Here is a 144,179-nt window from a genome sequence, read left to right on the forward strand (position 1 = left end):
GGGCTACTTCATATGAAGATCGAGGGAGGAGTGTTTTCATTGCTTGTGGGAGGCAGGAAATGGTGATTCGCTGATTCTTTTGCTACCCACACACGGTTGAGGTCTAGGCTCCTGTCTACTTGGCTATATGAGCCCACCTCACCGACCCACTTTCTTGGACCCATCAGTAACAACCGCGTTGTTGGTTCCTTGAGTGTCTAGGAACGACAAACGATCAGGAGAAGTCCATCATTTTGCAGCTGTTTGTACCGGATATGGATGCCAAGGAATGAAGCCAAAGATGGAGGTAGAATTTGCTCCCTCAGAGTGATCACTGAGAAGGTTGCTTATTCGTTAATGAATGGCAAAAGGTGAACCTCTCCCAGGTGGTAAGCTAAGGTAGTCCACCAAGGGAGCGTTGGCTCCCCTCGGACGAAGGATGGATTAGGACAAAATTTGATGGTGCAATGTTGAAACATGGAGAAATAGGCAGTGCAAGGGTAGTCCTTCATGACGACCATGGTGTGTACCTATAGCGTGCATGCCATTTCCCCCCTATGTCAAGGACCTGAAATCGGCGGACCTCTTGGCATGTCTAAGAGAGTCACCCTAGCGATTGAGTTTGGGGTTCACAACTTGGTGCTTAAGTTGGTCAACAAGGTGGTGGTAAGCTAGATTAATTCAGTGGAGAAGGACATGTCGTTCCATGGTCCTTTGGTTGAGGAGATCAAGATGCTTCTCCATTGCATGGACAAGGCTAGGGTTAAATGGGTTAGATGATCGACCAACGAGGCATCGCGCGGTCTAGCTAAAGAAGGTTGTCGAGATGAACTTGTCAAAAACTTAGTTTAATTTACCCGTGGTTTGTATTTATGATGTACTAAACTCGGATATTACTAAGATTACTGAATAAAGCGGCAATGATTCCAACTAAAAAAGGTGGTGCTGGTTCCTGTGGGAAGGGAAGGTAGAGTTAGTGGTGCGCAAGTAAGGGAGACCAGGAGGACGATGGTACCATTCCCGTGATGGGCGAGGAGGTTGTGGGGATGTGTGATATCAATGGCAGGATGAGGAACTTGTGTGCCAATGTGGCAAAGGCTAGCAGGTCATAGTGGAGGGCTGGTACCGGCGCATGAGGATGTTTGGGGTGGTAAGCTAGCAAAAGAGGCAAAGCGACATGTGCAATACGTACATGAGGCAATGCTTGATAGTCTTTGCTAGGGAACTTGGCATCATCTTGGAGTTGGACAATAGTGGTCGGAATGTTGTCGTTAGGAGAGATGTTGTCAGGTCAACAAATGACAAGGATGACAAAGGTGACGTAGATTCAGACAAGGGATTTGGCGATCCCTACAACGTTAATGCCAGTCATAAGAATGACGAAGAATTAGCAAAGCATGAAAAAGAGGAAGCAAAGGTCGATCATGAGCTCCACCACAACCATGTCATAGGCTTACAACTGTCGCCGCAGGCCTCAACGGCAAGAGTGATCACATCAACAACCACTAGTGTTTTATGATTTGGGAAATTTTGGCATAAAGAGTTGATATGCCTTGACCATGTGTGCGTTCAAAAATTGACACCCTCATGTGTGTTTCATGTACGCACTAGATGATCAGTTTATTTCACCATTTGGCCAACACCTTTGCCTGCCATGGGAAAATGGTCGGACACATCGACGTGGCCACTCAAGCGGCTGGTTTGGGCCTTAAGTGCATTAACACGATGATTTTTGGACCTCGAATTCACATTTTGTGAGTTTATCTATAATATGGGAACATGTAATCATTATTTTTACCGCCTATTTCCTCGGTGTTCATCCATGACTTCCCGAGCTCGCTATTGCCCAGAAGTCTTAATTTAATGCACCGGTTCCCTAGATGTTGAAAAGACATATTAACTGTTGGAGAACGTAGCAGAATTTTAAAATTTTCTACGCATCACCAAGATCAATCTATGGAGTCATCTAGCAACGAGGGAGAGAGGAGTGCATCTACATACCCTTGTAGATCACGAGCGGAAGCGTTCAAGAGAACGGGGTTGATGGAGTCGTACTTGACATGATCCAAATCACCGAAGATCCTAGCGCCGAACGGACGGCACCTACGCATTCAACACACGTACGGAGCGAGGACGTCTCCCACGCCTTGATCTAGCAAGGAGGAGGGAGAGGTTGAGGAAGAGGGCTCCAACAGCAGCACGACAGCGTGGTGGTGATGAAGCTGCAGTACTCCGGCAGGGCTTCGCCAAGCTCTTATGGAGGAGGAGAGGTGTTGGGGAGGGGAGGGGCTGCGCCTTGGATGTTGTATGCAGCCCTGCCCTCACCCCTCTATTTATAGGAGAAGGGGGAAGGGGGCCGGCCCCCTCTAGATGAGATCTAGAGGGGGGGCGGCGGCCAAGGGGAGGGGGGCTTGCCCCCCAAGCAAGGGGGCGCCCCCTCTTAGGGTTTCCCCCAACCCTAGGCGCATGGGCCCTAGGGGGGTGTGGCGCCCCAGCCCACTTGGGCTAGTTCCCTTCTCCATACAGCCCATAAGGCCCTCCGGAAGAGGTGGCCCCTCCCGGTGGACCCCCGGAACCCCTCCGGTGGCCCCGGTACAATACCGATATGCCCCCGAACCTTTTCGGCGACCGTATGACAACTTCCCATATATAAATCTTTACCTCCGGACCATTCCGGAACTCCTCGTGACATCCGGGATCTCATCCGGGACTCCGAAAAACATTCAGTAATCACATACAAGTCTTCCTAACAACCCTAGCATCACCGAACCTTAAGTGTGTAGACCCTACGGGTTCGGGAGACATGCAGACATGACCGAGACGACTCTCCGGTCAATAACCAATAGCGGGATCTGGATACCCATGTTGGCTCCCACATGCTCCATGATGATCTCATCGGATGAATCACGATGTCGAGGATTCAATCAATCCGTATACAATTCCCTTTGTCAATCGGTACGTTACTTGCCCGAGACTCGATCGTCGGTATCCCAATACCTTGTTCAGTCTCGTTACCGGCAAGTCACTTTACTCGTACCGTAATGCATGATCCCGTGATCAACCACTTGATCACATTGAGCTCATTATGATGATGCATTACCGAGTGGGCCCAGAGATACCTCTCCGTCATACGGAGTGACAAATCCCAGTCTTGATTCGTGCCAACCCAACAGACACTTTCGGAGATACCTGTAATGTACCTTTATAGTCACCCAGTTACGTTGTGACGTTTGGCACACCCAAGGCACTCCTACGGTATCCGGGAGTTGCACAATCTCATGGTCTAAGGAAATGATACTTGACATTCAGAAAAGCTACAGCAAATGAACTACACGATCTTTGAGCTAAGCTTAGGATTGGGTCTTGTCCATCACATCATTCTCCTAATGATGTGATCCCGTTATCAATGACATCCAATGTCCTTAGTCAGGAAACCATGACTATCCTTTGATCAACGAGCTAGTCAATTAGAGGCTCACTAGGGACGTGTTGTGGTCTATGTATTCACACATGTATTATGATTTCCGGATAACACAATTATAGCATGAACAATAGACAATTATCATGAACAAAGAAATATAATAATAACCATTTTATTATTGCCTCTAGGGCATATTTCCAACAGTCTCCCACTTGCACTAGAGTCAATATTCTAGTTACATTGTGATGAATCGAACACCCATGAAGTTCTGGTGTTGATCATGTTTTGCTCTAGGGAGAGGTTTAGTCAACGGATCTGCTACATTCAGGTCCGTATGTACTTTACAAATCTCTATGTCTCCATTTTGAACACTTTCACGAATGGAGTTGAAGTGACACTTGATATGCCTGGTCTTCCTGTGAAACCTGGGCTCCTTGGCAAGGGCAATAGCTCCAGTGTTGTCACAGAAGAGAGTCATCGGGCCCGACGCATTGGGTATGACTCCTAGGTCAGTAACGAACTCCTTCACCCAGACTGCTTCTTGTGCTGCCTCCGAGGCTGCCATGTACTCCGCATCACATGTAGATCCCGCCACAACGCTTTGCTTGCAACTGCACCAGCTTACTGCCCCACCATTCAAAATACACACGTATCCGGTTTGTGACTTAGAGTCATCCAGATCTGTGTCGAAGCTAGCATCGACGTAACCCTTTACGACGAGCTCTTTGTCACCTCCATAAACGAGAAACATTTCCTTAGTCCTTTTTAGGTACTTCAGGATATTCTTGACCGCTGTCCAGTGTTCCATGCCGGGATTACTTTGGTACCTTCCTACCAAACTTACGGCAAGGTTTACATCAGGTCTGGTACACAGCATAGCATACATGATAGACCCTATGGCCGAGGCATAGGGGACGACACTCATCTTTTCTCGAACTTCTGCCGTGGTCGGGCATTGAGCCGTGCTCAATCTCGTACCTTGCAATACAGGCAAGAACCCCTTCTTTGACTGATCCATTTTGAACTTCTTCAATATCTTGTCAAGGTACATGCTCTGTGAAAGACCAATGAGGCGTATCAGTCTATCTCTATAGATCTTGATGCCTAATATATAAACAGCTTCTCCAAGGTCCTTCATTGAAAAACACTTGTTCAAGTAGGCCTTTATGCTTTCCAATAATTCTATATCATTTCCCATCAACAATATGTCATCCACATACAATATGAGAAATGCAACAGAGCTCCCACTCACTTTCTTGTAAATGCAGGCTTCTCCATAAGTCTTCATAAACCCAAACGCTTTGATCATCTCATCAAAACGAATGTTCCAACTCCGAGATGCTTGCACCAGCCCATAAATCGAGCGTTGGAGCTTGCACACCTTTTCAGCATTCTTAGGATCGACAAAACCTTCCGGATGCATCATATACAATTCTTCCTTAAGGAAACCATTAAGGAATGCCGTTTTTACGTCCATTTGCCATATCTCATAATCATAGAATGCGTCAATTGCTAACATGATTCAGACGGACTTCAGCTTCGCTACGGGTGAGAAAGTCTCATTGTAGTCAACCCCTTGAACTTGTCGATAACCCTTAGTGACAAGCCTAGGTTTATAGATGGTCACATTACCATCCGCGTCTATCTTCTTCTTAAAGATCCATTTATTTTCTATGGCTCGCCGATCAACGGGCAAGTTAGTCAAAGTCCATACTTCGTTTTCATACATGGATCCTATCTCGGATTTCATGGCTTCCAGCCATTTGTCAGAATCCGGGCCCGCCATCGCTTCTTCATAGTTCGAAGGTTCACCGTTGTCTAACAACATGATTTCCAAGACAGGGTTGCCATACCACTCTGGTGCGGAACGTGTCCTTGTGGACCTACGAAGTTCAGTAGCAACTTGATCTAAAGTTTCATGATCATCATCATCAACTTCCTCTCTAGTCGGTGCAGGCACCTCAAGAACATTTTCTTGAGCTGCGCCACTTACCGGTTCAAGAGGTAATACTTCATCAAGTTCTACCTTCCTCCCACTTATTTATTTCGAGAGAAACTCTTTCTCTAGAAAGGACCCATTCTTGGCAACGAAGATCTTGCCTTCGGATCTGAGGTAGAAGGTATACCCAACAGTTTCTTTAGGGTATCCTATGAAGTGGCATTTTTTCGATTTGGGTTCGAGCTTTTCAGGTTGAAGTTTCTTGACATAAGCATTGCATCCCCAAACTTTTAGAAACGACAGCTTAGGTTTCTTCCCAAACCATAATTCATACGGTGTCGTCTCAACGGATTTCGACGGAGCCCTATTTAAAGTGAATGCGGCAGTCTCTAAAGCATAGCCCCAAAATGATAGCGGTAAATCGGTAAGAGACATCATAGATCGCACCATATCTAATAGAGTGCGATTACGACGTTCGGACACACCATTACGCTGAGGTGTTCCAGGCGGCGTGAGTTGTGAAACTATTCCACATTTTCTTAAGTGTGTGCCAAATTCGTGACTCAAGTATTCTCCCCCATGATCTGATCACAAGAACTTGATTTTCCTGTCATGTTGATTCTCAACCTCACTCTGAAATTCCTTGAACTTTTCAAAGGTCTCAGACTTGTGTTTCATTAAGTAGACATACCCATATCTACTCAAGTAATCAGTGAGGGTGAGAACATAACGATAGCCACCGCGAGCCTCAACACTCATTGGACCGCACACATCAGTATGTATGATTTCCAATAAGTTGGTTGCTCGCTCCATTGTTCCTGAGAACGGAGTCTTGGTCATTTTACCCACGAGGCATGGTTCGCACATGTTAAATGATTCGTAATCAAGAGACTCTAAAAGTCCATCTACATGGAGCTTCTTCATGCGTTTGACACCTATGTGACCAAGGCGGCAGTGCCACAAGTATGTGGGACTATCATTATCAACCTTACATCTTTTGGTATTCACACTATGAATATGTGTAGCATTACGCTAGAGATTCATTAAGAATAAACCATTCACCATCGGAGCATGACCATAAAACATATCTCTCATATAAATAGAATAACCATTATTCTTGGATTTAAATGAGTAGCCATCTCGTATTAAACGAGATCCTGATACAATGTTCATGCTCAAAGCTGGCACTAAATAACAATTATTTAGGTTTAAAACTAATCCCGTAGGTAAATGTAGAGGTAGCGTGCCGACGGCGATCAGATCGACCTTGGAACCATTCCCGACGCGCATTGTCACCTCGTCCTTCGCCAGTCTCCGTTTATTCCGCAGCTCCTGCTTTGAGTTACAAATGTGAGCAACCGCACCGGTATCAAATACCCAGGAGCTACTACGAGTACTGGTAAGGTACACATCAATTACATGTATATCACATATACCTTTCGTGATGCCGGCCTTCTTGTCCGCTAAGTATTTGGGGCAGTTCCGCTTCCAGTGACCACTTCCCTTGCAATAAAGACACTCAGTCTCGGGCTTGGGTCCATTCTTTGGCTTCTTCCCGGCAGCTTGCTTACCGGGTGCGGCAACTCCCTTGCCGTCCTTCTTGAAGTTCTTCTTACCCTTGCCTTTCTTGAACTTAGTGGTTTTATTCACCATCAACACTTGATGTTCCTTTTTGACTTCTACCTCTGCTGATTTCAGCATTGAATATACCTCAGGAATGGTCTTTTCCATCCCTTGCATATTGAAGTTCATCACAAAGCTCTTGTAGCTCGGTGGAAGCGACTGAAGGATTCTGTCAATGACCGCGTCATCCGGGAGATTAACTCCCAGCTGAGTTAAGCGGTTATGCAACCCAAACATTTTGAGTATGTGCTCGCTGACAGAACTATTTTCCTCCATCTTACAGCTGAAGAACTTGTCGGAGACTTCATATCTCTCGACCCGGGCATGAGCTTGAAAAACCATTTTCAGCTCTTCGAACATCTCATATGCTCCGTGTCGCTCAAAACGCTTTTGGAGCCCCGGTTCTAAGCTGTAAAGCATGCCGCACTGAACGAGGGAGTAATCATCAGCACGTGTCTGCCAAGCGTTCATAACGTCTTGGTTCTGTGGGACGGGTGCGTCACCTAGCGGTGCTTCTAGGACATAATCTTTCTTGGCAGCTATGAGGATGATCCTCAGGTTCTGGACCCAGTCCGTATAGTTGCTGCCATCGTCTTTCAGCTTGGTTTTCTCTAGGAACGCGTTGAAGTTGAGGACAACGTGGGCCATTTGATCTACAAGACATATTGTAAAGATTTTAGACTAAGTTCATGATAATTAAGTTCATCTAATCAAATTATTCGATGAACTCCCACTCAGATAGACATCCCTCCAGTCATCTAAGTATAACATGATCCGAGTTAACTAGGCCGTGTCCGATCATCACGTGAGACGGACTAGTCAACATCGGTGAACATCTTCATGTTGATCGTATCTTCTATACGACTCATGCTCGACCTTTCGGTCTTCTGTGTTCCGAGGCCATGTCTGTACATGCTAGGCTCGTCAAGTCAACCTAAGTGTATTGCATGTGTAAATCTTTCTTACACCCGTTGTATTGGAACGTTAGAATCTATTACACCCGATCATCACGTGGTGCTTCGAAACAACGAACCTTCGCAACGGTGCACAGTTAGGGGGAACACTTTCTTGAAATTATTACGAGGGATCATCTTATTTAAGCTACCGTCGTTCTAAGCAAATAAGATGTAAAACATGATAAACATCACATGCAATCAAATAGTGACATGATATGGCCAATATCATTTGCTCCTTTGATCTCCATCTTCGGGGCTCCATGATCATCGTTGTCACCGGCATGACACCATGATCTCCATCATCATGATCTCCATCATCGTGTCTTCTTGAAGTTGTCTCGTCATCTATTACTTCTACTACTATGGCTAACTCTTTAGCAATAAAGTAAAGAAATTACATGACGTTTATGTTGACACGCAGGTCATAAATAAATAAAGACAACTCCTATGGCTCCTGCCAGTTGTCATACTCATCGACATGCAAGTCGTGATTGCTATTACAAGAACATGATCAATCTCATACATCACATATATCATTCATCATTCATCATTCATCACAACCTTTGGCCATATCACATCACAAAACACTTGCTGCAAAAACAAGTTAGACGTCCTCTAATTGTTGTTGCAAGTTTTTACGTGGCTGCTATAGGTTTCAAGCAAGAACGTTTCTTACCTATGCCAAAACCACAACGTGAATTGCTAATTTCTATTTACCCTTCATAAGGACCCTGTTCATCGAATCCGATCCGACTAAAGTGGGAGAGACAGACACCCGCCAGCCACCTTATGCAACTAGTGCATGTCAGTCGGTGGAACCGGTCTCACGTAAGCGTACGCGTAAGGTTGGTCCGGGCTGCTTCATCCCACGATGCTGCCGAATCAGGATAAGACTAGTAACGGCAAGCAAATTGACAATATCGATGCCCACAACTACTTTGTGTTCTACTTGTGCATAGTAAGTACGCATAGACCTAGCTCATGATGCCACTGTTGGAGAACGTAGCAGAATTTTAAAATTTTCTACGCATCACCAAGATCAATCTATGGAGTCATCTAGCAACGAGGGAGAGAGGAGTGCATCTACATACCCTTGTAGACCATGAGCGGAAGCGTTCAAGAGAACGGGGTTGATGGAGTCGTACTCGACGTGATCCAAATCACCGAAGATCCTAGCGCCGAACGGACGGCACCTCCGCGTTCAAAACACGTACGGAGCGAGGACGTCTCCCGCGCCTTGATCCAGCAAGGAGGAGGGAGAGGTTGAGGAAGAGGGCTCCAACAGCAGCACGACGGCGTGGTGGTGATGAAGCTGCAGTACTCCGGCAGGGCTTCGCCAAGCTCTTATGGAGGAGGAGAGGTGTTGGGGAGGGGAGGGGCTGCGCCTTGGATGTTGTATGCAGCCCTCCCCTCACCCCTCTATTTATAGGAGAAGGGGGAAGGGGGCCGGCCCCCTCTAGATGAGATCTAGAGGGGGGGCGGCGGCCAAGGGGAGGGGGGCTTGCCCCCCAAGCAAGGGGGCGCCCCCTCTTAGGGTTTCCCCCAACCCTAGGCGCATGGGCCCTAGGGGGGTGTGGCTCCCCAGCCCACTTGGGCTGGTTCCCTTCTCCATACAGCCCATAAGGCCCTCCGGAAGAGGTGGCCCCTCCCGGTGGACCCTCGGAACCCCTCTGGTGGCCCCGGTACAATACCGATATGCCCCTGAACCTTTCAGGCGACCGTATGACAACTTCCCATATATAAATCTTTACCTCCGGACCATTCCGGAACTCCTCGTGACATCCGGGATCTCATCCGGGACTCCGAACAACATTCGGTAATCACATACAAGTCTTCCTAACAACCCTAGCGTCACCGAACCTTAAGCGTGTAGACCCTACGGGTTCGGGAGACCTGCAGACATGACCGAGACGACTCTCCGGTCAATAACCAACAGCGGGATCTGGATACCCATGTTGGCTCCCACATGCTCCACGATGATCTCATCGGATGAACCACGATGTCGAGGATTCAATCAATCCATATACAATTCCCTTTGTCAATCGGTACGTTACTTGCCCGAGACTCGATCGTCGGTATCCCAATACCTTGTTCAGTCTCGTTACCGGCAAGTCACTTTACTCGTACTGTAATGCATGATCCCGTGATCAACCACTTGATCACATTGAGCTCATTATGATGATGCATTACCGAGTGGGCCCAGAGATACCTCTCCGTCATACGGAGTGACAAATCCCAGTCTCGATTCGTGCCAACCCAACAAACACTTTCGGAGATACCTGTAATGTACCTTTATAGTCACCCAATTACGTTGTGACGTTTGGCACACCCAAGGCACTCCTACGGTATCCGGGAGTTGCACAATCTCATGGTCTAAGGAAATGATACTTGACATTCAGAAAAGCTACAACAAACGAACTACACGATCTTTGAGCTAAGCTTAGGATTGGGTCTTGTCCATCACATCATTCTCCTAATGATGTGATCCCGTTATCAATGACATCCAATGTCCATAGTCAGGAAACCATGACTATCCTTTGATCAACGAGCTAGTCAACTAGAGGCTCACTAGGGACGTGTTGTGGTCTATGTATTCACACATGTATTACGATTTCCGGATAACACAATTATAGCATGAACAATAGACAATTATCATGAACAAAGAAATATAATAATAACCATTTTATTATTGCCTCTAGGGCATATTTCCAACATTAACGGGATATATGACTGTGTTGAAAGGCATGATATGCTTTGAGTGAATAGATTGGGGATGAACTAACCGGCGAGGGGTCAGCGTTCTGTGCCACAAACTCCTCAAAGGTAAGCAACCTTGGTTGTGGTGGAGGAGATGCTGCTGGTTGCAATTGAGGAACCCTGCCGGCCGCCATTTCCTGAAGAGCATACTGCATCTGGCGATTGTTCTGCTCATGGTATGCGTGGAGGGCCGCGTACCACGCCATGGTCTCCTAGCATGTGTACTCCATGTAGGCCTACAATATGACATGATGGAACTCATAAAACTACTAAATGTGGAAAATAAAGTGAGCAATGAAGATAAGAGGGAAAATACTTATAGATTGCCGCTCCTGAAAGAGGGACTGTGACTGTGCACTGGTCATGGGCGTGCTAGTGCGCCGACTCAGGCTCGGGTCGATCCGACGGAGCTGTGTGTAGGAGATAGTAGGAGTTATCACATCATCGAGAACCGCCTCCCGACCGTGCTCCTTGGGCCCCATGCCCACCACCACCCCCTCGTCCAGATCCGCCGCAATGGGGTCAGGTGTGTCATGATGTAACCTCAGATACCCATTGGAGTAGGCCTTCTTCCTCTACGCGGTCTTCTTGCCGTAGTACTTGGGCTCACCAGGCTTGGAGTCCATCCGCGTATGGGCGATCTCCCACGCCTGCATGTGTGAGAGCGGCCGCTTCAGTTTCTCCTCCTGCACCACCAAACAGAGGTTAGTCATACATAAGAAAGTGACGGTAAATAGAAGAAGAAGAATGTTTAATGGGGTTAGTCATACATTAAGTGCCTTGTGGAGAAAGTGGTTTCAGTTTCCCTGAGCATGTACTCCCTCATTCCCTCGGTTAGCCTTGTTTTTGATTCTCGTAGCCGCCCAGGCTCCAGCCTCATCACACCAAAGATCCACCAATGCCGCCCAAGACTCATCTTTCCCATAACACCAATTTGGACACACCTACATAATGAAAGCATAATGGCATGTCAACACGAAATGGTGAAATGTACCACAAGGTAATGAAAGCATAATGAAAAATCTTTTATACTTACCGCCAAGTACTCGTGCCTCTCCAAGGTAATGCCCATCCTCCGCGCTTCTTCCTTGGTCATCTTCACACAAAGAGCGTCGTGATAGTATGTCGAGATGGCCACATAGTGCACCTCGTACTGCATCTGTCGGGCCTTCTACTTGCATTGGCGCAACACGATCTGGTCCGCTCTGGCCTTGTGCTCCGGAAGAACTCGATAGAATTTCTACAATCATGCATGAAACAAGAATGGAAGAAGACATGAGTTAAATCATTCATAAAACTAGAATGGACTTGTGCTTTTGAAGAGAACTCACCCAGAAAGTAGTGATCACGGCCTTGGCATGGGTCTCATGGTCCGCGTGGAGGGCCTCTTCCCAGTGGTCCCAGCTCGTGGCCAAAACCCGACGGTCCGGGTGCCTGACTGGATCCGGACAGTACAACCTCGTCCAGTATAACTTCAACAAGATGGTGATGAGGCCGCTGGGAATACGAACCCCTTTAGAATAGAGCATAGTCGGGAAAGTCATGCATGCAATAGTGCAACCAAACTTTAATCAAGAAATTTCTCTGCATATCCCGGTCGTATGTCAACCTCAGAAAGTACCAAGAATGGTGCAAAGCATCCACCAGCGGCTGCATAAACACACCCAATTGCTTCCCCGGGTATTCAGGCCCCGGAATGATGAGAGACAAGAACATGGTCTTCCGTTGCATTAGAGCACCGGGAGGAAGATTGAGCGGAATTAAAAACACGGGCCAGCAGCTGTATGGATTGGACGACATACCATATGGATTCAACCCATCACCTGATATGGCTATTCTGACATTCCCAGCCTCGGCTGCTTCCTTGGGGTATTCTTCATCGAATGACTTCCATGCTTCCCCTTCCGATGGATGTACGATTTTTTTGGATTGTACCTTATACCTTCCTTGTGCAACTTCATCATTTTGGCAAACTCCTTCATGATGAAAAGGCGCTGCAGTATTTTTATAAAATCAAGATACCGAAGAACCTTAACGGGGATGGTTAGCTGCTTTTTCTCACTGTCCTCACCGACCACCTCAATGTACCGAGATGAACGCACCTCCTATAGTACTTGTCATCCGCATACTCGTGCCTAAACAAAAGGCAATTCTTCGGGAAAACATCTATTTTCTCATAATCCATAGAGAGTGCCTTCATGATTTTCTTTGTATCGTACATGCTTTTCGGCAGTTCATGACCCTCAGGGAGGCTGTTAGCCCATACTCCCAGGAATTCTTCGAAGCATTTCTGGCTACAGCCGTACTCAGCCTTGACTGCAATCAGTTGCGAGATGGCATCCAGCTGAGATATTTTCGCACCCGCATAAAGAGGTTTCTTCGACGAGGCAAGACCTCCAAGAAGGCCTTTGCGGTTGCCTCCGGCTCCTCCGGTTCATTCTCTGAAGGTGCCGCATTTTCCGTTTCTGCAGCAATGACATCATCTAGCATGTCCCTGACCCCGTTGTCCTTATATCCATCGATGCGTTGTCGCATCACCTCCTCTCTACCATGGTCCTGCTCGGCTATGTTTATCGGCGGCATGTCTAAGTTTGGCATATATCCGTGCGTGCGAAGGTGCTCACTCATGTCCGTCTGATTTCTATGGTGACGTCTGGCACATCTCGCACAGGGGCATGGTGGGATAATTCTCATTGGATGACGGGATATCTCCTTCAAATACATATCAGTTTTTGCGATCCACTCTGATGTTACTCGATTCCGATGGATAAAACCACTGTACGTCCACTGATTATCTGCCATCCTCTGCTTTTTTGCAAGCCACACAACATAATTAAGGATCCACTTAAATTAATCACATCAAATTTTCAGTTTCTACCGCGTTGAATCCACCTACATCTCTAATAGGTAAAGATGGGTCCTAATCCCACCCGAGGATGTGTAGATTGAGTACGTTCTCCATTATACCCCGTTCCAAGACAAAATTTCGGCAGCACCTCCCCGCTGTTCTCCAGATACACGTCTCAGTAAATAGCCGAGAGAATGTGCTCCGAAGAACAATGGGGAAGCACCGCCAAAATCCTGTCTCGGAATGGGGTAGAACATGGAGAACATACCCAATCTACACATCCTCGGGCTGTCCGTGGAAAACGCTGGACAATCCGAAAGAGCTGCGGTGACAAATATGCAATTGAATGCATATTTATCGATGCAACCCTTTCGTACGGGAGACTCCTAGGTTACGCCAGTTGACTTGAGAATGAAATCTAGTGACATGATAAAATGGAGGAGATGGAATTGTATCTCACCCTCGGCTGTAGGGGAAGGAGTCGAACAACAGAGGGATGCTCAGGGACCAACGCGTCGGACGACAGTCACTTTGATGAAATGCAACACCACAAATCCTGCAAATTCCACTAAAAGAACAACTTAGTCAAAAAAATCATTATGAACAATTTTGTCTTCAGTTATTTTATCAAGATCATTATGAGTATAAAAAAAAATTAGCAACATCATAACATCTCAGTCAAGTGTCAAAATTTTGTCCAACATCCATCCATTCATCGATCATTAACTTGACCAACATCAATTCATCAACATGACCTAACATTAAATTTATGACAAACAAAGTTTCTATTAAAATTCACCGACATTCCATCCATCCACCATCTATGATTCTAACAACATCCATGCATCCATCTAACAAAAATTAATCCATAGATCCATCAACCTAAAAACACTAGCAAGAAAAAGAAAAAACATACAGAAAAATATATTTATCTATCTATCCATCCATTCATCTATTTATCTAACTATCTATCTATTTATCTAACTATCTAACTACAAAAACAATAGCAAAAAAGGAAAAAACAGTAACACCAGCAGCGGGGGGGGGGGGGGGAGGGGAGCGGCAGGGTGCCGGGGGAGCTCACCGAGGGGGGCAGTATGGGTGCGGCGAGGGGGTACGGGTCGGGGAAGGGGACGGCGGCCGGAGTAGCACCACACGACGGCCGCCAGAGGGGGTGCGAGTCGGGGCAGCGGGCGTGGCCAGGCTACGGCTCCGGCCGGCTGGTGCCACGCTCAGGCGGTTGGGCCAAGAAGCCCGGGCGGCGTCGACGCAGGGACGACCGAGGTGGCAGGTGGAGGGGGCGGACGAGGCGGCGGGTGGAGGGGGCGGCCAGGGCGGGGGTGGAGGGGGCTTGGATAGAGGGGGGCGGACGGCGGCAGCGATGGAGGGCGGCGGCGGGTGGAGGGCGCGGATGGGGCGGCAGGTGGAGGGGGGCAGACGGCAGCGGCGATGGAGGGCGGCGGCGTGGGTCGGGATAGTGTGGCGGCGGGGACTAGAACGAGGGTACAACGGCATGGCGGGTCGGGATCCGGTGGCGGCGGCGGCGCGGGTGAGGGTCGGGCGGCGGCGCGGCGTGGGTTGGAGTAGGAGTAGGAGTGGTTGAGGAAGGGGCAGTTGAACGAGTGGCCACGGCGAGGCCCGAGAGGATAAGGGTGCCTCTATGTCGGCCGTCGGCATAGGCATGGTCCCACCTGGCAGCGAGAGGGCCGTCGAGTGGATAAGGGTGGCTCTATGCCGACGGCCAGGCCGTCGGCACAGATAGGAGGCCTATGCCGACGGCAAGGCCGTAGGCATAGATGGCAATCACTTTTTTTGAAAAAATAGTCCCACCTCGCCGATGGACAAGCAATTTGACATGTTTAAATAGTTCACTAATCCATACGTCATAAGCACTTGTATTAATTGGACTTATATGAAGAAAACAGACAATTACGGTGAAACTTTCAGTGCCCGGGCGGCATTGCTACCCCCCAGCGGCAGCGACGTTCGTGAGGGGGGCACACCCTGGAGCCGCGGGGCCGGGTGCCTGCGCCTGCCACCACTCTTCCACAAGGGCTCATCGCAACACCTGTCGGGACACGGCGGCAGCGACGCCCGTGAGGGGGGCACACCCCGGAGCAGCGTGCCGGGTGCGTGCGCGTGCCACCACTCTTCCACAACCATAGGAGGGCCCACCGCCACACCTGGCGGCATTGCTACCCCCCTTCATGGACGGCGCCGCTGCCGGCACTTGGAGGGGGGAAACGGACGCGTCGGGTCTACACGGAGGGGATCTTGCTGTGGGTCTGGCCCGGATATTGCTCCAAAGTGTTCCTATGGGCTAACCTAACACAACTGGGTGGATAGGTCCACTTGTCAAAGCCCGTCCATGCAAAGTCAAAGGGCTAGATCCCGTGGTCAAACTCTACAGGGTTAGGTGGGACGGGGGCCCTGGGGGGTAGCAATGCCACTGGAGCGTCGCACCTGGACCTCATACATGTCGTATGGTGTGGTGGCATGTCCGAAGAGGCGGCACACGTCCCCGGGGTGTGCCCCCCTCACGGACGGCGATGACACGGTAGTAGACGTTCCGCGATAACGATGCGGCGTGAATATTATTAAATACTCAGATCGCGATAAAATCATGAGTTTTTTACACGATGTGGGCACATGTTCTATAGGACTGATGGTAATTTTTCATAATTTTTGGTGATGGAGAAGTATCTGAACACTTCCCTCTATGCAGATTGCTCTTCGCGTGTCTACGACTATGGCCGGCAGCCTCCAGGGGCTAGCATGCCGCCAAATCTTGCGTAGGCGGCCTCTCACAAGTCTGGAAGTGTTGTGGCAGTTGCAAACGCCCGACACGTGTCTCCGGGGTGTGGCCCCCCTCACAGAGACTTGCAAAGATAACCAATCATACATAAAAGAATTCAGAGAAGATTCAAATATTGTTCATAGATAATCTTGATCATAAACCCACAATTCATCGGTCTCAACAAACACACTTCAAAAAGAAGATTACATCGAATAGATCTCCACAAGAGAGGGGGAGAACATTGTATTGAGATCCAAAAAGAGAGAAGAAGCCATCTAGATAATAACTATGGACCCGAAGGTCTGAGGTAAACTACACACACTTCATCGGAGAGGCTATGGTGTTGATGTAGAAGCCCTCCGTGATGGATGCCCCCTCCGGCGGAGCTCCGGAACAGGCCCCAAGATGGGATCTCGTGGATACAGGAAGTTACGGTGGTGGAATTAGGGTTTTGGCTCCGTATCTGATCGTTTGGGGGTACGTAGGTATATATAGGAGGAAGGAGTACGTCGGTGGAGCATCAGGGGGCCCACGAGGGTGGAGGGCGCGCCTTGGGGGGGGGGGGTAGGCGCGCCCCTACCTCGTGGCCTCCTCCTTTATTTCTTGACGTAGGGTCCAAGTCTCCTGGATCATGTTCGGTGAGAAAATCACATTCCCGAAGGTTTCATTCCGTTTGGATTCCGTTTGATATTCCTTTTCTTCGAAACCCTAAAATAGGCAAAAAACAGCAATTTTGGGCTGGGCCTCCGGTTAATAGGTTAGTCCCAAAAATAATATAAAAGTGGATAATAAAGCCCAATAATGTCCAAAACAGTAGATAATATAGCATGGAGCAATCAAAAATTATAGATACGTTGGAGACGTATCAAGCATCCCCAAGCTTAATTCCTGCTCGCCCTCGAGTAGGTAAATGCTAAAAAAGATAATTTTGATGTGAAGTGCTACTTGGCATAATTTTAATGTAATTCTTCTTAATTGTGGTATGAATATTCAGATCCGAAAGATTCAAGATAAAAGTTTAATATTGACATAAAAATAATAATACTTCAAGCATACTAACAAAGCAATCATGTCTTCTCAAAATAACATGGCCAAACAAAGTTATCTCTACAAGATCATATAGTCTGGCTATGCTCTATCTTCACCACACAAAGTATTTAAATCATGCACAACCCCGATGACAAACCAAGCAATTGTTTCATACTTTTGACATTCTCAAACTTTTTCAATCTTCACGCAATACATGAGCGTGAGCCATGTATATAGCACTATATGTGGAATAGAATGGTGGTTGTGGAGAAGACAAAAAGGGAGAAGATATTCTCACATCAACTAGGCGTATCAACGGGCTATGGAGATGCCCATCAATAGATATCAATGTGAATGAGTAGGGATTGCCATGCAACAGATGCACTAGAGCTATAAGTATATGAAAGCTCAACAAAAGAAACTAAGTGGGTGTGCATCTAACTTGCTTGCTCATGAAGACCTAGGGCATTTTGAGGAAGCCCATCATTGGAATATACAAGCCAAGTTATATAGTGAAAAATTCCCACTAGTATATGGAAGTGACGAAATGAGAGACTCTCTATCATGAATATCATGGTGCTACTTTGAAGCCAAGTGTGGTAAACGATAGTAACATTGTCCCTTCTCTCTTTTTCTCTCATTTTTTGGGGCCTTTTTTTATGGCCTCTTTTCTTTCCTTTTTTTATTTTTCGCCCGGAGTCTCATCCCGACTTGTGGGGGAATCATAGTCTCCATCATCCTTTCCTCACTGGGACAATGCTCTAATAATGATGATCATCACACTTTTATTTTCTTACAACTCAACAATTACAACTCGATACTTAAAACAAAATATGACTCTATATGAATGCCTCCGGCGGTGTACCGGGATATGCAATGAATCAAGAGTGACATGTATGAAAGAATTATGAATGGTGGCTTTGCCACAAATACGATGTCAACTACATGATCATGCTAAGCAATATGAAAATGATGGAGTGTGTCATAATAAACGGAATGGTTGAAAGTTGCATGGAAATATATCTCGGAATGGCTATGGAAATGCCATAATAGGTAGGTATGGTGGCTGTTTTGAGGAAGGTATATGGTGGGTGTATGATACCGGCGAAAGGTGCACGGTATTAGAGAGGCTAGCAATGGTGGAAGGAAGAAAAGTGCGTATAATCCATGGACTCAACATTAGTCATAAAGAACTCATATACTTATTGCAAAAATCAACAAGTTATCAAAGCAAAGTATTACGTGCATGCTCCTAGGGGGATAGATTGGTAGGAAAAGACCATCGCTCGTCCCGGCCGCCACTCATAAGGAAGACAATCGAAAAATAAATCTTGCTCCGACTTCATCACATAACGGTTCACCATACGTGCATGCTACAGGAATCACAAACTTTAACACAAGTATTTCTCAAATTCACAACTACTCAACTAGCACAACTTTAATATCACCATATTTATATCTCAAAACAATTATCAAGCATCGAACTTCTCATAGCATTCAACACACTCATAAGAAAGTTTTTACTATTCTTGAATACCAAGCATATTAGGATTATTTAAGCAAATTGCCATGCTATTTAAGACTCTCAAAATAATCTAAGTGAAGCATGAGAGATCAATAGTTTCTATAAAACAATTCCACCACCGTGCTCTAAAAAATATAATTGAAGTACTAGAGCAAAACTATATAACTCAAATGATATAAGCGAAGCACATAGAGTATTCTAACAAATTCCAAATCATGTATGGCTCTATCAAAAGGTGTGTACAGCAAGGATGATTTTGGTAAACTAACAAATAAAGAATCAAATAATACAAGACTCTCCAAGCAAAACACATATCATGTGGTGAATAAAAATATAGCTCCAAGTAAAGTTACCGATAGAAGTAGACGAAAGAGGGGATGCCTTCCGGGGCATCCCCAAGCTTTGGCTTTTATGTGTCCTTAGATTATCTTGGGGGTGCCATGGGCATCCCCAAGCTTAGGCTCTTTCCACTCCTTGTTACATAATCCATCAAATCTTTTCCCAAAATTTGAAAACTTCACAACACAAAACTTAATGTAGAAAATCTCGTGAGCTCCGTTAGCGAAAGTAAAAAAAATACCACTTCAAGGTACTGTAATGAACTCATTATTTATTTATATTGGAGTTAAACCTACTGTATTACAACTTCTCTATGGTTTATAAACTATTTTACTAGCCATAGATTCATCCAAATAAGCAAACAACACACGGAAAACAGAATCTGCCAAAAACAGAATAGCCTGTAGTAATATGTAGCTAGCGCAATATCTGGAACCCCAAAAATTCTAAAATAAATTTCTGGACGTGAGGAATTTATCTATTAATCATCTGCAAAAAGAATTAACTAAATATCACTTTCCAAATAAAAATGGCAGCAGTTCTCGTGAGCACTAAAGTTTCTGTTTTTTACAGCAAGATTAACAAGACTTTCCTCAAGTCTTCCCAACGGTTCTACTTGGCACAAACACTAATTAAACACAAAAACACAACCAATACAGAGGCTAGGTAAATTATTTATTACTAAACAGGAGCAAAAATCAAGGAATAAAAATAAAATTGGGTTGCCTCCCAACAAGCGCTATCGTTTAACGCCCCTAGCTAGGCATAAAAAGCAAGGATAGATCTAGGTATTGCCATAATAGTAAGATAGATCATTAAAACTTATTTCATATTCTCTACATTCGGCAGCAAGTTTTCTTTGAGGCAAGAAAAAGTAATCAAAAGGGCTAAATTTAATGGGACAAAAGTCCCCAAGATCAACCTTGGGAGGTATAGGTTCCTCCTTTGGTCCTTCGTATTGCACAACCAATTCATCATTATAAGCATTCTTTTGACAGAACTTTGTGAGCCTATATTCAAGAGAATATCCTAGTTCATTATTTCGAATGGCCAAATCATCATTAAGTTCAGAAATTCTATCAACTAAAACATTGGTAGGAACCCTTTTTCTAAGATTTTCATTGAAAGCAACATAGTCTAGAGATTGAAAACGCATTATTTCTTCTTGATCAAAAAGGATTGCCTCTATGGGAGGACGGCAAGCGTCCACCCTATAATGCGCAAAGATTTATTTGGCCTCTTTTATTATGAATCTAAACTCATGAGCCAAAAAGATAGTAGCGACACGCTTAACAGAAGAATGCTCAATATTAGAAAATTCTAGGAAAATCCTTTGTATGCAAGGATGCATGTGCATGAATTGTCTTTCAAGTTCAACTACAAGCATGGCAATAGCGTCCGCAAGACTACTAGTTCTATGAAGGATAGAGCTACCCATAGAAGGTAAAGCACCGACACAAGTAAAGAAATCTTGAATAACTCCTTTTCCAATAATATTACCACTACCAACACGGAATTTTTTTGTATGTAAGATGGGGGGTTCTTTAGTAGGAGCATCAGAATTTTTCATGATATTATTATTGTCCAAATCGACAATAATTTCCCCAATTTCAGACATAACGGCAGAAGGTGCAAAGGGCAAAAAGAGGCAAATAGAGAAAGAGAGGGAGGATAGAGAGAGAGAGAGAGGGCGAATAAGACAAGAAGGGTGAAGTGGGGGAGAGGAAAACGAGAGGCAAATGGCAAATAATGTAATGCGGGAGATAAGGGTTGTGATGGGTACTTGGTATGTTTGACTTTTGCATAGACTCCCCCGCAACGGTGCCAGAAATCTTCTTGCTACCTCTTGAGCACTGCGTTGGATTTCCTTGAAGAGGAAAGGATGATGCAGAAAAGTAGCGTAAGTATTTCCCTCAGTTTTTGAGAACCAAGGTATCAATCCAGTACGAGGCTACGCGCGAGTCCCTCGCACCTACACCAAGCAAATAACTCCTCGCAACCAACGCGATAAGGGGTTGTCAATCCCTTCACGGTCACTTACGAGAGTGAGATCTGATAGATATGACAAGATAATATTTTTGGTATTTTTTATGATAAAGATGGAAAGTAAAATAAAAGAAAAGTAAAAAGCAAAGGAAATAACTAAGTATTGGAAGATTAATATGATGAAGATAGACCCGGGGGCCATAGGTTTCACTAGTGGCTTCTCTCAAGAGCATATGTATTTTACGGTGGGTGAACGAATTACTGTTGAGCAATTGAAACAATTGAGCATAGTTATGAGAATATCTAGGTATGATCATGTATATAGGCATCACGTCTGATACAAGTAGACCGACTCCTGCCTGCATCTACTACTATTACTCCACTTCGACCGCTATCCAGAATGCATCTAGAGTATTAAGTTCATGAAAACAGAGTAACACCTTAAGCAAGATGACATGATGTAGAGGGATAAATTCATGCAATATGATAAAAAACCCATCTTGTTATCCTCGATGGCAAGAATACAATACGTGCCTTGCTGCCCCTACTGTCACTGGGAAAGGACACCGCAAGATTGAACCCAAAGCTAAGCACTTCTCCCATTGCAAGAAAGATCAATCTAGTAGGCCAAACCAAACTGATAATTCGAAGAGACTTGCAAAGATAACCAATCATACATAAAAGAATTCAAAGAAGATTCAAATATTATTCATAGATAATCTTGATCATAAACCCATAATTCATCGGTCTCAACAAACACACCGCAAAAAGAAGATTACATCGAATAGATCTCCACAAGAGAGGGGGAGAACATTGTATTGAGATCCAAAAAGAGAGAAGAAGCCATCTAGCTAATAACTATGGACCCGAAGGTCTAAGGTAAACTACTCACACTTCATCGAAGAGGCTATGGTGTTGATGTAGAAGCCCTCCGTGATGGATGCCCCCTTCGGCAGAGCTCCGGAACAGGCCCCAAGATGGGATCTCGTGGATACAGGAAGTTACGGCGGTGGAATTAGGGTTTTGGCTCCGTATCTGATCGTTTGGGGGTACGTAGGTATATATAGGAGGAAGGAGTACGTCGGTGGAGCATCAGGGGGCCCACGAGGGTGGAGGGCGCGCTGGGGGGGGGGGTAGGCGCGCCCCTACCTCGTGGCCTCCTCCTTTATTTCTTGACGTAGGGTCCAAGTCTCCTGGATCATGTTCGGTAAGAAAATCACGTTCCCGAAGGTTTCATTCCGTTTGGACTCCGTTTGATATTCCTTTTCTTCGAAACCCTAATATAGGCAAAAACAGCAATTCTGGGCTGGGCCTCTGGTTAATAGGTTAGTCCCAAAAATAATATAAAAGTGGATAATAAAGGCCAATAATGTCCAAAACAGTAGATAAAATAGCATGGAGCAATCAAAAATTATAGATACGTTGGAGACATATCAGGTCTACACAGAGGGGATCTTGCTGTGGCTTTGGCCCGGATGTTGCTCCAAAGTGTTCCTATGGGCTGACCTAACACAATCGGGTGGAGAGTGCCACTGGTTAAAGCCCGTCTGTGCAAAGTCAAAGGGCTATATCCCGTTGTCAAACGCTACAGGGTTAGGCGGGACAGGGGGGCCTTGCGGGGTAGCAATGCCACCGGAGCGTCCCACCGGGACCTCATACATGCCGTACAGTGTGGTGGCATGTCTGAAGAGGTGACACGCGTCTCCGAGGTGTGCCCCCCTCACGGCCGGCACCGCCGCCGGCACCTGGAGGGGGAAACGGACGCGTCGGGTCTACACGGAGGGGATCTTGCTGTGGGTCTGGCCTGAATGTTGCTCCAAAGTGTTCCTATGGGCTGACCTAACACAACCGGGTGGATAGGTCCACTAGTCAAAGCCCGTCCGTGCACAAAGTCAAAGGGCTAGATCCCGTGGTCGAACGCTACAGGGTTAGGCGGAACGGGGGCCCTGGGGGGGGGGGGTAGCAATGCCACCGGAGCATCGCACCGGGACCTCATACATGCGGGGTGGTGTGGTGGCACGTCTGAAGAGGCGGCACATGTCTCCGGGGTTGGACCCCCTCCAAGTGACGGCGCACTGCCTTGCGTGGAGGGGGGCCACACCGCGGAGCCCCAAGACGGACGTCTACGCATGCCTGAACACTTTCACATATGCATCGGGACCCGTGCGATGTTTCGGTGACATAGCTACACCCCGAATCCCCCCACTAACCAGATTCCCTCCGCGTCGACCGTCCCCCCGTGACACGGCGACAGCGACGTTCGTAACGGGGGGCAATCGATATACCATCGGGGTATGTTTTTTTAGATAAGGCATAATTATCTTATGGAAAAACAAAAAATAATATAAAGTAAAAATAAAAAAATAAAAATAAAATAAATATATGCCGACGGCCATAGCTGCGCACACGGAGGTGCAGTCCCACAGATCGATGATGTGGCATCGCACACAGATCGATGACGTGGCAGAGGGGCATGGGCCAGGCCCATGCCGACGGCTATGCCGTAGGCATACCTCTGCCATAGATAATATAAAGTAAAATAAAAAATAAAAATAAAATAAATATATGCCGATGGCAAGGCCATCGGCATAGCTGTGCACACGGAGGTGCAGTCCCACAGATCGATGATGTGGCGTCGCACACAGATCGATGGCGTGGCAGAGGGGCATGGGCTAGGCCTATGCCGACGGCTATGCCGTAGGCATATCTCTGCCATAGATATGCTGATGGCGGGCGTGACCTCCCATCGGCGTAGTTTAAACACCGTCAAACGGTCAGCGCTGACCGGGTAGGTGGGCCTGGGCTATGACGACAGGCCCCGTAGGCGTATCTCGAGCGGTCCCGACGGCTTCGTCTATGCCGACGGCCCCGTCGACATAGATAGACGTATGCCAACGGCTTTTCTACGCCTACGTCATGTACTAGGCCGTCGGGATAGGTCTATCTATGCCGACGGGAGCCGTCAGCATAGGTGAGGCCCTCGGCATACGCAGTTATTTTGGTAGTGGGCCTGGAGGAAAGAAAAGAAAGATGGTTCATGTCGTAACTTATTGAGAAAAGCAAGTGTAAAAGATGATATCTCTAAATAGGGAAATGGAAATCAAGGAAAGATGCACAAAACACATCCAACTAAAATGTCTCTACAGCACATCATGAAGGCACATCAAATGCTGGCAGCAAAGCCAGACTACAACCTATAAACATAGATTGTAGAATACTGTCTTTGAAAAATATATAGGATCAACAACTAACCGTGTGTGTGTTTGATGATATTAGGAAACAAGCTTGGCAATGATCTCTTTTAGAAGAGAGGGGCAGGTTATAGTTATGTCATCTAATCCGTCTGCGGCTATTATCTCTTTTAAATCAGTGGTAGTTTTGAGAGAATTCAAAGCATACCCCTTTCATTCCACAATAGTTGAGCCGCTCGGCTTGAGTAATAATAGTTGTCATAGAGCTCACGTCTATATGTTCACACAACCTCTCTTCACATAGTGCTTTCAGCCTTTGGAGATCATATGTATCCGCCGCTGCGAGCAAATGTTGCAGCCACAATGTTTCTTGGGATTTTCCTTCCTCTATTGTGTTCATCTCCATTTCGGGCAGTGAGTCGGTGTAAATAAAGCTAAGCAAGGCCTGGAAAACTTTTGATTCCATATCTTTGATCTGTATGACGCTTGCCATTTTGTCCTCCTTCATGGGGCCAAAGAGCTCTGCCTTGAACACTGCAGACCAAGCTGCGAGCACGCACCGGTGGGCGCACCAAAGTATTCCCCGCCAACCTTGAATGTCACATCAGTGCCCGACTTGGACAGAAGGAGGTCGCTGATATGCTCATGTATTCCTGAAGGTGGTACCATAATAAAGAGATCAGCGGTGGTGACAATCGCAATATCACATCAGATGGTGAAACAACCGTCCCTAAGATTATTTGATTTCTCAAGATCTTGTCTTTTTATGAAATTGTTGTAACCCCAAGATGTGCTTGGGCTGGATAAGTCGTGTGGCTTCACTGCAAGAATATATGACGAATCTTGCTTCTCATGCTGGTTGACAATACTAAAATCAAACTTCACCTTCAAGGTCCCTGTTACACTTCTATCAACTAGGCGCAAAAAGAGGGATATAGAGTCGGTGCACTCTGAGTGGTCGCCATTAGGATAGTACTCGATGCACCAACGATGGCCTCCTACCATGAAATCGAGTGAGACGATCCCTGTGCCAGTAGGTGTGGTGGCTTTTGTACGCAAGTAGTTGTTAACCACAAGCAGGTGGTAGCCACTGACCATGGATACGTTGATGACGTGGCCGACGGCACTGAATCTGATATGGGCTATGTGCTGAAGTGCCGAGTGCTGTATAGCAGATTAGCACTCACACTCGAGAGATTGAATCCATAAGGACTATGATACGGCGCCAAATTTTCACGATACCGGTAGGAACAGATGCAATTTCCAAAGAAATTGGTTCAAACCGCCGCTTTGTAACCTCCAGTAACAAATCCTTCTCACCGATCCAACTAGTAGTAATCTCAACAGAGTTCTTCTCACGTAGCTCAAACAGAAGCCGTGATCATCAAACCAACTAGTCCTTCGTGAGCAGCAAGAGTAACTCACCACTAAATCTGGTGCTTGGTTTGCTGGATGCATGCAGCTGCTGGCTCGACACAACAACCTGCTGGTCACGCGACAGCTAGGAATCGATCAACGAGTTTTCAACTAGCGGCATGCATACTTTATTTTTAAATGAAAGGGGTTGTCCACCTGTCCCAATTTTATAGATTGAAGCAGAACAAACAACATTCAGTACTAGACTGGAGAATAAAAGTGACTATGCCACCCCAACTACTGAGAGCAGAAGTTCTCTCGCAGAACACTGAATAATTCCACTAAACTCTTTTGACTTATTACAGGACCCATGAGCAATGGAAAGAACGAAAAGCAAAACCAGGCAAAGATCTTCACATGCGGCATCAGCTTCAGCCTTTTCCTCCTCCCAGTTCATGTGCCCCTCCCACGCCTCATCTCCAGGCGATTCACATCAGCTCTCCACGCCGCTTGTCCAGCAGAAGGATACATCTTTGGAGTAGGGTTGCTTGAGCATCGTCGTAGAGAAACTTCCACTAGTGCAAATAACAGCTTAGTTTTGCAAGAATGTAGTTCACGTTTTTCCATTTTTGCCCTTGAAAACAAAATTTGTTTCTTAGTCTCCACAGGCTCCACAAGGTAGTATCAATTACCATATTCAGAATAGGTTTTTTCTTATGCACATGCTAGAAGGCAAATATATTTTCAAAGTTAGCTATTCTATCTATCTTAAAGAAGTCAGACACAAAGCTCCAAACATGTTGAGCAACCACACAATCAAATAGCAAGTGTTGAACAGATTCATGTTCAGCACAGAAGAGACAGGAAGGATCTTCCACATTTCTTTTTTAGCAAGATTATCTCTAGTTAAAATTTTGTTATGAACACACAGCCACAAGAACACATGAATTTTTGAGGGCAGAGAATTTTCCACAAGTCATCTCTGATAGCACAAGGTACCCCCCCCCAAAGTTAATGTGTTGATAAAAGGATTTAACGGAGTATATACCACTTGACTCCAAAGTCCAGATTGGCATATCAGGCTCAGCTGTCAAAGTATATTGCTGGACAGTATCAAGCAGCAATTTCCATTGATCTAAAACATCTTGATCAACACATCTCCTAAACGTTAGTTTAAGCTCTTTGCCGTCCCAAACCTGAGCTACAATGCACTCAGTTTGGTTAGAAATGCAGAAAAGGTCCCAAAATTGTACCTTCAGGGAACACTCCCCTATCCAGACATCGTGCCAAAAATTTATTAATTCTCCATTACCCAATCTCCATCTGTAAAAGTTTTTGGCAGCAGCCAGCGCCCAGGTGATGCTCTTCCAGAAGGTAGAGCCCCCATCACCTTTTGCCCAGAGGAGGTTGGGTGAGGTCATTCTATATTTATGAAGTATAATCTTTTTCCAATCTGAGTCAGTATCATCAAAGAACCTCTTTCCCCAAGAAGCAAGCAAGGCCATGTTAAATTCTTTGATGTTGGGTATCCCCAGCCCCCAAACTCTTTTTTCCTAGTAACAAGTCCCCAGTTAGCTAAACGATATTTGTGTTGTCCTCCCTCATTCCCCCAAAAGAAATGAGCCATCTGAGAATTGATGGCATTGATTGCCCACTTAGGGAATTTAATAACAAACATAAGATATGCAGGAATACTGATCAAACAGACACATAACAAAACAATCTTTCCCCTATAAGTAAGGTATCTCCCAAGCCACCCAGAAATGAATTTAATAATCCTGCCAATAATGGGATGTATGTCTTCCCTCTTCAAGTTGTCATAGTGCAAAGACACTCCTAAATACTTAATAGGAAAGGATCCTTTTTTGCAACAGAAAATCCGAGCAAACTCATTAGCTACTGTGTCTTCTACATTAATAGTCATCAAATCACTCTTATGAAAGTTAATTTTCATCCCCGATAGGGTTTCAAAGCAAGACAAAAACCACTCGAAATTTCTGGCTTTATGAACAGAATTTTCTAAAAAGAGGATAGTGTCGTTTGCATATTGCAGACTCACAACCCCTGGTATTACATTGGGCAGAAGCCCAGCAATTAGATCTTGTGAAGCAGCCATTTTTTAACATTTTAGTAAAATAACCACTGCTAGGTTAAACAATAAAGGGGAATGCGGGTCCCCTTGTTTAATCCCTTTCCCTCCAATAAAATAGTTGCCATTAGTATCATTGATCCTCACAGCAAATGTGCTATTGATCAAAGTACATTTAATCTAGGATATCCACTTGGGGCAAAAACCCCTAGATTGCAGCATTTCAAACAAAAAAAATCCCAATTGACTCGGTCATAAGCTTTTTCATAATATAACTGAAGGACTAAGCCTTGAGAACCAGATTTCTTAACCTCATGAATTACTTCATGAGCCATTACCACACTTTCCAAAATGTATTTACCTTTGATAAATGCAGTTTGATTGGATGAGATTAATCTACGCCCCACAGGAGAGACCTTGTTGGTCATAGCTTTAGAAAAAAATCTTCACACCACAATTACTCAAACTAATCAGTCTAAATTTATTCATATCCTTGGCGTCAGGCTCTTTAGGAATAAGGACAATTAGAGCAAAATTTAATCTCTGCATGTCTAGCTTTCCTTCCTCAAAGTCCCTGACTAATGCCATAAAATCATTTTTGATCACATCCCAAAAAGTTTGGTAGAACAGAAAGGACAAACCTTCAGGACTAGGGGCCCCATGTGCATAGGACCCAAATGTTGCTTCCTTAATTTCCTCCTAAGAGAAGTTTCTTTGGAGAAGGTCATTTTCTTCACTAGTAACCAGGCCATCTTCCTCCTAGAAGGAAGGGACAAGATGAATGTTAAGTTTCTCTTCAGCACCAAACACATTTCTATAAAAGGATGTAGTTGCATCCAATATTTCTTTGGTAGTATACATAGGGCCACTATCTCCATTAAGTTCAGACAAGTGATTTTTCCTACGCCTATAATTAGGAAGCGCTTGGAAATAAGCGTTGTTCTTGTCACCATCAACAATTCTACGGTCTCTGGATTGCTGCCAAAAAGCAATCTCTTCTTTACTCCAAATACCAGCAAGTTCTTTCTTAATCTCCTCCATTCTGGATCTGTCTATATCACTAATTTGATTTCTTTCGAAGAAGACATCAAGGATATCAAATTCAAGCAGAAGCTCTCTTTTTCTTTTCTTGATGCCCGCCTCAATATTAATACTCCAGCCTCTCGCTTTTTTCCTAAATAGTCTACATTTGTTCATCCAGATGTCAATGGCTGTCTTGCCAGGAACTAGAGAACTCCAGGTCTTAACCACTAGCGTTTTAAAATCTGGGTGGTCAAGCCACCATTTTCAAAGCGAAACATTTTTGGGGAGGTAACCCTTCGAGCCCCTGTATCTAAAAGCATAGGCGCATGATCACTCCCAACACGTGGAAGTGCCGTTGCCACCGAAAGAGGGAATTTAGTATCCCAGGTGCCAGAAGTAAAGATTCTATCTATCGTAGCAAAAATAGGGTTATTCTGGTTGTTACTCCAAGTAAATTCCCTGTTAGCAATCTTGATCTCCATAAGGGACCATTTATTTATCCAGTCATTAAAGAGGTAAGAAAACTATCTATTGATAATCCCATTATTTTTGTCATCAATCGATCTAACCAGATTAAAATCTCCTCCCATCAAAACTGGGTATGTGAGGTTTTATGGCGCCTGGAGATTTTCTGGATCCGGCATGCATACTTAGCCGCCGCAACATCTTGGAGATTTTCTGGTTATATCAATCTCCAAATAAACTGGTTGCTCTAATTCATAGTTGGCGGCACCCCTGCAGAGAGGTCCTATTTCCCGACCTATGCGCCGAATAGCATTTTTTTCTTGAGGGAACGCGCAGAATAGCTACGAAACGCGCAACCCCTGTCCCTTCCATGCACGATTTGGGCCAGCCCAAGTGCAAAGAGGGGCGCCCCTGTTTTTTTCGTTTCTTTTTGCTTGGGATTTTAAAAAATACCATTTTTAAAATATGGGGTTTAAAAAAGTTCTAAAATTAGAAAATATTCAGGAATTTGAAAATAAAATCTTTGGGAAGTAAATACAAATGTCCATGAATTAATACAATGTTTGTGATTTTGATGAAAATGTGTGCAAAATCATAAATTGGTCGCTGATTCAAAAAATGTTCATGATTTGAAACAGTATTCAGAAAATCATAAAATGTTCGTGATTTATGAAAAATAGTGTATTCAAAAAATGTTGGAAATGTGAAAATGTTTGGCAAAATAAAAAAACAAAGGAAAATGAAATAAAGATAAAGAAAAAAAATCTGGTTCACGGAAGGTTCTGGAACCTTCCCAAAATAGATAAAAAATAGAAATGCGCAGGTCCATACAACACCGGTAGTGACCTGGGGGTACATGTTTGATCGCTATCCCCCGTGGTACACGGGGAATAGGATCCAGGAGCCTGTATAGTACAATAGTAGTAGCATACATAGCACATGATGGACACAAACGACTAGGACTAATATTACTCGGCCCAATGAAAATGTAACGAAAAAACCCAGGTCCAGCACTTTACATATGGCCTTGGATTTGTTCTAAAAAATCATATGGCTTTGGGTCTCTCAACTACCTATAGGGTCCTCTAAAAAATACCAAATATTTTTGCAATTAGTTTGGTGGACCCATATTGGACCACAAACTATAAATCTTCATAATTGTACTTTGTACATGGAATGGTGGTTCAAATTTAGCAAATTGAGGACATGTTCTAAAACTATGGATAGAAACTAACACAAGCACAAACCATTACTAGTAATCCGTAATGGAAGCAATTTGGGCACTGGTATCTTAGAGAACGGAGGGGCATTATGTAGCTACATTATCCAAGTCATCACCTTCATCTGATTTGCCGTGTGAAAGAAAGAAAGAAAGTGAACAAGATAGTTCAAGTCCCAAATCTAGAAAGTATACACACATGCATGCAAGTAAAATGTCTTGGTCACACAACATGCATATAATACATCGAATGGTGGCAAGAGAGTAAGGGTTCTACTTAGAAACATAGATCTCAAGGAACTAACCATTTTTGTCGATTCTAGGAAGCAAACTTGCCGATTAGCTCCTTTAAAAGAAAGGGGCATGTCCTAATTATATCGTCAAAGACGCCAGCTGCTGTTATTTCTTTCAAATTAGCAGGAGCCTTGAGGAATTCAAGGCACACCTCCTTCAATCCACAACAGTTGTGCCTCTCAGCTAGATTAAAAATAGTTTTCACTGACTTCATGTCTATGTGCTTACATAACTTTTCTTCTCATAGTACCTTCAACCTTTGGAGATCATATCTATCTGTAGTCGCAAGCAAGTGTTGCAATCATAATGCTTCTTCGCCACCCTTTTTCTCCTCTCCCGTGTCTATCTCCATATCGGGCAGCGATTCGGTGTAAACAAAGCTAAGCAAGGCCCTAAACACTTTTGCTTCCATGTCTTGTATTCACACAACGCTTGCTACCGTGCCTTCCTTCATGGGGCCAAAGAGCTGAGCCTTTAAGATCGTAGACCGAGCCGCGAGCACGCACTGGTGGGTGATGAACGTCTCGCCGCCAACATTGAATGTCACATCGGTGCCTTCCTTGGACAGGAGGAGGTCGTTGATATGCTGATGTATGGTAGAAGGTGCTACCTTGATGGAGAGATCAACCATTGTGGCAATGGCGAGGTCGCAGCGGATGGTCAAACTATCCTTGTTTAGATGCTTTGATTTCTCAAGCACATCTCTTTTGATGAAACCATCATAACCCCAACATGGGTGTGAGCTGGAAAAACCATGCAGCTCGTTTGCACGGATATATGCTGGATCCTGCTTCTCAAGTTCGTCGACAAAGCTGAAATTTTACCACACCTTGAGAAGCTCGGTGACATTCTCACCGAGATGGGCGAGGAAGAAGGAGACCGAGCTGGCGCACTCGGCCGCGTTGCCTTCAGGGAAGTACTGGATGCACCAGCGATGCTGATACGTCTCCAATGTATCTATAATTTTTTATTGTTCCATACTGTTTATTATCAATCTTGGATGTTTTATAATCATTTTATATCATTTTTTGGTACTAACCTATTGACATAGTGCCCAGTGCCAGTTCTTGTTTTTTCCATGTTTTTTACATCGCAGGAAATCAATATCAAACGGAGTCCAAATGGCACGAAACTTTACGATGATTTTTTATGGGCCAAAAGGAAGAAGATGGGCCCTGGTTGCACCTGGGGGGAGTCCCGAGGAGGGGGCAACCCACCTGGGCGCGCCAGGAGGCACTGGCGTGCCCTGGTGGGTTGTGCCCACCTCGGGTGCCCCCGGACCGCCTCTTTGCTCTATAAATACCCAAATATTCCCAAAACCCTAGGGGAGTCGACGAAATATTCATCCAACCGCCGTAGAGTCCAAAAACACCAGATCTAATCTAGACACCATCACGGAAGGGTTCACCACTTCCATTGGTGCCTCTCCGATGATGCGTGAGTAGTTCTTTGTAGACCTTCGGGTCCGTAGTTAGTAGCTAGATGGCTTCATCTCTCTCTCTCTTGATCCTCAATACAATGGTCTCTTAGAGATCCATATGATGTTACTCTTTTGCGGTGTGTTTGTTGGGATCGATGAATTTCGAGTTTATGACCAGATCTATGTTTTTATATCCATGAAAGTATTTGAGTTTCTTTGATCTCTTTTATGCATGATCTCTTATAGCCTCGTATTTCTTCTCCATATTTGGGTTTTGTCTGGCCAACTCGATCTATTTATCTTGCAACGAGAAGAGGTGCCCGATAGTGGGTTCGATCTTACGGTGCTTGATCCTAGTGATAGAAAGGGAACCGACACGTATGTATCGTTGCTACTAAGGATAAAAAGACGAGATCTATATCTACCACCATAGAGATAAATGTATCTTGTCTACATCATGCCATCGTTCTTATTGTATTACTCCATTTTTTCATGAACTTAATACACTACATGCATGCTGGATAGCGGTCGATGTGTGGAGTAATAGTAGTAGATGCAGGCAGGAGTTGGTCTACTAATCTTGGACGTGATGCCTATGTAATGATCATTGCTTGGATATTGTCATAATTATTTGAAGTTCTATCAATTCCCCAACAGTAATTTGTTTACCCACCATTTGCTATTTTTCTTGAGAGAAGCCACTAGTGAAACCTACGGCTCCTGGGTCTTATTTCTCATATATTTGCCTTTGCGATCTACTTTTTCCTTGCTTTTATTTTCAGATCTATTAAACTAAAAATACAAAAATACTTTGCTGTACTTTATTTTATTTGCAACCTATTTATCCAATCTATTACAACCTTTTTACCGTCATGCACCAATTTCTGGCGCCGTTACCCGAAAGGGATTGACAACCCTTTTAACACGTGGGTTGCGAGGTGTTGTTATTTGTGTGCAGGGGTTGTTTACGTTGTGTTGCTTGGTTCTCCTACTGGTTCGATAACCTTGGTTTCATAACTGAGGGAAATACCTACCGCCGCTGTGCTGCATCATCCCTCCCTCTCCAGGGAAATACCGACGTAGTTCCAGCTTCCATCAAGGAGAATTTCTCGTGCCGTTGCCGGGGAGGATCTTCAACATAACCAGGTTCCTAATCACAAATCTCATCTCCTTGCAATTTACATTATTCTCCATTTGCCTCTCGTTTTCCTCTCCCCCACTTCACACAAATTTTCCGTTTTATTCGCCTCTCTTTTTCCGTTCGCCGTTTTCTCGTCAGATCTGTTCTTTGCTTGCAATCATGACTGATTTCGGTATGGCACCAAGAGATGATGGCATGACTCCTAAGATTGGACGTACAGACAATCTGGATGCTAAAATTTTTATCTTGGGGAAAGGGAACGTTATGGGAAAAGAACGTATCCAAGAATTTTTCAATTGTGTTGGGAATCTAAGGCTTGGTGATGCTCCTATACTTAAAACTACCAGATCTTATGCGCATGCCATCTCAGCACTAGTTATGAAACTTGAAAGTAAATTTATTCGTACCCATCCTACTTTGCAAAGATTGTTTTTTGAGCTCCCCGATATAAAGAATCCTAGGGCTAAAAAGTTGGCCATTCTCGTTCTTATGAACGAGTTTGACTACATAATTCGGGAAGCTAGGGAAATCTTTGACTTTTATGATATGAATCATGAAAAACCAATGATAGATGAAATTATTTACAATAGTTACTATGCACTAAGGAATTTGCTTGGGGATAATAAAATCTTTGATGAGAATCTTAAAAAGGAAGTCCCAATTCTAGATATAATCCAACAAGTTTTTAATAATGTTAATCGACACTATTCTTGGATTGTTGCGGGAAATCAAACGGGTTATGATGAAAACCAACTAAGGAATGCTAAAGTTTATATGGATAATTTTTATTTTGTGTTCACAAAACCTCCTGATAAAAGTACCCCAAGAAAATTAAGAAGAAGAAGGATGACAAAACTTAGATCCTTGCTTTATGCCTAGCTAAGGGCGTAAAACTATAGCGCTTGGTGGGAGGCAACCCAATGAATAAATTTATTTTTGCTTTTTGCTTTCTGTTCTTGAGTGTTAGCACAATTATATTATTGTTATGATTGTGTTTTTATGTTTTAATTAGTGTTTGTGCCAAGTAAAGCCTTTAGGATCTTCTTGGGTAATAGTTGTTTGATCTTGCTGAAAACAACAGAAAGTTTATGCTCACGAAATTAATTTTCATTTTTTACCAGAGAGAGATAAAATAACCATTCCACTTGAAGTAGATCATTATACAAATTTCTCAGGTCATCCTAATTTTTCAGAGTTTTTGGAGTTATGGAAGTATTCTAAATAGTCAGATTGCTACAGACTATTCTGTTTTGATAGATTTTGTTTTCTTTATGTTGTGTGCTTATTTTGATGGCTCTATGATTTTCTTTCATGAGTTTTTGCCGTATAAAAGTTGGAATACAGTAGATATAATACAAAGACAAAATATTAATTGGTTTGATACATCACTTATAGTAGTGGTTTATTATTTTTATACTAACGGATCTCACGAAGGCTTTGTTGAGTTTTGTGTGATTGAAGTTTTCAAGTTTCGGGTTATCTTACGATGGATGAAGGAAGGATGTATGATCCTAAGCTTGGGGTTGCCCCGGCATCCCAAGCTATTATTCAACAATGAGCAACCAACTAAGCTTGGGTATGCCCCCGAGTGGCATCCCCGCTTTCTTCCAACAACTATCGGTATTTTACTCGAGACTATATTTTTATTCGTCACATGTTATGTGTTTTGCTTGGAGTGTCTTGTATGATATGTGTCTTTTCTTATTTTATTTTGTGTTTTAAGTTATAAATCCTTGCTGTACACACCTATTGTGAGAGCCAAAATTATGTCATGACTTGTTAGAATTGCTCTCTATGCTTCACTTAAATCTTTTATGAGCTAGGACTTGCTCTAGTGCGTTACTTATATCTTTTTGAGCACGGTGTGCTTAGTATTTTTGAAGAAATTCCCCCTTACTTCACTTAGATTTGTTTGAGAGTTAGTAAAATTTTGAAGAAATTCTCTTTTGCTTCACTTAAATTATTTTGAGAGAAAGAAAATTTGTTATGCTCATGATCTTCACTTATATTTGGTTGAGCTTATGAAAAGCAACTCATGAAAATTAGTCCCGAAGTGATAGATATCCAAGAAGGATAAAGTAAACAAAATGTCATGAAGATCATTGGACAAAATAAAATTGATTCTTAGTAATAGTTTTGAGATATGATGATGTGATATGTGAGTCATCTTGATGAGTAATTGTGCTCAAGTAAGAATATTCGTGTTAAGGTTTGTGATTCCCTATGCAAGTACGAAAGTCAATAGTCATGCAATGAAAATTATATCCTACTTGTGGTGCATTATTCGGTGTTAATAATGCTTAATGCTTGCTTATGAGATTATTCGTTTCTTGGTTGGTCGCTTCCCAATCTTTTGCTAGCCTTCATTTTTGCACTAAGTATGACCTCTACTTATGCACCCAAAATCCTTTAAACCAGTTTTGCCACATGAGTCCACTATATCTACCTATATGCGGTATTCTTTTGCCGTTCTAAGCAAATTTGCATGTGCCATCTCTAATTTTCAAAATAAACTTCTCTTTTGTGTGTTTGTTTCGCTCGCGGAGCGGTGAGGGGTGGCTAATATTTTCCATGCTAGACGTGCTATTCTCTAGAGGAGTGTTCATTCACTTATCATTGCACGAGAGTAAGGCAAAGGTATTAGGGATGCCCAGTCCCGAAATGCAAAAAGAAATGAATTTACTTTATCTTATCAATAATAAATTCCTTGGAAAGTGTTGGTATGGAGGGAACCCGTGGATACGGTTAGCCATGGAAAGTGAAAGTTATGGTGGAAAAAGGAATAAACTTTATTTTCTGTTTGGGAACCGCCTATGATATATCTATGCATGGAAAGTATTGGGAACTCTATGTCATTTTCGTTGGTGGGATGGATAGACCTCCCAAAATGTTTTTATCTCAAATTTTTCGCTTTGATCTCTGGCACCTCTACAAATCCCTACTTCCCTCTGCAAAGGGACTTTATTTTACTTTATGAAATTTTTATTTTGAAATTTGAGTCTCCATCTTCTCTCATAAAAAGCACCAACTAGGAGGCAATATGATCGTGCTCAAGTATTGGGTGTTCGAGTGTGTTTCATGAATTGATCAATGTTTGAGCATGATGGGCTAGGGATAACTTATTTTAGCATTGATATTTTGAGACATGGTTCACTAGATAAAAAGACACTTCCGTGATGATACGTGTTTGTCACAGTAGGTCACGTTTTCTGTCATGCATGTACATGCATGAAAATTTTATGACAGAATCAAGATAGTCATACATGTGTTGTCATAGAAGTGTTCCATGACATTGCCAAAATTATCATCACGGAAGTATCAACTTCCATGACGATAAATCGCATGTCATAGAAGTGCTTTCATCAAGGGTGACCGACACGTGGCATCCACCGTAACGGGTCGCCGTTACACTATTGGGCCGGTTTTTTATCCGATAACCCGTTAACAGCCTGGACCAATGAGGATTTTCCGCGTGTAAATTGTCATTGGCCGGAGGAAACACGTGTTGGCTCACCGTTGGGACAGATGTCATCCATTCATTGGACAAGAGGCGCCTATGATACGTCGACACGTGGCACGGCCCAACAAAGGCCCATATAGGTTAAAAAGGCCAGCCCAGTCAAAGGCCCGTAGTACTTACTCATGTATTAGTGGGCCAGCCCAATAAGGACCTGTTTAATAAGGCCCATTTACAGCCTGAAGCTAGATCTGGCCCGTTAATTGTTCGCCAAATATTTGGGCCCAATTACGTCCTAGTGACTTTCGGCCTGTTAGAGGCCCAATGTAGACATGGGCCCATTTCAGCCCAGTGTGTCTTTCGGCCTGGGAATGGACCGTGCTGCCCATGGGCCATATATGGTCCGACGCTACATCTGGCCCACTAACGGCCCGTGATAAAGGTGGCAATAGTTCAGCTCAACGTGACTTTGGTCCTGTTAAAGGCCCGTCGTATAATTCGGCCCGTTGATGCATGTACTAAGCTTTCAGCCTCTTAAAGGCCCATGATATCAGTGGGCCAACTTAGGCCCGAAATATGTTTCGGCTTGGTAACGGCCCATCATATAACTGGGCCTAAAAAGGCCCGGTCTACCTTTCAGCCTGCTGAAGGCCCGTCGACCACTAGTGAAAATTGAGGCCCAACATGAATTTCGGCCTGCTAAAGGCCCATGGTTTCTTCTCGGCCGTAACATGCCACTAGAATATTCAGCCTGCTAATGGCCCAATGCTACATGGGCCAAACTAAGCGCTGGGTCCACAAAAGGCCCAACTAAAATTTGGCCCGAATATAGGCCGGAGTAAGTTGTGGGCCTGGTGCAAAGTGTGAACGACCCAATGGCCATTCGGGCCCAAGAAAGATGCAGGTCGGCCCAATTGTGGCCCGCTGAAAACCAGGACCATTAGAGGCAAATGTTTCGGCCCGGTCGACTACATCAATTTTTTTTCAGATAGCGAATGATGGCAGTAACTAGTAGGAATTAAGAACAAACCTACTCTATATAATACAGAAATTACGGCATAGTAACTTAGAATAAACCTACACTATACAATAAAGGATTTATGGTATATTACATCCACTGGGCATCAAAGTTCGCCACCAGGGATCATAAAGCGCAATGAAGAAGCAGATTACAAAAACTGGGCACCATTGTAGCGTAACAAAATAATACTGAACCGAGACCACTTCCAAGACAGTTCAAGAGAGGTTAGCCTTGTGCCGGAACTGCTGCGCAAGCTGCCGAGCAAGGCTGTGAGACCGGCCTAGCATGTCGGTCATAGCTTCCAGGTGTAGCTGTTTAGCAATGAGGCTCTCATTGGTGTTCTCCGCAATCTTTCTTAGAGATAGGACTTCAAGTCGAAGTTGAGTTGCAGAATGCCTTTCTGCTAGAACTTGGGACTCAAGAAGTTGAACTAATTCAGACAGCGAATTTTGTGAGCTTGTCTGACTACTAGTCTCAAGTAACTTGAACACTGCATCAAGACAATACTTTGGGGTTGTCTCGCTATCTTCGAGATGTTTTGCCTTCTTTGCTGCAATATATGTTGGGTTTGTGTCACAGCCTTCAGCAGACTTGTGCATGCCATCAGGCATGTCACCCTGAAACAAGCAGAGAGATAATAGGTTTTGCACGTGTATAAACAAAGATGATAACTGTGCTGTCAATTCCATCCAATTTCAAATTAGAAAATAAAGAGTAAGTTCAAAATATCAATAGCATAATTTGGCATTGTTCATAATGCGGGGGGCTTCACTACACTACTGGATTACCATGTCAACATAACAAGCATAGATGAAGGGCAAAGACAATCATTGTATCTATTTTGGTTAATGTGCATGGCATGTTGTTCATATCATCAGCCACATCAGTAAGACAAAACAGGAGATGACAAGGTGCAAACGTGGGCTGCTTCACCACACACTGGATTATAGATCCACAAAAACAAGCATACATATAGGGAGTATTGAGTAATGTGCATGGTATGAATAAGGAATTTGGTTTTATAAGTAAATTAACTTGGAACTTACGGTTGTTGCAAACATGCATTTTGATAGAAACAACAAACTAAACAGCAGTAAACGATAGGGAGTATGAGCAAATTAAAAAGCAGTTGAGGATAAAGGCTTTAGAAGGACTGACTTACATTACTAGTTAACACTGGCTTTATAATGCCCTTCTCCATGTCAAGGGAAGGACAACTCAAGAATTTCAGCACAAAATCTTCTTCATAAGCATTTCCTGTACTCTACATTTTGTAGAGAGTAATTATAGATATGATAATACTGGAAGGGATTGAGGATAATGAAGATAAGATGCAAATTGATGCTACATAATCAACTACCAATCCCTGGAAGTACAAGAGTTACAGGATAAAATGTACTAACAAGAGCAATGGGCTACACTTCTGCACTGGCATTGTTTGTGTATTCAACGTTTTGATAAGATTAAATATAGATCTGATATTTTTTAGTAAATGGTGGGCGAGGGAGATAAGATGCAGAATGCTACACAATGAACTAATCCCTCTTACCATAATACAAGAGTGTTTTGAACACTAGTGTACTGTACAAAACGTTCTTATATTATGGGACGGAGGGAGTAGCTGTTAATGTAAGTACAGTGATAGACGACGTTCAGTCCTTACAAGAGGACTGCAAAGCTAAACCTCTTCAAAAAGCATTGGGTTGATTCTAAATTTATGTAAGAGTCCATATGGATCTTAACATGTGCAGTGATGCTCAAACAGCTATGAAAGTAAGTATGGTCATACAGGGCAAGAGGTACTCACAAGAGCAATCCAGTGTGCAGTATAGTTGTGAGATTCTGCGGTCCCTTGAGAATGAATGTTCTTCTGCTAACAGTTTTCATACAAGTGAGACGTTAAGGCAAATGCAGAAATGTAGTTCAAATTGTGATGTGATATCATGGATAGTACCTTACGCTGCAGACGAGACCAATGTGTAACAAGATTATTCAAGTCACTGTATGATAAATGTATCACCGGAGACTTTACCGAAATTTCGTTTAGAGGCTTGCCATCGAAGTGCGCTTGCCTCAGGTAGGAACGATACTTCATCAATGAGTGCTTGAAAAGTGCAACCAACCCTTGCTCGTCTTGACAATCGAGTTTGGTCCTCGCCTATTTAAAAGAATGAAATCTTGTGTCTTCTGCCAACAGAAACATATGCAGTAATTACCATGAATAACATTAGTACATTACTTACACGTAAGTTGCGGACGAAGACTGGAAATTGTTCTGAGTCTGTGGAATAATATTTCCATGAAGGAAATATGCGCACAAAGTTCCTGACAACAATATAAGCTTCATCTTCTAAACTGGGAAGAAATGGAACAAGGGTCCTATTTGCTGCAATTGGGGCTCTCTCTAGTTTGGAAAGGGATTTGGCAACATGATTTGGTGTACTCTTTGCTGGAATGGGGGTTTTGCGTCGTAGAGCTGGTTCTATGTCAACTGGCATCATCATACTGTTTGCTGCAGTTGGGGTCTGCTGAGTTGGGGCATCAAAAATGACCAGTGTAGTAGGGCTAGAGTCTGCAAGAGTTGGGGTGTTTTGTGGGTCAGGTGATATTGCAACTACACCTAATGGGCTATTTGATTTATCAAGTGTCACTACCTTTTCCAAATACTTTGCTCATGCTCCTCCGCGATCAGAAATTGCCCTCTTCCTTTTGAACGTCTGATACACAAGAACATCATTTGAATGGATAAATATGGTATGATGACATATGGAATATGTACTGAAAATGGATAGGCAGGGCATATTCACATACACAATTTGTAAACTAAGCTAATGGCAGTGCAACAAAGTAGAAACACTGCAAAGCATCAGTTGCAAGATATGTGCGACCAATATAACCTTGGAAAGTTAGAGCAAGCACCTTAATGGGTGAATAAGATAGGGCATCTGCCTCTGACTCCTTCACTAGGGAGCTACATTGACTTAGGTCTCCCTCTAGCTCAGAATCACTGTTAGTATCATATTCTGAGCATGAATCTGTAGGTGGAGAGAGTTTGGATTGCATTGTATCCGGACTTGATTTCAGTCCCTTAATGTCAAGTTTGACAACCATGACATTGTTCTGCTTTATTCTTTTCATGCACCCAAGCTCATAATCATTATGAAGCTGTTCAGAATCTGAGATTCATGAAAACATAAAAAGTAGTCAGATTATCTATGGAATGCATTGCAGATTCAACTCAAAGAGTGTCTCCCTTTAAACCCCTGCATATGCAAAGTTCACCCCCAACCGTGCTGACCAGACCATACACAGAAATACAAACCTCTTATGTCTCTATAACAGGCAGACACACATTTCAAAACTGAAGTAGGAACATTAGAATCATATCAAATTCGTATTTGAACAAATAAACTAAGGAATTATCAGTGGCATAATGTTTAGCTTCAAGGGTGGAGTGCTGGTAGTGCGACACAAAGCAAGTAGGCAGATTGTATTCCATGTAAAAGATCGTAGTCTATGTAAAAGCTGGAAATGACACTTTCTTTCTATACAATGTAGTTCTTGTTGCCCACACATGATGGAAGAGATCACACAGAGAAATACTATTCACTCATGTCTACGGTTCCAGTATTTTGAAACAGGGTGGTCCACCCTAAAAGAATATTGACAACAAATCATTTACTTGTGAGCTTACTAGGATAGGTATGCAGAATTGTAACTGTAGTAAGAGACCGTCCAAAATCTGAATCAAAAAGTTTGTCTAGCACTTATTGTTTGCAACTAATCGACGTGAATAATTGGATATCATATCAAATGAGTAAGAAAGACAAGTAAAATTGTCAACAAACCTGGCCTGCAGTAGTAATCTGGAGCAATGTCACTACGACCAACAATCCAAAATGACTAGTGTCTGTTCCTAGGGGCGGAATTTTGAAACCCTGTGAACTTTACATGTACTAAAGATTACTGAAATACATCTGAACCATTAAGTGTAGGTAGCACTCAGCACACAACAAACCCTAATGACAGTCCTGCCTAATGAGTAATGAATCAATTAGAAAATGGGTGATGAGAAGTGGCTGCTGAGTGTTGAGGACGTATCTCAGGATAAATCGGGTTGGCTTAGTGGGTGCTACACGCCTGAGCCCTGAATGGACTGGGAAGATAGGCACGGCGGCGCGACCGGGCAGCAGTGACGCTATTGGGCGAGCGGCTCCTGACCTCCTGTTAGTCCGACATCTCCTCCTAGAGTCATGCCATCCGGGGACGGCAACTCGCCGGTGAGGCATGCGGCTGGGGGCGAGTAGAGATCGGAAGCGCGCAGCAGAACAGAGAGGAATCGGGGCCTAGGCTGACCCAAAATCCCAGGGTGGGCCGCGGCCCACCGTGGGCACACCATAGAGATACACACCCGAGCGGCGAACATGAATTTTCGAAACTAAATTAGGAACATTTAGACGACCAATTAAATGACTCCGTTTTAATAATATCAGATTCATATTTGAACAACTAAGCTTGTTTAGCTTGATGGGTGGAGCAGTGCTATTATGAAACGTATAGTGATCATAAAAGGGGCAAACCCTAAGCATTTTTTTGAGCAAAAGAGGGGTTCCCCTCCGATTTCTATTAAAGAAACCACCACAGAACCAACATGATCAATTAAACCCTATTATGACTGTGCCATGGCAGATTTAAAGCTGCAAACCGGGGAAATGCTATTTAGCATCCATTGTTTGCTTCAAACTAAGAACTAAATTCTAAGAGCTGAAAAGAAAGTACAATAACCAAGTTACCATCTATTTTCTGGTTGAGATCAACAAGTTGTGGATATATGAAGTACCACCTCTCTTGTGGTGCCGTGTAGGCATCGGGGGTGCGATGTCTGTCGGTGGCATTGAATCAGATCTGTGACAGTAGACGGGTGCATCGGGGGATAAGTCCCGTTACGGTGTGTGACACCTGGATAATTATGCTATAGTAATCCCAATTTAATGGTGCCACATCACCACTCTTACTGTTGCTAATCCTCGGTTGATCCAAATCGCAATTCAAATTCAAATTCAAATTAAAGCCCATAATTCAAATTTTTCAAACACGCAAAATAAAATGTTCAAAGTGTGGCAAATATTCCATAACTAATTATGGTGGTGATCCAACACTTTTGTAAAGAATTTTAATGCTCTTGTGAATATAACAGTGGCTAAAAATAATTATTAAATGCTTATTAAATTATAAACATACTAGACTATTTTATTTGAACCTCAAACTAAATGTGGCAGTGGTATAATTAGTAAAACCAATTTAGGTGCTCTTCCTATATTTTATAAAGCTATTTTCTATTCAAAAATAAAAGAAAACTAAAACTCTAAAAAAGAAAAACAACAAAATAGCAAAACGAAAGAAAACCCCCTGGGCCGGCCCAACTGGGCACGAAGCCCCCAGTCGCTCTCCCCACCTCCCTGTTCATCGGTCTCAGGTCGCTACAGGGGCATGGCTACCCCCGACCACCTCGCACTACCGGACTCACGGGCTATGCCTACAGCCCAGGGCCGTCGGCATAGGTCCTTTGCCGTCGGCATAGATCTATGCCTACGGCTGCCGTCGGCATAGCCCCGTCGGCGTAGATCACGTCAGCGTAGATGTGTCAGACCGTCGGCGTAGTATAGCCGTCGGCATAGGTGCATATGCCGACGCCCGTGGGATAGCCGTCGGCATAGTTTAGCCGTCGGCGTTGTTTTCCGTCTGACGGCAACGGACGGCGCCGTCAACAGCGCTGGCGATTCAGGGGACGACACGTGGCGCAGGTATGCCGACGGCTTGGCCGTCGGCATAGATGGAAATCTATGCCGACGGCCAAGCCGTCGGCATACCTGTGCCACGTGTCGTCCCCCGGCTTCTCCTGGCGGCAGGGCTATGCCTACGGCTAAACTATGCCGACGGCTTTGCCGTAGGCATATGTCTGCCACGTGGCAGCTCCTGGTTTCTCCTGGCAGCAGGGCTATGCCTACGGCAAAGCCGTCGGCATAGTTTGCCACGTGGCAAGCCCTGGTAACTCCTGGGCGTATATATGCCGACGGATTTGCTGTAGGCATAGTTTTTTTTAAATTTATTTTCCCTGTTTTCTCTTTTCCAATTCATTTGACAGCATTTCAAAGCAGAACAATATGAAATTATGCAGAAATATGACAATTCATCATGTGAACATACTCAAGTTCACCATCATCATCTAAACATACTCAAGTTCATCACATCATCTAAAGATCATCACCGATGGAAGTTCATGAACATAAAAGTAGTGCAAGACATGAAACATGATAAAAGTAGGAATATGAAAGGCATGGCACGATGGCCACATGCACGGAATCATCAAGCAAGAGCACCCCCGCCAAAAACACCACCTCCGCCATAACCACCACTACCTCCGCCAAAAGCACCACCTCCGCCAAAACCACCACCACCACCTCTGCCAAAACCGTCATCGCGACCACCACCACTCTGCCAGATTGGAGTGACTGGGGTCGACGGAGAAGGAGTCGAGCCACCGGTCCCCTACATGTTTCAGAAAAGATTCTAATGGTAAATATGATATGATAGTGTTTCATGAACGAGAACTAGTTTGCTAGTAGTTAGGCAAATGTACTAACCGAACCATCACTGCCTAGTGCCACCCATTCATCGAACGTGGGCACGTGTGGGGGTTCTCCCACAGGTGGTGGTGGGGGTCCCATTTGTGGTGGATCCGTGCGGTTAGTCCAAGACACCAACATAGCCTGAATGTTAGTTAAACAAGCAAACTAGAAGATCAGAAGGAATGAAAGTGCAAAAATTTAGGTTGGTTTTAAGAGGGCAAAACTAACCGTCATCATCTGATGGTTGTAATCATCGTTTGCCTTCACTCGTTTCAAGTACTCCCGCACCTCGAGATTCCTATGCTCGACAAACTCCTTATATGCCTACATAATTTAGGTTGTTTCTAAGTGAGCAATGCTGAAAATAAACTGAGAATGCAAGATAGAAAAAGATAAAGAGGAAGTACTTACAGCATGCTGGCGGGCAAAGGGAGTCTGTGAACGCCCCGTACTCTCTAACTGGCTCGGGTTGCTAGCCCGAAGCCGTGTGTACGAGATTGAAGGAGTGATCAAGCCATCGAAACACGGATACCGGCCATTCTTATTCCCCTGGATGGCCACCACCGCCGTGTCGTCGATCTGAGATTGGGCGACCTCAGCAACAGGAACATCCAGATGCAAATCCTGATAGTGATGAATGTAAGACCCCGGGTGTTCCTCGGTCTTGCCGTAGTACTGGCTCTCGCCCTCCTTGCGATGACTCCGCTCGCGGGCCAGCGTCCACGACTCCATGTCTGAGAGCGGCCTCTTCAACTTGTCCTCCTACAATGTCAAATAGAAGTCAGCCATACATAAGAACATGACGTAAAGAAGAACAAAAATGCATCATGCACATAGATATACCTTCATGGCCTTGAAGCCCCAGTGGTTCCTGTTTCCTTGGCCGTGTGTCCCGTCGTCTCCACGGTTAGCCCGGGCCTTGATGCTCTTGGCAGCAAAATCTGCATCGGCGCCGAGCCACCTATCCACCAAACTCGCCCATCCGTCATGCCTTCCATAGCACCAACGAGGAACAACCTATGCAAATTTTGGAAGCATGACATGTGAGCACGAAACATATAGTTGACTGCTTGAAACAATGAAAAGTTAGTAATAGTTACCATCATGAACTGCTCCTTGCTCAAGGTAAGTCGTAGCTTCTGCGCTTGAGTTTTGGGCATCTTTTGGTGCAGGTAGTAGTGGTAGTACTGCGAGACAGCAACCCAGCGCACCTCGTACTGCAACTGATGAGCTTTCTTCTTCGCAGCCGCAAGCAAGACCACGTCGGCTCTGGCCTTGTGCTCGTCAAGAACTCTATAGAGTTGCTGCAATCATGCAAAAACCAGAAGAAAACAAGGCATGAGTTGAGTGATTCAATGATAAACTATGAACGAAACTGAAGACAAGTGATTCAGAAGAGAACTTACCCAAAATTTGGTGATCATGGCCTTAGCGGTCGTCCCGTACTCCGCGTTGCTGCAAGCCTCGTAGTGGGCCCAGCTCGTGGCCAAAACCCGCTACTGCGGGTCCCTGTCTGGCCGCGGGCATAATAGGCCAGGCCAAAACTCCTTCAACAGGACAGTGATAAGGCCGTTCGGTTTACGGCCCTTTCCGTGAAGGATCCAGTTTCTGCAAAAGAATCAAATGATTGCCATGTGTACAATAAGAAAATGTTGTCATGTGTTGAAAATATGATTGAGAGGCACTTACTCTGTCCCCACAGGTTCAATGAGCCACTTGTGCTCCTCGACAGAAGGTGGTGTAGGTAGTCCGGCATTACCACGCAGCCACCCCTGCGAAGAACCCGGTGGCAAGTCACCCCACAACGCGGGATCAACCTCCCCTCCACCCTCCTCGGCCTCCTCCTCACCCTCCTCCTCGGCCTCCTCCTCCTCACCCTCCTCCTCGGCCTCCTCCTCCTCGCCATCAGGAACATACTCCTCCTCCTCAGACTCAGAAGGTGCCTCTGTATAGGAGGGCATTGAAGAAGACCCTCCTATTTCAGACACGGCCCAGAGTTTTTTGCCCCGGTTGCCTCTCCCCCCACCTCCTCCTCCTCTAGGGGCTCTCCCCCACCGCCTCCTCCTCTAGGGTCTCCTCCCCCGACCCCTCCACCTCCCTGTGAGGTGTCATCCTCGCGTAGTCGGGAGGGAACCTTGTGGGCTCGTCCACTCCGAGTAAGTCCTTTAAATTTACTGAGGAAACTAGCGCCGCTGGACTTGCCCATGATTATTAAACCTGCATTGAGAAGAGAATAAACAATTAGTAAGGATATCAATTAAACAAGCATACAGGAAAAACATTAATACCAGAAGAGCACATTAAGCATACTATTGTAATGATCATTAAAAGAACTTACATTTACTAGAACCCATATGAATCATCACTATCGTAATCTATTTGTGGACCGGTCTCATCATCACTATCACGCATATCTTCTTCGTTGTCTGACGGAGGTGGAGGCTCTTCCTCATCGTCAGCGTCTTCATTTAACTTTTCAAGCATAATTATGTCTCTTTGATTCACAACTGCCTCACCATCAATCCGTGCGTCGTCGTCGTTTGGGTCCATGTCAACATAACCCAAGTCATCATCCTCGTTGTTTCGGACCACGTCATCATGTTCCTCTTGATAGAACACTCCCTCGTATGTCATGGGGTTTATGTTGTAGTAATCATCATCGTTCGGGTCCGGTAGCTTACCATGCGGCGACACCTTGAACACAACTTCCCAACCCTTTAGGTACTCTTTCTGGCATGGGTAAGGCAGATAATATACTTGTGTGGCCTGGGTAGCGGCGATAAAGAGATCAGCTCCGGCATAGACGGTTGATGGTTTAACTTCAACTAAACCAACAGAAGGCGTATGTCTCAGACCCTTTTTGGGGTCGAACCATCGGCATTTGAACACAGTGAGACTTAGGTGTTCGCGGCCACGTTTGAATGTAAGCTCGTATATTTTTCCTACCCTTCCGTAGTAATCTACTTCATTATCTCCTTCAGTGAAGACTCCGGTATTTATGGTTTTGGGATCAGGTCGACTGTTCTGGTGCTCCTCTGTATGGAAGCGATACCCATTCACATCATACTTTTCGCATGTCATGACGACAGGATCAAAACCCATGGAAACCCATCTCAATTCTTCATCCATTGATTCGGTCGGATCATTTCCCTACAAGTTTAATTGAAATTATAGGGTGCATGAGTTTAATTGAAATTATAGGGTGCATGAGTTTAATTGAAATTATAGGGTGCATGAGTTTAATTGAAATTATAGGGTGCATGAGTTTAATTGAAAGTGTGAAAAATTACTTTCTCGATGAACCATGCAACAAAATTTTTCCTTCCATCAGCACCCTTTCAGAGAAGAGCAAGTGCCTCCGCTTCAGAAGGAGGCAACATTCCCGTCCATTCTTCTTCAACGAATCGACTACAATAAGAAAAGCGGTATAAGAACTAGGCAAAGTGAACATAACGAATTGACTAAAAGAATGGTGCAAAGGTATTACCTCATCCACTCATCCTCAACTTCCTTGATGTTGTGCAAGATATAGAACATGACATCCTCCCACTCATCTCGTGGCATGAGATAAGATTTCGAGCATCCAGCCCTACTACCTTGCCCGATGAATAGAGGCAACTTGGGTTTATACTTGGGTTCTTCTGTATTGTATCGAGACACCTTATTGTGCAACGTGGGAACATGGTCCGGATAGTAGGCTGTCCTGAGGTCTGCCACCTCCTCTAGGATAACTGCCTCAGCTATGGAAGCTTCAATCTTAGCTTTGTTTCCACATTTCTGTCTCAGATGCTTGTTCTGTCTCTTAGGGCCGTACTGCCAACGATTCTGCACAGGCCCCCCCAACAATACCTCGTTCGGGAGGTGCAAAAGGAGATGTGTCATCGGAGTAAAGAAGCCTGGCAGGAAGATCTTCTCTAGCTTGCATATCAACTCCGGCGCCTTCTTATGCATTTCTTTTATCTTCTCAGGACATACTTCTTTAGCACAAAGTGTGCAGAAGAAATGGCTTAACTCCGCAAGCACACGCCAGACACGCTCGGGAACATAGCCCCGAACCATCACCGGCATAATCCGCTCAATCCATACATGATAGTCATGACTCTTGAGCCCGGTCACTCTGCCCGTTGAAAGATTGACCCCCTTACTTATATTCGACGCATAACCATCAGTGAACTTCACGACGTGTTTCAGCCACTTGAATGTCTCCATCTTATGATCCTTTTTAAGTACGAAGTCAGCATCTGGCTTGAACCAAGATTTTCGACTGCCTGTGGGAGGCTGCATGTGTAGACGTGGTCTATCACAAATATTCTGTTGATCAACTCTAGCATTAACATTATCCTTTGTCTTATCAGGAATGTTGAGGATCGTGTGAAAAAGGGACTCTGTGACATTCTTTTCGGTGTGCATCACGTCTATGTTGTATGGAAGTTTGAGGTCCTTAAAATAGGGAAGCTGCGTGAAGGGGGTAATGTGAGTCCAGTTGTGCGTCTCACCATATCCTTCAAAAAATTTCCCTTTACTTTTTCCTTTGCCCTCACCCTCGTCTTCGCCTGTGGCTTTGCCTTTGCCTTTGCCTTTACCTTTGCCTTTCCCCTCACCGGCAGGCTTAAGAGCTTTCAGCTGAGCAAGCACATCCGCACCAGAAAACGTTGGAATCTCGTTTACTTCATGGACAACTTTGCCTTTTGTGAAGTTCTTCTTGTCTTCCCTATCAGGATGGTCTGGAGGGAGGAACTGTCGATGCAGGTCAAATGCAACATACTTGCCACCCTTCTTCAGCCAAATGAAAATCAAGGCCTGCATGCACACTGGGCAAGGCATCTTTCCACTTGTACACCATCCGCAGAACAAGGCATAACCGGGAAAGTCATGCATGCAATATTGTAGCCAAACTTTCATCAAGAAATTTTTCTGCAGATGTCGGTCGTATGTCAACCTCGGGAAGTACCAAGAATGGTGCAAATCATCCACCAACGGCTGCATAAACACACTCAAATTCTTCCCCGGATATTCAGGCCCCGGAATTATAAGCGACAGGAACATGGTCTTGCGTTGCATTATGGCGCCGGGAGGGAGATTCAGCGGAATAACAAATACGGGCCAACAGCTGTATGGATTAGACGACATACCATATGGATTGAACACATCACCTGTTATAGCAATTCTGACATTCCCAGCCTCGGCTGCTTCCTCCGGGTACTCTATATTGAATGACTTCCATGTTTCACCTCCTGATGGATGTACAATTTTTTTTGGATTGTACCTTTTCCCTTCCTTGTGCCACTTCATCATTTTGGCAGACTCCTCGGTGATGAAAAGGCACTGCAGTCTTTTTATAAAATCAAGATACCGAAGAACCTTCACAGGGATTTTTAGCTGCTGCTTCTGACCATGCTTATCGACCACCTCAATATACCGAGAGGAACCGCACTTCCTACAGTACTTGTCATCCGCATACTCATGCCTAAACAAAAGGCAATTCTTTGGACAAACATGTATTTTCTCATAGTCCATCGAGAGCGCCTTCATGATTTTCTTCGTACCGTACATGGTTTTCGGCAGTTCATGGCCCTCAGGCAGGCTGTTAGCCCATACTCCCAGAAATGCTTCGAAGCAACCTCAGCTACAGCCGTACTCAGCCTTGACTGCCATCAGTTGCGAGATGGCATCCAGCACAGACAGCTTGGCACCCTCATAGAGAGGTTTCTTTGACGAGGCCAAGATTTCCAGGAAGGCCTTTGCGGTTTCCTCCGGCTCCTCCGGTTCATTCGCTGAATGTGATGGAGGTGTCGGCTGTGCAGCAAAGACATCATCTAGCATGTCTCTAACCCCATCGTCCTCATAACCAGCGACGCGTTGTCGTATCACATCCTCTCTACCATGGTCCCGCTGGGCAAAGTTTATCGGCATATTAAAGTTGGGCATAAATCCATGCGTGCGAAGGTGCTTAGTCATCTCACTCTTATCTCTGCGGATACGCCTCTTACATCTGGCACACGGGCATTCTGGCACCATCCTCATTGGACTACGGAATATCTCTTTCAAAAACACATCAGTTTTCTCGACCCACTCTGTTGTTACTTGATTCCGACGGAAAAACCCACTATACATCCACTGATTATTTGCCATCTCTGCTTTATTGGAAGCCACACAACAAAATTAAGGATTCATTTAAATTACTCACATCAATATTTTATTTTTTACAAGGTTGACGAGAAACGACATTTAATCCACCTACATCTCTAATAGGTAAAGATGGGTCCTAATCCCACCCGAGAATGTGTAGATTGAGTACGTTGTCCATGCTCTACCCCATTCCGAGACAAAATTTCGGCAGCACCTCCCCCCTGTTCTCCAAATACACGTCTCGGCAAAATGTCGAGAGAATGTGCATCCGGAGAACAACAGGGAGGCGCCGCCGAAATCCTGTCTCGGAACGGGGTAGAGCATGAACAACGTACCCAATCTACACATCCTCGGGCTGTCCGTGGAAAGCGCTGGACAATCCAAAAGAGCTGCGATGATAAATATGCAATTGAATGCATATTTATCGATGCAACCCTTTCGGACGCGAGACCTAGGTTACGCAACTTGATGTGAAAATTTAATCTAGTGACATGGAAAAAAAGTGGACGAGGTCATGGAATTGTTGCTCACCCTCCGATGTAGTCGATCAAAGGAGACGGACGATCGTGGACCAACACCTCCAACGTCGACAATCACGCCACGAAGATGGAACACCACAAATCCTGTTAATTACACCGAGTGAAAAAAAATTTAGGTCATCACCTCACATTAAGCATTGATACTTTTAACTATGAAAAAAATCATGTTTCGTCAAGTGTCAAATTTTGTCCTTCAATTTTTTTAGCAAGATCATCATGATTAAATAACCACTCATCATATCATAATTTTGCAGCACATCTCACATAGCTACTTAACATTAAGCACTGACACTTAAAACTATGAAAAAAATCTTATTTTGTCAAGTGTCAAATTTTGTCCGGTTCAATTTTTTTGACAAGATCATCATGATAAAAATAATCATTCATCTTATACCAATTTTAGAGCACATCTCAAATGACAAGATCATCATGATAAAAATAATGCAAACTAACAATCTAACATCCTAACATCCAACATTCAACTATATATCAACCTAACAACCTAACATCTAACATCTAACCTAACAATCTAACATCCAACATCCATCCATGCATTCATTCATCCATCCAACAGTAGAAAAAAATGCAAAAAAATGAAAAAAAAACGTAGCTCACCAAGAGGGGCGTTCGGGGACGGGAGGGGATGGTGAGGCAGGGGCAGGGGCGGTCGGGGACGGGAGGGACGGGGCCGGACGGACCCGCGGCCGGCTCTAGGAGCCGCGGCCAGCGGCCGGGGTCGGGAAAGGCCGGGGCGCCGGGGTCGGGGGAGGCCGGCGCAGTGGCGGGGTCGGGGGAGGCCGGTGCAGCGCGTGGTCGGGGGAGGCCGGGGCGACGGCGGGTGGAGACGGCGGCGCCGGCCGGTGTGGAGGCGGGGGCGGCGACGCAGCTGTGGAGGCGGGGAGGGCCGCGCGGGCGTGGTGGAGGCGGGGAGGGCGGCAGCGGCAGGGGGAGGTGGGGGGTGCGGCGGCGGCGGCAGGTCGGGGTGGGGGGTGCGGCGGCGGCGGCAGGTCGGGGTGGGGGGTGCGGCGGCGGCGCAGGTCGGGGTCGGGGGGTGCGGCGGCGGCAGCTCGGGGTGTGGGGGAGTAAGTGAGTGGATGGGGGAGAACGCGAGTGGATAAGGTCAACTATGCCGACGGCTAAGCCGTCGGCATAGCTCAGGGCGCCACGTGGCACCTATGTCGACGGCTTAGCCGTAGGCATACTTTTTTTTCTTTTTTATTAGCCACGTCACCGATCCGCGTATAAGCTTCCCTATGGCCGCAGCTATAAAGCCGTCGGCATATTTTTATTTTTACTTTTCTTATTTTGTATAAATTTTGTAATGTTTTCTTATTTTTTATAAATATTTTAATGTTTTCTTATACATATTTTTTACATGCAGAACATTATTTAACATGTACCATACATTTTCTTTAATGATTTGAAACATTATTTTTAATGACATGATCTTTTTTTTATATTGTACAACAATTTTCTAAAATATCACGTATATTTTTTTCTATGGTCTCGTGAAAGGTGATACATAGGAAAGCAACTGACTGAGGGGTACCGTTACCGAGTGCCTGATCCAGTAACTATGCGAGTGCCTGATCCGTCTACTACCGTGTCATCACCGTCCGTGAGGGGGGCACGCCCCAGAGACACGTGCCGCCTCTTCGGACATGCCACCACACCACCCCGCATGTATGAGGGCCCGGTGCGACGCTCCGTTGGCATTGCTACCCCCCAGGGCCCCCGACCCACCTAACCCTGTAGCGTTTGACCACGGGATCTAGCCCTTTGACTTTGCATGGACAGGATTTGACCAGTGGACCTCTCCACCCGGTTGTGTTAGGTCAGCCCATAGGAACACTTTGGAGCAACATCCGGGCCAGACCCACAGCAAGATCCCCTCCGTGTAGACCCGACGCGTCCGTTTCCCCCCTCCAGGTGCCGGCGGTGGCGCCGTCCGTGAGGGGGGCCAAACCCCGGAGACGCGTGCCGCCTCTTCGGACATGCCACCACACCACCCCGCATGTATGAGGGCTCGGTGCGACGCTCCGGTGGCATTGCTACCCCCAGGGCCCCCGTCCCGCCTAGCCCTGTAGCGTTTGACCACGGGATCTAGCCCTTTGACTTTGCACGGACGGGCTTTGACCAGCGGACCTCCCCACCCGGTTGTGTTAGGTCAGCCCATAGGAACACTTTGGAGCAACATCCGTGACAGACCCACAACAAGATCCCCTCCGTGTAGACCCGACGCGTCCGTTTCCCCCCTCCAAGTGCCGGCGGCGGCGCCGTCCGTGAGGGGGGGCACACCCCGGACACGCGTGCCCGATGCGGTAGACCCGATGCGGTAGTTTCCCTGGTGCAGTAGACACACGTGCCTGGAGGGGGGCACATCTGGGCCAAACCCACAGCTAAATCCACTCCGTGTAGACCCGATGCGGTAGTTTCCCCCCTCCAGGTGCCGGCGGCGGCGCCGTCCGTGAGGGGGGCCACGCACCGGAGACGCGTGCGGCCTCTTCAGACATGCCACAACACCACCCCGCATGTATGAGGGCCCGGTACGACGCTCCGGTGGCATTGCTACCCCCAGGGCCCCCGTCCCGCCTAACCCTGGAGCGGTTGACCACGGGATCTAGCCCTTTGACTTTGCACGGATGGGCTTTGACCAGTGGACCTCTCCACCCGGTTGTGTCGGGTCGGCCCAGAGGGACACCGGGGAGCAACATCTGGGCCAAACCCACAGCTAAATCCACTCCGTGTAGACCCGATGCGGTAGTTTCCCCCCTCCAGGTGCCGGCGGCGGCGCCGTCCGTGAGGGGGGCCACGCACCGGAGACGCGTGCGGCCTCTTCAGACATGCCACAACACCACCCCGCATGTATGAGGGCCCGGTACGACGCTCCGGTGGCATTGCTACCCCCCAGGGCCCCCGGCCCGCCTAACCCTGGAGCGGTTGACCACGGGATCTAGCCCTTTGACTTTGCACGGATGGGCTTTGACCAGTGGACCTCTCCACCCGGTTGTGTCGGGTCGGCCCAGAGGGACACCGGGGAGCAACATCTGGGCCAAACCCACAGCTAAATCCACTCTGTGTAGACCCGATGCGGTAGTTTCCCCCCTCCAGGTGCCGTCGGCGGCGCCGTCCGTGAGGGGGGCCACGCACCGGAGACGCGTGCGGCCTCTTCGGACATGCCACAACACCACCCCGCATGTATGAGGGCCCGGTACGACGCTCCGGTGGCATTGCTACCCCCCAGGGCCCCCGTCCCGGCTAACCCTGTAGCGTTTGACCACGGGATCTAGCCCTTTGACTTTGCACGGACGGGCTTTGACCAGTGGACCTCTCCACCCGGTTGTGTCAGGTCGGCCCATAAGGACACCGGGGAGCAACATCCGGGCCAGACCCACAGATACATCCACTCCATGTAGACCCGATGCGGTAGTTTCCCCCCTCCAGGTGCCGGCGGCGGCGCCGTCCGTGACGGGGCCACACCCCGGAGATGCGTGCCGCCTCTTCGGACATGGCATAACACCATCTGATTGTGGTAGGTCATCCGATATATATGAACACTTGGAGCAAAGTCCCCTTCGTATAGACCCGATGCGGTTGTTCCCCATTCCAGTTGCCGGCCGGCGGCGGCACCGTTCGTGAGGGGGGTCACACCGCTCTGTACAGAACTGAAAAATAATGTATGTATGCTTATTAACACATACTGTATGTAAGTTAGTTAAATAATAATAATAAAGAAAACAGTGAAGAAAAAGAAAAAAAACTATATGTATGCTTATTAACACATACTATATGTATGCTTATTAACACAATCTATATGTATGCTTATTAACACATACTGTATGCTTAATAATAATAATAATACTATTTGGGAAAAAGAAAAAAAGAAAAAAAAACTATGCCGACGGCAAAGCTGCGGCCAGGGCAGATGGACAGCGCCGCGGATCGATGACGTGTCAGCTATGCCGACGGCTACCGTCGGCATATGTCCTGGTCGATGCGCTCTGGATCGGTGACGTGTCACCCGTATCTATGCCGACGGCCACCCGTCACGGCCGTCGGCATAGATTTGACGTCGTTAGCCGGCCGTGATGAGTGTTGTCGGCGGGCCCGCATCTATGCCGACGACAGCTGTAGGCGTAGTCTGGGATAAGCCGACGACTGTTATGTGCCGACGGCTGCTGTCGGCGTAGACGGGGATAGCCCGACGGCCATTGTACGCCGACGGCCAGGACCTAGCTGTCGGCATAGCTCGGGTTAGGCCGACGGTGGCCGTCGGCATACATTTGGCTGTCGGCTTAGAGCCCTGTTCCGGTAGTGTCATGGGCAACGCTTGGAGAGGATAAAGCCTCCACCGAGGCCTCCCCCTCCAGATATTTCTCCCGCATCCGCCCCTCGCTCCTCCCCCACTCTCTCCCTCGTCTCCCTAGCTCAGATCCATCCGCACCCGCAGCCATCGTCATCAGCCACCGCGCTCCACCACGGCCACCGACGCCCCCGCATCCATCTGCCGTTCCCACCAGCTCCGTCCTGCTCCCCTACGTCACTTGCGCCAACGGGCTCGAGCCGGGCGCCTCTCCTTCATGCGGGACGAGGTCCTCTTCAACCTCGAGGAGTCGCCGCCGCCCTCGAATTCCGGCCACACCGAGCCTCCCTCGAGCACGCTTTGCACAACTACGGGCTCGCGGTGAGCCTATCTTCCATTCCTCCTCTCTCCGTGCTCGTTTGCGTACTCCGTCTCTCGATCCACCGTGGTAGAAACTCGCCACCGCCATGCTCACTATCGTCACGGCCGTCCGCGTCCTGCCTCCACGCGTGTCGCGGTCACCTCTCGCCGGGCCGCGCCGCGCCCCGCACGACACCCTCCTTGGCCTCACACTGCCCCGAGCACCATCACGTCCACGCCCGCATCGCGATAGCCACTACCGTTGCCTACGTTGGCCCCGCCGGCGGGCGCGCATGCGCACGACCGCGTCGGCTGCGTCCCGTCTCGGGCGCCCGCTACCCGACCACGCCCTGCACCACCATCGCCTGGCCGCTCCCCTCGCTATGCCAGAGTGCAACCACAGGCGCCTGCACTCGCTCACTGCGCCGCTGTCCGCGCTCGCGCATCTCTGGTCACGCACGCCCTGCTCTGCCCCGCGCCCGCTCGTGCCTGTAGCCGCGCGCGCCTGCTGCTTGTGTGTACTGCTGCTTCCCTGCGCACGCCTTTTGCCCGCTCGCGCACCCCTGCTACTGGTTCTGCCGCGGCTGTCGCCTGCAGCTCGCCGCCGCCTCCTGTGCGCTAGCCCCGCTCCTACCGGCTCGCGCTCGACCGGCCGCGCCCGCCTGCTGCACCGCCTCATACGTCCGCGGTCCTGCTCCGCATAGCCGCCGCTGCACTGCTACCGCCGTTGCTTTTCCTGTAGTAACATTCAGTTACGGTAGCCATCGCTAGCTTTTCTAATATTACACTCACTAACTCCCTTGACAGCCTCTAATCAGCGGTAAAACAACTACTAACAGGCCAGAGAAAAATATGAGTAGAAAGTATACATGACAATCTTCATTTTATCCCACTGGACCAAATCCTTTTGATGTATGGATTAATTCCTACAAAAATCACAAAGTTCAATGTTCTGTTAATAGAAGAACCGAAAACAACTTTATTTTCATAGCTACTTTAGTGCTGTTGATGATCAAGCAAATGAACTCTAGCAGAGATGAAAGTGCTACTATCTTGTAGATCACAGAAAAATGCTCAAAATTAATATAAGGCACAAAATCATAGGAGGTACAGATCTATAGTTGTAGCTTTTTGAAAACAGCTAAAAGATGTTTAAAACTGACGAATTCTCAGACTTAGCAGAATTTGAGGAATTTTCAGGATTTTGCTTAAAACTTTGAAAATTAATAGAAAATAATCCGTAACTCGGATGAAAAAGTTTTATACACGAAAGTTGCTCAGAACGACGAGACGAATCTGAATATGTAGCCCGTTGGTCCGCGACACGTCCCTATCTTAGTAAACCTCGAACCTCTCCCCTCTGGTTCATTTGTCTGACAGACGTCCGGAACCGGGAAAACATTCCCGGATGTTTTCCCTCTTCGTCTGTATCACCTAGCACCACGTTAGATTGCTCCTAGCACCGCGTTTTACCATGTTATGCTTTATGATGCTTTGATTGCTCTGTTATTTATTGTGTTCCCTTTTCGTTACTTCTTTCTGGTAGACCCCGAGATGGCTACCGATGCCACTATGTTCGACTACATCACCGACGACCCTCCTTGTCTGAGCAACCAGGCAAGCCCCCCCTTTGATCATCCCGATATCGCCCATTGCATTCTCTCATGCTTGCATTAGATTTTGCTATTGTTATTGTTTGCTCCTATTCTGATGCATAGCCTGCTTTTGTAACCTGCTCATTATACCTTACCTGCTTATCCTAAACTGCTTAGTATAGGTTGGTTAGTGATCCATCAGTGACCCCCACCTTGTCCCGGTTGCCCCTGCTTCATCATCGAAGACCCGGTCAACGGGATCGAAGACCAGGCCCCGGCACCGCACATCACTTTCCCCTTAGTTGCTCGACACTACTGGGTTACTATCGAGTGCCGAGGATGAGACCTCTTCAGCACTTCTGATGTTAACCCTATAGTGTAGCTATTCGGTCATGGTCATCAAGGATGATTTCCTCCTTAACCACTTCCGATACGACTATGTCACGCAACCCCTTAAGTGTGAACCTCGGGGTGGTTCCTCTTACGTTCACCTTGATGATTACATCGAGTGGAATTCACCGGGGGTGATTCCTCGAGTTTTCCCCTTGATGTTTGGACACACTGATACCTGGACTTTACTACTATTACTTGAAAGGGCGGGTCGACCCTGAGGGGTACCGGTGAGTGATGTGGAGACGGTTGACCTGGAGGGTGCCCGCGAGATAATTACGAGGCGTGGCCGGGAATTCCTAGCCCTTGCCGCAAGTCCTCGAGATGGGGCAACGGGGTCACATCTTTCGTGAGTCTCTGCTTGTTACCGCGTGCCCCTAATCCACTGCGATTTGGATATTTGATCCGAGGGACCTCTGGCCTGATAGCACTAACCATCACGTGGGCATAGTATGGGCGTTCTGCGTCGTATGCATCAGCCGAAGCTTATTAGACGTCAGCGACTGAGTGGCGCGCGCCGGGTTGGACTGGTAAGCACCTGCCTTTTTAAAGGAGGTAGCTAGGTCTGCTCACCGGCCACGTACGCAATGTGCAGGAGTTCCCGGGGAGATGGCCCATGACCCCTGGGGGCATAGGTTTAGTCCGGCGTGCTGACCTCTCTATTAAGCCTAGGTCGGGTTGCGGCGTATTGTTTGGCCGAGGTCGGGCATGACCCAGGAAATTGTGTCCGGCCGGGGTTAATCGAGCATGGTGGGTAAGTTGGTGCACCCCTGCAGGGAAGAAAACATCTACCGATAGCCTGTCCTACGGTAACGGATACTTGGAGTTGTATCCCGATCGATACAACTAGAACTGGATACTTGTGATGAGAATTGGATTGTGATGACAAATGGATAGTATGGCTCTGGGATTGCTTTCTCGCAGGGAGTCGAGAAAGGATCTCTCGCTGAAGTTGATAACACTACTACTACTTTACTTTATGCTACTCTACTCCTTCCTGTTGCTGCAAGACGGTGGTTTCCAGAGGATGCTAGTCTTCGATAGGACTAGGTTCTCTCCTCTATTTTGGCATTTCTGCAGTCCAGTCCACATATACAGCCTTCCTTTGATAATGTTTCATATGTAGTGTAGATCCTTGCTTGCGAGTACTTTGGATGAGTACTCACGGTTGCTTTTCTCCCCTTTTCCCCCTTTCTTCTTCTTCTTTCCGGTAGATGCAACCAGATGTCGGAGCCAAAGGCCACCGTCAATGCCTACTACTACGTGGAGACCGCCGACGACCAAGAGAAGTTAGGAGGCTCCCAGGCAGGAGGCCTTGCCTTTTCGATCGATGCTACTTTTGTGCTAGCCTTCTTAAGGCAGACTTGTCTAACTTATGTCTGTACTCAGATATTGTTGCTTCCGCTGAATCTTGTGTATTCGAGCTTATGTATTCGAGCCCTTGAGGCCCCTGGCTTGTAATATAAAGCTTGCATTATTTTAATTTGTGTCTAGAGTTGTGTTGTGATATCTTCCCATGAGTCCTTGATATTGATCGTACACATTTGCGTGTATGATTAGTGTATGATTGAATCGAGGGCGTCACACGATGGAAGAGAAGGTCGTGTGAGCAGCCCCGACAAAGAGGATGACGGCGCCAATGAAGCGGGAGGATGCGATGCAAGGCTCTTGGTCCGTCGCCGTGGATGAGAAATGTCCATATCTAGCAGTGGATGACGCGGTCTTGGTAGGCGCTCCGGCATGGCGGAGGATGGTGGCGATGGATGGGGTGGAGGACGGCGGCGATGGATGGGGTGGCGGACAGAGGAGGCTGGTGTGGGGATGGTGTTCTAGCGCGGATGGTGTATGAATGGGAAAATGAAGGGAGAGGTATGGGGAACCATGTTTTTGGACGCGCCTGTCTGAAATATGGGGAAGTTACGAACTTAGCCGCCATTTAAAATTTGGACGTCTCGTCGGTTGGGGATAGGACGGTAATCTCGCATCTCGCAAATATTTGCCTAGAAAGATTTCACGCGAGCAGAGGGTGTTTTGGCGCCCATGGTTCGTGCCTACGGTGTATGAACGGGGCTGACAGGTAGGGCGGTTGTGTCACGTCTGAGTGAAGTTACAAACCTGCCCCTATTGAAAATATTTGCCTACATAGATTTCGGCCAAGTCGAGTTTGTTTTGCCGCCCATCGTGTATGAATGGGGAAATGGAGGGAGAAACAGAGGTCTTTCGGACGAGCTTGAATCAAATGTGTTTTGCTGCCCATGTTTGGCGCCCACCATGTCGGAATGGGCTCAGAGGCGGTCGTGTCACGTCTAATTGAAGTTACTAACCTACCCCTATTGAGAGGAGTGGAAATCGGGCCGATGGATTGTCCGCGTAAGGGGTAGACAGTAATTTTCATCTCCCAAACACTTGGCTTCGGGCAGCCGACGTGGGAGTGGACATTTTGCCACTCCTTTCGAATTTTGGGACAATAAGCATCCATGTTTACCCTGGCAACTAAATTTCAATCCATTTTGTATTCCTATATGAATCTTTATAAATCATTCTATGTGTTTTTATATATCTTCAAAAGCACGACAAAGATGTATTCCACTGTCATATATGAATATGATTTACAAATGCCGATACTCGAATTCACAATCCAGAATCCAGTTTAAGGTGAATTCGAATATTTGGAACATTTATGTCCAACTCAAATGTCACACGCAGCATAATATGTACTCCCATTTAGATATGTACACAAGCGATGTATCAAGATTCAAATACCGAGTCAGTCAACTAATAATGTACAAAACTAACAGACATATAAACACTTATAGAGTATATGGATCAATAATATCAACTAACATACATAAGCCAGGCCACTGTACTTTTTTTTGCTAGAAGAGCATCCTTTTTTTAGCGAAGCTAGTACAACATCTTAGCCCTTTTCGATGCGTGCCACTTATGGTCCATCTATCTACTATTATTGCTGAATGCACATTCAGCCCAATTGGCATATTTGTAGGTCTGGCACAGCAATCAAAATGAAATGTCTCCGAGTCTTATCAATTAATACAGACTTATGCTCAAATAAAATTACAAACCAGAAAACAAAAAACAATTATTACATGATCGCTAAAACAAATGGTTTGATCGATTACATGAACAAACAACACAAAGGTTATTCAACGATGGAAAGAACATTTCACCTATGATTTACCAAGTGGGAATTTAATTTCCTTTTTTCCTTCAGGACCTTAACAACGCGGTCAGTCTTAGCTTGCTTCGTTTTGAAATCCACCAAATATTTAATGGTTGTCTTGAGTACTGCTTGTGGTTGTGCTGTTTGCTTCCTCAACATGTCAACTTCATCTCTAAGTGCAGAAGCAGAATCTCTTCTACCACTAGTTTAGCCTCTAGAGCACGAGCAGTTGGCAATTCATGATGCACGATTGGGCCGGTGCAACTCCTGTGGGATGATACAACATCCATGGGTACCTCGCTCTTTGATCTTGGGCTAACCTGTTTTGCCACTAAAGTTCCGATTGGATTCCGAAAAGTTGAAGTTAGCAAAACATCTAAACTGGGAGTTATAACAGCAAACCAGTTAAACAAACAAGGAAATAAAGAGTTTCAATTGGATGCTGAAAAGTAGTTATTAACATCATTGTAACCGGTTGTTGCAGCAGCAAAGCAGTTAAACAAACAAGTTTTGCAAAAGGTACCTATTGTGGCATTGGAGTTTCTCTTGGATCCTGAAATGTTGAGTAGCCAGTGACGTGATTAGAGCAACCGGTTGCAGCAGCAAAGCAGTTAAACAAACAAGTTTTGCAAAAGGAACCTGTTGTGGCATTGGAGTTTCTCTTGGATCCTGAAAAGTTGAGTAGTCAGTAACTTGATTAGAGCAACAAGTTACAACAGCAAACCTGTTACACAAATATATTTTTGAAAATGTACCTGCTATGCAATTGGACTTCCAATTGGATCCTGAAAACTTGAAGTTGGTAAGATGATTACAATAACAAGTTACAATAGCAAACCAGGTAAACAAGGAAGTTTCTGAAAACATACCTGTTGTGCCAATGGAGTTTCAGTTGGATCCTGCAAACTTTAATGTTAGCAATCAATAAATAAAGTTTTGCAAGAGCCATAAGAAACTAACATCAAACTAGTAAAACTAACCAGTTTTGGCAATGTATTTAATTACACATGAACTAGTAAAAGTAGCAAGTTCTTGTTAATGTATTAAAGTAACAAGTCGGTACCGTTTACCAGCAACACAGACATCTATAGATTTCTTTGATGTAAGCAAAATGATTCCAAAACAGATATAAGTTAAAAAGACGGTGTCCCTCATATAAACCTGACAGTTGTCTATCTATGAACATGCAAACATTACCAGTGCTACAAGTGATAACAGCAAACCATTTAAACAAACAGGGTATCAGAACATAAATTACACGTGAATTTTGTTGCACCCTAGAAGTACATATGACTAGCTATCTGCGTGCTTAAGTAGCTATTTAAGTTCATGTAAACAGGTAATTCTTAACAGTAAGTATGAAACACATAGATAGGCACAGTCTATAATAGGATTAACAGGCTATGGCATTATGTAATCAGTAGCAAACTAAATTAAGCCAAGCAACATAATTGAACAATTTTGCAATAAGTGGCTAACTAAAATTCTAAGAAGCAGGTAACTGAACTTACGCTAGCTCTTTGTACAGGCACACTGCAACTTGTTTTCTGGTTACAAGGTTCTACGAAGGAGTCCATGGCATCAATTGCTTGGATACGCAATCCCCATACTTCTTTATTTCCACACTGCATTGGTAAGTCGAAGGGTTAATCTGGTAAGATGGTGCGTCCTAGATATGTTATATGAGGACGTGTAGTCAGACTAGTTGTATCCACACACATCACACTAGCTTTTACTGTATATTTCATGCGATTACATTTGGCATCCTTCACATTATTGTCGAACTCAGTTCATAGAAACAAGCAATTCAACTATTCTGTGGGTAAATCAAAAGCGCCACTGGAATATTTTTCACTACCCCAATCATACACGCAAAAAGGGGCAACACCACCGTAGGGGCTGGTATGGGCGGCCGCCTCGGGTGGTGGAAAGTGTGCACCTAGTTTGAGTTGTCTAGGTTGGCCCAGGCTAGTTATGTTCGTCCCAACGCACGAGCAGGCATTGTAAAAAATGAAGAAAAATGTTCAAATTTGGATGGGCCAATAACGTAAGTGTAAGGCAGGCCCTATAGCAGGCTCGTGGCCCAAATGAGCGCCTCCCATATCGATTGACAGCAGGAAAAATCCCATTTCGTTCCCTCCAGCCTCCAGTCTGGTTCACTCCTAACCTAGCCGCCACTGGACAGACCAACACAACACTTCCTCGCGCCCTCGTTGGAGGGCAGTCGCCGAGCTTCAAGCGAATGGAAGGAGAAGAAGATGAAGATCCAGCCCTAGGTGTAGCCTGCGTGGGAGGCAGCGGCGGCAGCACGGGCATGGCATCGAGCTTGCGCAAACGGACAGTCGCAGCTTGCAAGAGCAGCATGCGCAACGAGCAGGTACATCACATCCCTGATTATATCTAATTCAAGTGTTCAATTTCTGGACAATAGCTAAACCTGACGGTGTTGTGAAACAGCTTGTATGTAGGGAATCTATGAGAAAATGAAACCAATTTCTGCTTATTTTATAACTCCCCCAATCAATACTGAACTGACTGAATCTGATGTATCTAATCAAGTTTCCGGTGCAAACATACAAGCTCATGTTGTTCTTGAGCCTGAAGTGTCTAATGAACAGACTGCTAATGAAGGATTTGATGTAAACATTTTACATGCTCCTGGTGATGAACATATAGTTTCTAATGAGGGATCTAATGCAAGCATTTTGCAAGCTCCCATTGAAGGATTTAGTGTCTAATGATGATCTGCCATGTTGAGAGAGACATAGAGATTTGTAGGCATTGATGACAAGCAAATTATAGTACATTTTCATGGCTTCAGGAAACGTCGAGGACATCTACCAGAAAGTCCCCGTACTATGACAACGTAGCATAAATACTTTTCTAATCTGTTGTTTGAAACTATTGGCATACTTGTGCAGGATAGATATATTGATATGCAGTTTGCGCACTAGTTATAGATGCAATTACACTTCGATATTTTCAGCCAGAGAAAGAATAATTCAAGCAGATACATACCATGTTAGTAGTCCTTGTACACCATGTTGCATTTTGTGTTTTTTGGTGCTTGCATCATTTAGTGTTTTATAATCTGAACTACTTTGGACCATTAGCTGGTTTTAAAAGTGCATGTAGTTTCACATTTCTCAAGTTATGTTGATTTCCGGAGTGCAAGTGACTTCGTATTTTTTAGTTTAAATGTTAGCCCCTGGTAACTTGAATTCGTTGATCTGCAACTGCACACAAATCATACACATAGGCCAGTACGAATTAAATGAAATGCAGGGACTTACGCTAGCTCGTTGTACAGGCTCATTCCAACTCTGCTTATGCTTGGGATGTTCCATGTACAAGTCAATGTTACCACTTGCTTGGATGTGCGGGCCTTGTGCTCCTTGCATCCCCCTCTGCATTTTTGACACGGTGAATGGTTGATCAAATAAGAGGAATCGACCTTGCTATTGTACCGGAGGACAGATACTTACAAGGTTATACAGGTGTGCAGGATGTATACCAGATCCCGTAGCATTGTCATGCTTCGCTAAAAAATGGTTTTGCTTGTTTCAGATGATATCTCCAGAAGAAACAGGAGTTAAAGTAAGAGTTGCATAGGCATATAAGCTAAGAGAGCAGTGAAAAGATATCCAAACATCGTCGGAACAGTGCACAAGGGAGTGGTGTGTGGATACCTAGTTCGGGCTAGCGTTTGGGCATGCTTGCCTAGCTAGAGCGCGGGTCACTTCAGAGTCGTTGAGGGTGATGTGCTGGCGTTGGCTGGCCGTGCACGGATGCAGATCTAGAGTGGCAGTGGAGCGCTACAATGCGGTGGACGAGACCGTTGGTGAAGCCCCAACGGCCTCGGGGGGCAGAGGTGCGACGATGTGCTCGGTGAGGTAGCCCCGGTGAGGTGGGAGACGACGTCGGTGAAGCGCACCTGATGCGGTGGAAGTCGGTGTCTGTGAGGCACGTTGGTTGCGGCGACCGACATTGTCGGTGGACCACCCGGTGCGGTGGACGAGGGCGTAGATGAGGTAGCTCCGGTGTGGTGGTGAAGTGCGACCGTTGTCTTCGTCCGGCACAGAGGTGGGGAAAGAGACGAGACGAGGGGCGATTCGAAATTTGCTTGGGTTGGCAGCGAATTAGGGATTTGAGAAATCCGGGCGCGGAAGGGGAGGACGGAGAAGGGAGATTTTGTAGGGCTGTAATTGGGGCCGCCAGATATTTCAATCCAAAACATGGAAGCGAGAACTTATTTTATCGTTGTTCTTTTTTTGGGGGGAGGGGGGAGGGAGGGGGTGGGTGGCTGGGTGCAAAGCGTCCGTACGACACACGCGACCACCACGACACGACCCTGGTCTGCCCGGTGCGCCTACATTTGAGAATGTAAACAAATCTTCTTTCATTTGCAAACGAATCTGTATGTATTACCATTCCCGTGTTTTCCTTGCAAATACTTAGTCATTCGAAACGAGATACTATAAATTAATTAATGAGGAGTTATTTGAAAAAAAAATCGAAACGGTATCCACGCTAACGTGGATTAGAGTGTGTGTCACATAATTAGTTATTTGAATTAGAGTGTGTGTCACATAGCAGTCTCCAATTCTAACGTGGATTTCGCATTTCACGGTATCCATGCTACCTTTTTAATACAAATTCATATGTATATGGTGAACACCATGGTAGTGAGAAAACTTTGGATGGATTCAAACATATGACCTACAAAATAGCACAACAATTGAGTCAATGTCAACTTTTCCAAACCTAATATGGCACGAATTCGAAATAATTACCAATATGCATGGACCTCAGTTCAAATCTTACAATGTACACAGAATTGAAACATCGATATTAAGTCTCGTACTATCTACATTCAAATGTTGTTTTTAGCCCCCCTCCTGGGCACACACGCTACATACTTCCTGTATCAGTCAATCTTCCTCTCCTAACCACCTTAGGAAGCTATCGGTTTCCGACACACGTTCATTCTTTCTCTCCATGTTTTGATCTCTAACTCTCTCAACTACACAACCCCCCTTTTCCACTCTGTTACTAAATGTATTTACCTCACACACCCGCCATTGCACCCCATGCCGAGCTCTCCCTCTCTCTCTCTCCATCCCACCCTCTCTTGCTAGATACATGCATTGCCTATCTAGCCCCCAACCTCTCGTGCTCACGCACGCACGTTGTCTATCTAGGTCACTACCTCGAGACTGTCTCACTCTTTCTTACGCACGATGGGCCACACTCGCTCAATCTCGCTCTCTTTATCTCAGTCTCGATTAACCTCGTTTTCTTTCACACACAAATGATATATCTCCCTGTTTGGGTCTCGATCAACACACTCTATACTCTCTCACACAGATTGTCTATCTAGGTCAGTCCATCCAAGTTTCCCTCACTCTTTTGACCTCATGGCGGGCTACGCTCGCTCAATCTCTCTCTCTCTCTCTCTCGCTCTCTCTCTCTCGCTCTCTCTCTCTCTTTGTATGTCTCGATTAACCTCACTCTTTCTCGGACACAAACGATATATCTCCATGTTTGAGCCCAAATCGACATATTCATATTGTATACTCTCTCATGCACATTGTCTATCTAGGTCACTCTCTCCAACCGTCTCACTCTTTCGATCGCACGACGACCCACACTCGTTCAATCTCTCTCCCTTTATACATGTAATCGATTGACCTTGCTTCCTCCAACGCACAAAATATATCTACATGTATGTGGCTGGATCATCTCTCAAGCTCTATCTTACAGCCCTCTGATACGTCCATTTTGCATCATGCTTTTATATCAATATTTATTGCATTATGGGCTATTATTACAAAATATGTCACAATACTTATGCCTATTCTCTCTTATTTTACAAGGTTCACATGAAGAGGGAGAATGCCGGCAGCTGGAATTCTGGGCTGGAAGAGGAGCAAATATTAGAGACCTATTCTGCACAGCTCCAAAAGTCCCGAAACTTCATGGGAGCATGTTTCAGAATATATAAAAAATATTGGGTGAAGGAAATACCAGAGGGGGGCCACCCACCATCCACGAGGGTGGGGGCGCGCCCTACCCCCCTGGGCGCACCCCTACCTTGTGGGCCCCCTGACAGCCCTCCGATGCCCATCTTTGTCTATATGGAGTCTTTCCTCCTGGAAAAAAAATCATAAGCAAGCTTATGGGACGAAACTCCGCCGCCACGAGGCGGAACCTTGGTGGAACTAGAGCAAAATTATCTAGCTCAAAAGGTATAAGTGAAGCACATAGAGTATTCTAATAAGTTCCGATTCATGTGTGTCTCTCCCAAAAGGTGTGTACAACAAGGATGATTGTGGTAAACTCAAAAGCAAAGACTCAAATCATACAAGACACTCCAAGCAAAACACATATCATGTGGTGAATAAAAATATAGCTCCAAGTAAAGTTACCGATGGACGAAGACGAAAGAGGGGATGCCTTCCGGGGCATCCCCAAGCTTAGGCTCTTGGTTGTCCTTGTATTTTACCTTGGGGTGCCTTGGGCATCCCCAATATTAGGCTCTTGCCTCTCCTTGTTCCATAATCCATCAAATCTTTACCCAAAACTTGAAAACTTCACAACACAAAACTTAAAAGAAAATCTCGCGACCTCCGTTAGTAAAAGAAAACAAACCACCACTTCAAGGTACTGTAATGAACTCATTCTTTATTTATATTGGTGTTAAACCTACTGTATTCCAACTTTTCTATGGTTCATAAACTCTATTACTAGCCATAGATTCATCAAAATAAGCAAACAACACACCAAAAACAGAATCTGTCAAAAATAGAAGTCTGTAGTAATCTGTAGGTTCCGAATATTTATGTAACCCCAATAATTCTAAAATAAACTGCTGGACTTGAGGAATTTATCTATTAATCATCTGAAAAAAGAATTAACTAAATAGCACCCACCAGTAAAAAATGGCAGCAAATCTCGTGAGCACTAAAGTGTCTGTTTTTTATAGCAAGATCGCAAAGACTTTACCCAAGTCTTCCCAAAGGTTCTACTTGGCAAAAACACTAATTAAAAGCATAAAACCACATCTAAACAGAGGCTAGATGAATTATTTATCGAATAACAGCAAGGAAACATATTGGGTTGTCTCCCAACAAGTGATTTTATTTAAAGCCTTATAACTGGGAAAAAGATTTCAACGATGCTCACATGAAAGACAAGAATTGAAGCACAAAGAGAGCATCATAAAACACGTGACAAACACATCTAAGTCTAACATACTTCCTATTCATAGGCATCTTATAGGCAAACAAATTATCAAGGCAAGCGAAAACTAGCATATGCAGGGAAGCGGAAAGAAACAATAGCAATCTCAACATAACGAGAGGTAATTTAGTAACATGAAAATTTCTACCACCATATTTTCCTCTCTCATAATAATTACATGTAGGATCATAATCAAATTCAACAATATAGCTATCAGAAAACATATTCTTAACACAATCCACATGTATGCAAATTTGACACTCTTCCAAATTAGTGGGATTAACATTAACTAAAGTCATGACCTCTCCAAACCCACTTTTATCAAAAACTTCATAAGATTGAACATTCTCCAAATATGTGGGATCTAAAGTTGACACTCTTCCAAACCCACTTTCAATATTATTGCAAACATTATAATCAATCTCATGTTCATCATGGGGCTTAAATAAATTTTCAAGATCAAAAGAAGAATCACCCCAATCATTATCATTGCAACAAGTAGTAGACATAGCAAAACTAGCATCCCCAAGCTTAGGGTTTAGCATATTATAAGCACAATTGACATTAATAGAATTTATACTATCATCATTGCAATTATGTTTTTTATTCAAAGATCTATCGTGAATTACTTCATAACTTCATCGCAATTTTTAGATTCACAAATTTCAAGCAAAACTTCATAAAGATAATCTAGTGCAGAAAACTCACTAGCAATTGGTTCATCATAATTGGATCTCTTAAAAAGATTAGCAAGCGGATGAGGATCCATAGATCTTAGGTTCTCTATTTAGCAATAAATAAACAACTATTCCAACCAAACGAGCAAACGAGCCAAGTAAGACATCAAAGCAAATGGCAAGACGAATAGAAGAAGGGCGAATAAAACGACAAGGGTGAAGTGGGGGAGAGGAAAACGAGAGGCAAATGGAAAATAATGTAATGCGAGGGATAAGAGTTTGTGATGGGTACTTGGTATGTCTTGACTTGTGCGTAGATCTCCCCGGCAACGGCGCCAGAAATCCTTCTTGCTACCTATTGAGCACTGCGTTGGTTTTCCCTTGAAGAGGAAAGGGTGATGCAGCAAAGTAGCGTAAGTATTTCCCTTAGTTTCTAAGAACCAAGGTATCAATCCAGTAGGAGGCCACACGCAAGTCCCTCGTACCTACACAAACAAATAAGAACCTCGCAACCAACGCGATAAAGGGGTTGTCAATCCCTTCACGGTCACTTACAAGAGTGAGATCTGATAGAGATGATAAAATAATATTTTTGGTATTTTTATGATAAAGAATAAAAGTAAAGATTGCAAAATAAAAGGTAATAGAAATAGCTTGTTGATGGAAGATTAATATGATGGAGAATAGACCCGGGGGCCATAGGTTTCACTAGTGGCTTCTCTCAAGATAGCATAAGTATTACGGTGGGTGAACAAATTACTGTCGAGCAATTGATATAAAAGCGAATAATTATGATAATATCTAGGCATGATCATGTATATATGCATCATGTACGTGACAAGTAGAATGACTCCTGCCTGCATCTACTACTATTACTCCACACATCGACCGCTATCCAGCATTCATCTAGAGTATTAAGTTCATAAGAACAGAGTAACGCATTAGGTAAGATGACATGATGTAGAGGGATAAACTCAAGCAATATGATATAAACCCCATCTTTTTATCCTCGATGGCAACAATACAATACATGTCGTTTCCCTTTCTGTCACTAGGATCGAGCACCGCAAGATTGAACCCAAAGCTAAGCACTTCTCCTATTGCAAGAAAGATTAATCTAGTAGGCCAAACCAAACCGATAATCCGAAGAGACTTGCAAAGATAACCAATCATACATAAAAGATTTCAGAGAAGAATCAAATATTGTTCATAGATAGACTTGATCATAAACCCACAATTCATCGGATCTCGACAAACACACCGCAAAAAGAGTTACATCAAATAGATCTCCAAGAAGATCGAGGAGAACTTTTGTATTGAGATTCAAAGAGAGAGAGAGAAGAAGCCATCTAGCTAATAACTATGGACCCGAAGGTCTGAAGTAAACTACTCACACATCATCGAAGGGGCCATGGAGTTGATCTAGAGGCCCTCCGTGATCGATGCCCCCTCCGGCGGAGCTTCCAAAAAGGCCCCAAGATGGGATCTCTTGGGTACAGAAGGTTGCGGCGGTGGAAATAGGGTGTCGTGGTGCTCCTGGTTGTTTTCAGGGTATATGAGTATATATAGGAGGAAGAAGTAGGTCGGTTGAGCCACGAGGGGCCCACGAGGGGAGGGCGCGCCCAGGGGGGTTAGGCGCGCCCCCTACCTCGTGGACTCCTCGTTTGTTTCTTGACGTCCACTCCAAGTCCTGTGGATCATGTTTGTTCCAAAAATCACGTTTCCGAAGGTTTCATTCCGCTTGGATTCCATTTGATATTCCTGTTCTGCGAAACACTGAAATAGGCAAAAAAACAACAATTTGCACTGGGCCTTGGGTTAATAGGCTAGTCCCAAAAGTAATATAAAAGTGTAAAATAAAGCCCATTAACATCCAAAACAGACAATATAATAGCATGGAACAATCAAAAATTATAGATACGTTGGAGACGTATCAAAGTGGTTTAAATATAATCCTCCCATTGAAGTAAAAGTAGTTGCACCTATTAAAGTTGAAGAAAAGACTATCACTTATAATGATTCCGTTGTTCCTACTGCTTATATTGAGATACCACCTTTCCCATTTAGAATAAAGGATCATGCTAAAACTTCAACTGTGGTTCGTAAGACTAATACTAGAACACCTACTCCCTCTGAGCAAATTAAAGTTGAACCTAGTGTTGCTATGGTTAAAGATCTCTTGGCCAATAATATTGATGGGCATGTAATTTACTTCTGTGATGAAGCTGCTAGAATTGCTAGACCCGATACTAAAAATAAACATAGACCTGTTGTGGGCATGCCTGTTATTTCTGTTAAAATAGGAGATTATTGCTATCATGGCTTATGTGATATTGGTGCTAGTGCAAGTGCAATACCGCATTCCTTATATAAAGAAATTATGCATGATATTGCACCTGTTGAGATAGAGGAAATTGATGTTACAATTAAGCTCGCCAATACAGACAGTATTTCACTAGTTGGGATTGGTAGAGATGTTGAAGTCTTGTGTGGGAAAGTTAAATATCCTGCTGATTTTCTTGTTCTTGGTTCCCCACAAGATAACGTTTGTCCCATTATATTGGGTAGACCCTTCTTGAATACTGTTAATGCTAGGATCGATTGCAAAAAGGATGTTGTTACTATTGGTTTGGGGGATATGTCTTATGAGTTTAATTTTGCTAAATTTCGTAGACAACCCCATGATAAAGAATTGCTAGTAAAGATGAAATTATTGGTCTTGCTCCTATTGCCGTGTGTCCTAGTGATCCTTTAGAACAATATTTGCTAGACCATGAAAATGATATGTTTATGAATGAAAGAAGGGAAATAGATGAAGTATTCTTTAAACAGGGACCTATTTTGAAACACAACTTGCCTGTTGAAATCCTAGGGGATCCTCCTCCACCCAAGGGTGATCCTGTGTTTGAGCTTAAACCTTTGCGTGATACTCTTAAATATGCTTATCTTGATGAGAAAAAGATATATCATGTTATTATTAGTGCTAACCTTTCAGAGCATCAAGAAAAGAAATTATTGAAAACTCTGAAGAAGCACCGTGGTGCTATTGGATATACTCTTGATTATCTTAAGGGCATTAGTCCCACTCTATGCCAGCACAAAATAAAATTGGAAAAGGATGCTAAACCGGTTGTTGATCACCAACGACAGTTAAGTCCTAAGATGAAGGAAGTGGTAAGAAAATAAATACTAAAGCTTCCGGAGGTAGGTATAATTTATCCCGTTTCTGATAGTCAGTGGGTAAGTCCTGTCCATTGTGTCCCTAAGAAGGGAGGTATTACTGTTGTTCCTAATGATAAATATGAATTGATCCCACAAAGAATTGTTACAGGTTATAGAATGGTAATTGATTTCTGCAAATTAAATAAAGCTACTAAAAAGATCATTACCCTTTACCTTTTATTGATCAAATGCTAGAAAGATTATCCAAACATACACATTTTTGCTTTCTAGATGGTTATTCTGGCTTCTCTCAAATACCTATGTCAAAAGAGGATCAAGAAAAGACAACTTTTACTTGCCCTTCCGGTACCTTTGCTTATAGACGTATGCCTTTTGGTTTATGCAATGCACCTGCTACTTTTCAAAGATGTATGACTTCTATATTCTCTGAATTTTGTGAAAAGATTGTTGAAGTTTTCATGGATGATTTCTCCGTTTATGGAACTTCTTTTGATGATTGCTTAAGCAACCTTGATCGAGTTTTGCAGAGATGTGAAGAAACTAATCTTGTATTGAATTGGGAGAAGTGCCACTTTATGGTTAATGAAGGTATTGTCTTGGGGCATAAAATTTCTGAAAGAGATATTGAAGTTGATAAAGCTAAAGTTGATGCTATTGAAAAGATGCCGTGTCCTAAGGACATTAAAGGTATAAGAAGTTTCCTTGGTCATGCCGGTTTTTATAGGAGGTTCATTAGGGACTTCTCAAAAATCTCCAAGCCTCTGACTAATCTCTTACAAAAAGATATTCCTTTTGTCTTTGATGATGATTGTGTAGAAGCATTTGAAATACTTAAGAAAGCTTTGATTTCTGCACCTATTGTTCAGCCTCCTGATTGGAATTTACCATTTGAAATTATGTGTGATGCTAGTGATTATGCTGTAGGGGCTGTTCTAGGACAAAGGGTTGATAAGAAATTAAATGTTATCCAATATGCTAGTAAAAGTCTAGACAGTGCTCAAAGAAATTATGCTACTACTGAAAAGAAGTTTTTAGCAGTAGTATTTGCTTGTGATAAGTTCAGACCTTATATAGTTGATTCTAAAGTAACTGTTCACACTAATCATGCTGCTATTAAATATCTTATGGAAAAGAAAGATGCTAAACCTAGACTTATTAGATGGGTTCTCTAGCTACAAGAATTTGATTTGCATATTCTTGATAGAAAGGAAGCTGAGAGCCCGTTGTAGACAACTTGTCTAGGTTAGAAAATGTTCTTGATGACCCACTACCTATTGATGATAGCTTTCCTGATGAACAATTAGCTATCATAAATGCCTCTCGTACTGCTCCTTAGTATGCTGATTGTACTAATTACATTGTTGCTAAATTTATACCACCTAGTAGCACATACCAACAAAAGAAAAAGTTTTTCTATGATTTAAGACATTACTTTTGGGATGACCTACACCTTTATAAAGAAGGAGTAGATGGTGTTATTAGACGTTGTGTACCAGAGCATGAACAGGAACAGATCCTACGCAAGTGTACCTCTGAGGCTTATGGAGGACACCATGCTGGAGATAGAACTGCACATAAGGTATTGCAATCTGGTTTTTATTGGCCTACTCTCTTCAAGGATGCCCGTAAGTTTGTTTTGTCTTGTGATGAATGTCAAAGAATTGGTAATATTAGTAGACGTCAAGAAATGCCTATGAATTATTCACTTGTTATTGAACCATTTGATGTTTGGGGCTTTGATTATATGGGACCGTTTCCTTCCCCTAATGGGTATACACATATTTTAGTTGCTGTTGATTACGTTACTAAGTGGGTAGAAGCTATTCGAACTAGTAGTGCTAATCATAACACCTCTATTAAGATGCTTAAAGAAGTTATTGTTCTAAGATTTGGAGTTCCTAGATACTTAATGACTGATGGTGGTTCACATTTTATTCATGGTGCCTTTCGTAAAATGCTTGCTAAGTATGATGTTAATCATAGAATTGCATCTCCTTATCACCCACAGTCCATTGGTCAAGTAGAATTGAGCAATAGAGAGCTTAAATTAATTTTGCAAAAGACTGTTAATAGATCTAGAAAGAATTGGTCCAAGAAACTTGATGCTGCATTATGGGCTTATAGAACTGCATATAAAAATCCTATGGGTATGTCTCCGTATAAGATGGTTTATGGAAAAGCATGTCACTTACCTCTCGAACTAGAACATAAGGCATGTTGGGCTATTAAAGAGTTCAATTATGATTTCAAACTTGCCGTTGAGAAGAGGCTTTTTGACATTAGCTCACTTGATGAATGGAGAACCTAGGCATATGAGAATGCCAAACTGTTTAAAGAAAAAGTTAAAAGATGGCATGGAAAAAGAATACAAAAACGTGAGTTTAATGTAGGTGATTATGTATTATTATACAACTCCCGTTTAAGATTATTTGTAGGAAAACTCCTCTCTAAATGGGAAGGTCCTTACGTCATCAAGGAGGTCTACCGTTCCTGTGCCATAAAAATCAACAACTTCGAAGGCACAAATCCAAGGGTGGTGAACGGTCAAAGAATCAAACATTATATCTCAGATAATACTATAAATGTTGAAACTAATGTTATTGAAACCGTAACCTCGAAGGAATACATAAGGGACACTTTCTAGAACGTTTGAGACTCCGAAAAGAACAAGGTATGAGGTACGGTAAGTAAACCGACTCCAAAACAGTTATAATAGCAAATTTTCTCCGTTTTGGAATATTTAAGAAAATAGGAAAAATAAGAAGTAGTCCGGGAAGGACACGAGGTTTCCACGATGGTGGAGGGCGCGCCCCCTGCCTCGTGGGCACCTCGTGTGCTCTCCGGACTCCATTTTCTTGCACGACACTTCTTTTGGTCGGTAAAAATTCATTATATAATCTCCCGAAGGTTTTGACCACCGTATCACGCAAATATCTCCTGCTTTTGTTTTGAGCTATTTTCTGCCAGGGTTGTCAAGGCCAGGCACCATGTCGTCTCCCTCCTCGTCCAACAATGAGGGCAACGATGCTTGGCTAATGAAGATAGAGCTAAAGAGAGAAGAGCCCCGAGAGATCAACAAGGATGATGGGATCAGAAGGCCATGGGGGATCAAGTTCCGGCAGTAGCAGAAGAAGACATCCTTCAACCTCATCACAATCTCTTTACCCCAATGGAGATTGAAGCTTTCAAGATGATTGAGTTAGCTCCCATTCAAAACAAGTATCTCACAAGTGAAAATATTTTGTTGAAGGAGCATATCATCGCACTCAAGGGCATTATCTGCAAATTGGAGGATCTCCTACGCTTGATGTGCGACTATCCATCTTCACCAACACCTTCTTCACCAAAAAAGAAGAACTGAGTATCGGGTATGGGCACTCCCCTTGGCAACTGCCAAGCTTGGGGGAGTGCCCCGGTATTGTATCACCATCACACTTTTATCTTTACCGTTTTTCTTAGTTCGATCCTTTTGGCAATATCTTGATCTAGTAGAATAAAGTTTTAGTATGATCTAATTTAGAGTTTTGCTTTATGATCCTTCTATGTAATCGAGTCCATGAGATGTATATAATAGAGATTAGTGTTGAGTTAAGGGCTTGATTATCTTGCTATGATCTTGAGGGAATAAAAATAAAAGAGAAAGAATAAAAAGAATTAAAGAGATCATATGGACCTTATGGAGAGTAATGACTTCACATATAAAGAGTATGATGAATAAACGTTGTTGAGAGTTGACAAACATAGTTTTGGTTATCATTGCAATTCATAGGAAGTAATAAAGAAAGAGAGGTTTTCACATATAAATATACTATCTTGGACATCTTTTATGATTGTGAGCACTCATTAAAATATGACATGCTAAAAGGTTGGGGTTGGACAAGGAAGACAACGTAATGGGTTATGTTTTCTTACATCTGAAATAAATTATATTTTCATGGATCATCCAACATGTTGAGCTTGCATTTCCCTCTCATGCTAGCCAAATTCTTTGCACCAAGTAGAGATACTACTTGTGCTTCCAAATATCCTTAAACCCAGTTTTAACATGAGAGTCCACCATATCTACCTATGGATTGAGTAAGATCCTTTAAGTAAGTTGTCATTGTTGCAAGCAATAAAAATTGCTCTCTAAATATGTATGATTTATTAGTGTGGAGAAAATAAGCTTTATATGATCTTGTGATGTGGAAGAAATAAAAGCGACAGACTGCAAAATAAAGGTCCATATCACATGTGGCAATATAAAGTGATGTTCTTTCGCATTAAGATTTTGTTCATCCAACCATAAAAGCACATGACAACCTCTACTTCCCTCTACGAAGGGCCTATCTTTTATTCTTGTCTTATACTTCATGCAAGAGTCACGGTGATCTTCACCTTTCCTTTTTACATTTTATCCTTTTGCAAGCACAATGTATTGGAAAGATCCTGATATATATAGCTAATTGGATGTGAGTTTTCATGAACTATTATTGTTGACATTACCCTTAAGGTAAACGGTTGGGTGGCAAAACTATAAGCCCCTATCTTTCTCTGTGTCCGACTAAAACTTCATAACCATAAATATTGCGTGAGTGTTAGCAATTGTGAAAGACTAAATGATGGTTGAGTATGTGGACTTGCTGATAAGCTCTTATATTGACTCATTCCTATGTTATCATAAATTGCAATTACTTCAATGACTGAGATTATAGTTTGTTAGTTTTCAATGAAGTTTCTGATTCATACTTGAAATTGTGATTGAATTCTTACTTTAGCATAAGAAATCATATGGCAATATTTGTATATGTTGTTGTCCTAAGAATGATCATGATGCCCTCATGTCCGTATTTTATTTTATCGACACCTCTATCTCTAAACATGTGGACATATTTTTCGATATCGGCTTTCGCTTGAGGACAAGCGAGGTCTAAGATTGGGAGAGTTGATACGTCCATTTTGCATCATGCTTTTATATCGATATTTATTGCATTATGGGCTGTTATTACACAATATGTAACAATACTTATGCCTATTCTCTCTTATTTTACAGAGTTTACATGAAGAGGGAGAATGCCGACAACTGGAATTCTAGGCTGGAAAAGGAGCAAATATTAGAGACCTATTCTGCACAGCTCCAAAAGTCCCGAAACTTCGCGGGAGCACGTTTCAGAAAATATAAAAAATATTGGGCGAAGGAAATACCAGAGGGGGGCCACCCACCATCCACAAGGGTGGGGGGCGCGCCCTACCCCCTGGGCGCGCCCCTGCCTCGTGGGCCCCCTGGATGCCCTCTGATGCCCATCTTTGGCTATATGGAGTCTTTCGTCCTGGAAAAAATCATAAGCAAGCTTACGGGACAAAACTCCGCCGCCACGAGGCGGAACCTTGGCGAAACCAATCTAGGGCTCCGACGGAGCTGTTCTGCCGGGGAAACTTCCCTTCGGGAGGGGGAAATCATCACCATCGTCATCACCATCGATCCTCTCATCGGGAGGGGGTCAATCTCCATCAACATCTTCACCAGCACCATCTCATCTCAAACCCAAGTTCATCTCTTGTATCGAATATTTGTCCTAAAGCCTCAGATTGGTACCTGTGGGTTGCTAAGTGTTGATTACTCCTTGTAGTTGATGCTAGTTGGTTTATTCGGTGGAAGATCATATTTTCAGATCCTTTATGCATATTAATACCCCTCTGATTATGAACATGAATATGATTTGTGAGTAGTTACGTTTGTTCCCGAGGACATGGGAGAAGTCTTGCTATAAGTAGTCATGTGAATTTGGTATTCGTTCGATATTTTGATGAGATGTATGTTGTCTTTCCTCTAGTGGTGTCATGTGAACGTCGACTACATGACACTTCACCATTGCTCCTCTGCCGTCTTACGGTGGGAAGCGACTCCTCTGTCGTGCTCTCTGTGTCGTCGGGTCACTGACCGACGGCGACAGCGGCGTCTTGCGCCGTTGTTGGCATACTCCTGGACGTTGGCCCTAGCTTCCAGGAAGGCCACAATGTTCTGGACTTTGGTCTCCAGGAGCAAGTCAACTGGCGGGAGGAGGCGACTGGCGTTGGTGCAAGGAAGCATTCGATGACTGCCATCCATGCCGCTGAGGGGGGCACTGGCATCCGTGCGGGGACAGGCGCTGGCAATGGCGGAGCGGAGGCATTCGTGTGCACGGGCACCGGCACGGGTGCACACGTCAGTGCACGTGCAAGCGCATGCACTGGTAGGTGCACGGGCATGTTAAAGTCGGCAGGGACCTCGTGGAACCCTGTGGCATCAAGCTCGGCAACAATATGCAGCTCCCATCCCATCAATGCCACGGGGATAGGCGCTGGCGCAGTTGGGGCGACGGGAGCTGAAATGGGAGCGGGGACAGGCGCGACGTCTTCCCGCAAGGCCGGTTCAAGCTCGTCCCAAAGCGCCTTATGTTCTTGAGACTCCGGCTCGGTGTCTTCCTCAGGAAACTAGAAGACTAAGGGCAGACCATCGTGATGCGGCATGGCGTACGATTAGGTCAGGCTGGTTGGAGGTAGACGACAGGAGAATCGGAGAGGAAGAGAGAAGATTGTAGCGATATCGGGTGGTGCGGGGTTGATTTTAAACTGCGGCGCCGACGACATTAAAAGTGGGAGCAGTTAGGACGAAGGTGGGCGGCGGAGCCTGATTAAAGGGCTCGCCTCCCGGTGAGCCTGAGCAGCGGTCTCCTCGCACGCCTCCTGTCAGCCGGCGCAGCGGTCTGCTCGGACGCCTCCCATCGACTCACACGCTTTCTCGGACGGCACCTGCCGATGAGAAGCGGGAACCGTAGCGGCACGTAAATGCCCATGGTTTCAATAAATACCTTGGCTCTTCATTTGTGCAACTTCGCATAAGCAGCCTGTCTCAAATTGAAGAAAAAAATTACGCAGTAATATTTGTGCCATATCACGTGACCATGCTCAGTTTCATGAATTTCTGGTCACTTTTGGATTTTCTGAAATTCAAAATCCAGGATTCGAAACAATATCATAACCTGCATCATGCAATGAATTTTCAAGCAATACATCTTTCCTGTTGTATTTCTTAAGAAATGATTTAGTCAAACATTTTGCTTAGTTAGACTTCACACAAGTTATATATGCAGAGTAAAAGGATAATCCCTCCGTACCAGTGCATTGCCTGATATATTAAGTCAAGTACTAGGCACGAACAAACGGGCTCAATTCTGCGCTCATCCTGGTGTAGTACTACTATTAGTAGTACTAGGCAATGCAGTTGTTGGGTGACCTTGGGTAGCCGCGACCGAGGGAATTGAACCGTGCTCCGCATGGTTCGTAACGTTGTCTAGTTACTAAAGCATCCCTCCATTGTTCATCGGTAGTCACTATGGACTGGGGACATGAGGGGAATTTCCTAAGGCTGGAATTCTGGCCGCCAAATATTTCGACTCGAAACGCGGAGACTCGACTGGTTGGGGTTGGCTAATGTGCGAACCACACACGCCACCAGAAGGACACGAGCCCGTTTTTTTAGGATCAACACGAGCCCAGTTTTTTCTTTTCTTTCGAGGATCAACACGAGCCAAGGTCTGGCTGGTACGCCGTTGGGTTCTACCATTCGAGTATACAAAATGAATCTTTCAAATTGCCGAATGCATCTATGTGTATTACAATGTCCGTATTTTCCTTGCAAATAGTAATCTCAACGTGGTATTTGATTTATGACGAGTTCTTGAATTAGAGTGAGTTTGTGATATAGTGATCTCAACGTGGATTTCACATTTCATGGTATCCCTAGTAAGTTTTTCGTTGCAAATTCAAATTTAAAAGATGAAGGGTATGGTGGTGAGAAAACTTTGTATGTAGCAAGCATATGACCACACACACACACACGAACACAACAACAATCCAATAAGTATAGTGCATCTATTTTTCCAAACCATGCATGTATGACACGAATTCAAAAATACTCCTTCTATTCCTAAATATTAGTCTTTTAGAGATTTCAACAAATGACTACATACAGAGTAAAATGAGTGAATCTACACTCTAAAATATGTCTATATACATCTGTATGTGGAGTCCATTTGAAATCTCTAAAAAGACTAATATTTTGGAACGAAGGGAGTAAAATGTAAGACATGCATGGTCCTCAATTCAATATTCAAAATGAACAGAAAACTGAAACATGAATATTAAGTCTAGTGCTACAGTACATGCAAATGTTGTGTTTAGGCGGAGCTATGTAGATTGTCGGGGGTTAACCCCTCGACCTTAGATAAAATTGTGAAGCTGTGTTTAGGATTGTTTAGATTATATTTATCCCCACCCTCCAAACACCGATTGGTTCTGCACCCCCTCCTCCCTGATGACCCACAAGTATAGGGGATCTATCGTAGTCCATTCGATAAGTAAGAATGTCAAACCCAACGAGGAGCAGAAGGAAATGACAAGCGGTTTTCAGTAAGGTATTCTCTGCAAGCACGGAAATTATCGACAACAAATAGTTTTGTGATAAGGTAATTTGTAATGGGTAACAAGTAAAAAAGTAAATAAGGTGCAGTAAGATGGCCCAATCCTTTTTGTAGCAAATGACAAGCCTGGACAAACTCTTATATAAAGGAAAGCGCTCCCGAGGACACATGGGAATTATCATGAAGCTAGTTTTCATCACGCTCATATGATTCGTGTTCGTTACGTTGATAATTTGATATGTGGGTGGACCGGTGCTTGGGTACTGCCCTTCCTTGGACAAGCATCCCACTTATGATTAACCCCTCTTGCAAGCATCCGCAACTACAAAAAAAAGTATTAAGTAAACCTAACCATAGCATGAAACATGTGGATCCAAATCAGCCCCTTACGAAGCAACGCATAAACTAGGGTTTAAGCTTCTGTCACTCTAGCAACCCATCATCTACTTATTACTTCCCAATGCCTTCCTCTAGGCCCAAACAATGGTGAAGTGTCATGTAGTCGACGTTCACAGGACACCACTAGAGGAGAGACAACATACATCTCATCAAAATATCGAACGAATACCAAATTCACATGACTACTTATAGCAAGACTTCTCCCATGTCCTAAGGAACAAACGTAACTACTCACAAATCATATTCATGTTCATAATCAGAGGGGTATTAATATGCATAAAGGATCTGAACATATGGTCTTTCACCAAATAAACCAACTAGCATCAACTACAAGGAGTAATCAACACTACTAGCAACCCACAGGTACCAATCTAAGGTTTTGAGACAAAGATTGGATACTAGAGATGAACTAGGGTTTGAGATGAGATGATTTTGGTAAAGATTTTGATGGAGATTGACCCCCTCCCGATGAGAGGACCGATGGTGATGACGATGGTGATAATTTCCCCCTCCCGGAGGGATGCTTCCCCGACAGAACAGCTCTGCCGGAGCCCTAGATTGGTTCCGCCAAGATTCCGTCTCGTGGCGGCGGTGTTTCATCCCGAAAGCTTGGTTATGATTTTTTTCCAGGGTGAAAGACTTCATATAGCCAAAGATGGGCATCGGAGGCCTGCCAGGGGGCCCACGAGACAGGGGGCGCCCCCACCCTTGTGGATGGTGGGTGGCCCCCTCTGGTGCTTTCTTCGCTCAATATTTTTTATATATTCTAAAACTGACCTCCGTGGAGTTTCATGACTTTTGGACTTGTGCAAAATAGGTCTCTAATATTTGCTTCTTTTCCAGCCCGGAATTCTAGCTGCCGTCATTCTTCCTCTTCGTGTAAACCTTGTAAAATAAGAGAGAATAGGCATAAGTATTGTGACATAATGTGTAATAACAACCCATAATGCAATAAATATCAACATAAAAGCATGATGGAAAATGGACGTATCAACTCTCCCAAACTTAGACCTCGCTTGTCCTCAAGCGGAAGCTGAAATCGAAAAATATGTCCACATGTTTAGAGATAGAGGTGTCGATAAAATAAATACGAACATGAGGGCATCATGATCATTCTTAGAACATATATATATATATATATGGAAAAAGTCTAAAAAAAACCTTGAACTTATAGTCGAAAGCTAAATCAAACCTTGAACTTTTAATCTCTGAAATCAGCACACCAAACTCTTCGATCCCAGTCTATTTTAAACCTTGAGCGCATTACCAAACAGGGATTACGGATGTGGCAGCTCAAACCCGGGATTTGGTTGCGACCCGACGCGACTGGGCTGGCCCACAATGCGCGACGCATGGACCTGACAGGGATTCGGCTGTGACAGAAGGCCACTGGGCCTTTTCTCCGTTACGCACGACTTACGAAAAGTCTAAAAAAGACCTGGCGGTGCAAAACTCGTATTGCTTGCCACTACGACTGCAAGCTATTTATGTGATAGACAAGAGCGACTTTGTTTAACATATAATAGCGCGAGATTTGGAAACATCTCGGAAATTTTATGAACCATTTTCTTGAAAATTGTCATAACAAAATTGAAATCCGAACATTTTCGCGAATTTTTGGAATTGCGATCTTTAAAAAAAACACAAACAAATTTTGAAAACATGAACCATTTTTAAATCACCAAAAGAATTTTTTTGAAAAAACTGAATTTTTTAAAACCTGAACAAAATTTTAAAGTACGAAAAAATTTGAAACCTGAACAAATATTTTAGATTTGTCCCCATTTTTAACAAAATAGAAAGTGCTCACACTTTAATTTTTGTTCCCATTTTTATATAAAAATGTGTACGTTTCAAAACATTTTTTAATTTTCTTTTGAAACTTTTCTTGAAAATTGTCAAAAAAAATTGGAATAAACATTTTTTTTCAAACACAAAGAAATTTTGAAAACGAGAACTATTTTTTAAACCTGAACATTTTTTAAAGTGTGAGCACTTTTTTGAAAAAAGCATGTTGTGGTATGTAATTAAATAGTTTCGTGCTTCTTTGTTTCAACTAATTGTCGTCGGTTAGGTTGGCTAAAGGAAAAACACGCTTCGCCTGGTGGGCCGGCCCAGTCGTGTCGGGCTGCAGCCTAGACCTGCCGACAATCCCATTGAAAACAGGCTAAGGTTCAAAATAGACTGGGATCGGAGAGTTCGGTGTGCTGATTTCAGGGTTAGAAGTTCGGAATTTGATTTAGCTTTCGACTGGCGCTATAAGGGCCCGATCTGTAGTCTCCGGACCAGCGGCGACCCGCGAAGAAGAAAAACAGAAAAACCCACCCATCCCACCGTACGACCCACTCCTGACTGCCCCCAATCCCACTTCTCTGGCTAGATCCAGGCGCCGCCCCGGCCCCCACCTTCTCCCTGGCAGGATCCCGGCGCTGCCCAGCCTGCCACCTTCCCCCTGCTGGATCCCGGTGCCGCCCCGCCCCCACCCTCTTCCTGGCTAGAGCCGAGCGCCGCCCCGCCGCCACCTTCTCCCGGCTGAAGCCCGACGTCGCCCCGACCGCACCTTCTCCCCGGCTGGAGCCCGCCGCCGCCCCTCCCCCACCTTCTCCTCGGCTGGTTCTCGGCGCCGACCCCTGCTTCCACGGTTTCACCCGCCACCGCCGCCCTCTGCTTCCAGCCGCCTGCACCGCTGCCCCTCCGCCTTCTTCCGCTGGCGGACCAACCCCGCCGCCGTGCCACACGGTCAAGGTCACGTGGGAGATGCCGTCCCTAGCCCAGCTGATGTGGCCCGGCACGCTGACCACCGCGGTGTCCCTGCACCCTGACCACCGCTGATGTCCAACGCCACGGTGCCTCCCATGGCGGCCGTTCACTGCCGCCACCCCGGGCCGTTCAACAATACAACGCCGAGCCGTTCAACGCCGCAGCTCTACCACCATTCGCAACTCCAACTTCCATTATGTGGTTCTGGAGGTTCAGTTTTTTCAGTGTATGTTTTGTATACCTTAGAGTTCACCTACTTGACGAATGCATGTCCAGTTTCCTCTCTATTTCCCCCATGTCAATTGCCGAAATATTGCCGGCCAGTATATTTACTTATTACCATAAACCTTTATGCATCACTTTCAAGCCCTCACAGCATTTTATTTCTCTGGCATAATTTCCTTGCCGGCCAGCCACTGACCTGACATGGTGCTCAGTGGACTTATATATATACATGAACATGATTATATTTTTAACATGTACTTATATCAGCTTTGTTGGATTTTGTGTGTGTGCTTGTAGCACAATTAGTTCAGGTCTCGAGAGACCATAAGTTCAAGTTCACTAGTATTTATAAATGTTGGTAGCAGTACTAGTATTTCAAATCTGTAACCTAAGAACTAAGCTTGCATCTTGTTACTTCTATGGAGGCACTGACCTCATAATTTTTTTGGACCAACCACTGACCTGACATGGTGCTCAGTGTATTCTCTCAATCTTGGTTGTCTTGCCTCGTATGAAAAATATTGTTATATTATATGGTGTTAATTTACAACAGCTCAAGATCATTTACTTTAATTATTTCATAATTTTTTTGAACCAAAAACACGAATAAAGGTGCATCTTTTACATCAGCTCAAGATCGTTTAGTTCAAGTGATTATTGTTCTATTTTGTTCAATCAGTTCAACATGTGTTATGTCATCAATTCATAATGAGAAGGCAGGAAAAGTTCAATACTTGTGTGTTAAAAACATAACAGTATAGAGAAACTATTGTAGTAGTTCGATGGAATAAATCACATCAGTTCTGACTCGGATCGGTTCTTGCCTAGAATGCACTGAAAAATCAAAAAAATTGCCTTCGTTCAGGCTGGTGTTTAGTTGGTGGTTGTCTGGTACCTACACCGGCATTTTCCATCAAGACCTCCAGAAAATTGATATCATCTCAAGGTGAAAAATATGAAATCCTTTTACTCCGGGCTCCAACGCACCACCGCTCCTCTGATTCTGCTCCGGGCTCTGCCTGCGATTCTTCCGCCGACGCCGATGGTCAGCGCCCCCAATCTCCCTTTTTTTCTCTCGATCTCACTTCCTTGCTGCTCTGCATGAAGCAAAACAAAATGCATCTCATACCATTTGCTATATATGCGTACACCTTTGTAGTCTTTTTCAGTTCAAGTTTTGCTAGCAAAAAAAGATTTGTCGCAATTCAGTATAAAATAGTGAAATCAGTTAGCTGATTGGAAATAATTCAAGTATATGTGTGTGCACTGCAGTAGCAACTCGGTAGAAAAACATTCAGCAGCTTGTTAAACAGAAATAGAAGCACATTTTGTGAATTTTATATAATGCATCTGTTTTAGTTATTATATGCAGGGCCATGTTCGTGAATTACAAGCAATAGCAGCACTTGTAGAGTAGCTAAAAACGGAGGAACCCAATGCATATGTCGTCTTCTTTGTTCTGTGAATGGCTGGAGGGGCAGCTTCAGTTTCCATGTGTTGTACAAAAGATCCAGGACTGCGGGAGAAGATTTGTTGTTGAAGAAGTGGAATTTGTTGGGTGCATGTGCAGAAAAATCGTCAGTTCAATTTTCAAAATCCTGTAAGTTTGTTTTGATTCTATAAATTTCTGTAAGTTTCTAGTGTGTGCTGCTACAGATCTGAACTATTTGTCCAGTCCTCCTAGTACTGATTCAATCGCCTAAAATATGTTCAAGAAAAATCAGTAAGTTTGGTGCGTGTGCTGCTACAAATCTAAACTTCTACTCCAGTCAATCAAGTACTGATGTCTCTTTAAGTCTGTAGCGGAGAGAATATTTGTGTGCTCATTCGTTCATAGTATGAAGCTCATTTATAGTTTCTTTTCTCATTCTTTTAATTAAGAAAACGTTTATTGACCTTGAAGCATAAACCTCTCGGCAATGTAGCATTCTGCTGATATTTTAATAGTCGGTAAGATGTTGTAGCGGGACAAGGTCATCATCTCGAGGAGGTCAGTGAGGTCAGTGATACCATGCACGCTGAAAGTGTGCGATGGATATTCTCTTCACATTTTTTGTGTTTTGGAGTAAATCGACATAGATTGTTGACACATCAGCATCTAATTTTTTGCACTGGATTTGGAGATTTTGATCAGTACTTGGTTGTGTGATATTTTTGAAACCAGGACGACCTCGACCTCCGTCTGCTTCTCATTTCCAGCCGCATCCAGGACGACCTCGACCTACTGCCACTAGCTGTTGGTGCACCTCATGCTAGCTGCTAGCTATTACCTAGTGTGCTTGATTCTACCGCTACAAAGAAGGTAATAAAAAATATTCACTACCGCTATTGTCTTGCAAGTTCTGGAATTGGGTCTGATGTTGTGCGGGCATGCATGGTGTGTGCTCTATGTGTTATTTTTTCCGAGATGTGAGCTGTGTGATTCTCTAAATAGGAGAATTTGCGTTTATTGAGATGCTCCCTCCGTCCGGAAATACTTGTCGCACAAACAGATAAAATTGGATGTATCTAAAACTAAAATACATCTAGATACATCCATTTCCACGACAAGTATTTTCGGGCGGAGGAAGTACCATAGATGGGTGCCATTCGTGCTCCCATTTATATTTGGGCTTATCATAGTTCACCAGGGAGAGCTATTATGTACAGAAGTACATGTATCGATGCCCCCGAGTCCACGTATCGTTACAAAAAAATAGTTTAGTTTTTGTTATAGAATAGTTAACTACAAGTTCAATTGTTATAAAAATTGCTTTTACCTGTTTCGTTCCTGCATGTATGTATCAGTTCAATGTTTTGATATGGCTCTGTTTAGATTACTTCCAACTCTGAAGCTTTACATGGATATTTGGGGATGGGATTTTCAGGTACTAGTTTGGAACTGTATCTAACCCATACTAAAATGTTTCAGCAGTTCGACAGGGGCACGGGGTTCAGTTCAACGACGACGAGCCAGGCAGCCAGCCTTCGCATCACGAACTGGTGCAGTTTGATCTTGGGCGAATTGGAAATTTCTTGATGTTGAGTGTGTCAGTACAACCCTACACTACAAGGCACGCGTACATCAAATTCACGTGTTAGTCAACCGTATCGTGCATTTGCTTGGCAGCTTTGCACTCTAGTTACATATCAATTGCTAAATAAATAAAAAATGTTATTCACTTTTCTGTGTTTTGTTGAATAATTCTCATGCTTTCTTTTGTGAGGACTACAAATCATAGTGCTTAAAATACAGATGTGTGCGTCATACTTGAACTAAAAAAGTTACAGGAGAAAGTACCCCTATTCCATTATTTTGAGAAGTACAGGTACACCTTTCTAAATAGTACAGTGCATGACCGGTGCTCGCCCCGCATAAATGGAGTCTTCAGCTCACCATGCTACCTCCCGCCGGTGGGCCTCCGTTGCTGCATCGCCCCGACCGTTCACTGCCACCAACCCAGGCCGTTCAACGAGGCAGCGCCAAGCCGTTCGACGTCGCAACTCAGGAGGCTGCCTCCTTTCCCTCCCTCCACTGCACTGAACCTAAAGGTATTGTTCAGCCTTATTTTTGTTTTTAGCTTCATGGGATAGAGCTTTTGCTCAACAGTTGAATGAACTTGTGCATGACCATGGAAGTAGAAGAAAGCAAACATCAGTCCAGCTGGTAGACGTGGAGGTGATTTTTGTATCTAGGCCGCGTTCGGCTCCTCTCCGCTCCCTCCACTCCGCTCCGGACCGGACGAGCCTCTAGCTCATTTTTATGGAGCGGCCTAAACTAAGCTCCACAACTCCGCGGAGTCGGAGCGGATGGGATGGATTCCGAACACGGCCCTAAAATCATATGTGCTTTTCTCTCCAATTGATTGTTTGTGTTGAAGGAAGCGAGGAGAAGCTACAGCATGAAATTGTGTATGATCGTGGAGCTGTGTATGTGTATGTAATGTCTGCAACACGTGTATGAACAGGAAGGAAAATGATGTATGTTGATTGATGAAAGTTCAATGTAAAATAATATTTCACATGGATAGATTTTTTTAGCTCTGGTGTAGCAGTTCAACAGGGATTATATCATCAAATGCATAATGCAACGTGGAAAAAGTTCAATATGTCTATTGAGAAATTTGATACCTGTTCAAATGAAAACATAGCATCGGTCCTTACTCGAGAGACAGCAAGTTTGAGAAAGAAAATGTTATAGCAGTATAGTTGAAGGAAAAAAGTAACATAAAGAAGGAAACACGAGAGATTCATGCTTAAGAAAAGTAATAAGTTCAACATGATGTCCCAAATAAGTTCAGGAAGAAAACACATAAGTTTTAATATGCTCAAAGTTTAACTAAAATAGGAAACCACCTTTAAGTTCATGCATTACAATTAGAAAAGTACACAACACAAAAATTCAAAGAATAAAAATACAAGTTCAATGATTTTTTTAGCACTTTGTGATTGTAAAATCAAGTACGACAACGTCAGTTCAAACCCGAACTTAGATCAGTATGACTACTCTGTTTTTTGAATCAGAAAACAACATGTAAGGTCTCACCGTATTTAAAATTACTCTTAAATGATTGCGAATTTGAGAAAACTTTCAACATCACAAAGTTTTGCTTTTTCGATATCTCTCCAACGATATATTATTTGCCCCATTTTGATAAACTTCTAAAAAAATCACGTCCGAAATCAATTTTCACCGTATTCACATTTGAATTTAAACCGTAAGGAATTGGAAAAACTTTCTATACAAAAAAGTTGCGCATTTTCCACAGCTTTCCAACGCCGTATCATTTGCGTCAATCGGACATATAATTTGCAAAAAATCGCAAAAATACGTTTCGCCCAGAATTTCACCATTTTCAAATTACTTTTAAAACATATAAAATTTTAAAAAACATTAGATATATGGAAGAAGCGGATTTTCACCAGCTTTCCAACGCCATCTTATTTGCTCAATTCCGACAAACCGTTTAAAAATTAAGTCCAAAATACGATTCGCGTTTTTGGTTTTGAAAAAAACGTTTTTTCAAAACTGCTCTTAAATCATAATGATTTTGCAAAAACGTTCAATATACTTGTAATATAGATGTTAAGGGCTTTCCAACGATATATTACACGCCCCGTTCCGACAAAAATAAAATACAAATTTTTTTGGAACTAAAGAAGACGATTTTCAGCAGAAATGAAAGTATCAGTTCACCCGCTCGAATCCAATCAGTCCAACCACCTGAAACCATCAGTTCAAGTAGGGTAACAGAATAATATTCTGTTATGCGAAACAGAATAGCCCAGATGTATATATATATATTGTCATATGATTTCTTATGTTAAAGTAACAATTCATTCACAATTTAAATTATGAATCAGAAACTTCATTGAAAACTAACAAACTATAATCTCAGTCATTGAAATAATTGCAATTTATCATAACACCGGAAAGAGTCAATATAAGAGTTTTTTAGCAAGTCCACATACTCAACTATCATTTAGTCTTTCACAATTGCTAACACTCACGCAATACTTATGAGTATGAAGTTTTAATCGGACATAGAGAAAGATATGGGCTTATAGTTTTGCCTCCCAACATTTTATCTCAAGGGTAATGTCAACAACAATAATTTATGAAAACCCACATCCAATTAGCTATATATATCAGGATCTTTCCAACACACAGTGCTTGCCAAAGGATAAAATGTAAAAAGGAAAGGTGAAGATCACCATGACTCTTGTATGAAGTAAAGGACAAAAATAAAAGATAGACCCTTCACAGAGGGAAGTAGAGGTTGTCATGTGCTTTTATGGTTGGATGCACGAAATCTTAATGCAAAAGAATGTCACTTTATATTGCCACTTGTGATATGGACCTTTATTATGCAATCCGTCGCTTTTATTTCTTCCACATCACAAGATTGTACAAAGCTTATTTTCTGCACAGTAATAAATCATACATATTTAGAGAGCAATTTTTATTGCTTGCAGCAATGGCAACTTACTTGAAGGATCTTACTCAATCCATAGGTAGATATGGTGGACTCTCATGGAAAAACTGGGTTTGAGGATATTTGGAAGCACAAGTAGTATCTCTACTTGGTGCAAAAAATTTGGCCAGCATGAGGGGGAAAGGCAAGCTCAACATGTTGGATGATCCATGACAATATAATTTATTTCGGATGTAAGAAAACATAACCCATTATATTGTCTTCCTTGTCCAACATCAACCTTTTATCATGTCATATTTTAATGAGTGCTCACAATCATAAATGATGTCCAAGATAGTATATTTATATGTGAAAACCTCTCTGTATTTATTACTTCCTATTAATTGCAACGATGACCAAAACTATGTTTGTCAACTCTCAACCACTTTTATTCATCTTACTCTTTATATGTGAAGTCATTACTCTCCATAATATCAATATGATCTCTTTATTTCTTTTTATTCGTACTTTTATTCCCTCAAGATCATAGCAAGATAGCCAAGCCCTTGACTCAAAACTAATCTTTATTATATATAGCTCACGGACTCGATGATACGTCTCCAACGTATCTATAAGTTTTGATTGCTCAATGCTATATTATCTACTGTTTTGGACATTACTGGGCTTTATTATCCACTTTTATATTATTTTTGGACTAACCTATTAACTGAAGGCCCAACCCAAAATTGCTGTTTTTTGCCTGTTTTAGGGTTTCGAAGAAAAGGAATATCAAACGGAGTCCAAACGGAATGAAACCTTCGGGAACGTGATTTTCTCAAGGAACAAGACCCAGGAGACTTGGACCCTACGTCAAGACACAAAAGAGGAGGCCATGAGACAGGGGGCGCGCCTACCCCCCCAGGCGCGCCCTCCACCCTCATGGGCCTCCTGTTGCTCCACCGACGTACTCCTTCCTCCTATATATACCTATGTACCCCCAAACGATCAGATATGGAGCCAAAAACCTAATTCCACCGCCGCAACTTTCTGTATCCACGAGATCCCATCTGGGGGCCTGTTCCAGAGCTCCGCTGAAGGGGGCATCAATCACGGAGGGCTTCTATATCAACACCATAGCCCCTCCGATGAAGTGTGAGTAGTTTACCTCAGACCTATGGGTCCATAGTTATTAGCTAGATGGCTTTTTCTCTCTTTTTGGATCTCAATACAATGTTCTCCCCCTCTCTTGTGGAGAACTATTCGATGTAATCTTCTTTTTGCGGTGTGTTTGTTGAGACCGATGAATTGTGGGTTTATGATCAAGTCTATCTATGAACAATATTTGAATCTTCTCTGAATTCTTTTATGTATGATTGGTTATCTTTGCAAGTCTCTTCGAATTATCAGTTTGGTTTGGCCTACTAGATTGATCTTTCTTGCAATGGGAGAAGTGCTTAGCTTTGGGTTCAATCTCGTGGTGTCCTTTCCCAGTGACAGTGGGGGCAGCAAGGCACGTATTGTATTGTTGCCATCGAGGATAACAAGATGGAGTTTTCATCATATTGCATGAGTCTATCCCTCTACATCATGTCATCTTGCTTAAGGCGTTACTCTGTTTTTAACTTAATACTCTAGATGCCTGCTGGATAGCGGTCGATGAGTGGAGTAATAGTAGTAGATGCAGGCAGGAGTCGGTCTACTTGTCTCGGACGTGATGCTTATATACATGATCATACCTAGATATTCTCATAACTATGCTCAATTCTGTCAATTGCTCAATAGTAATTTGTTCACCCACCGTAGAATACTTATGCTCTCGTGAGAAGCCACTAGTGAAACCTATGGCCCCCGGGTCTATCTTTATCATATTAATCTCCTACTACTTAGTTATTTCATTTGCTTTTTACTTTGACTTTATTTTACTTTGCATCTTTATCACAAAAATACCAAAAATATTATCTTATCATATCTATCAGATCTCACTCTCGTAAGTGGCCATGTAGGGATTGACAACCCCTATTCGCGTTGGTTGCGAGGATTTATTTGTTTTGTGCAGGTATGAGGGACTCACGCGTAGCCTCCTATTGAATTGATACCTTGGTTCTCAAAAACTTAGGGAAATACTTACGCTACTTTGCTGCATCATCCCTTCCTCTTTGAGGAAAACCAACGCAGTGGTCAAGAGGTAGCAAGAAGGATTTCTGGCGCCGTTGCCGGGGAGGTCTATGCAAAAGTCAACATACCAAGTACCCATCACATACCCTTATCTCCCGCATTACATTATTTGCCATTTGCCTCTCGTTTTCCTCTCCCCCACTTCACCCTTGCCATTTTATTCGCCCTCTCTCTCTATCCTCCCTCTCTTTCTCTATTTGCCTCTTTTTGCCCGCTTGCTTTTTGTTTGCTTGTGTGTTAATTTGCTTGCTTGTCATGATGGCTCAAGATAATACTAAATTGTGTGACTTCACCAATACCAACAACAATGATTTTATTAGCACTCCGCTTGGTCCTCTTACCGATGCTGAATCTTGTGAAATTAATACTGCTTTGCTGAATCTTGTCATGAAAGATCCGTTTTCCGGCCTTCCTAGTGAAGATGCCGCTACCCATCTAAATAGCTTCGTTGATTTGTGTGATATGCAAAAGAAGAAAGATGTGGATAATGATATTGTTAAATTGAAGCTATTTCCTTTTTCGCTTAGAGATCGTGCTAAAGCTTGGATTTCGTCTGTGCCTAAAAATAGTATTGATTCACGGAACAAGTGCAAAGATGCTTTTATCTCTAAGTATTTCCCTCCCGCTAAGATCATCTCTCTTAGAAATGATATTATGAATTTTAAGCAACTTGATCATGAACATGTTGCACAAGCTTGAGAGAGAATGAAACTAATGATACGTAATTGCCCCAGTCATGGTTTAAATTTGTGGATGATTATACAGAACTTTTATGCCGGATTGAATTTTGCTTCTAGAAATCTTTTAGATTCGGCCGCAGGAGGCACTTTTATGGAAATCACTTTAGGAGAAGCTACTAAAATCCTAGATAATATTATGGTTAATTATTCTCAATGGCATACTGAAAGATCTACTAATAAAAAGGTACATGCGATAGAAGAAATTAATGTTTTGAGTGGAAAGATGGATGAACTTATGAAATTATTTGCTAATAAGAGTGTTTCTTCTGATCCTAATGATATGCTCTTGTCTACTTTTGATTGCGAATAATAATGAATCTATGGATGTGAATTTTGTTGGTAGGAACAATTTTGGTAACAACGCGTACAGATGAAATTTTAATCCTAGGCCTTATCCTAGTAATCCCTCTAATAATTATGGTAGTTCCTACAACAATTCTTATGGAAATTATAATAAGATGCCCTCTGATTTTGAATCTAATATTATAGAATTTATTACTTCACAAAAGAATTTTAATGCTCCGATTGAAGAAAAATTGCTTAATATTGATGAGTTGGCTAGGAACGTTGATATAATTTCTCTTGATGTTGATTCTTTGAAACTTAGATCTATTCCACCTAAGCATGATATCAATGAGTCTCTCAAAGCCATGAGAATTTCCATTGATGAGTGCAAAGAAAGAACCGCTAGGATGCGTGCTAAGAAAGATGCCTTTATAAGAGCGTGTTCTTCTAGTTCCTATGAAAATAAAGATGAAGATCTAAAAGTTATTGTTGTGTCCCCTATTAAATCTTTGTTTTGCAATATGAATCTTGATAATGATGGGACTGAATATGATCCACCTTTACCTAGAAGGCGTTGCAAGAATTTGGAATTTGTTGATCTTGATGCTAAAATTGATAAAAGTGGGATTGAAGAAATTAAAACCCTAGATGTTGCTAAACCCACTATTATGGATTTCAAGGAATTTAAATATGAAAATTGCTCTTTGATTGATTGTATTTCCTTGTTACAACCCGTGCTAAATTCTCCTCACGCTTATAGTCAAAATAAAGCGTTTACTAAACATATCGTTGATGCCTAGATGCAATCTTATGAAGAAAAACTTGAATTGGAAGTTTGTATCCCTAGAAAACATTATGATGAGTGGGAACCAACTATTAAAATTAAAATTAAAGATCATGAATGCTATGCTTTATGTGATTTGGGTGCTAGTGTTTCCACGATTCCAAAGACTTTGTGTGATTTGTTAGGTTTCCGTGAATTTGATGATTGCTCTCTAAACTTGCACCTTGCGGATTCCACTATTAAGAAACCTATGGGAAGAATTAATGATGTTCTTATTGTTGCAAATAGGAATTATGTGCCCGTAGATTTTATTGTTCTTGACATAGATTGCAATCCTTCATGTCCTATTATTCTTGGTAGACCTTTCCTTAGAACGATTGGTGCAATTATTTATATGAAGGAAGGAAATATTAGATTCCAATTTACATTAAGGAAAGACATGGAACACTTTCCTAGAAATAAAATTAAATTACCTCATGAATCTATTATGAGAGCCACTTATGGATTGTCTACCAAAGATGGCAATACCAAGATCTATCCTTGCTTGTTATGTCTAGCTAGGGGCGTTAAACGATAGCGCTTGTTGGGAGGCAACCCAATTTTATTTTTATTCCTTGATTTTTGCTCCTGTTTAGTAATAAATAATTTATCTAGCCTCTGTTTTGGTTGTGTTTTTTGTGTTTAAATTAGTGTTTGTGCCAAGTAGAACCGTTGGGAAGACTTGGGGAAAGTCTTGTTACACTTGCTGTAAAAAACAGAAACTTTAGCGCTCACGATAACTACTGCCATTTTTATTTGGAAAGTGATATTTAGTTAATTCTTTTTGTAGATGATTAACAGATAAATTCCTCACGTCGAGCAAGTTATTTTGGAATTTTTGGGGTTCCAGATCTTGCGCTAGCTACAGATTACTACAGACTGTTCTGTTTTTGACAGATTCTGTTTTTCTTGTGTTGTTTGCTTATTTTGATGAATCTATGGCTACTAAAATAGTTTATAAACCATAGAGAAATTGGAATATAGTAGGTTTAACACCAATATGAATAAATAATGAGTTCATTACAGTACCTTGAAGTGGTCTTTTGTTTTCTTTCGCTAACGGAGCTCACGAGATTTTCTATTTTAAGTTTTGTGTTGTGAAGTTTTCAAGTTTTGGCTAAAGATTTGATGGATTATGGAACAAGGAGTGTCAAGAGACTAAGATTGGGTATGCCCATGGCACCCCCAAGATAATCTAAGGACACCTAAAAGCCAAAGCTTGGGGATGCCCCGGAAGGCATCCCCTCTTTCGTCTACTTCTATCGGTAACTTTACTTGGAGCTATATTTTTATTCGCCACATGATATGTGTTTTGCTTGGAGTGTCTTGTATGATTTGAGTCTTTACTTTTTAGTTTACCACAATCATCCTTGCTGTACACACCTTTTGAGAGAGCCATGCATGATTTAGAATTTGTTAGAATACTCTATGTGCTTCGCTTATATCTTTTGAGTTATATAGTTTTGCTCTAGTACTTCACTTATATCTTTTAGAGCATGGTGGTGGATTTGTTTTATAGAAACTATTGATCTCTCATGCTTCACTTAGATTATTTTGAGAGTCTTAAATAGCATGGTAATTTACTTAAAATCCTAATATGCTAGGTATTCAAGATTAGTAAAATTTCCTTATGAGTGCTTTGAATACTAAGAGAAGTTTGATGCTTGATGATTGTTTTGAGATATGGAGGTAATAATATCAAAGTCGTGCTAGTTGAGTAGTTGTGAAATTGAGAAATACTTGTGTTGAAGTTTGCAAGTCCCGTAGCATGCACAGATGGTAAACGTTATGTAACAAATTTGAAACATGAGGTGTTATTTGATTGTCTTCCTTATGAGTGGCGGTCGGGGGTGAGCGATGGTCTTTTCCTACCAATCTATCCCCCTAGGAGCATGCGCGTAGTGCCGAGGTTTTGATGACTTATAGATTTTTGCAATAAGTATGTGAGTTCTTTATTACTAATATTGAGTCCATGGATTATACGCACTCTCACCCTGCCATCCTTGCTAGCCTCTTCGGTACCGTGCATTGCCCTTTCTCACATCAAGAGTTGGCGCAGACTCCGCCGGTGCATCCAAACCCCGTGATATGATACGCTCTTTCACACATAAACCTCCTTATATCTTCCTCAAAACAGCCACCATACCTACCTATTATGGCATTTCCATAGCCATTCTGAGATATATTGCCATGCAACTTTCCACCATTCCGTTTATCATGACACATTCATCATTGTCATATTGCTTAGCATGATCATGTAGTTGACATAGTATTTGTGGCAAAGCCACCATTCATAATTCTTTCACACATGTCACTCTTGGTCCATTGCATATCCTGGTACACCGCCGGAGGCATTCATATAGAGTCATCTTTTGTTCTAGTATCGAATTATAATCATTGAGTTGTAAATAAATAGAAGTGTGATGATCATCATTTTAGAGCATTGTCCCAAGTGAGGAATAAAAAAAAGAGAAAGGCCATAAAAAAGGAGAAGGCCCAAAAAAATGAGAGAAAAAGAGAGAAGGGACAATGTTACTATCCTTTGCCACACTTGTGCTTCAAAGTAGCACCGTAATCTTCATGATAGAGAGTCTCTTGTTTTGTCATTTTCATATACTAGTGGGAATTTTTCATTATAGAACTTGGCTTGTATATTCCAATAATGGGCCTCCTCAAGTGCCCTAGGTCTTCGTGAGCAAGCAAGTTGGATGCACACCCACTTAGTTTCTTTTGTTGAGCTTTCATACATTTATAGCTCTAGTGCATCCGTTGCATGGTGATCCCTACTCCTTGCATTAACATCAATCGATGGGCATCTCCATAGCCCATTGATTAGCCTCACTGATGTGAGACTTTCTCCTTTTTTGTCTTCTCCACATAACCCCCCTCATTATATTCTATTCCACCCATAGTGCTATGTCCATGGCTCGCGCTCATATATTGCGTGAAAGTTTATAGGTTTGAGATTACTAAAGTATGAAACAATTGCTTGGCTTGTCATCGGGGATGTGCATGATGAGAGCATTCTTGTGTGACGAAAATGAAGCATGACTAAACTATATGATTTTGTAGGGATGAACTTTCTTTGGCCATGTTATTTTGAGAAGACATAATTGCTTAGTTAGTATGCTTGAAGTATTATTATCTTTATGTCAATATGAACTTTTGTCTTGAATCTTTTGGATCTAAATATTCATGCCACAATTAAGAAGAATTACATTAAAATTATGCCAAGTAGCACTCCGCATCAAAAATTCTGTTTTTATCATTTACCTACTCGAGGACGAGCAGGAATTAAGCTTGGGGATGCTTGATACATCTCCAACGTATCTATAATTTTTGATTGCTCCATGCTATATTATCTACTGTTTTGGGCATTATTGGGCTTTATTATCCACTTCTATATTATTTTTGGGACTAACCTATTAACCGGAGGCCCAGCCCAGAATTGCTGTTTTTTGCCTGTTTTAGGGTTTCGAAGAAAAGGAATATCAAACGGAGTCCAAACGGAATGAAACCTTCGGGAACGTGATTTTCTCAACGAACAAGACCCAAGAGACTTGGACCCTACGTCAAGACACAAAAGAGGAGGCCACGAGGTAGGGGGCGCACCTACCCCCCCAGGCGCACCCTCCACCCTCGTGGGCCCCCTATTGCTCCACCGACGTGCTCCTTCCTCCTATATATACCTACGTACCCCCAAATGATCAGATACTAAGCCAAAAATCTAATTCCACCGCCGCAACTTTATGTATCCACGAGATCCCATCTTGGGGCCTGTTCCAGAGCTCCGCCGGAGGGGGCATCGATCACGGAGGGCTTCTACATCAACACCATAGCCCCTCCTATGAAGTGTGAGTAGTTTACCTCAGACCTACGGGTCCATAGTTATTAGCTAGATGGCTTCTTCTCTCTTTTTGGATCTCAATACAATGTTCTCCCCTCTGTTGTGGAGAACTATTCGATGTAATCTTCTTTTTGCGATGTGTTTGTTGAGACCGATGAATTGTGGGTTTATGATCAAGTCTATCTATGAACAATATTTGAATCTTCTCTGAATTCTTTTATGTATGATTGGTTATCTTTGCAAGTCTCTTCGAATTATCAGTTTGGTTTGGCCTACTAGATTGATCTTTCTTGCAATGGGAGAAGTGCTTAGCTTTGGGTTCAATCTTGCGGTGTCCTTTCCCAGTGACAGTAGGGACAGCAAGGCATGTATTGTATTGTTTCCATCGAGGATAACAAGATGGGGTTTTCATCATATTGCATGAGTCTATCCCTCTACATCATGTCATCTTGCTTAAGGCGTTACTCTGTTTTTAACTTAATACTCTAGATGCATGCTGGATAGCGGTTGATGAGTGGAGTAATAGTAGTAGATGCAGGCAGGAGTCGGTCTACTTTTCTCGGACGTGATGCCCATATACATGATCATACCTAGATATTCTCATAACTATGCTCAATTCTGTCAATTGCTCAACAGTAATTTGTTCACCCACTGTAGAATACTTATGCTCTCGAGAGAAGCCAGTGGTGAAACCTATGGCCCCCGGGTCTATCTTCATCATATTAATCTCCTACTACTTAGTTATTTCCTTTGCTTTTTACTTTGCCTTTATTTTACTTTGCTTCTTTATCACAGAAATACCAAAAATATTATCTTATCATATCTATCAGATCTCACTCTCGTAAGTGGCCGTGTAGGGACTGGCAACCCCTATTCGCGTAGGTTGCGAGGATTTATATGTTTTGTGCAGGTACGAGGGACTCACGCGTAGCCTCCTACTGGATTGATACGTTGGTTCTCAAAAACTGAGGGAAATACCTACGCTACTTTGCTGCATCATCCCTTTCTCTTCGGGGAAAACCAACGCAGTGCTCAAGAGGTAGAACTCGATTAGATAGAAGGATCATAAAGAAAAACTCAAAACTAAATCATACTAAAACTTTATTCCACTAGATCAAGATATTACCAAAAGGATCGAACTAAGAAAAACGGTAAAGATAAAAGTGTGATGGTGATACGATACCGGGGCACTCCCCCAAGCTCCGCAGTTTCCAAGGGGAGTGCCCACACCCAATACTCAATTCTCCTTTGGTGGTAGTGATGATGGAGTTGTTGATGATGTAGGCTTGTCGTCCAACATCGAGCGTAGGAGGTGCTCCAACTTACGAATAATGCCCTTGAGTGCGGTGATATGCTCTTGCAACAGAATATTTTCATGAGTTAGATACTTGTTTTGCACCCAAACTATTTCAATCACCTTGTAAGCTTCAATTTCAGTAGGGGTAAGAAGATTGTAATGAGATTGAAGGATGTCTTATTCTGCTGCTTCCGGAGCTTGATCCTCCATGGTCTTCTTGATCCCATCATCCTTCTTGATCTTCTCGGGTTCTTCTCTCTTTAGATCTACCTTCATTAGCCAAGCATCGTCGCCCTCAATGTTGGAGGAAGGGTACGACATGATGCCTGGCCTTGAAAACTCTTTTAGAAAACAACTCGAAATAAAAACAGAGGATAATTGCGTGGTACGGTGGTCAAAACCTTCGGGAGATTATATAATGAATTTTTACTGACCAAAATAAGTATCGTGCAAAAAAACGGAGTCCGGAGGGCACACGAGGTGCCCACGAGGCAGGGGGGTGCCTCGTGTCCTTTCTGGACTGCTTCTTATTTTCCTATTTTCTTAAATATTCCAAAATGGAGAAAATTGCTATTAGAACTGTTTTGGAGTCGGTTTACTTACCGTACCACATACCTCTTACTTTTCGGAGGCTCAAACGTTCAGGAAGGTACCCCTTATATACTCCTCCGGGGTTACGGTTTCAATAACATTAGTTTCAACATTTATAGGATTACCTGAGATATAATGTTTGATTCTTTGATAGTTCACCACCCTCGGATTTGTGCCTTCAAAGTTGTTGATTTTTATGGCACCGGAACAATAGACCTCCTCGATAACGTAAGGACCTTCCCATTTAGAGAGGAGTTTTCCTGCAAAAAAAATCTTAGACGAGAGTTGTATAACAATACATAATCACCTACATTAAACTCATGTTTTTGTATCCTTTTTTCATGCCATCTATTAGCTTTTTCTTTAAACAGTTTGGCATTCTCATAAGCCTGGGTTCTCCCCTCATCAAGTGAGCTAATGTCAAATAGTCTCTTCTCACCAGCAAGTTTGAAGTCATAGTTGAGCTCTTTAATGGCCCAATATGCCTTATGTTCTAGTTCGAGAGGTAAGTGACATGCTTTTCCATAAACTATTTTATATGGAAACATACCCATAGGATTTTTATATGCAGTTCTATAGGCCCATAATGCATCATCAAGTTTCTTGGACCAATTCTTTCTAGATCTATTAACAGTCTTTTGCAAAATTAATTTAAGCTCTCTATTGCTCAATTCTACTTGACCACTAGACTGTGGGTGATATGGGGATGCAGTTCTATGATTAACATCATACTTAGCAAGCATTTTATGAAAGGCACCATGAATAAAGTGTGAACCACCATCAGTCATTAAGTATCTAGGGACTCCAAACCTCAAAAAAATAACTTCTTTAAGCATCTTAATAGAGGTGTTATGATCAGCACTACTCATTGGAATAGCTTCTACCCACTTAGTAACGTAATCAACAACAACTAAAATATGTGTATACTCATTAGAGGAAGGAAACTATCCCATATAATCAAAGCCCGAAACATCAAATGGTTCAATAACAAGTGGATAATTCATAAGCATTTCTTGACGTCTACCAATATTACCAATTCTTTGTCATTCATCACAAGACAAGACAAACTTACGGGCATCCTTGAAGAGACTAGGCCAATAAAAACCGGATTGCAATACCTTATGTGCAGTTCTATCTCCAACATGGTGTCCTCCATAAGCCTCGGAGTGACACTTGCGTAGGATCTGTTCCTGTTCATGCTCAGGTACACAACGTCAAATAACACCATCTACTCCTTCTTTATAAAGGTGTGGGTCATCCCAGAAGTAATGTCTTAAATCATAGAAAAACTTTTCCTTTTGTTGGTATGTAAAACTAGGTGGTATAAATTTAGCAACAATGTAATTAGCATAATCAGCATACCATGGAGCAGTACAAGAAGCATTTATGATAGCTAATTGTTCATCAGGAAACCTATCAACAATAGGTAGTGGGTCATCAAGAACATTCTCTAACCTAGACAAGTTGTCTGCAACGGGGTTCTCAGCTATTTTTCTGTCAATAATATGCAAATCAAATTCTTGTAGTAGGAGAACCCATCTAATAAGTCTAGGTTTAGCATCTTTCTTTTCCATAAGGTATTTAATAGCAGCATGATCAGTGTGAACAATTACTTTAGAATCAATAATATAAGGTCTAAACTTATCACAAGCAAATACAACTGCTAACAATTCTTTTTCAGTAGTAGCATAATTTCTCTGGGCACTGTCTAGAGTTTTACTAGCATATTGGATAACATTTAATTTCTTATCAACTCTTTGTCCTAGAACAGCACCTACAACATAATGACTAGCATCACACATAATTTCAAAGGGTAAGTTCCAATCAGGAGGGTGAACAATAGGAGCAGAAATCAAGGATTTCTTTAGTATTTCAAATGCTTCTACACAATCATCATTAAAGACAAAAGGAACATCTTTTTGTAAGAGATTAGTCAGAGGCCTGGAAATTTTTGAGAAGTCTTCAATGAACCTCCTATAAAAACCGGCATGACCAAGGAAACTTCTGATACCTTTAATGTCCTTTGGACACGTCATCTTTTCAATTGCATCAACTTTAGCTTTATCAACTTCAATACCTCTTTCAGAAATTTTATGCCCCATGACAATACCTTCATTAACCATAAAGTGGAACTTCTCCCAATTCAAGACAAGATTAGTTTCTTCACATCTCTACAAAACTCGATCAAGGTTGCTTAAGCAATCATCAAAAGAAGTTCCATATACAGAAAAATCATCCGTGAAAACCTCAACAATATTTTCACAAAAGTCAGAGAATATAGCAATCATGCATCTTTGAAAGGTAGCAGGTGCATGATACGTCTCCAATGTATATATAACTTTTGATTGTTCCATGCTATTATATTACCTGTTTTGGATGTTAATGGGCTTTATTTTACACTTTTATATTATTTTTGGGACTAACCTATTAACCCAAGGCTCAGTGCAAATTGCTGTTTTTTTGCATATTTCAGTGTTTCGCAGAAAAGGAATATCAAACGGAGTCTGTCGGATGTGGGGTTCCGGCAAACCCTTAAGGTTCAAACACTGGGGTGCGCATGAAGTCTTTCCCTCCTACCAATCTATGCCCTAGCTCGCTAAGATCTCGCGGACGAACTCGACGAACTCGCAACACGGAAAGACACAAGATTTATACTGGTTTGGGCCACCGTTGTGGTGTAATACCCTACTCCAGTGTGGTGGTGGTGGATTGCCTCTTGGGCTGATGATGAACAGTACAAGGGGAAGAACAGCCTCCAAGGTTGAGGTGTTCTTGTGCTTGGCTAACTTGTGCGGGTGAGAGTGATCTCCCTCTCCTTCTCTACGGTGGTGGCTAGCTCTTCTTATATAGGCCCTAGTCCTCTTCCCAAATATTGAGCGGGAAGGGAGCCCACAACGGCGGGCAAATTCGAAGGGGGACAACTAGTACAAGCTATCCTGACAAAAGTGGCTTCGCCTGCGAAAGGCTCTGGTGGTGACGCCGTCTTGGGCTCCATGATGACCTACGTCTTGCCGTCCTTCTGGTCTTGGTCTCGTTGCACCGATATGGCAACCTTTGCCTGATGCCTCGGTACTCTTCGCCTGCGCCTGCTTCCTTAGCACCAAAGAGGAAACAAGGACGCTGTGCGCGCTGGCGCCCGCCTAGTGTCGATCGTCATGGCTCACGTCACGAGAGCCTCGTGAGGTTTGCCCCTCCTTGATATCTACGCTCCTCGTGAGCCTGCCTGACTATGCCGCTCCAGAGGAGGTCTTGCGTCGTCCGCCTCGCGAGGCTTGGCAACTCACGAGGGTCTTGGATGCCTTGTTGATGAAGATGGGCCGTACGGCCTGCTGGCTTAGCCACGCTGTGGGCCGTAGGTAGGCAAGTCTAGGGACCCCCGTTCCCAGAACACCGACGGTAGCCCCCGGGCCCAAGGTGCGCTCGGGCTTGGCTTCGCGGCGAAGCCAAGAGTCAAGTTCGGAGTGCCGCGGGCCCCAAAAGCCTATGGCCTCGGTTGACGCGTGGCGGTTGATTGGACGTGGGCGTCTCCGCTTCCCCATGCTGCCTCGACAACTGCTCGACTTGACAAGTCCCTGTGACATGCAAGGAAAACCATCGTTACCTGCGATCGTGGGAGGTGCCAGTTCGCCTTCTCCTGCTATAAATGGGGAGGGGGCAGAGCCCCCGTCGCCCATCTCTTCCTCGCTCGCTTGCTTCTTCCTCCTTGCTCCACTGCTAACAACAATGGCGCCTATCAGAAGGTTCTCCGCCGAAGAGAAGGGAAAGGCCCTTTGGGGTGATACGGGGCCACTTCCATCGAAGAAGAGGTCGATCCATCATCGTGATGAAGCGGCGATGTAGGTGGTGACGAGGCCTTGGTGCGAGCGGCCTCCTCCGGGGTATCCGCTACCCTTGTATGCCCGAGCCGAGGGCTCACGAGGACGGAGCGACGAGCAGCGTCGCCCGCGCTGCGCTCGGGGTCGCCGCGCCACGGCGACGCGCACCGTCGCTCCCGGAATCCACGCCGCGGATTCCTCGCGTGAGCTGGTGCTGTGGGCGCCGATGCCTCCAAGCTCTTGGATCCGCTTCCCGCGGTTCTTCTCTGATGTGATGCCGCCGAGGGGGCCTCTCGAGCTCTGGTTGTAGCACGCGGACTGCAGCGCTCCGGTGACTGGAGCAGAGATCGAAGCGGTCCCCACCGGCAAGATCTTCATGACTCATGGCTGGGGTGAGATCACGCGGGTTTGCCGTGCGAGGGGCGCCCTCGCGATCCACTTTGAGTATGACGGTGTCTCCACGTTCTTCTTCAAGGTCTTCGATGCTGAGGGCCACCGCCTGGAGTGCTGCTCCGGAGAGGAGCGCGAGGCTGATGCGCGTTCCGCTCGCGGCCACTCTAGCAGCAGCAGCCCTTGGGAGTCCAGCAACTCTCCCGAGCTCTACGAGACTCCGGAGACGAGCGATGACAGCTACGCGCCCCCGAGCTCTCGCCGCGCTCGAAGCAGGGCTGCGGCGTCCGGCCGTCGCCGCCGCTGATCTGGATGGGGTAGGCGCCGGCCTCCCATGGCCCACTATTGATGATGGTGTCTGCCGCGGGAGGGTGTAGATAGGAACCCCCTTAGTTTCTGCTTTTGTTCCTTGCAAAGAATCATGAAGTGCCCCGTGGGGGCATGTAAGTGTCTGTAATGTCTTTTGTGCTTATCTTCCTTGTTATGAAAATTTGGCGAACGCGCGTCCCGTTTATGCTTGGTCCCCCCTTTATTTCCTCGCGATAGCTTGTTGCTCTACGCCGACAGGTCCCGGTCCCCAGGCAGGCTACAACCATCGCTGGTATGCCAGGTCGCGTGCCGTGGTCAAGGCCAGGAGGTGTGCGGCCCGAGGTCCAGTAAGAGCCCCTGAGGCGCGATGCTCAGGAGGCCCCCCTTAGCGCTCAAGCGGCCATGGCAAGGGAAGACATGGAGTTGACGTGTCCACAACGGGTTTGCGGCAAGGCGTGAGTGACCATTAGGCCCAAGCATTTAGCCGATCCGAGGGTGGAACTTATCTTGTTGACTTCGAGGCGATTCCTGACGTTGCGCTATGGCTGCGCGCCAACTTGTGCGGCATAGCGAGGCCGGCCCACTCGAGTTTCCCTCCCCCATGCTCTCCTTAGTGCTCTACGTCCTCAGGTCCCGGCCCTCGAGCGAGCTCAGTCGCCGCCGGTATGCCAGGTCGTGATGTCGTGGTCAAGGCCAGGGGGTGAGGGCTGGAGAGCCAGTAAGAGCTCCCGAGTCGCGATGCTCAGGAGCCCCCCTTTTAACGCGCAAGCAAATTGCACAGGAGAAAAGGAGACTCGCGGTGTCGTCTGCTATCTTTCCCATGGGATCCCTGTGTACAGGCGCAAGAAGAAACACGGTTTTCCATTACAGCTACCAGCCTGCCGCTGGATGCTCTGGATGAAGTGAAGGCACTGAGGGCCTGGAGAGGTGACGTGCGCGGGGCGTGCCGCGAGCCAGAGCTCGATCGCTCAGATTTGTCGACGTGGCAGGGACGGGCCCATGCACCAGCATTGTGCCTGTGAGGAGGCCCCATGGGAGGCGATGATCGAGCAGGTGATAACCGTAGGCAGGTTAAGCAGGGAAGGAAAATCGACTTGGGTAAATGCAGGAAGATACATGCCACTGGTCCGGCCTGAGCGGCTTGGGGATGATGCAGCCCGAGGGGCGCCCCCTAGCAATGTAGGCTAAAGACATATGCAAAAGGGGTACATGCCGCAGGGACAGACCCACGCGGCCTGGGAAAAATGCAGCCCGAGGGGCGCTCCCAGTTAAACGAGCTTGGAAGACGTCACCTGGTTCTGTAGACGAAGTAGAGTTGGTGCAGCTGGAGGCGTGCGTCGAAGAAATGACTCTTCATGAGCTACTGGAGCCCTGAGCCTCGGGAGGCTCTAGGGGCTCGGGAGGTTCCCTGAAGACCGTCTTCATTTCCTCCAGTACGACGTGGTACTGGGCCTCCTGAGCCGCCAGGAGGCGCCGAATGTTGCGCTGATAGGCTAACGCCACGCTCGGCAAGCCGAAGGGCATGCGAACATAGCTGTTGGCGGGCCCTCGCAGCGGCCCACACGCGAAGGCCAGAAGCGCTCCTGAGACGCGACCCTGTTGAGCCCCGGGACATCGATGCAAACACGCAGCCCAGCATCCTCGCCAGGATGGGGAGCTACGCCTCGTGAACGGCCGTTGCCGCGCATGGCTCTTGCGTCTTGCAGCTCCTGAGCGGTCTTGGTGATGAAATCCTGAGTGGTGGGTACTCCTTGCCCCGTGCTCTCCTGAGGGACACGTGCCGCGAAGCACGCCTCCAAGTGGTGCCCAAGCGCCTCCCTCGCGAGGTTGGCAAGGTCTGAGGCCCTCCAGAAGAGAGCCCCCGAGCCCTGCCCGAGGAGGGCGCCGGGTGCGCCTTCCTATGCGATGGAGGGAGGCGCCCCTGGGACGGATGCTGATCCTGATGAGGCTCCTGCCGCGACGCCATCCTCCTGAGGTCCTGCGCGGCGCGGCTTCTTATTCCTGGGGATGGCCTCTGAAGGGCCCTCACTTCTGCTGTGGGGGTCGTTGATTGCTGTAGCTTGGAAGGCGCGCTCGAGGGAGCACACCGCGTCTCTCTCTTCACATAGGAACGTGATGATTCCTCCTCTTCCTGGCATTTTGAGGACGTTGTAGCCGTGATGGGTGACTGCCATGAACTTGGCCAGGGCTAGATACCCGAGGATGGCATTGTACGGCAGGCGGATGTGCGCGATGTCGAAGTCGATGAGCTCAGTGCGGTAGTTCTTGCGCTCCCCGAAGGTGACAGGCAGGCGGACCTGCCCTATCGGTGTGGTGGAACCGTCGGTCACTCCTGAGAAAGGTTTGGTAGGCTGGAGCTGCTCATATGGCACTTGGAGGTTGTCGAACGTGTCGACGAACAGGACATTGAGCCCTGCACCGCCGTCGATGAGGGTCTTGGTAACCTGCACGTTGCTGATGACTGGGGAACACAACATCGGGAGGGCGCCGGCGGTGGCCGCACACTTGAGCTGATCTGCCGAGTTGAAAGTGATGGCGCATTGGGACCACTTGAGCGGGCGCGTGGCCTCGAGCTTGGGGAGCACCATGCTCACCTAGTGAGCAAATTGTTTGAAGATGCACTGAGAGGCTGGGGCCTGGGCGCCGCCCAAGATGTAGGCGATTGCACGCGGCTCCTGGAAGCCCCCAGCCCCCTCGTCCTGATGGTGATCGTCGTTCCTTCTTGGTGGCGGCAGTGGGGGAAGACCGGCGTTGCTTTGGGGGCGATCCTCACGAGGCTGGTCCCTCCAGGCCCCCTCGCGAGGATGGTCCTGCCAGCGGTCCTCATGAGGCCTGTTGCGCCATTCCTAGCGCGGGCCACGGTCGTCCCAGCGTCTGCCTCCACATCCTCCTCCGTGGTCGTAGCCCTTGTCGCCGCGCTCAGGGTGTCGACCAAAGCGTCCTTCTCGTATGGCTCTGAGCTCTTGAAAATCGCTGGTGTTGTGGGTGTTCAGGTTGTGGAAGGTGCATAACGGTCGGCTGTTCTTGGATGACTCGGGCTGATCTCTGTACCGCTTGGTGTCGGGCTCCGCTGCTAGCACTGCTGCTTCCTTGCGCTTCACGTCCTTGGCCTTGGCTTTCTTCACCTCTGCGCTTGCGGCTGGCAGCTCGAGGAGAGAGAGGCGCCCCTCCTCAGCTCTTGCGCACCTGGTCGCCAGGTTGAACAGCTCCTGAGACGTGCAGAGCTCCTCGTGGATAGCAAGCTCTTCCTTCATCTTGACGTCACCGACGCCATCGGAGAACACGGAGATGATGGCCTCATCCGTGACCTTGGGGATCTTGAGGCGGGTGTTGTTGAAGCGTTGGATGTACTTCTGGAGGGTCTCTCTTGGTTGTTGCTTGATGCGGCGCAAGTCGCCTGCGGCCGGCGGGCGGTCGCGAGTGCCCTGGAAGTTGGCGACTGATACGTCTCCAACGTATCTATAATTTTTGATTGCTCCATGCAATATTATCTACTGTTTTGGACATTATTGGGCTTTATTATCCACTTTTATATTATTTTTGGGACTAACCTATTAACCGGAGGCCCAGCCCAGAATTGCTGTTTTTTGCCTGTTTTAGGGTTTCGAAGAAAAGGAATATCAAACGGAGTCCAAACGGAATGAAACCTTCAGGAATGTGATTTTCTCATCGAATACAACTCAGGAGACTTGGACCCTATGTCAAGCTGCGTAACAGGAGCCCACGAGGTAGGGGGGCGCTCCTCCCCCCAAGCGAGCCCTCCACCCTCGTGGGGCCCCTGTTGCTCCACCGACATACTTCTTCCTCCTATATATATCCACGTACCCCCAAACGATCAGAACGGGAGCCAAAAACCTAATTCCACCGCCGCAACTTTCTGTATCCACGAGATCCCATCTTGGGGTCTGTTCCGGAGCTCCGCCGGAGGGGGCATCGATCACGGAGGGCTTCTACATCATCATCCAAGCCCCTCCGATGAAGTGTGAGTAGTTTACTTCAAACATACGGGTCCATCATTAGTAGCTAGATGACTTCTTCTCTCTTTTCGGATCTCAATACAATGTTCTCCCCTTCTCTCGTGGAGATCTATTCGATGTAATCTTCTTTTTGCGGTGTGTTTGTTGAGACCAATGAATTGTGGGTTTATGATCCAGTCTATCTATGAATAATATTTGAATCTTCTCTGAATTCTTTTATGTATGATTGGTTATCTTTGCAAGTCTCTTCGAATTATCAGTTTGGTTTGGCCTACTAGATTGGTTTTTCTTGCCATGGGAGAAGTGCTTAGCTTTGGGTTCGATCTTGCGGTGTCCTTTACCAGTGACAGAAGGGGCAGCAAGGCACGTATTGTATTGTTGCCATCGAGGATAACAAGATGGGGGTTTTATCATATTGCATGAAACTATCCCTCTACATCATGTCATCTTGCTTAAGGCGTTACTCTGTTTTTAACTTAATACTCTAGATGCATGTTGGATAGCGGTCGATAAGTGGAGTAATAGTAGTAGATGCAGGCAGGAGTCGGTCTACTTGTCTCGGACGTGATGCCTATATACATGATCATACCTAGATATTCTCATAACTATGCTCAATTCTGTCAATTGCTCAACAGTAATTTGTTCACCCACCGTAGAATACGTATGCTCTTGATAGAAGCCACTAGTGAAACCTATGGCCCCCGGGTCTCTTTCTCATCATATCAATCTCCATCACTTTATTATTGCTTTGCTTTTTTTACTTTGCCTTTTACTTTTCACTTTGCATCTCTATACCAAAAATACCAAAAATATTATTTATCATCTCTATCAGATCTCACTTTCGTAAGTGACCGTGAAGGGATTGACAACCCCCTAAGCGCGTTGGTTGCGTTGAGCTATTGTTTTTGTGTAGGTACGAGGGACTCGCGCGTAGCCTCCTACTGGATTGATACCTTGGTTCTAAAAAACTGAGGGAAATACTTACGCTACTTTGCTGCATCATCCTCTCCTCTTCGGGGAAATCCAACACAGTGCTCAAGAGGTAGCAAGAAGAATTTCTAGCGCCGTTGCTAGGGAGTCTGTGCAAAAGTCAACATACCAAGTACCCATCACAATCCCTATCTCCCGCATTACATTATTTGCCATTTTCCTCTCTTTTTCCTCTCCCCCACTTCACCCTTGCCGTTTTATTCGCCCTATCTCTCTCTATCCTCCCTCTCTTTCTCTATTTGCCTCTTTTGCCCGTTTGCCTTTTGTTTGCTCGTGTGTTGGATTGCTTGTTTGTCGCGATGGCTCAAGATAATACCAAATTGTGTGACTTCACCAATACCAAAAATAATGATTTCCTTAGCACTCCGATTGCTCCTCTTACCGATGCTGAATCTTGTGAAATTGATGCTGCTTTGCTGAATATTTTCATGAAAGATTTGTTTTCCGGCCTTCCTAGTGAAGATGCCGCTACCCATCTTAATAGCTTAGTTGATTTGTGTGACATGCAAAAGAAGAAAGATGTGGTAATGATATTGTTAAATTGAAGCTATTTCCTTTTTCGCTTAGAGATCATGCTAAAGCTTGGTTTACATATTTGCCTAAAAATAGTATTGATTCATGGAACAAGTGCAAAGATGCTTTTATCTCTAAGTATTTTGCTCCCGCTAAGATCATCTCTCTTAGAAACGATATTATGAATTTTAAGCAACTTGATCATGAACATGTTGCACAAGCTTGGGAGAGAATGAAATTAATGATACGTAGTTGCCCTACTCATGGTTTGAATTTGTGGATGATTATACAAAAATTTTAATGCCGGATTGTATTTTGCTTCTAGAAATCTTTTAGATTCGGCCATGGGAGGCACTTTTATGTAAATCACTTTAGGAGATGCTACTAAACTCCTAGATAATATTATGGTTAATTATTCTCAATGGCACACTGAAAGATCCACTAATAAAGAAGTGCATGCGATAGAAGAAATTAATGTTTTGAGTGGAAAGATGGATGAACTTATGAAATTATTTGCTACTATGAGTGTTTCATCTGATCCTAATGATATGCCTTTGTCTACTTTGATTCAGAATAATAAAGAATCTATGGATGTGAAATTTGTTGGTAGGAATAATTTTGGTAACAACGCGTATAGAGGAATTTTCAACTCTTGGCCTTATCCTAGTAATCCCTCTAATAATTATGGTAATTCCTACAACAATTCTTATGGAAATTAGAATAGGATTCCCTCTGATTTTGAATCTAATATTAAAGAATTTATTTCTTCGCAAAAGAATTTTAATGCTATGATTGAAGAAAAATTGCTTAAGATTGACGATTTGGCTAGGAACGTTGATAGAATTTCTCTTGAGGTTGATTCTTTAAAGCTTAGATCTATTCCTACTAAGCATGATATCAATGAGTCTCTCAAAGCCATGAGAATTTCCATTGATGAGTGCAAGGAAAGAACCGCTAGGACGCGTGCTATGAAAGATGCCTTTATTAAAGCGTGTTCTTCCAATTCCTATGAAAATAAAGATGAAGATCTAAAAGTTATTGATGTGTCCCCTATTAAATCTTTGTTTTGCAATATTAATCTTGATAATGATGGGACTGAATATGATCCACCTTTACCTAGAAGGCCTTCTAAAAATTGGGAGTATTTAGATCTTGATGGTGAAATTGATGAAAGTGGAAATAAAAGAAATAAAACCCTAGATGACGCTAAACCCACTGTATTGGATTTCAAGGAATTTAATTATGAAAATTGCTCTTTAATTGATTGTATTTCCTTGTTGCAATCCATGCTAAATTCTCCTCATGCTTATAGTCAAAATAAAGCCTTTACCGAACATATCGTTGATGCCTTGATGCAATCTTATGAAGAAAAACTTGAGTTGAAAGTTTCTATCCCTAGAAAACTTTATGATGAGTGGGAACCTACTATTAAAATTAAAATTATAGATTATGATTTTTATGCTTTGTGTGATTTGGGTTCTAGTGTCTCTAATATTCCCAAAACTTTGTGTGATTTGCTAGATTTCCGTGATTTTGATGATTGCTCTCTAAACTTGCATCTTGCGGATTCCACTATTAAGAAACCTATAGGAAGAATTAGTGATGTTCTTATTATTGAAAATAGGAATTATGTGCTCGTAGATTTTATCATTCTTGATATAGATTGCAATCCTTCTTGCCCTATTATTCTCGGTAGACCTTTCCTTAGAACGGTTGGTGTAATTATTGATATGAAGGAAGGGAATATTAGATTTCAATTTCCATTAAAAATGGCATGGAACACTTCCCTAGAAAGAAAATTAAATTACCATATGAATCTATCATGAGAGCCACTTATGGATTGCCTACCAAAGATGGCAATACCTAGATCTATTCTTGCTTGTTATGCCTAGCTAGGGGCGTTAAACGATAGCGCTTGTTGGGAGGCAACCCAATTTTATTTTTATTCCTTGATTTTTGCTACTGTTTATTAATAAATAAATTATTTAGCCTATGTTTTGGTTGTGTTTTTTGTGTTTAATTAGTGTTTGTGCCAAGTAGAACTGTTGGGAAGACTTGGGGAAAGTCTTGTTGAACTTGCTGTAAAAAACAGAAACTTTAGCACTCATGAGAACTGCTGTGATTTTTATTTGGAGAGTGCTATTTAGTTAATTCTTTTTGAAGATGATTAATAGATATATTTCTCACGTCCATCAATTTATTTTAGAATTTTTGGGGTTACAGATCTTGCGCTAGCTACAGATTACTACAGACTGTTCTGTTTTTGACAGATTCTGTTTTTCGTGTGTTGTTTGCTTATTTTGATGAATCTATGGCTAGTAAAATAGTTTATAAACCATAGAGAAGTTGGAATACAGTAGGTATAACACCAATATAAATAAACAATGAGTTCATTACAGTACCTTGAAGTGGTCTTTTGTTTTCTTTCACTAACGGAGCTCACGAGTTTTCTACTTTAAGTTTTGTGTTGTGAAGTTTTCAAGTTTTGGGTATAGATTTGATGGATTATGGAACATGGAGTGGAAATAGCCTAAGCTTGGGGATGCCCATCGCACCCCCAAGATAATCTAAGGACACCTAAAAGCCAAAGCTTGGGGATTCCCCGGAAGGCATCCCCTCTTTCGTCTACTTCTATCGGTAACTTTACTTGGAGCTATATTTTTATTCACCACATGATATGTGTTTTGCTTGGAGCGTCTTTTATGATTTGAGTCTTTGCTTGTTAGTCTACCACAATCATCCTTGCTGTACATACCTTTTGAGAGAGCCATACATAATTTGGAATTTGATAGAATACTCTATGTGCTTCACTTATATCTTTTGAGCTCTATAGTTTTACTCTAGTGCTTCACTTATATCTTTTGAGTTATATAATTTTGCTCTAATGCTTCACTTATATCTTTTAGAGCACGGTGGTGGATTTGTTTGATAGAAACTATTGATCTCTCATGCTTCACTTAGATTATTTTGAGAGTCTTAATAGCATGGCAATTTGCTTAAAATCCTAATATGCTGGGTATGCAAGAGTAATAGTGTGTTGAATACTAAGAGAAGTTTGATGCTTTATGATTGTTTTGAGACATGGGGGTAATAATATCGAAGTCGTGCTAGTTGAGTAGTTGTGAAATTGAGAAATACTTGTGTTGAAGTTTGCAAGTCCTGTAGCATGCACGTATGGTAAACATTATGCAACAAATTTGAAACATGAGGTGTTATTTGATTGTCTTCCTTATGAGTGGCGGTCGGGGACGAGCGATGGTCTTTTCCTACCAATCTATCCCCCTAGGAGCACGCGCATAGTACCGAGGTTTTTGATGACTTGTAGATTTTTGCAATAAGTATGTGAGTTCTTTATGACTAATGTTGAGTCCATGGATTATACGCACTCTCACCCTTCCATCCTTGCTAGCCTCCTCGGTACCGTGCATTTCCCTTTCTCACATTTAGAGTTAGCGCAAACTTCGCCGGTGCACCAAACCCCGTGTTATGATACGCTCTTTCACACATAAACCTCCTTATATCTTCTTCAAAACAGCCACCATACCTACCTATTATGGCATTTCCATAGCCACTCCGAGATATATTGCCATGCAACTTTCCATCATTCCGTTCATCATGACACATTCATCATTGTCATATTGCTTAGCATGATCATGTAGTTGACATATTATTTGTGGCAAAGCCACCGTTCATAATTCTTTCATACATGTCACTCTTGGTTCATTGCATATCCCGGTACACCGCCGGAGGCATTCATATAGAGTCATCTTTTGTTCTAGTATCGAGTTGTAATCATTGAGTTGTAAATAAATAGAAGTGTGATGATCATCATTTTCTAGAGCATTGTCCCAAGTGAGGAATATAAAAAAAAGAAAGAGGAAAGGCCATAAAAAAAGAGAAGGCCCAAAAAAAGATGAAAGGCCATAAAAAAGGAAAAGGCCCAAAAAAATGAGAGAAAAAGAGAGAAGGGACAATGTTACTATCCTTTGCCACACTTGTGCTTCAAAGTAGCACCATGATCTTCATAGTAGAGAGTCTCTCATGTTATCACTTTCATATACTAGTGGGAATTTTTCATTATAGAACTGGGCTTGTATATTCCAACAATGGGCTTCCTCAAGTGCCCTAGGTCTTCGTGAGCAAGCAATTTGGAGGCACACCCACTAGTTTCTTTTGTTGAGCTTTCATACATTTATAGCTCTAGTGCATCCGTTGCATGGCAATCCCTACTCCTTGCATTAACATCAATCGGTGGGCATCTCCATAGCCCATTGATTAGCCTCATTGATGTGAGACTTTCTTCTTTTTTGTCTTCTCCACATAACCCCCCTCATTATATTCTATTCCACCTGTAGTGCTATGTCCATGGCTCGCGCTCATATATTGCGTGAAAGTTTATAGGTTTGAGATTACTAAAGTATGAAACAATTGCTTGGCTGTTCATCGGGGTTGTGCATGATGATAGCATTCTTGTGTGACGAAAATGAAACATGACTAAACCATATGATTTTGTAGGGATGAACTTTCTTTGGCCATGTTATTTTGAGAAGACATAATTGCTTAGTTAGTATGCTTGAAGTATTATCATTTTTATGTCAATATGAACTTTTGTCTTGAATCTTTCAGATCTGAATATTCATACCACAATTAAGAAGAATTACATTAAAATTATGCCAAGTAGCACTCCGCATCAAAAATTCTGTTTTTATCATTTACCTACTCGAGGACGAGCAGGAATTAAGCTTGGGGATGCTTGATACGTCTCCAACGTATCTATAATTTTTGATTGCTCCATGTTATATTATCTACTGTTTTGGACATTATTGGGCTTTATTATCCACTTTTATATTATTTTTGGGACTAACCTATTAACCGGAGGCCGAGCCCAGAATTGCTGTTTTTTTCCTGTTTTAGGGTTTCAAAGAAAAGAAATATCAAATGGAGTCCAAACGGAATGAAACCTTCGGGAACATGATTTTCTCATCAAATACAACTCAGGGGACTTGGACCCTACGTCAAGCCACGTAACAGGAGCCCACGAGGTAGGGGGCGTGCCTACCCCGCAGGCGCGCCATCCACCCTCGTGGGGCCCCTGTTGCTCCATGGACATACTTCCTCCTGCTATATATATCCACGTACCCCCAAACGATCAGAACGAGAGCCAAAAACCTAATTCCACCACCGCAACTTTCTGTATCCACGAGATCCCATCTTGGGGCCTGTTCCGGAGCTTTGCCGGAGGGGGCATCGATCACGGAGGGCTTCTACATCATCATCCAAGCCCCTTCGATGAAGTGTGAGTAGTTTACTTCAGACCTACGGGTCCATAGTTAGTAGCTAGATGGCTTCTTCTCTCTTTTTGTATCTCAATACAATGTTCTCCCCTTCTCTCATGGAGATCTATTCGATGTAATCTTCTTTTTGCGGTGTCTTTGTTGAGACCCATGAATTGTGGGTTTATGATCCAGTCTATCTATGAATAGTATTTGAATCTTCTCTTGATTCTTTTTATGTATGATTGGTTATCTTTGCAAGTCTCTTCGAATTATCAGTTTGGTTTGGCCTACTAGATTGGTTTTTCTTGCCATGGGAGAAGTGCTTAGCTTTGGGTTCGATCTTGCGATATCCTTTCCCAGTGACAGAAGGGGCAGCAAGGCACGTATTGTATTGTTGCCATCAAGGATAACAAGATGGTGGTTTTATCATATTGCATGAAACTATCCCTCTACATCATGTCATCTTGCTTAAGGCGTTACTCTGTTTTTAACTTAATACTCTAGATGCATGCTGGATAGCGGTCGATGAGTGGAGTAATAGTAGTAGATGCAGGCAGGAGTCGGTCTACTTGTCTCGAACGTGATGCCTATATACATGATAATACCTAGATATTCTCATAACTATGCTCAATTCTGTCAATTGCTCAACAGTAATTTGTTCACCCACCGTAGAATACTTATGCTCTTGAGAGAAGCCACTAGTGAAACCTATGGTCTCTGGGTCTCTTTCTCATCATATCAATCTCCATCACTTTATTATTGCTTTGCTTTTTACTTTGCCTTTTACTTTTCACTTTGCATCTCTATACCAAAAATACCAAAAATATTATTTATCATCTCTATCAGATCTCACTTTCGTATGTGACCGTGAAGGGATTGACAACCCCTAAGCGCGTTGGTTGTGTTGAGCTATTGTTTTTGTGTAGGTACGAGGGACTCGCGCGTAGCCTCCTACTGGATTGATACCTTACTTCTCAAAAACTGAGGGAAATACTTACGCTACTTTGCTGCATCATCCTCTCCTCTTCGGGGAAATCCAACGCAGTGCTCAAGAGGTAGCAGTGACGAAGCGGTCGCGCATCTCATCCTAGGAGGAGATTGAGCCGTGTTGCAGGTTGAGGAGCCAGGAGCGGGCCCCATCCTTGAGAGCCATGGGAAACCAGTTCGCCATGACTTTCTCATCGCCGTTGGCCGCTTCGATGCTCAGCTCATAGAGCTGCAGGAACTCCGCGGGGTTGGCGGTGCCGTCATAGTGAGGAGGCAAATCCGGCTTGAACTTGCCTGGCCAGGTGACGCTGTGCAGCTTGGGGGTGAAGGCGCGACAGCCGACCGTGGTTGCTGGGGCCCGCTTCGAAGGTGGAACTTGGTCTTGACGAGGTCCGCGCGGCGCTGCCGCGGGCGGTGCGCGGTCTTGACGAGGTGGCGCTGGAAGCGTGGGTGCAGCTTCTCGCAGCCGAGGGATTTTTTGGCAGCTTCTCTCTTCACACGCGAGCACCGGGTGTGGCGGATCACGCCGCGGGGCCGCGTGCCTTGGTGCCAAGGCACCATCTTGGGGTAGAGGTGGTGGAGGTGCGCCATGGGCCTCGTCGCCCGTGGCTGGCTGAGTGTGAGGTAGAGAGAGGGACGGCGCTGGAGAGTGCCCTGCAGCGCGAACGATCTCGGCGACGCGGTCGAGCCACTCCTCGTAGAGGTCGTCGACTGGGCGGTAGCACATGAGTTCGTTTGTGGTGAGGAGTGCGGCGCGCGCCTCCATGGGAGCGCGGCGTGCGTGAGACGAAGAACCGGCCGGGGTCAGTGATGGAGTGGCGGTGCGGCCGTCCTGCCGTACCGAAGGATGCAGCGAGGATGCCTGCTGCTCGTTCCCCGCCGGGCCGGGGGCAGCGTTGGCAGTGGGAGACGAAGAACGACGAGGTGCCCCGCCGATGGGAGCCGTCTGAGCAACGCGGGCTGTGAGGGCAGCCCAATGCTCAGCTCGAGCACGGCGAGCATCCTCCATGGAATAGACAGAGCGACGAAGCGATGAAGTGATGGAAGGGAAGCTACGGCGCACCCCTACCTGGCGCGCCAAATGTCGGATGTTGGGTTCCGACAAACCCATAAGGTTCGAACACTGGGGTGCACGCGAAGTCTTTCCCTCCTACCAATCTACGCCCTAGCTCGCTAAGATCTCTTAGACGAACTCGACAAACTCGCAACACGGAAAGACACGAGATTTATACTAGTTCGGGCCACCGTTGTGGTGTAATACCCTACTCCAGTGTGGTGGTGGTGGATTGCCTCTTGGGCTGATGATGAACAGTACAAGGGGAAGAACATCCTCCTGAGGTTGAGGTGTTCTTGTGCTTGGCTAACTTGTGCGGGTGAGAGTGATCTCCCTCTCCTTCTCTACGGTGGTGGCTAGCTCTACTTATATAGGCCCTGGTCCTCTTCCCAAATATTGAGCGGGAAGGGAGCCAACAAAGGCAGCTAAATTCGAAGGGGGACATCTAGTACAAGCTATCCTGACAAAAGTGGTCTTCGCCGGTGAAAGGCTCTGGTGCTGACGCCGTCTTGGGCTCCACAATGATCTCCGTCTTGCCGTCCTTCTGGTCTTTGTCGGGGGTTGGGTGCGACATATGCCAAAGGATGGCTTATCATGGTGGGGGCGAGTAGAACGTCGCCGGTGCCTGAAAAAGGGATGAGGCGAAGACATGCACGCCGGCGAATCTTACCCAGCTTCAGGGCTCTCCGGGGAGATAATACCCCTACTGCCGCTCTGCGGGGTCTCCGCATGATCACTATGGCCAAGTGTTTACACGATTGCTCCTTGAGCTGTTTTCTGGAGGTAGGAGAAGGTAAGGCTAGCTCTCTCCCTCCTATATGATCTGGTCTAGAGCTAATGGGTTCCAACCCTTTGCATAGGTGCCCTGGGGGGTTTATATAGGCCTACCCCCTAGGGGTACAATGGTAATCCGACTGGACGCGGGCCCAACCGTCAGAGCCTCTGGCCTCCATCTTCCCCGTCGACTGCTGGGGCCCGCCGACTGGTGGGCCCCGCCGACTGGCCTGGTACGGAGCCGATAGGCCGCGTCCGCCGCGGGCGGGTCTTGCCGGCTGTTGATTACTGTAGCCGTGCTTCCGATGACACGGGCTTGATCATGGGGTCATGGCAACAGCCCCGCCGCCCGGCGGGCGATCACTATTGCCACTCTCCATCACATCTTGATTAATGGCGCGTGGGCCCCGGGGGAGGGCTCGGCCGACTCCCCGGGGCCGGCTCCCAACGGGTCCGACTGGTGGTCCTCTTGCCGTCTCCTGGGGTCTCACTGACTGGTGGGACCCGCTGCCTCTGGGCCGTACAGACAAGCCGTCGTGGGTGCAGGATTCAGTCCTGCGGTGCTGATGTCAGGGCCGACATGGCAACAGTGCCACGCCGCACGGAGATCTTCCGGGGTACGGCGTGTTGTGGCCATGCCTGCCCTTGGTAAGGGGCGGGAGTGGGCTTCACTGTAGCCAGCCCCCCTGCCCCGTCCCTCTTGATGAGGTCATGGGGTTTGTTGGAGTCGCAGGCCGACTCCCCAAAGCCGTCTTCCCTGGAAGTCGCCAGTCAGGAGTCGGCTTTCCCTGAAGTCGTCCTTGGGACTCGGCCGTGAGTGGGCAGTCGGCCATCTTGCCGTCGACTTCTCGAAGGCGGCTCTTTGTCCTGGGGTCTTGAGGGGCGCAGCCTGCTCCGATGTCTTGAAAGGTTCTGGGGCTCGGGTTGGCCTACCCGTGGCGCATTACTCCGACAGTAGTCCCCGAAGCTGGTGAGGCGCCGCAGACGATCGGCTGAGAAGCCTCAGCAGTTTCTCTTTCCAGGTGCTCAACACATGGTTCTTGGTTGACTTCTGCCGGGCCGGCTAGAAGGAGTCGGACTCACCCAACTCTGACTCGCACAATATTTCGAACGTCGCGACGGGATCCAAGTAGCGTGCTGGCTAAGCCTCCGGGCCGCCGCCCGTTCTAGGCCTGTCGTGCGATAACACGTGGCTGGGCCATACTGCCAGCCTACGCGCGCGATGGCCCGGGCCCGTAGGCGGGGCCCGCCACTACCGGGCCTCGGCGCCCGAGCGGATCCGCTGCGGCCCCGGCGGACGGTTGGGATTCCCGTGGAGTTACTGCGAGCAGTAACTTTTTCGTGGAACGTGGGGGTCGTGGGGCCGTGGGCGCAGTAAATCCCACGACCGCCCCCTCGGCTTCGCAGCCCGCGAGGCTATAAGTAGGGGAGAGAGGGGGGCACGGCGGAACACGCGTGCCTCTCCTTCCCACTACTCCTCGCTCTCCTCCTTCTCACCGCTCCTCGCTCTTCTCCTTCTTCTTCTTCTTCGCACCGCCACGTGCCCAAGCTTCGACGAACGCCGCGGCGATCAGCTCGCGATGAGCTCTTCCTCTGCCGCCGCGCTCCCCCGGTGCGCTCCGGCACCTGGGACGGCTCCGAAGTTCACGACGACCACATCGAGTTCCTCCGCAAGACTCATCGGCTCCCCGGCGAGGATCACGTGCGGGCGCGTCTTGCACCGAGGGGGGAGATTTCCCCCGCGCCGCAGGAGGGCGAGCGGGTCATCTTCCGCTCGCACTGCCTGCGCGGGTTGGGGCTGCTGGCGAGCAGCTTCTTCCGCTCCTTCCTGGAGTTCTACGGCCTCCAGCCGCACCACCTCACGCCCAACACAGTGGTGCTGCTGTCCGCCTTCGTGGCCTTGTGCGAAGGCTTCCTCGGAGTCCTCCCCACCCTCGAGCTCTAGGGGGAGTTCTTCTTCTCCAAGGTCGGCACCCAGGCTGCAGGCATGCCGGCTCAATGCGGCGCTTTCATCGCCGTGCGAAGGTCGGGGGCCGACAACCCCTTACCCTCCATCTCGCTGATAAAGTCGGTGAAGATGTGGCAGAGATCGTACTTCTACGTCAGGAGCGTCTCCGCGAGGGGCGACTGGGTCAACCTGCCGGCTTTCGAAGCCGGCCCGCCGGCTGGGAGACTGCCCAACTGGTCGTACCGGGCCAAGTCGCTGACGCCTACGGGAGCCGGCACCATCACGCGACTCCGAGTGCTGACGCAGTCGGGGGGCTTGACTGGTCCAGACCTGCTGGCCGCCTTCGTGGCACGCCGAGTTCTCCCGCTCCAAGGCCGCCCCCATATGATATGCCAAATGAGCGGGCACCGTGACCCGAGTCGGATGTGCACCAAGGACATGCCTCACGAGGAGGTGACCTTCATGGTAAACTACCTCTTGGACAGCAAGCTCCTGGAGGATTGGCGGTTCGGCAAGGAGCCGTACTCCCGCGCCAACCCCCCGCCAGTGGTGAGTTGCCTTTTCTTTCTTTCTTTGGATTGTCTTCTTTCTCGCCGAGTTTGTTTTGACCAGTCGGCTTTGGTCAGAATCCCCTCCTCCATCCACCAGCCGGCACCTCGGGGCCGGCCCGCAAGTTCCTTGCCGACCGGGCGGAGAGCGACGTCGACGACCTCGATCTGGGGGCCGCGGCTCTGGAGGATGACGCCGAGGAAGGAGGAGGAGCAGAAGGCGACTTCAGGCCTTCGGTTACTTTCGCCGACTGGCCTGACGACGATGCCGAGGGAGAAGTCGCCCCCTGCCATCGGCCAGGAGCCAGCCAGCCTGGCGCAGGCTCTTTTGCCGCGCCGGGTGCTCCAGGCGGCGGGAAGAAGCGCATGGCCGTGCGGACCTTGTTCGGCAGTCGGACGAAGAAGCCCAAGGGTTCGGCTGTGGAGACCCGGTGGGACAAGGCGGCTGCGAAGGCCATCCGCTTCGGTAAGGAAGTGAAGAAGCCACCATTGGTCTCCGCGTGAGTATTCTATCGCAATGCTTTATTCTTTCTTTGTGGCTTTATCTGAGTCTTTTGCTTGCTTCCCTAGCTTCAGGGCTCCCCTCACTCTTGAGAGGGTCACCACCGCCTCCGTCATGGGGTCAGCGGAGACGTCCGCCACCACTCGGCGGATTGACCCCGCTGCTGACCTCCGGGAGGCGACAGAGCGGAATGCGCAGGAGAAGCGCAACGAAGAAGAGGCCACTCGCCTAGAGAAGGCGGAGGCCTCCGCCAAGAAAAAACTGGCGGAGGCCGAAGCCGCCGCCGCGACGAAGCGGCAGGCTGAGGAGGCCGCACGCCGCCAATCGGCGGTGTTCGTCACCCCGCTAAACTCTGCGCCGCCGCCTCCGGAGTTCACGGGGCAGACTGGGCAAGCCGGCGGCGAGAACCCCGTCGTGGAGAGGGAAGGCGGCGACTCCTCTACGCCGGACGTGATCATTCCGCCGCCGCCTCCGCCGCCGTCTGAGAGCGCACAAGGCAAACAGCCAGCAGACCCTCTGGTGCCGCCGACCGAAGACGAGGCCGTGGCGAGGTTACTCCTCCAAGTCGGCTCGCCAACGCGCCGCCGTCTGGAGAAGGCGACTTCGGCACCCCGCCCCCTGGAGGCCGGCACCGCCAGCTCGGCGATCCCAGACGCCGAAGCGACGAGCGCCGCGCCCATTGGGTGGGTGCAAGGAGGCGGCACAGGGCCGCTGAACCAGGCGCTTCTGGACGTCCAGGCGAAGCTTCATGCTGAGGGTGACGCTCTCTAGAATTGCACTAAGGCGTACCTGGCATCGCGGGCAGCCGTCCAGGTATGTTTTTTCCTTTGGTCCTTGTTTTCTTGTTCCTCTCTGTGGGGGAGCGCCAGCGCACCCACTGGGTGTAGTCCCCGAGTTTCGGGCTGGCTGCTGAGTAGGCGGCCCGGAACTCCAATTGATGAACTCCGGGTATTAACTTTTTGTCTGAAATGCTTGTCGCAGGATTACCACAACCTCCATGTCACTGCCTTCAACCGTAACGTTGAAGAGCTAGGCAAGCGGACCGCCGACTTGTGGAGAGCCGGAGTAAGTCCTTTTTCTTCTTTGCGGGGGCGCGCTAGCGCACCCGCGGGCTGTAGTCCCCGAGATTCGGGCCGACTGCTGAGCAGTCGGGCCGGATCTCCCCGGCGACCTTCTTTATTGATGACTTAACGCCTTCTTTCTTCCTTCTTTTCAGGAGCCAACGCTGCTCTTCAACAGCAGCTGAGCGAAGCCAACTCCGTATTGCGCACCAAAGGGGAGGAGTGCAGCAAGCTCGCCATAGAGCGCGATCTGCTGGCCACTCAATTGGCAGAGTAGAGGGAGCTGCTTGCGAAGACGCAGAGGGATGCGGAAGAGACGGAAACCGCCCTCCTGGCCGAGTTCGTGAGTGAGCGCTCCTCCTGGTCTGACAAGGAGGCGATGCTGGCCTCCGGCTTCCATGAGATTGAAGACATCATTGATGGTGAGTTTCTTTAGTTTCTTTCTTCGAGCTGCCGATTATAAGTCGTGCCGACTCCTGGTTTTTGACTTGCTTCTTTGTTTCTTCCGTCTTGGCAGACTTCTTTCCTGGGCACTCGCAGGCCGCCATCCAAGCCATCGAGGCTGACCGTGAAGGTCGGAGGGCGGAGGGCGCAGAGATCGCCGCCGACGCCCCCCGAACCCTTGACGAGCACATCCTAAGCATCGAGGCTCGCCTTCGGCCGACTCATCGGATGCTGCGCCGACTTCAGCGTGTCGGTGCCCAGGCGATTGCCGCCCTGTGGCCGGACATGCAGGCTCCACACACTCCCAGCCTGACGGTCGACTGGCTAGAGGTCGCGGCTGTCGTCTTGAGCCCTAGAAGGGTTCTTCGGCCTGAGCTGGAGCGCGCCGTGCCTTGGAGTTCGTCAAGGCATGGTATTCGGGGCTGGATCTAGACCGGCTGGCCACACTTCGGTCGGAGGCCCAGCCGGAGCTGGCAGCTGCAGAGGACGCCCTCATCAAGCGTGCTGTGGCGATCGCCGAGTACACCGACACAAGCATCTTCGTCCCCGAGCGGTCTGAAGACGGCGAGGAGGTACCGCCGGAGTGGTTTGGGATGAACCCAGACTACGGCGAGGACTCGGCGGAGGTGATTGGCTCCAGCGTCGAGGAGGAAGGTGAGGCGGAGGATGGAGGTGAGACGGAGGCACCAAAAGACGGAGCAGACGGCCAGCCTCAGCTCGACCACGGCTCCAGCAACGAGCCTCGTGCGACCGAGCCGACTGCCGCCGGAGGCGATCAAGCCGAGACTACCCAGCCGGCCGCCCCGACGCCTGACGCTGCCGCCTCCTCCGACCCTCTGAATCCATCTGCTGCTTCCTAAGCTGCCGCCTTATCTTTATGTTATCTGCTTTAGTAGTCTTTGAAGAACTTGTTAATTTGCACAATTCCACCCGCGGGGTGTATTTTGAACTACTTCTCAAAGATTCGGCCAAGGGCCTACGTTATGTAAATATATTTATCTGAATTCTATCTTTTCTTGCTCATTGCTCTTTTGCCTTTTTTCCTTTGCCGCTCTCTCTTAGTTGCCCGCCTTGCCAATCAGACAGCCGCTCTGCGGACTGCCGCTGGATCAAATGCTTGGCTACTTTGGGGAGGCAAGTACTTAGCCGTTTTTAAGAGTTTTTGAGCAAGTTGAATAGAAGGCGGCAATCCGACTATTCAAGAGTTGGTTCGCGAAAAAAGGCTGGAAACCGTCTTGAGCTATGTTTTATGCTTTGAGTCCTTAGCCATTTTTCATGCAAACGCCCATTCTACCTTACTTCTGCCCACCATACAGTCGCTCTGCGAGCTGCGGCTTCTGACATGAGACGGTTTAGGTGTTACACACTACTTGTCCGGCTGCAGGAAGCATTTCATAGTGCAAGGCAACAAGTCCCCGGGCCAACTTGTCGAGCCCGGTGCCAAGCGGCATAACAAAGAGTAACATATTTGTAGGCATGATTTTTATCATACAGACAAAAGAGGGCAGTCCCCGAGCTCGTCTCGGGGGCCCGAAGTCTTGGTACTTTAATACAAAAGGTAGCGTGGTACATACTGCATCAACTATAAAATCTTCGGAGGAGATTTGCATTCCATGGCCGCTCTGTCTCCTTGCCGGAGTCATCCCTCTTGCGTGCTCGGGCCTTCTGAGCGTCGATCAGGTAGTAGGAGTCGTTGCCAAGCACCTTGCTGATGATGAAAGGGCCTTCCCAAGGTGCCGACAACTTGTGCTGGCCGGCTGTTCGCTGGATCAGCCGAAGCACAAGGTCGCCTTCTTGGAAAGATCTTGGCTTGACCTTCCTGTTGTGGTATCGGCACAGGCTCTGCTAGTAGATGCTGGACCGGCTGAGTGCCAACAGCCGGCCCTCTTCCAGCAGATCAACGCCGTCTTGTCATGCTTCTTCTGCTTCCTCCTTGGTGTACATGGTGACTCGTGGGGAGTCGAACTCTATGTCCGTTGGGATGACGGCTTCGGCACCGTAGACGAGGAAGAAAGGCGTGAAGCTGGTTGACTTGTTTGGAGTCGTGCGCAGACTCTAGAGGATGGCTGGTAGCTCATCGAGCTAGCAGCCAGCCGAGCGCTCCAGAGGCTCGATCAGCCGGGGTTTGATGCCGGACAGGATGAGGCCGTTTGCTCGCTCCACCTGGCCGTTTGACTGTGGATGGGCGACGGACGCTAGGTCCATTCGGATGCCTTGTGTTGCGCAAAAACGGGCCAAGGCGCCTTTGGCAAAATTTGTGCCGTTGTCGGTGATGATGCTGTGTGGTATGCCGTACCGAATTGTGATATCGGAGATGAAAGTCATGGCAGTCGGACCGTTCAGCTTCTTGATTGGCTTCGCTTCTATCCACTTGGTGAACTTGTCCACTGCGACAAGTAAGTGAGTTAAGCCACCTCATGTTGTCTTGAATGGTTCCACCATGTCTAGACCCCAAACTGTGAAAGGCCAGGCAATGGGGATGGTCTTGAGTGCAGAAGCCGGTTGGTGTGGCTTGGAGCTGAACTTCTGGCACCCTTTGCATTTTTGGACCAATTCCTTGGCCTCTTCTAAGGCAGTCGGCCAGAAGAAACCGTGTCAAAAGGCTTTTGCGACGAGTGCTCTTGAAGCCGCATGGTGGCCGCACTCGCCTTGATGGATGTCTTTGAGAATTGCTTGGCCCTGCTCTGGCTCTACGCAGCGCTGGTAGACACCAGTGACGCTGCGCCTGACCAGCTCTCTGTTGACTATGGTGTAGGCTGCCGCCAGGCGTTGTACTTGCCGAGCTAAGGTCTCATCAGTCGGCAGCTCTTTGCTCACCAGGAATTTGAGGATGGGCTGGGCCCATGAGGGTGCTGCTATTTCTTCGACTGCGAGAACAGCGACTTGGACGAGGGCGGTTGGGCTGGGAGGCGGCGGGTTGGAGTCAACAACCGCTTGCTGGGTTAATGAAGTCCCCTGGCCAACTGGAGCGGCCCTTGGGTCGAGTTCTGGAGTCTTCGAGTCCGCCGCCGCAGTCCCTGGGCCGGGTTCGACTGTGGCGGCTTTGGAGCCATCTGCCAAAATCCCCGTACCGTCTGCCGGGTCTCTGGAGTCGGATCCGACGTCTTCGGGAGGAGCCGGCACAAAGATGGAGTCTGATTCTGGTGAAGGCTTGACGGACGGCTTGAGGACGCGTCGAAGGGCGACGCCGGATGGTATTGCTTGTCTGGTAGATCCGATTCGTGCCAGGCGTCTGCTTGGTTGCTGAGTTGCTGCATGAGGAAACGGTAACTCGCCATGTTTGCATCTTTCGCGTCCCAGTCGCCAGATGACTGCTGGACCACTAAGTCCGAGTCGCCATAACACAAGATCCGGCGGATGCCAAGTTCTTTGGCTAGCCGGAGCCCGTGAATGAGCGCCTCGTACTCGGCGACGTTGTTGGAGGCGGCAAAATGGATTTGCAGTGCGTATTTGAGCTTGTCGCCTTTAGGAGAGGTGAGGACGATGCCAGCTCCCAAGCCGGTGCGCATCTTGGAGCCGTCGAAATGCATCTGCCAATGGGTGGAGTCAGGCGCTGGAGGTAGGTACTGGGTCTCGGCCCAGTCGATGGGGAAGTCGGTCAGTGCTTGTGACTTGATGGCGGTGCGGGGCTGGTAGTGGATGGTGTAGGGAGCCAGCTCTATGTCCCACTTGGCCACTCGGCCAGAAGCATCTCGGCTTCCGATGATCTCGGCAAGTGGGGCCGTGTAGACCACAGTGATCAGATGCTCTTGAAAGTAAGGCTTCAATTTCTTGGCAGTAAAGTGTACGCCATAGCACATCTTCTGGTAGTGGGGGTAGTTCTGCTTGGAGGTCGACAGTACTTCGCTCAGGTAATATACCGGTCTCTGGACAGGTAATGCCTTGCCTTCCTCCTTGCGTTCCACTACATTGACCGTGCTGACTACCCGGCTGGTGGCGGCGATGTACAGGAGCATAGGTTCCTTGGGAGTCGGAGCCGCCGGGACGGGTGGAGTAGTCAGCATCTTCTTCAGCTGGAGAAAAGCTTCTTCCGCCTTATGGTTCCACTCAAAAAAAGTGGTCTTCTTCATGAGTTGGTATAAGGGGAGAGCTTTCTCGCCCAGCCGACTGATGAATCGGCTGATGGACGCCAAGCAGCCGGTGAACTTTTGCACATCCAGCAGTCGGCTGGGTACCTCCATTCTCTCAATGGCCTTGATCTTTACAGGGTTGCACTCTACGCCGCGTTCAGAGACCAGGAAGCCAAGGAGCTGGCCGGCTGGTACCCCGAAAACACACTTCTCGGGATTGAGCTTGATCTGGAATCGGCGCAGGTTCTCAAAGGTCTCCTTGAGGTCTTCCAGCAGTGTTCCACGCTTTTCCGTCTTCACCACCACGTCGTCCATGTAGACATGCGCGTTCCTGCCGAGCTGCTTGAGGAAGCACTTCTGCATGCAACGCTGAAAGGTGGCGCCGGCATTCCTTAAGACGAACGTCATGGTGAGGTAGCAGAAGGCTCAAAACGGCGTGATGAAGGCGGTCTTCAATTTGTCAGCCGGGTTCAGCTTGATCTGGTGATATCCTGAGTATGCATCCAAAAAACTCAACAGCTCGCATCCGGCTATGGAGTCTATCACCTGATCAATTCTTGGTAGGGCAAACGGGTCCTTAGGGCAGCCCTTGTTGAGGCTCGTGTAGTCAATACACATTCGCCACTGCTTGTTCTTCTTCAGTACCAGGACCGGATTTGCTAGCCATTCTGGAAAGAATACTTCCATAATGAAGCCGGCTGCTAGGAGTTGGGCTATCTCTTCTTTGACAACTCTTCTCTTCTCTTCTGATAGGCGGCGCAGGGGCTGCCTGACCGGCTTTGCATCAGATCGGACATGTAACTTGTGCTCGGCGAATTCCGTCGGTACACCTGGCATGTCTTTGGGGGACCATGCGAAGATGTCCTGATTCTCATGGAGGAAATCGACGAGCTCGCCTTCCTATTTGCTATCGAGGTTTGCGCCTACGACAGCGTACCTTTCTGGGTGCTCCGGATCCAAGGGTATCTTCTTTGTCTCTTTGGCTGGCTTGAACGAATCCTCAGCCTCCGACTCCTTTGGGTTGGGTGATACCTCTGGATGCTTGCCGGCCATCGCCACAACTCGCTCAAGGAGCCGCTTCTCGGCCGCGATCACCAGGGACTCGGCTAGATGACTGCTCTCAGCCGCACAGGCAGACTACTTCCGGTAGTCGCCAGCTACAGTCAGAATTCCCCTGGAACTGGGCATCTTTATTTTGAGGTAGGCGTAGTGGGGGACCGCCATGAACTTGGCCAAGGCGGGTCGGTCGAGTAGCGCATGGTATGGGCTCTCAAGGTCCACCACCTCAAACCAAACCGTCTCTCGGCGGAAGTGATCTTTGTCTCCGAAGAGGACGTCCATCAAAATCTTACCGATTGGTGAGCAGGAAAGCCCAGGAATAATGCCGTGGAACACAGTCCGGCTATTCTGAAGCTGTCTTTGCTTGACTCGTAACTTCTCCATGGTGTCCTTGTATAGGATATTGATGCTGCTGCCTCCATCTATCAGAACTCGCGAGAAACGCGCGGCTCGTCTATCCGTAGCAAAGGTGGCATCCAAGACAAGGCATAGGAGCCCGGACTCGGCATCACCTCTGGGTGGTCAGCCCTGCTCCAGCTGATGGTCTTCTCGGACCAGTGCATGAACTCTGGCGTCTCTGATGCTACTGCATTCACCTCTTGTCGCTGCAGCCGCCTGCTGCGTCGATCATCGGCCATACTGGTAAACACCATGTAGGCTCCGTGTTCTTCATGGTATTCATCTTGTACTGCACCGACTGGCCTGACAGCCGGCTGCTGGGGCGGAGGCGGAGGCGGCTACCCAGCAGGCGGAGGAGGCAGGAGGCCGTCTCCCATGGCGATCCTGGTGAGCCAGTGGCACTTCCGGGTGGTGTGATTCGATGGCTTCGTGCCGCTATGGAACTTGCAAGGTCCATCCAGAGTCTGCTCGTAGGAGAAGGCCGGCAACCAGTTGGGCTTGCCGCCTTTCTGTCGCTTGGGCGGAGGCTGCCCGTCCGGTTGTTGGGCTTCGACGGTCGCGACCTGCCGGCTGCTGGAAGCCGGCAGCGGGGCCTTGCGCTTGTGGTCGCCCTGCTGTTGTCGCCGATTGGCGTCTCCCGCCGGAGTTATTGGAGCTTGAGGGGCCACTTTGCCAGTTGTGTTGACTTGAATCTCCGCCTTCATGGAGGAGTCGGCCGTGGCGTACTTGTCCGCTATGATCAGCAGCTCGTCGAGGGTTTCTGGCTTGTCACAGAGGAGCTTGTGCTTGAGGAGGGTGCCTTCTCTGCACCCGGCCATGAAGTACTCGATGGCCTGCACCTCGTGCACGCCCTCGCAGGAGTTCTGAAGCTCGGCCCAACGCGTGAGGTAGTCGCGAGTCGACTCGTCGGGACCTTGCACACACAAGGAGAGCTGACGAGGCTTGGGAGGACGCTTGTACGTGCTGGTGAAGTTGCGGACGAACGCTTCGGTGAAGTCGACCCAGCTGTTGATGCTGCGGGGCTTCAGGCTGTTCAGCCATGTCCGTGCCGTGCCCTGGAGCATGAGCGGAACGTATTTTACGGTGACACGCTTGTTGCCGTTTGCTATGTTGACAGCCGTGGAGTAGTCGACCAGCCAGTCTTCGGGCTCCACGGAGCCGGCATACTTGGGCGTGTCTCTTGGGAGCGTGAACCCTCTGGGAAAGGGCTCGTCTCGAATGCAGGGTCCGAAAGAAGGCGGACACAACTCGTCTTCTTCTTCCAGTGCTAGGGATCGGTGAATACGGTCGATCCGGTGGTGGGCGTCATTCTCTCGGACTCCCTCTCGGCGGTCAAGGCGATCGCCGAGAGTCGGATGGTCAACAGGCGGCGGGGAGACTCGCCTCTCCTTGCGAGGAGGAGGAGGCAGACAGTCGTCCCGTTGTTCCACTGCTCTCGGGCGGCCGTCTCGGTCGCGCTCTATGGTAATGTGAGTCCGACTGTGGCTGACAGCCGGATCCTTGTCTCTTCTTCCTCGGGCACCGCCAGTCGGTGTCCGAGACGTCGCCCCTTGATCTCGGCAAAGGTCATCGTTTTGCCGCTGCGGCGCCTCCGTGCGGCAGCCAGCCTCGTTCTGCGCGGCAGCCGCGTCGAGGAGCCGCTGGACTCGCTCCATCATTAGGTGGCGTTCTTCGCCCTCGAAATTGTCTAGCTCGTCCGCCGCTGCCTGGGCGGCTCGGATGTTCTCCACTGGTGTGGCGTACACAGGGCGGCTGGCCCCAAACAGGTTGGCGATGGCTACGCCGCGCTGCCGGACCGCGCCAAGGCGGCTGGGCCCTGCGGGGCCGGCGAGCCGCCAACGGCGCGATCCATCTCCCACTGGTAGGCTTCTGACAAGCGTCTCATGCTGGCCAGCTTCTTCGCGCCTTCGACGAGCTGAAGGCGGCGCGCCTCCAACGTCTCTGCGTCAGCGTCTTCCGGAATGGGCGCAGTTAGGTCTTGTAGCGCCGCGCCGAGTGAGTTGTGCGCTCCTCCGCCGGGGAGTTCATCATGACTGATGACGAGCACCTCGGTGACGGTGCTTCCGTCGCTCTCCGCGCGAGGGAGAGGTTCGTCATAGACCACCACATTAGTGGGGAACGCGTCGAGCGACGCGGTGTCGGAGTCAACCAGCATCGGGTCGGTGGAGCCTACAGACTCCAAGTCTACGGCAGGCTCGTCGGAAACGTGGAGTTGATCGAGGAGGCCCGCGAGGAGACTCTCGGAGCCGCCCGTGCCTGCGTTGGATGCAGGTTCGTCGGAGAGGCGAACCTTTCCAACAAGTTCGGCGAGGCAACTGGCTGCGCAGGCAATCTCAACGCCGCGCAGCGCGTCGGCGCAAACTCCGTCTGGCGTGCCTGGCTGGCTGCGCTCGCCAGGGAGGAAAAGGGTTCCCGTCCAGAACAGGTCTCCGGACGGCGGTGCACTAGGCCCCACGGTGGGCGCCAAATTTCGGGGGTTGGGTGCGACATATGCCAAAGGATGGCTTATCATGGTGGGGGCGAGTAGAACGTCACCGGTGCCTGGAAACGGGATGAGGCGAAGACATGCACGCCGGCGAATCTTACCCAGCTTCAAGGCTCTCCGGGGAGATAATACCCCTACTGCTGCTCTGCGGGGTCTCCGCATGATCACTATGGCCAAGTGTTTACACGATTGCTCCTTGAGCTGTTTTCTAGAGGTAGGAGAAGGCAAGGCTAGCTCTCTCCCTCCTATATGATCTGGTCTAGAGCTAATGGGTTCCAACCCTTTGCATGGGTGCCCTGGGGGGTTTATATAGGCCTACCCCCCAGGGGTACAATGGTAATCTGGCTGGACGCGGGCCCAACCGTCAGCGCCTCTGGCCTCCATCTTCCCCGCGGACTGCTGGGGCCCGCCGACTGGTGGGCCCCGCCGACTGGTGGGCCCCGCCGACTGGTCTGGTACGGAGCCGACAAGCCGCGTCCGCCGCAGGCGGGTCTTGCCGGCTACTGATTACTGTAGCCATGCTTCTGATGACGCGAGCTTGATCATGGGGTCGTGGCAACAGCCCCGCCGCCCGGCGGGCGATCACTATTGCCACTCTCCATCACATCTTGATTAATGGCGCGTGGGCCCTGGGGGAGGGCTCGGCCGACTCCCCGGGGCCGGCTCCCAACGGGTCCGACTGGTGGTCCTCTTGCCGTCTCCTGGGGTCTCACTGACTGGTGGGACCCGCTGCCTCTGGGCCGTACAGACAAACCGTCGTGGGTGCAGGATTCGGTCCTGCGGTGCTGATGTCAGGGCCGGCATGGCAGCAGTGCCACGCCGCACAGAGATCTTCGGGGGTACGGCGTGCTGTGGCCATGCCTGCCCTTGGTAAGGGGCGGGAGTGGGCTTCACTGTAGCCACTCCCCTGCCCCGTCCCTCTTGATGAGGTCATGGGGTTTGTTGGAGTCGCAGGCCGACTCCCCAAAGCCGGCTTCTCTGGAAGTCGCCAGTCAGGAGTCGGCTTTCCCTAAAGTCGTCCTTGGGACTCAGCCGTGAGTGGGCAGTCGGCCATCTTGCCGTCAACTTCTCGAAGGCGGCTCTTCGTCCTGGGGTCTTGAGGGGCGCAGCCTGCTCCGATGTCTTGAAAGGTTCTGGGGCTCGGGTTGGCCTACCCGTGGCCCATTACTCCGACAGTCTTGGTCTCATTGCACCGATATGGCAACCTTTGCCTGATGCCTCGGTACTCTTCGCCTGTGCCTGCTTCCATAGCACCAAAGAGGAAACAAGGATGTTGCGCGCGCTGGCGCTCGCTTAGCGCCCGCGTGGTGTCAATCGTCATGGCTCACGTCACGAGAGCCACATTAGGTTTGCCCCGCCTTGATATCTCCGCACCTCGTGAGCCTGCCTGACTAGGCCGCTACAGAGGAGGTCTTGCGTCATCCGCCACGCGAGGCTTGGCCCCTCGCAAGGGTCATGGATGCCTTGTTGGTGAAGATGGGTTGTACGGCCTGCTGGCTTAGCCACGCCATGGGCCGCAGGCAGGCAAGTCTGGGGACCCCGTTTCCCAGAATGCTGACAGAGTCCAAACGGAATGAAACCTTCGGGAGCGTGATTTTTGGAACAAACGTGATCCATAGGACTTGGAGTGGACGTCAAGAAACGAACGAGGTGTCCACGAGGCAAGGGGTGCGCCTACCCCCTGGGCGCGCCCTCCCCCTCGTGGGCCCCTCCTGGCTCAACCGACCTACTTCTTCCTCATATATATGTTCACATACCCCGAAAACATCCAGGAGCACCACGAAACCCTATTTCCACCACCACAACCTTATGTACCCAAGAGATCCCATCTTGGGGCCTTTTCCGGAGCTCCGCCGGAGGGGGCATTGATCATGGAGGGCCTCTACATCAACTCCATGGCCCCTCCGATGATGTGTGAGTAGTTTACTTCAGACCTTCGGGTCCATAGTTATAGCTAGATGGCTTCTTCTCTCTCTTTGAATCTCAATACAAAGTTCTCCTCGATCTTCTTGGAGATCTATTCGACGTAACTCTTTTTGCGGTGTGTTTGTTGAGATCCGATGAATTGTGGGTTTATGATCAAGTCTATCTATGAACAATATTTGATTCTTCTCTGAAATCTTTTATGCATGATTGGTTATCTTTGCAAGTCTCTTCAAATTATCAGTTTAGTTTGGCCTGCTAGATTGATCTTTCTTGCAATGGGAGAAGTGCTCAGCTTTGGGTTCAATCTTGCGGTGCTCGATCCCAGTGACAGAAAGGGAAACGACACGTATTGTATTGTTGCCATCGAGGATAAAAAGATGGGGTTTATATCATTTTGCTTGAGTTTATCCCTCTACATCATGTCATCTACTCTGTTCTTATGAACTTAATACTCTAGATGCATGCTGGATAGCGGTCAATGTGTGGAGTAATAGTAGTAGATGCAGGCAGGAGTCGGTCTACTTGTCGCGGACGTGATGCCTATATACATGATCATGCCTAGATATCCTCATAATTATTCGCTTTTCTATCAATTGCTCGATAGTAATTCGTTCACCCACCGTGATACTTATGCTTTCTTGAGAGAAGCCACTAGTGAAACCTATGGCCCCCGGGTCTATTTTCCATCATATAAGTTTCCAATCTATTTTCACTTTGCAATCTTTACTTTAAATATATATCATAAAAATACCAAAAATATTTATCTTATCAGCATTATCTCTATCAGATCTCACTCTCGTAAGTGACCGTGAAGGGATTGACAACCCCTTTATCGCGTTGGTTGCGAGGTTCTTATTTGTTTGTGTAGGTACAAGGGACTTGCGTGTGGCCTCCTACTGGATTGATACCTTGGTTCTCAAAAACTGAGGGAAATACTTACGCTACTTTGCTGCATCACCCTTTCCTCTTCAAGGGAAAACCAACGCAGTGCTCAAGAGGTAGCAAGAAGGATTTCTGGCGCCGTTGCCGGGGAGTCTACGCACAAGTCAAGACATACCAAGTACCCATCACAAACTCTTATCCCTCGCATTACATTATTTTCCCTTCGCCTCTCGTTTTCCTCTCCCCCACTTCACCCTTGTTGTTTTATTCGCCCTTCTTCTGTCCGTCTTTCCATTTGCTTTGATGTCTTACTTGGCTCCTTTGCTCATTTGGTTGGAATAGTTGTTTATTTATTGCTAAATGGAGAACCTAAGATCTATGGATCCTCATCCATTTGCTAATCTTTTTAAGAGATCCAATTATGATGAACCAATTGCTAGTGAGTTTTGTGCACTAGATTATCTTTATGAAGTTTTGCTTGAAATTCGTGAATCTGAAAATTGTGATGATGTACTTTATGGTGTGATTCACGATGGATCTTTGAATAGAAAGCATGATTGCAATGATGATAGTATAAATTCCATTAATGTCAATTGTGCTTATAATATGCAAAACCCTAAGCTTGGGGATGCTATTTTTGCTATGTCTACTACTTGTTGCAATGATCATGATTGGGGTGATTCTTCTTATGATCTTGGAAATTTATTTAAGCCCCATGATGAATATGAGATTGATTATAATGTTTGAAATAATATTGAAATTGGGTTTGGAAGAGTGTCAACTTTAGATCCCACATATTTGGAGAATGTTCAATCTTATGAAGTTTTTGATAAAAGTGGGTTTGGAGAGGTCATGACTTTAGTTAATGTTAATCCCACTATTTTGGAAGAGTGTCAATTTTGCATACATGTGGATCGTGTTAAGAATATGTTTTGTGATAGCTATATTGTTGAATTTGCTTATGATCCTACATGTAATTATTATGAGAGAGGAAAATATAGTTGTAGAAATTTTCATGTTACTAAATTACCTCTCGTCATGTTGAGATTGCTATCGTCTCTTTCTTCTTCCTTGCATATGCTAATTTTTGCTTGCTATGATAATTTGATTGCTTATAAAATGCCTATGCATAGGAAGTATTAGACTTATATGTGTTTGCGACATGATTTATGATGCTCCTTTTGTGCTTCAATTCTTGTCTTTCATGTGAGCATCATTAAAATTATCAATGCCTGACTAGGGGCGTTAGACGATAGCGCTTGTTGGGAGGAAACCCAATTTTACTTTTGTTTCTTGCTTTTTGATTCTGTTTAGTAATAAATAAATCATCTAGCCTCTGTTTAGATGTGTTTTTATGCTTTTAATTAGTGTTTATTCCAAGTAGAACCTTTGGGAAGACTTGGGGAAAGTCTTTGCGATCTTGCTGTAAAAAACAGAAACTTTAGCGCTCACGATATTTGCTGCCATTTTTATTGGAGAGTGCTATTTAGTTAATTATTTTTGCAGATGATTAATAGATAAATTCCTCACGTCCAGCAATTTATTTTAGAATTTTTGGGGTTCCAGAAGTATTCGAAACCGACAGATTACTATGGACTGTTCTATTTTTGATAGATTCTGTTTTTCGTGTGTTGTTTGCTTAGTTTGATGAATCTATGGCTAGTAATAGAGTTTATAAACCATATAAAAGTTGGAATACAGTAGGATTAACACCATTATAAATAAATAATGATTTCATTACAATACCTTGAAATGGTGGTTTGTTTTCTTTTAATAACGGAGCTCATGAGATTTTCTTTTAAGTTTTGTGTTGTGAAGTTTTCAAGTTTTGGGTAAAGATTTGATGGATTATGGAACAAGGAGTGGCAAGAGCCTAAGATTGGTGATGCCCATGGCACCCCAAGGTAAAATCCAAGGACAACCAAAAGCCTAAGCTTGGGGATGCCCCGGAAGGCATCCCCTCTTTCGTCTTCGTCCATCGGTAACTTTACTTGGAGCTATATTTTTATTCGCCACATGATATGTCTTTTGCTTGGAGCATCTTGTATGATTTGAGTCTTTTCTTTTTAGTTTACCACATTCATCCTTGCTGTACACACCTTTTGGGAGACACACATATGAATTGGAATTTATTAGAATACTCTATGTGCTTCACTTATATCTTTTGAGTTGGATAATTTTTGCTCTAGTGCTTCGCTTATATCTTTTAGAGCATGGCGGTGGTTCTATTTTATAGAAATAATTGATCTCTCATGCTTCACTTATATCATTTTGAGAGTCTTTTAGAAAAGCATGGTAATTCACTTTGGTTATAAATTTTAAATGCTAAGAGAAGTTGGATGCTTGATAGTTGTTTTGAGATATAAAGGTGGTAATATTAGAGGTGTGCTAGTTGAGTAATTGTGAAATTGATGAATACTTGTGTTGAAGTTGGCAAGTCCCATAGGATGCACGTATGTTAAACGTTGTGTGACAAATTTGAAGCATGGGGTGTTCTTTGATTGTGTTCCTTATGAGTGGTGGTCGGGGACGAGCGATGGTCTTTTCCTACCAATCTATCCGCCTAGGAGCATGCGCGTAGTGCTTGGTTTTGATGACTTGTAGATTTTTGCAATAAGTATGTGAGTTCTTTATGACTAATGCTGAGTCCATGGATTATACGCACTTTCACCCTTCCATCATTGCTAGCCTCTTTGGTACCGTGCATTGCCCTTTCTCACCTTGAGAGTTGGTGCAAACTTTGCCAGTGCATCCAAGCCCCGTGATATGATACGCTCTATCACACATAAGCCTCCTTATATCTTCCTCAAAACAGCCACCATACCTACCTATTATGGCATTTCCAGAGCCATTCCAAGATATATTGCCATGCAACTTTCCACCGTTCTATTTATTATGACACACATCATCATTGTCATATTGCTTTGCATGATCATGTAGTTCACATCATATTTGTGGCAAATCCACCATGCTCAATTTTTCATACATGTCACTCTTGATTCATCGCAATCCCGGTACACCGTCGGAGGTATTCACATAGAGTCATATTTTGTTCTAAGTGTCGAGTTGTAATTCTTGAGTTTTAAGTAAATAAAAGTGTGATGATCATCATTAAAGCATCGTCCCATGTGAGGAAAGGATGATGGAGACTATGATTCCCCCACAAGTCGGGATGAGACTCCGGAGGAAAAATAAAATAATAAAATAATAAAAGGGGGGCCATAAAAAAAGGACAAAAGAAGGCCCAAATAAAAAAAGAGAGAAAAAGAGGAAGGGACAATGTTACTATCCTTTTTCCACACTTGTGCTTCAAAGTAGCACCATGTTCTTCATGATAGAGAGTCTCTTATTTTGTCACTTTCATATACTAGTGGGAATTTTTCATTATAGAACTTGGCTTGTATATTCCAATGATGGGCTTCCTCAAATGCCCTAGGTCTTCGTGAGCAAGCGAGCTGGATGCACACCCACTTAGTTTCTTTGATGAGCTTTAATATATTTATAGCTCTAGTGCATCTGTTGCATGGCAATCCCTACTCCTTGCATTGACATCAATCGGTGGGCATCTCCATAGCCATTGATTAGCTGCATCAATGTGAGACTTTATCCCTTTTTGTCTTCTCACACAACCTCAATCATCATATTCTATTCCACCCATAGTGCTGTGTCCATGGCTCGCGCTCATATATTGCGTAAAAGTTGAAATAATTTGAGAAGGCTAAGTATGAAACAATTGCTTGGCTTGTCATCGGGGTTGTGCATGATGGGAGCATTTTGTGTGACGAAAATGAAGCATGGCCAAACTATATGATTTTCTAGGGATAAGTTTTCTTTGGCTATGTTATTTTGATAAGACATAATTGCTTGATTAGCATACTTGGAGTATTACTATTTTTATGTCAACAATAAACTTTTATCTTGAATCTTTCGGATGTGAACATTCATGCCACAATAGAGAAAAATACATTGAAGAACATGCTAGAAAGCATTCCACATCAAAAATTCTGTTTTTATCATTTACCTACTCGAGGACGAGCCGAAATTAAGCTTGGGGATGCTTGATATGTCTCCAACGTATCTATAATTTTGATTGTTCCATGCTATTATATTATCTGTTTTGGATGTTAATGGGCTTTATTTTACAGTTTTATATTATTTTTGGGACTAACCTATTAACCCAAGGCACAGTGCAAATTGCTGTTTTTTTTCCTATTTCAGTGTTTCACAGAAAAGGAATATCAAACGGAGTCCAAACGGAATGAAACCTTCGGGAGCGTGATTTTTGGAACAAACGTGATCCAGAGGACTTGGAGTGGACGTCAAGAAACGAACGAGGTGTCCACGAGGCAGGGGGGCGCGCCTACCCCCTAGGCGTGCCCTCCCCCTCGTGGGCCCCTCACGGCTCAACCGACCTACTTCTTCCTCCTATATATGTTCACCTACCCCGAAAACATCCAGGAGCACCACAAAACCCTATTTCCACCGCCGCAACCTTCTGTACCCAAGAGATCCCATCTTGGGGCCTTTTTCGGAGCTCCACCGAAGGGGGCATTGATCACGGAGGGCCTCTACATCAACTCCATGGCCCCTCCGATGATGTGTGAGTAGTTTAATTTAGACCTTCGGGTCCGTAGTTATTAGCTAGATGGCTTCTTCTCTCTATTTGAATCTCAATACAAAGTTCTCCTCGATCTTCTTGGAGATCTATTCGATGTAACTCATTTTACGGTGTGTTTGTCGAGATCCGATGAATTGTGGGTTTATGATCAAGTCTATCTATGAACAATATTTGATTCTTCTCTGAAATCTTTTATGCATGATTGGTTATCTTTGCAAGTCTCTTCGAATTATCAGTTTGGTTTGGCCTACTAGATTGATCTTTCTTGCAATGGGAGAAGTGCTTAGCTTTGGGTTCAATCTTGCGGTGCTCGATCCCAGTGACAGAAAGGGACACAACACATATTGTATTGTTTCCATTGAGGATAAACATATGGGGTTTATATCACATTGCTTGAGTTTATCCCTCTACATCATGTCATCTTACCTAAGGCGTTACTCTGTTCTTATGAGCTTAATACTCTAGATGCATGCTGGATAGAGGTCGATGTGTGGAGTGATAGTAGTAGATGTAGGCAGGAGTTGGTCTACTTGTCGCGGACGTGATGCCTATATACATGATCATGCCTAGATATTCTCATAATTATTCGCTTTTCTATCAGTTTCTCGACAGTAATTCATTCACCCACCGTAATACTTATGCTATCTTGAGAGAAGCCACTAGTGAAACCTATGGCCCCCGGGTCTATTTTCCATCATATAAGTTTCCAATCTATTTTTACTTTGAAATCTTTACTTTAAATATATATCATAAAAATACCAAAAATATTTATCTTATCATTATTATCTCTATCAGATCTCACTCTCGTAAGTGACCGTGAAGGGATTGACAACCCCTTTATCGCGTTGGTTGCGAGCTTCTTATTTGTTTGTGTAGGTACGAGGGACTTGCGTGTGGCCTCCTACTGGATTGATACCTTGGTTCTCAAAAACTGAGGGAAATACTTATGCTACTTTGCTGCATCACCTTTTCCTCTTCAAGGGAAAACCAACGGAGTGCTCAAGTGGTAATAGTGTATAGGATAAAACTTCTGATGAAATTCCAATTTCAATCGGTTGTAGTTCCATGACCCAATATCATCACATAGCCTATACCGTTTCAATGCCTTTCCCTTCAAAGATAAAGGGAAGACCTTCTTCTTGATAACATCCTCAGGCATACCTGTAGGCTTAAATAATCCACAAACTTCATCCACATAGATTAAGTGCAAATTGGGATGCAATGTTCCATCTCCTGTAAAAGGATTAGCTAGCAGTTTCTCTATCATACCCGAAGGAATTTCAAAGTAAATATTTTCAATAGGTTCAATAGGTTGAGGAGCAACTCTTTGTTCTACTGGTCAGGGTGAAGATACCCCGAACAAGCCCCTCAAAGGATTACTTTCCATAGTAACAAGTGACAGTAAATTTCAGCACACTATATAAATTTTTCTTTACCAAATTCCAGTTACCAAAGGTGCTTCACTCCCCGGCAACGGCGCCAGAAAAGAGTCTTGATGACCCACAAGTATGGGGGATCTATCGTAGTCCTTTCGATAAGTAAGAGTGTTGAACCCAACGAGGAGCAGAAGGAAATGACAAGCGGTTTTCAGTAAGGTATTCTCTGCAAGCACTGAAATTATCGGTAACAGATAGATTTGTGATAAGGTAATTTGTACCGGGTAACAACTAACAAAACTAAATAAGGTGCAACAAGATGGCCCAATCCTTTTTGTAGAAAAGGAAAAGCCTGGACAAACTCTTATATAAAGGAAAGCGCTCCCGAGGACACATGGGAATTATCGTCAAGCTAGTTTTCATCACGCTCATATGATTCACGTTCGTTACTTTGATAATTTGATATGTGGGTGGACCGGTGCTTGGGTACTACCCTTCCTTGGGCAAGCGTCCCACTTATGATTAACCCCTCTTGCAAGCATCCGCAACTACGAAAGAAGTATTAAGGTAAACCTAGCCATAGCATGAAACATGTGGATCCAAATCAGCGCCTTACGAAGCAACACATAAACTAGGGTCTAAGCTTCTGTCACTCTAGCAACCCATCATCTACTTATTATTTCCCAATGGTGAAGTGTCATGTAGTCGATGTTCACATGACACCACTAGAGGAGATACAACATAGATGTCATCAAAATATCGAATGAATACCAAATTCACATGACTACCTATACCAAGACTTCTCCCACGTCCTCAGGAAAAAACGTAACTACTCACAAATCATATTCATGTTCATAATCATAGGGGTATTAATATGCATAAAGGATCTGAACATATGATCTTCCACCAAATAAACCAACTAGCATCAACTACAAGGAGTAATTGCTACGTCTTGAGCTTGCGTTGGTTTTCCCCGAAGAGGAAGGGATGATGCAGTAGAGTAGCGTAAGTATTTCCCTCAGTTTTTGACAACGAGGGTATCAATCCAGTAGGAGGCTACGCTCAAGTTCCTCGTACCTGCACAAAGCGATAGCTACTCGAAACCAACGTGATTAGGGGTTGCCAATCCCTTCACGATCACTTACGAGAGTGAGATCTGATAGATATAATATTTTTTGTATTTTTGGTATAAAGATGAAAAGTAAAAAGTAAAAGCAAAGTAAAAAAGCAAAGCAAGATTAAAGTGATAGAGATTGATATGATGAGAATAGACCCGGGGGCCATAGGTTTCACTAGTGGCTTCTCTCAAGAGCATAAGTATTCTACGGTGGGTGAACAAATTACTGTTGAGCAATTGACAGAATTGAGCATAGTTATGAGAATATCTAGGCATGATCATGTATATAGGCATCACGTCCGTGACAAGTAGATCGAAACGAGTCTGCATCTACTACTATTACTCCACTCATCGACCGCTATCTAGCATGCATCCAGAGTATTAAGTTAAAAATAGAGTAACGCCTTAAGCAAGATGACATGATGTAGAGAGATAAATTCATGCAATATGAAATAAACCCCATCTTGTTATCCTCGATGGCAACAATACAATATGTGCCTTGCTGCCCCTTCTGTCACTAGGTAAGGACACCGCAAGATCGAACCCAAAGCTAAGCACTTCTCCCATGGCAAGAACTACCAATCTAGTTGGCCAAACCAAACGGATAATTCGAAGAGACTTGCAAAGATAACCAATCATACATAAAAGAGTTCAGAGAAGATTCAAATATTATTCATAGATAGACTTGATCATAAACCCACAATTCATCGTTCTCAACAAACACACCGCAGAAAGAAGATTACATCGAATAGATCTCCACAAGAGAGGGGGAGAACTTTGTATTGAGATTTAAAGAGAGAGAAGAAGCCATCTAGCTACTAACTATGGACCCGTAGGTCTGAAGTAAACTACTCACACTTCAGCAGAGGGGCTTGGATGATGATGTAGAAGCCCTCCGTGATGACGGCCCTCTTCCGGCGGAGCTCCGGAACAGGCCCCAAGATGGGATCTCGTGGATACAGAAAGTTGCGGCGGTGGAGTTAGGTTTTTGGCTCCTGTTCTGATCGTTTGGGGGTACGTGTGTATATATAGGAGGAAGAAGTACGCCGAAGGAGCAAAGAGGGGCCCACGAGGCAGGGGGCGCGCCACCACCCTCGTGACCGCCTCTTTTGTTCCTTGGAGCAGGGTCCAAGTCTCTTGGATCATGTTCGGTGAGAAAATCACGTTCCCGAAGATTTTATTCCGTTTGGACTCCGTTTGATATTCCGTTTCTTCGAAACACTGAAATAGGCAAAAAACAACAATTCTGGGCTGGGCCTCCGGTTAATAGGTTAGTCCCAAAAATAATATAAAAGTGGAAAATAAAGCCCAATATAGTCCAAAACAGTAGATAATATAGCGTGGAGCAATCAAAAATTATAGATACGTTGGAGAAGTATCAGACATCCCCAAGCTTAATTCCCGCTCGTCCTCGAGTAGGTAAATGATAAAAAGAGAATTTTTGATGCGGAGTGCTACTTGGCATAATTTCAATGCAAATCTTCTTAATTGTGGTATGAATATTCAGATTAGAAAGATTTAAGACAAAAGTTTATATTGACATAAAAAATAATAATACTTCAAGCATACTAACAAAGCAATTATGTCTTATCAAAATAACATGGCCAAAGAAAGTTATCGCTACAAAATCATATAATCTGGATATGCTCCATCTTCACCACACAAAGTATTTAAATCATGCACAACCCCGATGACAAGCCAAGCAATTGTTTCATACTCCAACTTTTTCAAAACTTTTTCAATCTTCATGCAATACATGAGCGTGAGCCATGGATATAGCACTATAGGTGGAATAGAATGGTGGTTGTGGAGAAGACAAAAAGGAGGGGACGATAGTCTCACATCAACTAGGCGTATCAACGGTCCATGGAGATGCCCATCAATAGATATCAATGTGAGTGAGTAGGGATTGCCATGCAACATATGCACTAGAGCTATAAATGTATGAAAGCTTAACAAAAGAAACTAGTGGGTGTGCATCCAACTTGCTTGCTCACGAAGACCTAGGGCAATTTGAGGAAGCCCATCATTGGAATATACAAGCCAAGTTCTATAATGTAAAATTCCCACTAGTATATGAAAGTGACAACATATGAGACTCTCTATATGAAGAACATGGTGCTACTTTGAAGCACAATATATGAGACTGGCTATTTCATGGTGCTACTTTGAAGCACAAGTGTGGAAAAAAGGATAGTAGCATTGCCCCCTTTTATTTATTTCCTTTTTTTGGGCCCTTTTTTCTTTGGCCTTTCTCTTTTTTTATTGGGGCAATGGTCTATTGAATGATGATCATCGCACTTTATTTATTTACAACTTAATGATTACAACTTGATTCTAAAACAAAGTATGACTCTATATGGATGCCTCCGGCGGTGTACCAGGATATGCAATAAATCAAGAGTGACAAGTATGAAGAAATTATGAATGGTGGCTTTGCCACAGATACTATGTCAACTACATGATCATGCTAAGCAATATGACAATGATGAATGTGTCATGATGAACTAGATGGTGGAAAGTTGCATGGAAATATATCTCGGAATGGCTATGGAAATGCCATAATAGGTAGGTATGGTGGCTGTTTTGAGGAAGGTATCTGGTAGGTGTATGATACCGGTGAAAGGTGCGCGGTATTAGAGAGGCTAGCAAAGGTGGAAGGGTGAGAGTGCGTATAATCCATGGACTCAACATTAGTCATAAGGAACTCATATACTTATTGCAAAAATCTAGAAGTTATCAAAGCAAAGTATTACACGCATGCTCCTTGGGGTATAGATTGGTAGGAAAAAACCATCGCTCGTCCCCGACCGCCACTCATAAGGAAGACAATCAATAAATAAATCATGCTCCGACTTCGTCACATAACAGTTCACCATACGTGCATGCTACGGGAATCACAAACTTTAACACAAGTATTCTTTAAATTCACAACTACTCAACTAGAATTACTTTAATATTATCACCTCCATATCTCAAAACAATTATCATGCTTCAATATTTTCTTAGTATTCAACACACTCAAAAGAAAGTTTCACAAATCTTGAATACCAAGCATATTATTATTAAGCAAATTACCATGCTATTAAGAGACTCTCAAAATAGTTTAAGTGAAGCATGAGAGATCAATAGTTTCTTTAAAACAAATCCACCACCGTGCTCTAAAAGATCTAAGTGAAGAACATAGAGAAAAATTATAACGCTCAAAAGATATAAGTGAAGCACATAGAGCAAAACTACTTAGCTCAAAAGATATAAGTGAAGCACATAGAGCAAAACTACTTAGCTCAAAAGATGTAAGTGAAGCACATAGAGCAAAACTACTTAGCTCAAAAGATATAAGTGAAGCACATAGAGTATTCTATCAAATTTTAATTCATGTATGGCTCTCTCAAAAGGTGTGTACAGCAAGGATGATTGTGGCATACTAAGACACAAAGACACAAATAATACAAGACGCTCCTAGCAAAACACATATCATGTTGGTGAATAAAAATATAGCTCCAAGTAAATTACCGATGGAAGTGGACGAAAGAGGGGATGCCTTCCGGGGCATCCCCAAGCTTTGACTTCTTGGTGTCCTCGGATTATCTTGGGGATGCCATGGGCATCCCCAAGCTTAGCTCTTGTCACTCCTTGTTCCATGATCCATCAAAAGAATTCACCCAAAACTTGAAAACTTCACAACACAAAACTCAAAATAGAAAACTCGTGAGCTCCGTTAGCGAAAGAAAACAAAACACCACTTTAAGGTACTGTAATGAACACATTCTTTATTTATATTGGTGTTAAACCTACCGTATTCCAACTTCTCTATGGATTATAAACTATTTTACTAGCCATAGATTCATCAAAATAAGCAAACAACACACGAAAAACAGAATCTGTCAAAAACAGAACAGTCTGTAGTAATCTGTAGCTAGCGCAAGATCTTGAACCCCAAAAATTCTAAAATAAATTTCTGGACGTGAGGAATTTATCTATTAATCATCTGCAAAAATAATTAACTAAATATCACTCTTAAAATAAAAATGACAGCAGTTCTCGTGAGAGCTAAAGTTTCTGTTTTTTACAGCAAG

The 144,179-nt window shown here is 45.4% G+C and overlaps 1 protein-coding gene and 2 pseudogenes across 2 annotated transcripts; 1 reads left to right on the forward strand and 2 right to left on the reverse strand.

Moving 5' to 3' along the window:
• Positions 1-24,471: 24,471 nt before the first annotated feature.
• Positions 24,472-46,260, reverse strand: LOC125547036 (uncharacterized; annotated as a pseudogene).
• A 587-nt stretch (positions 46,261-46,847) lies between these two features.
• LOC147980804 (uncharacterized) lies at positions 46,848-48,914 on the reverse strand. Its single transcript, XM_087515766.1, has 2 exons — positions 48,354-48,914; positions 46,848-47,654 (listed from the first exon to the last, which is right to left on the reverse strand). Exons 1-2 carry the CDS (start codon positions 48,912-48,914, stop codon positions 46,848-46,850), a joined length of 1,368 nt encoding a protein of 455 aa, XP_087371892.1.
• Positions 48,915-51,815: 2,901 nt separating this feature from the next.
• On the forward strand, positions 51,816-87,459 carry LOC125545421 (uncharacterized; annotated as a pseudogene). The gene is made up of 4 exons (XR_015599363.1): positions 51,816-52,148; positions 83,324-83,929; positions 85,288-86,230; positions 86,843-87,459. The product of XR_015599363.1 is annotated as an uncharacterized LOC125545421 (transcript).
• Positions 87,460-144,179: the final 56,720 nt, after the last annotated feature.

Source organism: Triticum urartu, chromosome 3A (assembly GCF_056163025.1).
Source record: "Triticum urartu cultivar PI428250 chromosome 3A, HENAU_Tu73, whole genome shotgun sequence".
NCBI lineage: Eukaryota > Viridiplantae > Streptophyta > Magnoliopsida > Poales > Poaceae > Triticum > Triticum urartu.

Excerpts from the sequence above, each read along its gene's own strand:
- LOC147980804 (XM_087515766.1), bottom strand. The coding sequence starts at position 48,914 with ATGCACACCGAAAAGAATGTCACAGAGTCCCTTTTTCACACGATCCTC. Across the intron at positions 47,655-48,353 it reads TTTTGCACCTCCCGAACGAG|GGAAATGATCCGACCGAATC; the intron begins GTATTGTTGGGG and ends TTAAACTTGTAG.